Source organism: Chrysochloris asiatica, unplaced genomic scaffold (genome assembly GCF_000296735.1).
Source record: "Chrysochloris asiatica unplaced genomic scaffold, ChrAsi1.0 scaffold00040, whole genome shotgun sequence".
In the NCBI taxonomy this organism is placed as follows: Eukaryota; Metazoa; Chordata; class Mammalia; order Afrosoricida; family Chrysochloridae; genus Chrysochloris; species Chrysochloris asiatica.
In genome coordinates, this window is record NW_006408558.1 from 5,600,392 (window position 1) to 5,744,570 (window position 144,179).

General features: G+C 41.9%; 1 protein-coding gene across 1 annotated transcript; it reads right to left on the reverse strand.

The window, feature by feature from the left end:
* Positions 1–5,912: 5,912 nt before the first annotated feature.
* E2F3 (E2F transcription factor 3) lies at positions 5,913–117,188 on the reverse strand. Its single transcript, XM_006860788.1, has 7 exons — positions 116,742–117,188; positions 20,285–20,396; positions 15,274–15,493; positions 13,642–13,800; positions 9,473–9,587; positions 7,963–8,098; positions 5,913–6,227 (listed from the first exon to the last, which is right to left on the reverse strand). The coding sequence occupies exons 1-7, from the start codon at positions 117,120–117,122 to the stop codon at positions 5,965–5,967; spliced, it is 1,386 nt and encodes a 461-aa protein (XP_006860850.1). The 5' UTR covers positions 117,123–117,188; the 3' UTR covers positions 5,913–5,964.
* Positions 117,189–144,179: the final 26,991 nt, after the last annotated feature.

Genomic DNA, 144,179 nt, shown 5'->3' on the forward strand with positions numbered 1-144,179 from the left:
AAAAATTATGTTGAAAAAATGATGTATTAAATTCTACAGCCAGGTGTGGATAATTTTGGACTTACCTCTATATGTCATGTGAAAATCACATAGAATACTCACATAAAGCACTTATAACAGTACCTGCATCACAATAGCCCAAAGGGAGGAAACAACCCCAATTTCAGTGAACTGACAAATGGTGTTTCTATACAATAGATTATCTAGCCACAACAATGAATGGCTTTTACATGCTACGACATATAAGAACCTTGAGAAACACTGTACTGTGTTAAAGAAGCCCACAAAAACTACACTCCATTTATAAGAAATAATGCACAACAGCCAAATGCATAGAGACAGAAAGCAGATTAGAGGTTGCCAAGGGCTGGGTGTGGGAAGGACTGGGGAGTGATTGTTTAATGGGTATGCAGTTTCCATTTGGGGAGATGAAAATGTTCTGGAATTCTTCTTAGACAGTGAAGATTGGTGCACAACACTGTGAAGGTACTGTTGTTAAGTGCTGTTGAGTCGGTTCTAATAGTACCCTGCATATAAGGATCCTGAGGCTTTAAATCTTTATGGGAGCAGAAAGCCTTACCTTTTTCCCACTGAGTGGCTGGAGAGCTTGAACATTGGGTCTCCTGCTTCACAGTGCAGTATGTAGTATCCTATGGAGCCACTGCGCACCCCAGCTAAATGCCACTAATGGTAAATTTTATGTGAGGTGTATTTAATCAGAATTAATAAAAATGTCTGACATACACTAGACATTCAATAAATTACATATATAAATTTTTATAGCAAAACAAAAAATACATATGTCTTAAGTAAGAAATGACCTGGCTAAGTAAACTGGTAGCGTAGTGGTTATGAATTGGGCTGTGAACTGCAAGGTCAGCAGTTCGAAACTACCAGCTGTTCCACAGGAGAAAGATGAGGTTTTCTGCTCCCGTAAAGATTTACAGCCTCGGAAACCCTGTACAGGTTCGCTGAGTCGGAACTGATTCCATGGCACATAACCAACCAACCAAGTAAACTATTAGTGAGTGCCAGGTGTGGGATCACCATAGACAACCATTGGCCTTTGGTTTCTGAGACTAATGAGTTAGTAGGCTGACTAGTACTAGAGGAACCAATGGGAACTGATGAGATATGAACTGATCCATCATGGTACATGGTGAGAACAGTGAAAGCGTTGTAAGGTGGATGGAGGCTCAGGAAGCTTCCTGGTTCATGATGATGCACAGGAGGAAGTAACCTACCACTAAGCACTACACTGTAATTCCTTCCAAACCACCTTGCACCTTGCCCTGTGCACCTCTTCCTTTGCATCCTTTTTTTTTTTTTTTTTTGGTGGTGGTGGTAGTGGTGGTTGGGGAGAATGTACATCAAAACATTCAGGAATATATTAATCATTTAAACAACCAAAGGGCAAATTCTACAAGCCTGCCTCTTAGCCCTTAGCACATAGCCTTTCTCTTTCCATGAGTCTAGAGTCCTCAGCTGCTCTCTCTCCCCATGTCCTCATCTCTGCCTCCATCTTTGGTGTCATTGCTTCTCTGGACAGGGTTCTGCATTCCGCTCATGCTCTTCTCCCTTGATGGTCCTAGATTGTAAGATGTTCCTGGAATGTCAGATTAACTACTCCCCACTTTTTGTTACAAAACCAACTTTACAGTTGTGACAAACACAATCATAATACCAAACACTCACTATTGAAACATAAGACTCTTATTTTCATCTCCTTTCACCAGACTCATCTAGGCACTGAAAATCATTCAGTGGGGACTCTACATTCCCCAGCACACTCTGAAACTAAAATCCCTGTTGAAAACTTGTAAGCCAGGCACTGTCCCGCCCCCCATTTTGGTAGCAAATGTCTACCTTTTTGCTAATAATAAATCTGAAGCTAAAAAAAAAAGTGTTAACATGGAAAATTGTCCAAGACTGTGGGGTTTCTAGATGATGAGTGTGACACAGCAGCTGGTGTGGTGCTGTAGGATCAGCATTGCACTGCTAACCACAAGGCTGGTGCTTCAAACCCATCAGTCGCACCTCAGAAACCCTATGCAGATGGCTGTGTATTAGAACCAACTCGATGGCAATGAGCAACAACCATTTGCTAATGAATGCCATTTATAAAAAAATTAAAGAATCAAGAACAAGGGAGCTAATTACTAGTTTTGAGAATAAACGTTTATTGTTTCGATTCCTCTTATGAGAATTAAAGGTTGACATGTAATCACTTTCTCAATGTAAAAATCTTTCTTCAATACCTGGGAGATGTCTCTGCAGGTGGTTAAAGGGACCTATGGTAAGTTCTACTTCATAGTCTACAACACCACAGGTGGATAAAATATTTTGCAACATTCTCAGAGTTATAGATACAGGGTAAGGCATTCGATATTGAGAGCTTTTATTCAACTTTTGCCCCTTTAACTTAACATAAACCAGTTACTGTCATGTTGATTTCAACTCATATAGCAATTCAATATGTATCAGAGTAGAATTGTGTTCCATAGGGTTTTCAATGGTCCAAAATCAACAGGTCTGTCTCCTAAAGCAGAGGGGTGAACTTGAACCATTAACCTCCTGATTAGCAATGAACTTGTTAACCTTTTGCAACACCCCAGATACTCCAACTTAAAAGCTGCCTTTAAAACTTAAATATATGACTATAATATTTAAAAAACCCATCCACAAATCTGAACTCATAAAAAAAATCATTTTATTGATCCTTTACCATACAAAATTTATTCAAATTACACCCATTTGAAGTTGTTAAGATCACAGCTAGAGAACAGGGCATCCTGTAACAAATCTATTTACAAAATTCATCATAAAGTGCCCCGCCCCTTTTTTTTTTTACATTATATTACATATTTTCTTCTTCTTCTTCTTTTTTTTTTCCCCCCCCAAACTAGCATACATCACAAAGCTAAAATGATTAGTAATTTGCCTACTCCCAATTTCAGGAGATATACTTCCTTTTTTAAAAACAAAAACAAAAACAAAATCACGTACCCCATAGGAAAAGAAATTCCCATAACCAGACACTTGCCACCCGACTTCCTCTCCAAGCATCTTCCTTTAAAGTTCTTCTCTCATACACCTGACTTGTCATGCACACACCAAGTTCTTAATTCCTTTTTCCTGAAAGCTAAAGCTTTAAATACTGCAATTGTATTTACAGATCTACACTTAACAACAACAACAACAACAACAACAAAAAGACAACAAGAGCCACAATAGAGGACGAAAACAAAGACACACTCCTAAAAAATTACAAACCAGCTAGAAAAGATTCTGGCAGTGTTTACAAATTAATTGCCTTTTTCTTTTTCTTTTTTTAAAATCTCTGTACAAAATTGCTAGATAATGAAAATGTGAGACTACATCACAACTTAAATAAAACCTTCGCTATGCTCAAATCTGTACATATAAACACACAACTAACACTGTTTGACAGCTCATGTGTTGCCCTTTATACATTAGTTTCTAAGGCTCACGCAGTCATAATTCGCATACTTGTAACTTTTAGCCATTTCATGTGTGAGCTTTAATAGCAGCAATGGTACCAGGAAACCTGCATACTTAGTACTTAGAGTAACACAAATACTGTAGTACTAACCCACTTTGTGTGCCAGATACTATGTCAAAAATAAAATGACGAATGCAAACAGAATACAGTATGGGGCATCTATAATTGATGTACATCAGTTCAGCCTGTTTGCTGGAAGGAACGTTTATGACTTATTAGTATTCCTTTCATTTTGCAAAAACAATAAATACAGCATTACATTATCGAAAGGTTTCACGAGAAAAACGAAACGCACAACTACCTAGGCCAGGTGAGCTCTCTCTTTAGACTTTGGGAAAAGTCAGCTTTGTGCAGCTGGCAAAGAGAATTACACAGAGCTGGAAGCAGAGGCAGCTAACCAGATGAGATAAATATGGGAAATGGGAAAAAAGCTTGGCATAAATGGTTTCCCATACAGGAAAAAACCCCACAGTGCATTTCCAGTAGGCACTTAACACAAAGCTTCCCCTCCCTCCTCACCTCAATGCTTCATTTCGGACCAAGTCCAGTGTGTGTGAGGGGAGGAGGGCGGGGAGGATGGAGGCTGCAGAAGAAACAGGGGGATCCCCTGCACTTTTGTTTTTCTTCCCAAACACACACCCATGCATACCTACACGTAGTTTAAAGTGCTGGTGTCACTGCGTTGACCCCACCACCACTTTGCATATTGTGAAAATCCATCTAGAGTAAACTGGCTGGGGCTTTCTCTCTTAGCTTGTTTCTGATGTTTTCCTAAGGGATATTTTCCATTCAATGAAACACGTATCAACTGAGTACCTACTATGAGCCTAGCTGTCAGGCACATAGCATTTCAATTTAACTGTTGCGATTGTTATTTTTATTTTTCAAATGTCCATTCCTCCCCTCAGTCACAAAGTCCTTAGAACATCCCAGGAATGGATCTGGAGGTGCTATGCCACAGTCCTGGTGGGAAATGGCCATCTCCACCTGCCAACAGGGAAGCTATTCTTGGATGTACCCATGAGGATTTTCAACTTGGGATGGCATTCCCAAAGAGTAAACTGGGAGATGCCTTGGCATCTGATCACTTCATTTTCTAAGGTTTGATTTTCCTTGGTCCAATTTACTCCTTCATGGCCGAAGGGGTTCAGGTTGTGGCCAGGACTATTTACAGCACCGGACAATAGTGGTGGCTCCCTCTTCTCAGCAACTTTTAAGTAAATGCCACTGTATCCTTGCGGAATGGGTAGATCTTTCTTCCCGAAGGCCCCGCAATCTGATCTCCCTGAGTGCAGTGTAAGAGAGCCCTTTCCCCAGATCGGCAGGAAGTCCAAGGATGGAAGGACCCGTCTTTGCTGCTCCTTGGGACTGCCAACCTAGTTCTCCTTTCAAAGGGGCCACCGTGGTGGTGAGCTCCAGGGCTGACACATCCCAAACTGCCCCTCCAGTGAAGCAAAGCTGGATGGGACAGGCTTCTTGCAGAGGCTGTTAAAGCTTTGATCACAAAGGTTTAAAGTTCTCGCCCTCTGCTTAACCCATTTAAATTAGCAAGAACCTCTTCCAAGTAAACAATTAAATTGAAATGGTGATGGGTTCCATGGGGGAATGCTTCAATGGCAGCTAACACAAATAAAAGAAGTTTAAAATAATCCACAAAGAACTCTTAAGTAGGCATTGGTTACAAATAAAAATTTAAACTTACAAAGACATTGGGGGGCCAGGAGGTGGGTGGGAGTGGTTTATGGAGACAAGAAAATCCACAAAGCTTGAAGTGGCAGAACTCTTACAATTCTTCTGTATTTGAGAGACAGATTTGAAAACAGGTTCTTCATACAGAAGGCTGTGGAGGTGCTCTTGACCTCCCGTGTGACAGAGAGTAAGTACATAGCTTAAACTGGATCACGACAGTAATTTAAATATTCCTAAGAAGAGCTGAAGAAATCTGGTTCACACTTCTGCATGACTTCACACGTTTACATTTCCTGCAGTTCCACTCCGTATTAGCAGACCCCCCAAAAAAGACATGCATTCTGCGGAGAAGGCACGGCTTGAAATGCTATTAAGGAAGATAGCTGTTGTTGAGTGGGCCAGGTGGGCAGACCCCCATTCTACAGCCCATCCATCAGTCACAGCAAGCCAATCCGAGAGGGAGACACCTGATTGCACATTTTCTCAACTTGCTGACTTACCCAAGAGATTGGAGCCTGGGGCAAAGCAGGCCTTTCCCAAGGGAGCCTGCAAACTGTGCGTTTAGACAATTAAAAAAAAAAAACTTTTTTTTTTTTTTTTTAATTCATTAAAACGTCAGCTTTGTTTGAAGTTTGTAGTTTACTTCATGATAATATCTTGGAGGAAGAAGGTAGGAAGGGACAACACTGTATGACAGAAGTTCCATAATAAAAAAATATTGGTTTGTATGGAGGATTTCACGCAGGGCATAATCAACTACACATGAAGTCTTCCACCAGTGGGAGTTTTTCCAAATCATAAGCATCAAAAAGATCACTGATACCTTCTTCCTCCCCAAGGCTTAGTAGATAGTCTTCTTGGAGCAGGGGAGGCAGTAAGTTCACAAATGGTCCTTCTAGGTTGGAAGGAATTTGGTCCTCAGTCTGCTGTAACAGATTGGTGGGCGAGGTCAGAGGAGAAAGGTTTGCCACAGAAACTGAGCAATCGCTATGTCCTGAGTGGGTTGAAGCCAAGTCTGGAGTGAAAAGAGAGTTGGAAACAAAAAGTAAGTAAAAAGAAAACTAAGTTTAGTATTTTTGGAGGGATGTTCACATTGCTTGTCATTAAAATAAAAATAAATAAAAGCATGGGAGGGGAAAAAAAAAAAAAGTGTGAAGGGGCTTCAAAGAGTTCCTGGAAAAGTTCCATTTGCTTTAAATTCCACTGGTCCAGCAGCTTTGCGAAGCCCCTTCATACGTTCCATTAGATCAGATACAGACCACCTTTTGTTCTAACACCTGTGATTAGGTGACTAGCCTTTGTTCTAGTTTACTCATACATCTTTTAAACTATCTACCTTGAGGAAACAACAAAAAAAATACACCCTTTAAAGAGTAGAGGCTGACCAGCTCAACAACTTCTTTCTGGTATCAAGTTTTTGTTGTTGTGTGCCACTGAGTCGGTTGCGACCCATAGCGACCCTGTATAGGGTTTCCAAGGAGCTTGAACCACCGACCATGTAGTTATCATGTCCTATGAAGCAGTTATTGCTTAATGAAAAACAAAACAAAGGGACACACACATCTTGTCTTTTTTCAACACCCAGCTTATTTAAGATACCTTTGAACACACACATACACACAAAGATTCTCTTTTGTATTTTTGTTGTTAAGTGCCTTCGAGTCCGTTCCGACCCATAGCGACCCTGTACAGGGTTTCCAAGGCTGTAAATCTTTACAGGAGCAGAAAGCCTCATCTTTCTCCCGCGGAACGGCTGGTAGTTTCGAACTGCTGGACTTAAGGTTCGCAGCCCGATTCGTAACCACTACGCTATCAGAGCTCCTTTTGTATTTTTGCTCAGTACTAAATCAGACCTATCATTCATATGCTCACTGATACACTGAGTGATGGCGGGGGTGGGGGTGGGGGTGGGAGAATTTAAATCAGTATCCCCAAACTGAAACTGGGGGGAAAATAAAAGAGACTGCCCACAGACTCCTCAGCTCTAGAAAAACTACAGGGAGAGGAGTCAGATTTACTTCCCGGGGGGCTTTCCTCTGTTATCTTCTCCCCAAAAGCTTTTTGATAAAAGGCTTTATCTCACCACACTTTTTCCATTTCTCTCCTTAAGGATCCCTGCAGCATCGTTCAAAAGTTATATGGCCAAAGATAGTTGATGATTCACCAAGACAAGCTACTGCTTCGTTTTTCAGAACGCTAGGAGGAAACAGTATCTGCCCACGGCAACTGCCTGAAGGGGTTCTCTAAGTGGGTGGGGAGCCACTGCCCAACAGTAGGATTTCAGACTAGTCAGAATTCCTTTGAGAAAAATACGAAAAAGGAAAAAAAAAAAAGGGAGCCCTAATAACAATAATAGGAGTCCTGGTTTGGTTGTGGATTCATGCGCTGGACTGCAAGGTTGGTTGAACCTCAAGAATGGCGGTTCAAGTTCACCAGTGTCTCCTCAGAAACCCTATACACGGTTGCTATGAGTCGCAATGGACTCAATGGTACTTAACAACAACAAATAATAATACTAACAACCGAAGTTTTTGTTTCTTGCCTAGATTTGTGGTTTCAACACAGGCTCATTCTAATCAGCTGCATTCTTTTTTTTTTTTTAAGTTTTTATTGTGAATTATGTGATAACTTACATGGGAGAACATTAGCTTTACATTCATCCTATCTTATTTCATTTCATTGCAATGATTGCAATCTCCTGCATTCTTGAGACTGTTTTCAAATGACAAAAGTGGATTTTTATTTTTTACCTTTGGAAGTGGGTTTAGGGATATTCCCATTGTGGTCTTGGTTGTTTGTTTTCATTGGACTGTGAGTTTCAGTCTCTTCTGGACATAAGTAAACCTCAATGGGTCCTTGGGTACTTGACAAATGAATTTGTAGGCTCTATGAACGGAAGAAGTGAGAGAGATTCAAGCTGAAAGATCCAACAATGTAAAGTATGGATAATTTTGGAAGAAGTGAGAGAGATTCAAGCTGAAAGATCCAACAATGTAAAGTATGGATAATTTTCATGGGCCATTTTGTTTCTTTGATGGTAGTCTATTGTTTATCAAGACTGTTATCATATATAGCAGGAGTTAATAAACTAAGGTCTATAGGCCAACTCTGGCCCTCCAATTGGTTTTGTAAATAAAGTTTTATTGGATCAGAGCTACACTTACTCTCATTGTTTACATATTGTTGCTGGCTGCTTGCATTCACACTAAATAGCAGAACTGAGTAGCTGGAGAGTTGCAACAGACTTTATGACTCTCAAAGTAAAAACTATTTACCATCTAACCACTTTTACAGAAAAGTTTGCCAATTCCAAGTCTAGAGAAAGAATATTTTTTGAGGGGTCAATATGTGAAAAAAGCATTACGGGAGAGGCATGTGCCCTTTAAATATTCTTTTTTTTGGGTATGTTGAAAATTACTGAAAGATCCTTTAACTGTTACAAATACAGCATTTTCATGCAATTATTCCCTTTTAGTAGGGCTCTTTTATGTTGGATTTTAACAATGATCATTCTTAAGTATAGGCACTTAGCCTAATATAGAATGAAGACCCATAAGAATTGAAAATTCCTCCTCATCTAGGTCATAGAGCTATTACTGTTACTTAAAGTGCACACTCTACCCTAGGTGGGAGCTTGAAAATTTAATGCTTTTTTATCTTTTATGTAAATCTTGAATTTTTAAATGACATTTCTTTATCTTATGGTTATATAGTCTGGACCAGTATCATCAAAGTATATCTGACACCAATCATTGGCAAAAAAAAAAAAAAAAGTTCCCTACTGTGTGAACAACATTCTATAGTCTATGAACTAACCCAGATTCCCATTTGGTTCCTTAAAATTAAACATGCCAGATATAACCAATTCTTTAAATATGTCAAGATAAAAGTTAAGATCGATACTTTAAAACATTTCACATCTCTATTTATGGTGGAGGTCAAATATGCACAGAATAATCAACGTATGATTTTTTTAAATTTCTCAAATTGATCAGAACCACCAGATAACAAATTATAAAAAAGACAAAAAAGTGCACGACTGGGTGGGCAGGGCTCTGCCGTGTTAACATCTTTTTGTTTTGAATACGCAATAAATATCAAACAGCTGAAATGATTATTAATTTTAGGGATCAATAAGACGGATAGGAAAGAATGATGACACTTTCTGGAGGGAACAAACTTCAAATCTAAGTCAGTGACTCTTCACTTCCGCCATCCCAACAAGATCTTTGTGGATAAACAAAGACGCTGTCTCCTTACCTCAAGTGGATCAGGCACTTCAAGTCTTGTTTCTGGAGGGGCTTTCACAACTATAACAGTTTGGTCTTTAAGGCCACTAATTTTTCGAATATCTTGATATGTAACATAAGCTAACGTGGTTAAGTGTTAAGGAAATTTGTTATACTGTCTCAGAAGTAACCTTCATGAAAGCAACAAAATAGATATGTGGAGAAAGTTCAAAGTACTCATGAGACTATATATATTCTTTTCTAGATCTCTGAATCCATGAGGCTCCCTCTGAAATGTTTCCTGGCTGATATTTTAACAACAATAGATTACAATTTAATAGAGTCTCTTTGTAAAAGTTTGTGGATATTTAAATGACTGAAACACAGTAGTAGAATAGGTAAAGCAAATTATCAAAAGAAAAGAAAAACCCTGGAATTTCAAGCCAGGTTCTTCTGAAACACAGGCAATTCCATGAGCACTAGATAAAGGGTTGTGTCATTCAAACCGAATGAAGACAGACCCCAATTTGCAAAAAATTTGCAAGCTTGACTTCCCAGAATCTCTTTTGATACTCTAATTACTTCTACCTGCTACTTGAGTATTAGCCAGTGCCAACAGCCACCCCAATGAATGAAAAAATAGAAATGGACATATTGATGGGAGAATTGCTCAGACAGCTTGCTAGTCTCAACTGTATCTGGGCTGGTTAGGATTATATATTGCCTACAGAAAAGAGTGTCATTTCTTCTGTTAGAAAAATCAGCCTTTGTATGACATTATTAACCTTATCAATACTGCAGAGTTACAAGGAGGAAAGCAGCATCCAGATGATTGGCAACCTGCATGAATTTGAGAAATACGGATTTAGGAAAACAAAGAAAGATAATATTTCAGTACTTTTGGTAGTTATTTAGTACTGAACAACTCTTATAAGAGTTCTGACGGCTGAACCTCAAAAGCACACCATGAAAGACTATGGCAATTAATACATGACAAAATGATTTGTGCAAGCTTATCTAGAGAGACAAACTCAGACTAGGTATTAACATAGAATTGGCTGCATGCCTTTTGTATATAAGGGACAGGGGATAGCATAATTAATGCAACATGTCTTTAAACAGTTGTAGTAACTGGTACATAACATGTCTTTTCTATAATAACCTGCAAAAGCTGCTAGGAATAGAACAGCAAATCACAACTCAGTGACGGTATTTTTGCAGGTGATAAATATAGCATATTTATTTAATATAGATAACATATTTAATATAGAAATAGGGCTTTGAGAACCTGAGAATTAAGCAAACAAAAAACCCATTGCTATCGAGTCCAACTCATGGAGACTCCTTGTGTTAGAGAAGAGAACTAGCCCATACGGTTTTCTTGGCCATGGTATTTATTTATGGAAAGGAACTCTGGTAGTGAATTATGAGGTGGACTGCTAACTACAAGTTCAGTAGTTTGAATCTACCAGTTGCTCCATGGGAGAAAGAGGAGGCTTTCTGCTCCTATAAAGATGTACACTTTCAGAAACTCTATACAGGGTTGCTATGAGTTGGAACTGACTTGGTGGCTGACAATCACTACCAGCATCAGTATTTATGGAAGCATAAAGCCTTTTCCTCCATGCTGCTGCTTTTGGATGGGTGGGAATCACCAACCTTTAGGTTAATGTTGTTGTTGTTGTTAAGTGCTGTTGAGTTGATTCTGACCCATAAGAGACCCTGTATAGGATTTCCAAGGAGCTCGAACCACCAGCCTTGCAGTTCAAACAACTTTGCAGTCTGATGCATTAGCCCACAGCACCACACTAGGACTCACTTGCACCACCCAGGGACCTGGAGGAAATGATTAAATTAATTCCCCAGAAAAAAGCACACCCACATAAAATCTGCACATATATTTGAGGGGGATCTATCACAGACTATCTTCTCTAAGACAACAGACAATTCAATGTTGAGCTTGATGGTGACTACTTGGGCAGAATTTTGGTTTTTTAATGACCACTTATTTCATTAAGGAAGCCAACTGGTGTCTGCACAGAAGGCTTGATAGTTCTGAAGTTTTATTCAGAATCCTAGGGAAAACGGATGACCAGGTAGTTAGTTACCTTACCTCACGCTCTCAAAAAGCTATTAAAACAAGACAAGAACTTATTAGAATAAAACTCATCTTTCTCAATATGCTGCAGGAAGGAAAATTTCAACACATTCATGAACAAGCTGTACCAAATTGGGAACGGAATTGAAATAAATTGTGCAAACATATTCTCTAATCTTACAAACTTAAAAGTGTTTCCTTTCTGGCTCCCTTCTGAATTTGTCTCTTGCGTTAGCGTACCCCTGCAAGGAATTTTTCTTTTTCTGCAACAAAAGGTCAGAGAGAAAACTAATGTTGGCGACAATGCCACAAACTACATGTTCTGTGAGGTTGCCAATCATGTGAAACTACCACTCTCTTCTGCAATGAGGCTCTCATCCAAACAACGAATGAAACAGCCCAAGGGAAGCTACTCTTCTTTACCCCTGCAAGCCTACTCTGGCCACCAATGGAGGGGTTCTTAAACAGCATTCCCCTTTTCTCCATCTCACTAATTATCAGCTGATAGGGTCAATTCTTTGGTCAATAGGGAAATAAGAATGGCATGTGTGATGGTTAATTTGACGTGCCAACTTGGCTAGGCTATGGTGTCCAGTGGTCTAGATGCTGTTATTAAATAGTTACATGTGATCACCCTCATCCAATCAACTGAAAGTTTTAAGAGCAAAAAGGCAGTCTTCCATAGCAAATGTTCTTTCTCCAGAATATAAATAGACATTTTGCCAGAATGCCTTTACTCTTCTCTGGTCGAACCTATGGATGTTGTGCTACAAGATTTTGGACTTGACAATCTCTACAACAGCTTAAGCCAATTTTTGAAAAGAAATCTCTCTTTATATGTATATGTAGTTTATGGGTTCTAAGTCTCTAGAGAACCCTAAGACTACAACCGCCCAATGCCACTGAGGGGATTCTGACTCATAGAGATCTGTCAGGACAGAGCCAAACTGCACCATAGGGTTTCCAAGGCTGTAAACCTCTGTAGAAGCAGATGGACACATCTTTCCCCTGTGGAGGGGCTGGCAGGCTCAGACCACCAACTTTCTGGTTAGAAGACCAATGTTTTACTGATTGTACCTATCAGGGCTCTATGTTGTTGTAGTTAACCCTAAAACAGTGTGTTAAAAAACCTGAGATATTCTTTAGTAACTGTCCTCATAGATTTTGAGGCAAAGTTTCTAAGAGACGAGATACTAGAAGGGCATTTTCTGGGCAACAGAGGTAAATGCAGAATAATCCAAAGTTTGGAACATACTTTAGAGGTAAGTTAAGTTAAAATACTGTTTTTGTCTTCTACTAATAATTGAGAATATCTGAAAAATCTTCTCTTCTACCTAATGAAGCAGTCAGTATCTTTCTCTTTTTGATCTCTTAGTAAAAGAATGAAGAACAAACTTCCTGAGACAGTTAACAGCCAGCAAGTGGAGCCTTGACAGCAAGATGGAGTTTTTCATATATATATTTTTAATCTTCAGGAGCTAATGTTTGTAGATGAATAGATGAATTGAGATTTCTCAGGCCAAGAGGTGCTCCTGAAATCAGTTTTTGGTGCTTGGAATCAGCATGAAGCACTTTAAAAGTTGTAGTATGATTGTCTTATACTCTTCTCAAACCCTTCGATTACAACCCAATCAGATAGATTCAACAAATTCCAACTGCTACACTATCTGATGAAAAGAAGATAGAATGTGAGAACCGCAACAGTGACAGCTAACACCCACCAGAAATCTGGGAAGCCAAAGATGAATCTGCTAAATGTTGTCATTAATATTAATACTGACACTTTAGGCTTATAATATTAATGGCCTTACGCTATGACTGTATCCATATGTCCCGACCTCACATGAATAAAATGCTTGAAAACACAGTTCTAACCCTACTATCAAAACAATTATCATAGGATCTAGTCTAATGAATATCTTATATTGATTTTTTAGGCAAAACTAAGTGTGCTTACACACACACGCTCAACTTCATGAGACCAGAGTAAATAAAGTTCTTACCCAGGGTATAAATCATATTGCCAACTCTAGAAAGAGTCAAGAAGGCACTACCCCCCCCCCACCCCACCCCACCAAATGAACAGGTAGCACAAAGGATATCTTTGATTCTCTGAATCCTCGGTTAACAGTTTGAGGTCCAGGGTACAGCTTTGGATCAGTTCATCTAGTTTCTTTTCTTCCTGACTGAGCTCAGTCACTTCTTTTGACAGGCCTTGGCACTGGGCCAGCATGCCCCCGTCCTCAGAGAGACTGCAACCCCTAGGAATCCAAACACACACTCTTGATGGCGGCTTGGGAGAGGCCAGTACGAGGGGCTGGGGGAGAGGAAGGAGAAGTGGTCCTTGGGGCAGATGTCCCCTCTTGATATGGGAGTTCAAACTGTGTATAAGTCAAGTGTTAAATGAGAACATTCATGTACAATTTCCCCCCATAAATATAGCCCTTTACTTTTCACGCCATAGAAATTAAGTGACAAGACACTCTGCTATTTCTACTTTTCTCTATTGGGGTAGTGGTGGGGTGTCCTGATTCTTCATAAGGCTCAAATTCGAAGGGCAAAAAGGAGGCGCTTCCCTACTACATGCCTTCTGGGGTAAGTAAGGGGGAAGGTGATAGAAAGATAAAAAGATACGTCTTTGAAAGACTAAATGGTTTAAAAAAAAAATGATTAAAAAAGTATGAAAGACTCAGGTAATTCCAGAGGGTGGTATACCAACCATCAAAAAGAAAAAAAGTAAAGGAAACTAATGTATATGCTGTTTGCAAGGATAAAGACTGACATCTATAGGTTTCTCTAACCTACAGGCCAAAATGGGTTAATCCAACTGTCACAAAATGTTAAAAAGTACACAAAAGTTGCCTGTTGATGTTATCATGTTTGAAGTGGCATTTTGTAAAAGCTACCTCATAACAGGCTTTTCAACCATCTTTATAAAATTCTGGCTGTTTAGATGCTCTGTATATAATAAACAAATGACATTATGTATTTCTTTACTCTTGGGGGTTTTACAAGTGGTTAAGTGTTGGCACCCTGCTTGATAAAAGAAATGGAGGTATTTAAGTTTGCCTTCATTTGCAAAGAAAATGAATCAATCTATTATTACCATGGGTGAAGATATAGGCTTGTGTGGTTAGGCACGTCCATACAGAGGCCACATGGTGGTGATGTACCGTGGAGTCAGTTCCGACTCATAGAGGGTTTCCAAGGCTATAAATCTTTATGAGAGCAGAAAGCCTCCTCTTTCTCCCGTGGAACTGCTGGCGGCAGTTTTGAACTGCTGACTGTGAGATTAATAGCCAGATTTGTTACCACTAAGCTACAAGAGCTCCTTCAGATGACCTGTAAACCTTAGTTAATTTCAAAGACAAGTGTATAAGCATCTTTAAGATTTCATATGTGAACACACATATAGATTTCAACATAACGAAAGAGCTGCATTCCAACTGACATTTGTGCCTCAATTCATCTAAGAATCTCCTTGCTTGCAGCTAATTAAATATACACTCTTTTCTCTTTAATAATATGTCAACAGAAAGTCTCTCTTTAAAGATTCACAAACTCTGGCTAAGACAGTAGGAAGGGGAGAGAGAGTGACAGAGAAGAATGGAGGAGGAGAGAAAAGAAGTGTGAGCAAGAATGGGAAAGATAGAACTAAGAAAAACAGATGCAAAATTTCAAACTACCCTGTCAGTCAGACACAAGGAACAGGGAGGCTGTGGGCTCATACTCACATCCACTGAACGTTGTTTTTAGATTTCTTCTTAATGAGATGGATGCCTTCCAGGACATTGGTGATGTCATAAATCCTTCTCTTTTGCACTTTAAGCACTTCTGCTGCCTTGTTCAAATCCAAGACCCCATCGGGTGATTGGCTCAGTAGCTGAATGAACTTCTTGGTGAGCAGACCAAGGGACGTATCATACCGTGTTTTTTCTGAGGGAGATTTTGGAGCTTAAAGAAAAACAAAAACCAAGCGGATGGGGTTGGGGGTGGGTAGGACAGGGAGAGGTAAAGAAATGAAGGGTGTCTTTGCAGTTAAATAAGCCCTCTTTCCCCAAGCATTAGTATCTGAAGCAAAGCTTTGTTGCTGGTGCTTTAGGCAAGCTATAGAAAGCTATGGAATTGTTTTATTAGAAACAGAAGGGGCAGTAAAAACTCTTGCATCAGATTCAAGTGCTGCACTTTGAAGTTCTCAGCAGTTTTGCTTTTGGCTTACCCTACCTATTCCCGGGGTCTAGTGAAGTAACTCACCCGTAGTAGATGCTCAGAAAGACCCGTTGAATGAATCAGAAAAGGTTGTAGGCCTCATGGAATCAGCATCAAGTGGGGCTTAACGCAATGGAGTCATGCTACGATTTCTCCAGTATGCAGGACAGGAGCTCAAACAGCCCCATTGTAACAGGGCTTGTGTGTTTCTAGGGCAATATAGAGGCTCCAGTGTTTCTCTGCGTGTATAACTTGTTCACTGATTTTTCAAACAATGCTCTGTTTGGATGGCAAACACCTGGAAATGTTTTTCTGGTACATCTCCCCATCTCTCTTGAATGAAACTTCCTTAGTTAATACTGCGCTTAATTTTGCATTAGGCACAAAATAAGGACTGCCTGAATGCACAAACCAGAAAAAGGAGAGAACATAGTGTAATTTAGCCTTTATGTTAAATGCAAAAGATATCAAAGTATGATTTGGGTATTTCTAACCTATTTTTCTCTCTCTCCCAAAAGAAACGATAGCTGTTTGATGGCAAGGGAAAACTAGCTGTAATTTATTGACTTCAATCAACTCCTATGTGCTGAACTAGAGATACAGGTTAGCACGGGCATTGCTGTCTGTTCCAGATTCTGTTAGCCCTAAGACTCTGAAGTCAAGTCCATAAAGGAAAGTTAAACTTACATTTTATCATACAACATTACCAAACATCTTATATTCTGAGTTGAAAATGATGCTACCTGAATACTGCTACTAAATACACACATTTAAAGAGGCCTCCCCTTAAGTCAGTACTTAGGTAGCTGAGTGACTAGGTGCCTGCAGATACTGTATTTATTTTCTGGATTGACACCAAAAGATGCAAAAGTACACGCCACACCACAATCATTCACACCATGACATCCTACTAGCCACAAGCCTCGAAAGCTGGGAATCCCACACTGTCTTAGTTATCTAGGGCTGTTATAACAGAAACACCACAAATGGGTGGGATGAATGAACAGAAATTTCTTTCCTAACAGTTTAGGAGACTGGAAGTTTAAATTCAGGGTGCTGTTTCTTGGTGAAGGCTTTCTTTCTCTGGTGAGTCAAGAGAAAGGTCCTTGTCTCTTTTGAAATTCTACTCCTGGGCAACCTTCATGTGACATGACGTGTCTTTTCTTTGTTTCTCTGCTAACTTGTTTCTCTCTTTGCTGGCTTGCGTATAACTTTAAAAATTTTTTTTATTAGCCCATTGCTGTAACCACTGTTCCATTACATCTTCTTGGGGGGATCTTCCTTCTTTTCACTGACCCTCTACTTTACCAAACAGGATGTCCTTCTCTAGGGATGGGTCCCTCCCGATAACATGTCCAAAATATGAGAGATGAAGTCTTCCCATCTTCATTTCTAAGGAGCATCCTGTGCTCCTTCCAAAATGGAATTGTTTGTCCTTGGAGTTAACCTAGCAAGTGATTTTTGGAAATGTCTACATACATGTTCTTCCTGGGGCATGCTTAGCAAGTATCCTCCCAAGATCATCCTGGTAAACATTTCCTGGCAAACCACATTCTTGCTTCTTCCAATGTTTGCTGAGGATGGTTAAAGTTTTACAAGAAGTTACATGTCACAAGACTAAGTCACAGTCTCTCGTCTTAGGAAGGCAGAAGAGAGATTTAAAATAAGTTAAAGTTTAATTTAAAAAAAAAAAAGGAGTTGTGATTCTGACTTAAGTCAGACATTTTCAGATCATGCCTAGGACCTCAGTTTTACATGTTAAAAGAGACTTTCACAGCCTCAGGAAATCTTTATACACATGGAACCCAACTTGTTTGTCAGTGTGGAGTGCCCTGAACTCTCAGAAGCTGCTTATGAGTTGGAGGTGGCATGGAGATGACAGCTAGCCAGATGAGTTAGAATGTAGGCTCCCTCTTTATTTAGTATTTGGCTCAGTCTTTTTCTTAACTTGTGATTTGGGTGAACGTTTCCAGAGCACATTGGTTTTCCAGTCAACAATTCACACACATTTTGCTTCACAACATTGATTGCAGTCCCCACAATCTACCAACACTCTTCCCATTTCCTCCCTGTGGGCTCTGTTTCCATTTGTTCTTTCCTATCCCTTCCTGTCTTCTCAGCTTTGTCCCTGGGCAAATGAGGCCCCCCCTTTTTTTTTTTTTTAATCTCATAGGGTTGACTGCTCTAAGGGGTGTGTACCTGTCTGTTGTTACTGTTCACTTTAAGTTGTTGTTGTTGTTAAGTGCCGTTAAGTCAAGTTCTGACCCATAGCAAACCCTGTATAGGGTTTCTGAGGTGCAGCTGGTGAGCTTGAACTACTAGTTTCGCGGATAAAACCAACTTTGCTGTCCAGTGCATTAACCCACATAGCCACACCAGTTCACCTTATATACCTTTCTATTGTTTGGCAGAATGCTGACCTGCATGGATGAGTTCAGGTCCAAGCTTGAGGGGTGTTAAGGGGTATAGTTTCCATTAGACCAGTAAACCACCCAACAACACAATAAAACTATGTAACACAATAAATGATGTAACCAGCACAAGGTAGACATTTCCACCCAAATCGGAGATATTGGTGGAAAAGAAGGGATAATGGGCAATAAGCAAATCTCAAACTTTACCTCTTGAGGCTTGATAATAATTCTCTGCTTTCTGGTTGGAGGGCCCTGGGCTTCCATTCTGCTCCCTTGGCTTTGGTAGGCTCCATTCTTCTAGTGGCAACACTAGCCCATTGGCCCCTTGCATTCCCTTACTTCTGCCCTTGGGCAGCCCTGCCCATCCGTGAGCTTTGGGTGGTGGCCCCATCCTACTGACAAATCTTAATGGTAGCTCCACAGTCCACATTAAACTGAATTTGTGAAGATCAACTCCTTGAAAAATAGGAGGTTGTGGGCCCACCCTTTAACACAGAGGAGGCCCTGCTTTCCTTGTTCCTTCCATTTCTGTTCATCTCCCAAGATGCTTCAGGAATGGTCCTTTTATTTTCTTGGAGGACATCAGATATAGCTCCTGCTTCCTGCTGGTAGAATTCTTTTCTTTAGCTCTTTCTCTGTTCACCTAAGTCTAAATTGATGGGCTGTCTGCTATGGTAGTTAGTTGGATCCATCAGGCACAGGCTTAATCTCTTTCACAAAAGATTGTATATTTACATGCTTGGGGAACATTCTAAGATATGTGTTTTTTTTGTTTCTATAACAGAATTTTCAAAATCTTTAAGCTCTGTTTTTCATTTTGTACAGTTCATTTGTAAGTCCATCTCATTCTTCTAGCACTTTACTATAAGTAGCAAGGAGAAACCACATGGCCCCTTTGAGATCTTTCTTCACAATCTCTTCAGATATCCAAGTTCATCACTTACAAGTTCTACATTCTACCAAACATTTGAGTAGACCCTGGACAACCTTTTTGCCACTGTATAAAAAGAATTACTCTCTCCACTGTCCAATCACATGTTCATCATTTTCTTTTAAGGCCTCTCTAGATGTAGATTTAACACCCACATTTCTAGTCACATTCTATTGTTGGTGCCCTATGTATTCTCTAAGACAATAGAGATTTTCACTATAGTTCTTCTCAAGAATTATCTTTGACAGAATGTGCCCTTTGGACATTTAAATGAATATGTATTATTATTATTATTTTCCTTATTTGTGAAATATAAGATGTAAATGGGGAGCCACAGGAAGGAATTGGGATAAATGTTGAGGCAGGGAGAGTACTGTAACATTGAGATGGTTTGTTGAATGTGGAGCTCATGATCTTGTCTGTAAACCTTCCTTGAATTCACAATAAAAAGTAAAAGAAAAACAAAACAAAACAAAACAAAAAAACCCCAAATGCCTTTGACTTCAATAATTCGGCCAAGTCTCTTTAAGGCAATCTAGGCTTTTCCAGCCTCTACCCATTACCCAATTCGAAAACTGCTTTCATATTTTAGGTACCTGTTAGAGCAACACCCCACTTTTCCAGTACCAAATCTGTCTTTAATCATCTAGTGATGCTATAATAGAAATATCACAAGTGGATGGCTTTAACAAACAGAAACTTATTTTGTCACAGTTTAGGAGGCTCCAAGTCCGAACTCAGGCTGCCAGCAACAGGGGAAAGCTTCTTTCTGTGGACTCTGGAGGAGAAAGCCCTTTTTCTTCTGTTCCTGACATGCTTCATGTGGCTTGACAGCTCTCTTCCTTGTCTCTGCTTGATGTTGTTGTTGCTGAGTGCCTCACAGCCACCCTGTCTGTATAGGATTTCTGAGGAGAGGCTGGTGAGCTTGAGCCGCCAACCTTGAGGTTCAAACGGAACTTGTAGTCCAGGGCATTAATCTGCATTTAATCTCTTTTAGATATCAAAAGAGATGAACTCAGCATACATCCTAAACTAACCCTGTCTCATTAACGTAACAAACACAACCAATACCCCAATGGAATATAGTTATAGGCAAAGAGGTTAGAAATTACATCACATGGTTTTTGAGGGACACAGTCAATCAATAACACACAACAAAGAGAATAAGGAAAGGGATAAAAGGAACCTTACTTTTTGGACTATCTGGACTTCGGAGTGCAGCTCTTCCTTTGCCCTTGGGGGTTTTTAAACCATCTGAGAGGTACTGATGACCACCTTCTCCTAGCTCCAGCCTTCGCTTTGCCTGTAATAAGAAAACACAATCCTTGGTCACTGGTCATGTCAGTAACAAGAAGGGAGGCTGTTTGTAACTGTCCATGCCAAATATACAATCTCTGCCCCACCTGATTCAGAAACTTGTCAACTGACATTTGGGACTCTACCTCTGGAGGCTGGACCATCACACAAACTCTCTTCACCGGAGATGACAGTTCTTTTACCCTCAGATGAATAAACCCAACTATCCTTTAGGAGTCCCAGGAGTCACTTGGTTCATCTATTCATTTATTCCATTGTGTGCCAGCCATACGACAAAACCCCACTGCCATCCAATTGATTCTGACTCATAGTGACCCTACATAGGGCTTCCAAGACTGTAAATCTTTACAAGAACAGTCTTATCTTTCTACTGTGTAGCGGCTGGTGGGTTTGAACTATTAACATAGTGCTTAGCAGTCCAACACCAGCATCACTAAGGCACAGAACTAACTAGATGCTAGGGATACAAGGGCTCATGAGTGAAAACCACATTTCCCCAGAACCCTTCTCCAGTCCAACCCCTAGTCTCTGATGTCGGTTGGATACCCGTCTTCATGTTCTCCACACACTGTGTTTATTTCTATCATAACATTTATTGGATATATGAGGGGGCTTTATAAAGTTTGTGGGAAAATTCTATTATCTGTCTATTCCATTTTGCCACACACTTACTGAAGCCCTCTTGTATTGTAAAAGTTACTCTACTTAACAGTTTTTTATTTCCTTAAAGACAAGAACTGCTTCTCACTTATCTTTGTCCACCCAAATGCTTGGCACAGAGACTAGGTTTCTGCAGGTATCTGATCACTTGGTAAATACATTCAATGGAAGAAAGAGCAATTGAACAGGAGCATAAGTAACCACACACTACCAATGACCACTTATAAGAATAACCAAATCTTGGTCATCAACTAGGATGGATTTCCCATTTTGTCATGAAACAAGATAGATGTGAAGTTTTCGCCTATTTCAAATTCAATTCTATTTCACTTTTAGAAGTATCCCCTCAGTACCTTCCTTGTACTGGACATTGGGCATTGGGAACAGAGGTAAGCAAGGCAGAGATGGACCTGCCTCCTTAAGGCTTTGAGTTAATGGGAGAAGGCAGATCATTAAACAGTAACTGGTATGTACTAGCAGTATGCATGAGCTGCGTGTCAAGACATGAGCTGGGGCATCAGTTAAACAACAACATGTTGTGTTGTTAAGTGCCATCAAGTTAGTTCTGATTCGTTGTGACCCTGTACAGAGTTTCCAAGGAGCGGCTGGTGCGTTTGAACCATCAGCCTTGTGGTTAGCAGCCCATTGCTGATCCTATAGCTCACAGCAGGACAACCACAGTGTGATGTGCAATCAGGCTCACTTTAAGGCAGATTATCCTCATGAAGATGGAGTCCTGGTGTAACTGTATGGGTTAATGTGCTGGACAAAACTCAGTTTCAATCACAAGGTTAGTGTTTCAAGCTCACTAGTCACTCCTTGGAAGGATTGGAACCAATTCGGTGGCACTTTAACAACAACAAAATAGTATTAAATAAACAGCAAAAAAATCAATGTCATCAGCGTCTTTCTTTTTCTTTTTTATGTGGTTTGCATTTAGGGTACATGTTTTTACTGGATGAAGCCCAGCAATATCAATTTGGCATTTGCTTGTTCTACTTCATTTTTCCCTCGTAACCATTCTGTTAAATCCCTGTGGTGGCCTGTTAATTTTTGCTGGCCCAGCAAATGTTACCTCTTCCTCAGGTAAAAGTTCCTTGGGTGTCCCTTTAGGGAGTATAAGATGAGGGGCAGGGCGCAGCGCCCTGTGACCTCTTCTGATTACACCAGAAAGGAGGAGAATCACCCTCAAGCCAAAGCTGGTTTCTAGAAGGCTGAGGTCAGACATACCTCTACCCTTCCTTACCATTTCTAACACCAACCATCCAGCCCACAGCACTGTCTACACCTCAACTGGGGTTCATAATTCACTGCGATGGCTATACAGAACTTCAGACTATACTCAAAATTATGGAGTTTATTAAGAACGTTAGCAAGTTACATTTCAGGATCAGAAACGTTAAAGCTATAGTTATTAGGTCTGAAGTATCTTTTCTTTTCATCCATGCCCACAGGCAGGTTTTTCTTTGGCCCTTGGCAGAGGGATCTAGTCTCTGCCCTGTCAGGGCAAGGCTACAAAGCTCTTTTAAGGCTGATTATAAGGTCTCTAAGAGTCGGCACCTAACAACAACAACAAATAAATGCCCAAAGGGCACTCACTCTGGTATAAGCCTCAGCCCAGAGGTGCTTGGCTCAAGCTATGTGAGTTGGCAAACCTAGCTCCTCAGTTAACTGGCTGGTGGTGGTGGTGGTGTGCAGTGGAGTCAGTTTCGACTCATAGTGACCCTGTATAGGGTTTCTGAGACTTTAAATTTTTACAAGAGCAGGAAGCCTCATCTTTCTCCCGTGGAACCACTAGTAGTTTGAAATGGTTGACCTTGAAGTTAGCAGCCCGACTCATAACCACTACACTACAAGAGCTGCTTAGTTAAGCGGATGGAGGTACCTTATTCTACAAACAAGCCTCTTTTCCGAAGGCACTCAGCTTGACTTGATCCATGGGCTGGGAAGCTCTGCTCTGTCTCGTGTTCTACATCTTGTGGTTCTGCTGTGGCTGCTCCTCTGATGTGTTTTTTTGTCCCTGGATCAAGGAGGTTCCATGTGCAGGGATCTTAAGGACCAAAGGAAGCACTTCACCCCTGGCTGTTCTTTCTTGATGGTAGTGAGATTCCCTTCTTCTGCTACTGAGATGGCTCAGTTGATACCCAGAGAAGGATGGCAAAATTGGCCAATCTCCTTGTTAGATTTCTAAACTTTTTACAATCCAATGGGCCCTGTAAACAATCACTCATAACTGAATCATACAATCTGTTCAGCATCTTCCCCTACCTTCTTTTACCTTTACCCACCAGGTAAAAACTCATTTGGTGAGTTTTATAAAGACTATGGCTGGAAAAGCCATATGAAGCGATTCAGTGCTCTGCAGGGAGTCACCCTTCCCTCTCACAGCTTAACTGAGTTTGTGTAAACGATGCCTGGCCAGCCACTTGACTTTCTTTCCAATCCGTCCATAGTGACTGGGTATGGATGGCACATATGCCAATGGGAGAATAAATGCCAATCCAGGTATTCTTTTCAGAACTGCTGGCAAGAAGAGGACCCATTCACTTCTCACTAGAGTTGACCAGTAGAGCCTGGAGCTACCTGAAGGAGTCTTGGTGGCACAGTGGGCTAAGCACTGAACTGCCAACTGTAAGGTCAACAGTTCAAATCCACTCCAAGGGAGAAAGATGAAGTTGTCTGCTCCTGTAAAGATTTAGTCTTGGAAACGTCAAGGAGAACGTCTCTGTCCTATAGTGACACTATGAGTCAGTATCAACTTGATGGTAATGGGTGATGGAACTACCTGAAAATGAACTCTCCACAAAGGGAAGCAGAGACAGGAGTCTGGGGTTGTTATTTGAGGCTCTGAGGGCAACAGCTGGTTGTCCCCCAGATTTTTTCAGTTCCGTTAACCAAGAAAAATCCCCCTTTTGCTTAAAACAGTTTGCTTTGGGAATCTGAAGTGTGGTTTTTAAAGTGATAACCGGTAAGCAGTTGCTGTCTAGCTCACTCTAACTTATGTGTCAGAGTAGGCCTGTGCTCCATAGGGTTTTCAATGGCCGATTTTAGTAGAGATTGAAATGGATGGCCAGGTCTTGCTTTCAAGGTGCCTCTGGATAGACTTTAACCTCCAAACTTTTGGTAAACAGCCAAGTGTAATAATCAATTACATCATCCCAGGGACTCACTGGGTAAGGCTATAATCGATAGCCTGTGGAATTGGCTGAGTCGAGAAGGGCCATGGTGCAAAGGGGAGCTGGCAAGCCTGGTTAAAGAGTGGGAGGATGTTAGTGTGTGTTGGCTACTTCTGTGACCTTCATGAAGGTAGTCTAGAGAAACAGCTTATCTAAAAGCAGACAAAGGAGGGAACAGCTTTGTTATGGTGATCTTTTCTCTTTCTAGAAAGCAACCCATACTCTGCCTAAATGGAAGTCAACAGAAGGGAGGCAAAGTGGGAGAAGAGTTTGAGACCCACAATTCCTGGGTCCTGCAGGCTGTGCTCTCCTTGAAACAGTCACAGTAAATAACTGCCCATTGGCCAGCTGCTTAGGGGCAGACCAGCTATCCACCCTCGGCTACCATTTCAAATTACTCTGAGGCTGGGGAAATTCCCAGTCTGAGCTCTCAATTCAAGGACCATGAGTAGTTAGGATGTATGATTTTGTTTACCAACTACTAAACCATTTGTTGCTGTTAAGTGCCATCAAGTTGATTCCACATGAATGGTTGAATGTGAAGCTGATGACGTGCCCTGTAAACTTTCACTCAATCCAAAATAAAAACATTTAATAAAAAAAAAAAAAAAAAAAAGAGGAAGACCCCCAACAAGATGGACTGACACAGTGGTATCAACAATGGGATCAACCCAAGAACAACTGTGAGGATGGTGCAGGATTGGGCAGTGTTTTGTCCTGTTGCCCATCACCTAACAACAACAAAAGGGTTGCCTGGACCTAAGTGAAAAACTTAAGTAAGAAGATCTTATTGGATGTTTACTATATGACGGGACTTCAAAAAATTCGTGGAAAAGTGGATTTAAAGGAGAATAGAATTTTGATTGTTTAAATTATATATATATATAAAAAAAACTGCTAAAAAAAAAAAAGTTGCATAGCAACTCATAGCAACTGTGTACCTGGTTTCTGAGGGACAGCTGGTAGGTTTGAACTGCCAACCTTTGGTTCGCAGTCCAGTGCTTATCCTATAGCGCCACACGAGGAGTCCCAGTAGACCAAATCCACTGCCATCAAGTCGGTTCTGACTCATAGTGACATCACAAGACAGGGCAGAAATGCCACATATTGTTTCCAAGGCTGTGATCATTAGGGAGTACTGGTCTGCAGGATAAACACTGGACTTCTAACTGTAAGGTCAGCAGTTCAAACACACCAGCTGTTCCTAGAAACCCTATACAGAGTCTCTATGAGTTAGAACCGACTCGACGGTACTTAACACAAAACATTTCTTTATGTGAGCATACTGTTACATCTTTGTCCCACAGATATGCTGGTGGTTTTGAACTGCTGACCTTTCAGTTAACAGTTGACAGTTTAACCACTGTGTGCAACCAGAGTCCCTTCCAAGTCAAAATGGTGGTTCTAACCCTACGCACAATACAATGAAACACTGCCCAGTCCTGTGCCAGCCTCACAATTGTTGTGATTGAGCAAATATTCCATACAAAATCTATTAAATTTTAAAGCCATTTATATTGACAGATTAAGTAGACCTTGGTGGCATAGTGGATTATGCTTTGGGCTGCTAACCACAGGGTCACAAGTTTGAACCCACCAGCCATTTGCCGGAAGAAAGGTGAGGAAGCTATCTGCTCCCGGAAAGATTTACAGCTTCTGAAACCCTATACAGGGTTGTTGTCAGAACCGACTTGACGGCACACAGCCACCACCAGCATATTGACAGACCACATGCTGCTGTGATGCTGGAAGCGATCAGTATTTCAACCAGGTTTCAGTAGAAGCTCTAGACTAAGGCAGATGAGAAAGAAAGACCTGGAGAACTACTACTGAAAATTAGTTAATGGAAACACTAAATATTACGACAGAATACTGTCTGGAAGATGAGCTGTGTAGGCTGGAAATACTGTCCTAAAGCCTCACCAATGACTGTGAAGAAGATACTGGCTGACTGGCTGGCTGTGTGCCGTCGAGTTGGTTCCGACTCATAGCGACCTTGTATAGGGTTTCTGAGGCTGTACATTTTTATGGAGCTCTGGTAGTGTAGTGGCTATGAATTGGGCTGTGAACCGCAAGGTCAGATGTTCGAAACTAGCAGCTGTGCCACGGGAGAAAGATGAGGCCTTCTGCTACCATAAAGATTAAAAGCCTCGGAAACCCTGTACAGGGTCGCTATGAGTCGGAACCGACCCACGGCACATAACCACCACCACACATCTTTATGGGAGTAGAAAGCCTCATCTCTCTCCTGAAGAACACCTGGTGGACTCAAACTGCTGACCTCGTGGTTAGAAAACCAATGTGTGACCCACTATGCCACAGGACGAGGTAATGTTTTGTTCTGCTATACATAAGGTCACCAGCTAACAACTGCAATATATTGCCATGGAATTCTGAAGTCTAGAAATCAAAGCCTATTATGTCTCAGTTTCTAAGAGAATGAATCACTAAACTCATAAACCCACATCAAAAAGAAATGAGCTGTGAGAGGCAGGCAGCTCCCCAAAAGTCCCCTAAGGGCAGAACTCAGAGCCATGTATTGACTCTGCAGGGAAGTCACCTCCCCATGGGAACACTGAATGTCCCTTACCTGGTCCAGGAGGACATGATGAGTTTCTGTTAGGTCCTCCTGTTAACTATCCCACTGCTGTGAAGTGGACCAGGGAGGGTGGGCTGAACTGGGCTTGTGAGGACCACATATATCTGGAGAGCCTAGATCTGGAGATGGATACAGTAACTGAATTCTCTTTTGGGGAAGTCTTGATATATGAACAGCATCATTTAATATTTAGCTTTCTAAATTCATGCACACGTTTGTCAAAACAAACAAAAGGGAAACAAACAAGATTGTTGTTAAGTGCTGTCGAGTTGGTTCTGACCCATAGTGACCCTGTATAGGGTTTCTGAGGAGTAGCTGGTGAGCTTGAATCGCCCATACTGTGGTTCAAATTGACTTTGCAGTCCCACGCATTAACCCAGGTGGGAGAATTTAAACAGTGCAGGCGATCTGAGCCCAAACTTCTTGTCCTTGATGAAACTCTAGAGCAGATGAAAATCTTCCCTCTCAGCTGTCTAAAGTTTGTTTGCTCATAATGTGAGCATCTTGCTGATCTGAGTGATTCCACTCTTTACAAAAGATCTCCCAGAGGGCACCACTCTGCAAGTATGTCGGAGTCCTGTTGTGGCGGTGTTGATTAATGCACTGGACAGCAAAGTTAGTTTGAACCGAAAGGTTGGCGATTCAAACTCACCAACTGCTCCTCTGAAACCCTATACAGGGTCACTATGAGTAGGAACAGACTTGATGGCACTTAACAACAGTCAAGTGTGTTAACCAGGGCTTAGAACTAGTTCTTTTCAGCTTGATGCCTCTGCCTTGAATTTGCTTTTCTATGCCAGAGATACTGAATCAGAATAGACATGTTTAACAAGAGCCCCAGGTGATTCTTTGCATCTCACCTGAGGATCTTTTTAAACTGTTGATTTTGATTCTGTATTATCTGGGGCAGAAAGGCCAATTTGCAGTAGGGGGTTGAACCCAATTGAACCTGTTTGAAGCCCGCTGTAGTGAAAGAAAATCAAAAGCTAGGAGAGAGGCATGGATCAGATGCTCCCTCAAAGCCCTGAGAGGGCATCAGCAAGACTAGTAGCCTGCTTTCAGGATCCCAACCTCCAGAACTGTGATGTTTCTAACTGTCCAGCTTGTCGAAGATGTCTTGCTCTTGTAGCCCCACGAAACCAACAGCCAATTTGATGATTTTTTTTGGTGATCACCTGTTTCTCTATGTAGACTATTTCCTCTTGGCTGAGCTGGTTTCATTACTAAGTACTGACTTCCTTCAATAATACCACATACAACCTCTATTCTGTTTACTCCAACAGTTACATCATTATATTTTTGGTTACATACATACAGAAAGAACAAAGTGGGGGGTTCAAAAAGTCCATGGAAAAATTCCATCAATTTTTCATTCCACGAACTTCCTGAGCCGCCCCGATACTGTGCTGACATTCTTTCTGTATCAATATTTTACTCACCACATTGTCAGATAGTAAATTGAGATGGCATTTCCTTCCTTATACAGGTTTTTAAACTTTTGTTCACCTTGGTCTTTCCTGCTTGTCCCCACCATCTGCTTGCAGCACATCTTCAATGTTTTCCTAACTCTCTCCATCTTCTCAGTCTTATCAAGCTCCTGCTTTCCCAAGAGAGCTCTCTGAACTGCCATCTACACTCTAGACTGGGGTCCCAGCCTGCTACACAACTGTATTCTGCAATGCTTCTTCTCTGTATCCCAGGTGGACGTCTGTCATCTTGGGGGCTGTCTAGCACCTACACCTTTCCCTCTTCTATGTTTAGGGAATTCCCTACTTGGTGTCTCAACGGGAACACAGCCATCTTCCTCCCATAAAAGCAAAAGACATCCTATCCTCTCTATGCCCGTTTCCTTGGAACTTGGACCAAATTGCTACCTAGACTAGGACAAGCAGATAATATATCCACCCAGGGCTCTGAACCTGCAGCTGCTTCTGCAGAGAAGCAGAAGGCTGGAGGACTGTTCTTGGCAGCAGCGGTGGTAGCAGCGCTGGTGCCAGCAGGGACGTCCAGTGCTCAGTACCAGTGGTGAGTCTTAGAAGCCAGTTTCAGGAGGTGTGATTAAAGTGTTGCTGGACTAGTCCTGTGGTTTGAACTTTTGGGTTGTGGTTGTCGTTGCAGAACCCCGATGGTACAGTGGTTAAGTGCTTGACAGGTAACTGAAAGGTAGATGGTTTAAGCCCACAAGCCTCTCCTGAGGACAAACATGTGAGAGTGAGATCCTGTAAAGGTCTCAGCGTTGGACAGCCTATGAGGCAGGTCTACTCTGTTCTATGAGACCACTGTATGAATGGAAATGGACTCGACAACAGGTTGGGTGTGGTTGTAGAATCTGTCTTGTTCCTGCCTGTTCCCCAAACCAGGTTCTCTAATCTTTCCTCATAGTTTTGTGAGTTATCCAATTTCCTTTCAATAAATTCAGTTTCTGCTTAAATCAGCCAAAATCGGTTTCTGTTATTTGCAACCAAGTCTGTTTCTTGACCTATGGCTCATTCAAGAGTATGAAATAAAATTGGATACTGAGCAGGAGTATGAAATAAAAAACTTGAATACCTATGGCGCTGTAGGATCAACACCGACTGCAAACCACAAAGTGCACAGTTCAAACCCACCAGCTGCTCCTTGGAAACTCTATAGAGGGTTGCTATGAGTTGAAACCGACTTGATGGCACTTAACAACATATATGGAAAAAGGTGGTGCTATAAGATAAGCACTGGACTGCTAACTACATGGTTGGCAGGTCAAACCCACCATTCCCTGTGAGTTGGAAACGAATTGATAGCAGTGGGGTGGGCTGTATTTAATAATGCTGAGGAAGAAGTATAGCTAGAATACACCTTAGAATTGAGGAAGGCAAGACTTTGTCTCATGTACTTTGGACGTGTTATCAGAAGGGATCAGTCCTTGAAGAAAGCCATCATCCTTAGAAGAGAATGAAAAAGATAAAGACCCTGAATGAGATGGATTGATGCAGTGGCTGGAACAATGGGTTGTAACATAGCAATGAGTATGAGGATGGTGGCACAGGACCAGCCAGTGTTTTGATCTTTTGTACGTTCGATCGATCTATGTCGAAATGGAAAAAGCATATTTTGCCCTCACACTTGATAGTTGGGCTGAACACAAAGTCTAGAATCCAGACTCAATGTCAATTGTCTTTTTTTTTAAGTTTTTATTGTGAATTGGATGAGTTTCCAGGGCAGATCATCAGTTTTACTTTCAACAAATTATATACTTTGCTTCATTACAATGATTCCTCAGTTGTCTTTTATACCCAATGTTGATCAGAAATCGGCAGCCAATATGAATCTCATTGTTTTCAATATGCCCTATTCTATCCTCTCTGGAAGCTTCTAGGTCTGTATCTTGTTGTTGTTAAGTACTGTTGAGTCGGTTTGGACTCATAGCGACCCTGTGTAGGGTTTCTGAGGACCAACTGGTGAACTTGAGCTGTTGACCTTACAGTTCAAATTAACCTTGTAGTCAAGTGCATTAACCTGTAGACAAAGACTCCAAGTCTGTGTCTGTATTACATTTATTCTAAAATCTCATGGTGCTTTTTTTCTCGATGCCTGGTTTTCTAAGAGAAGCATTCATGTTATAAATAATTTTCTCTTGTCCTTGCTTCCTTTTTCTAGAATTCATATCAAATGGATGTACAACTACCTCTTGAATTAATACTCTAAAACTTTGTTTTTCTTTCTATTCTCCATTTATTTGTCCTTTTATTTTTCTTCCTTGTCCTTTCATCAAATTTAGCTTTCACTAATGTCTCTTTTTTTTCTTTCTTATTTTGTTTTGGGAGTTACATCTTTAAATTTTAAGAGCATTTGCTTTGATCCTTCTGTTTTCATAGCATTCGGTTCTTGTTTTATGAATAGCATTGTCTTCTTTCCGATGTCACTAATTTTTAAAGTTTTCATTGGTTTCTCATCTGTTTTCTCTGTGGTCATCTTTTCATATCGTAAGATAAAGAATCATTGGTCTCACTCTATTAATTGTTTCAGTGATTTCTTAAACATCTAACCATCCTTTACATCAGTTCATATTTAAGATTGGAGAGCTACAATAATGATGCTTTCATGGTGACTGAGTACCTACCTGGCTCAAGTGGGGAGTGGTACCCCTTAAATGCCAAAATGAAGCCAATACATTTATTTTAAGATGATTCAGCAAAATAGGGGAAACCCAGGAGAAAAGATTCATGGATTCTGGGTATTTATTCTGCTAAAGATCTCTACACAGATCCCTTGCCCTTTTAGCCTTGGTTTTATGACACTTAGAATTTCCATTGTTCATCAGCTTTTTTTGTCTACAGTTTCCTCTGTCCCATGTACTGCCTGCCATTCTTCTATCCATCTGCGCTCCAGAAAAGTGTCTGATTCTCTCATTCATGAATGGCGCCACTCTCATTTTCATTGTTTACTATTATTTTAAGAAGTTCTCAAAGGAAAAGAGCCAAGATATGACCTTGAATATATCCCACCTGATTTTAGACATCATCTGAAGAACAGATTTGATACATTAAACACTAAAAACCGAAGACCAGAAGAGTTGTGGGATGACATAAAGAGCATCATATGTGAAGAAAGTAAAAAGTCATTAAGAAGACAAAAAAGAAGGAAAAGGTCAAAATGGATGTCAGAAGAGACACTGAAACTTACTCTCCAGCGTAGAGATGCTAAAGCAAATGGAAGAAATAAGGAGGTACAAGAGTTGAACAGAAAAATTCAAAGATCAGCTCGAGAAGATAAAGCCAAATATTACAACAAAATGTGCAAAGATCTGGAATCAGAAAATCAAAAAGGAAGAACACACTCAGCATTTCTCAAGCTGGGGGAACTAAAGAAGCCTTGACTTTCATTATTGAAAGATTCTCTGGGAAAATTATTGAATGATGCAGAAAGCATCAAGAGAAAATGGAAGGAATACAGAGTCACTGTACCAAAAGGAAATGGTTAATGTTCAACTGTTTCAAGAGGCAGCATCTGATCAAGAGCCAATGATACTGAAGGAGGAAGTCCAGGGTGCATTGAAGGAATTGGCAAAGAACAAGGCACCAGGAATTGATGGAATAAAAATGGAAATCTTCCAAGAAAGTGAGGCAGCACAGGAGGCACTCACTCATCTATGCCAAGAAATTTGGAAGACAACTATTTGGCCGAATGATTGAAAAGAGATCCATATTTGTGCCCATTCCAAAAAGAGGTGACCCAACAGAATTCAGAAATCATCGGACAATCTCTTTGATATCCCAGGTGATAAAGTTTTGTTAAAGGTAATACAGAAATGACTACAATCATACACTGACAGAGAACTACCAGAGGTTCAAGCCGGATAGAGAAGAGGCTGTGGAACGAGGGCTACCTCGTTTTGGGGGGTGTCTTCCTCTTTTTTGCTGATCCACTGTACCAAGTATGATGTCTTTTTCCAAGGACTGGTCCCTCCTGACAATATGTCCGTCCAAAGTATGAAAGACAATGTCTTCCCTTTAAAATCTAAATTTTATATGCATTTACAGTAACCACAGGAGAGAATTGTATAATTACACTGCTAAAAGATGGTTTTAAGTGTTATAATATCAAATCTATAATGTGTTATTTCTTTAAAATTACTGCTAATCTTAAAACATGTAGTTATTGCCCATAAAATAGAGTTTAAGAGTTCTTCTCTTCAAACATCTGCATTTCCAGTCTGGAGTTCAGCAAAAACATTTAAAATGTATTCAGTGATCCACAGTTACAGAACTTAAACTTTAATTCTGCTTTTCAGACGACTGCTCACAACAGTATACTTCAATCTCCTACTGGAGTACTATTTAGTTTATCTCTATTTTCTATTCTTTTCTAGTGTTTTTTTTTTTTTTTGGGTCTTAATATTCCAACTTGCTTTATCATCAATAGCATCACACCAGGACTCCCAATAAAAAACCAAACACTATCACCAATAAGATAAACTAACAGCAAACATAGCTGTGGTGGTGATGTGCCGTTGAATAGTTTATAACTCATAGCAACCCTGTATAGGGTTTCTGAGGCAAGTAAATCTTTAGAGGAGCGGAAATCCTCATCTTTCTCACACAGAGAAGGGGGTAGATTTGAACTGCTGACCTTTCGGTTAGTAGCCCCATGCTATCCACGTAGCCACTAAGTTGCCTTGTAGGACATTATTTTGTCATAACCATTCAACTCTGTAATTGTAGAACAAAAACAGTCCAAGGGAATGCTTAAACATATGGTCTTGGATATATTCCAATAAAACTTTATTTATAAAACAGGTCATGTGTGCAATGTGGGCCATAGTTTGTGAACTTCTAGGAGGAGCTATTATCCTTCTAGAATTTACTTATGCTTTCACTAAAGGATATCTATAGTCTTCCTACCAAATACTAAAATTTTATGATGTGAGAAAACCAACCATTTTTATGAGTAATGCAATTATAGCTCTATGTCAAATTCTGTCCTATATATGCGAACTAGAAACGAATACTAAAAATACAAGCAATCTTGAGCTATCCCGCTTTAATAGCTGGATCTCATCCCATCCATAGAAAACAAATGAAAATACTCTTTTTTATGACCTCAACTAATCCTGGCTGAAAGATAGTTTATAGGTGTACTGAGGCATTATGAACAATTCCTCACTTTGGATTTGACATCTATTTTAGAGTAGTAATTTAGCTGCTTCATCACTAGTTCCAAAAAAATCTTTTGCTCAGCAAACTTTCTTTCATTGGGTTTCTGTAGGCATACATCAGGGTAATGGTTCTGAATCTAAATCATAACTGTTCACAGAGGCAGACCTCAGAAGGTAGTTGCAGCTTACTGTTAGGATTTTAAATCACAGCCAGCGAGCATGTGCTTAACTATGAGTGTGGTTCCATAGGGCAGGTCACTTGGCCCTGGTGAACACAGTCTCACAAGTGACACTCCTGGTGAAGGAGCATGATGAATGGAGTCTAAGAAGTAGTAATACTTATGGAAAATGTACGCATCTAAAAATGAACTGAAAAATTTCCTCGTAGTGTAGTAAAATGTTACTTCCAGAAATATAAATTACAAATAATGCAGGTTGACATCCACTAGTTTAATGTCATGAATATCCAGTTACTTGAAGGCTATATTCTCATTCAACTTGCAAATGCAATTCCTCTATCTGCGGATTGGAAGTAAGTAAGAAGCCGAGGTAGCGTCTTGAAGGCTCCCTGAGCTGAGGACAAGGAGCAGACCACTGGGGGAGATCAAGAAGGCTAGAATCCATGAGGCAGAGTACTGGGAGAGAAGGTGAGAACTTCTCAGAGAAAGAACCCTGGAAATCAGCAGAAGGTCTTTCTTGATGGTTTAGCATAGTATCATTGATCAGTGCATGGATATGAGGAAACTACTCAAGGTCATGAAAAACAAACATCTGACAGAAACAGAGGACAGTAGCTGGTACTTCTAGACGACCAGGAGTCTGTTCCTACCAGCCACGACCCCCCCCAAAAAAAACACTTCATTCATAGGCCTTAGGGTACTCAAAAGGGCTGAGTTGTTGTTGGTAAGTATGGTTAAGTTGATTCTGACTCAGGACCCTGACATAGGATTTCTGAGGAGTGACTGGTGGGTTTGAAATGTCAACCTTGCAGTTAGCAGTTCAGTATATATGTAAAATTGTTGTTAGGCTCTGTTGAGTTGATTCTGACTCACAGCGATCCTATGTACAACAGTACAAAACATTGCATGATCCTGTACCATCCTCATGAGCACAGCTGTTTGGGCCCATTGTTGCAGCCCTGTGGCAATCCATCTCATTGGGGGTGGGATGGGGTGGGGAGTCTTCCTTTTCCTAAGGATCCTCTACTTTGCAAAGCACAATGTCCTTCTCTAGGACTGGACCCTCCTAATAACATGTCCAAAGTACATGAGGTAAAGTCTCTCCCCCTCACTTCCAACAAGTATTGCTGTACTTCTTCCAACATTGTTGTTGTTGTTGTTGTGTGCCGAGTCGGTTCTGACTCATAGTGACCCTGTACAGGGTTTCCAAGGCTATAAATCCTTACGGGAGCAGAAAGGCTCATCTTTCTCCCGCGGAACACAGCTGGTAGTTTCTGACTGCTGACCTTGCGGTTCGCAGCCTGATTCGTAACCACTACGCTACCAGAGCTCCTTACATAGATTTGTTTATTCTTTTAGTCCATGATATATTTACTGCAAAATTAGCCAAAAAACACTGGTCCCATCTAACAAAGCACTGAAACTTCCAAGAAACTTAATTACATCACAGCTGAAGAGTATTTACAGAAATTCAAACATGACCACCACCCAACAATGACCAGTGTCAAACCAAAGATTACCAGCCTCCAGGGAAGCATGAAAAACTGACCTATTTTGAAAAGTAAAATCAATCAAAACTGATCCAGAGCAAAACACATTTTAGAATTAGCTGGCAAGGCTATCAAAAAGAATCAATGTAACTGTAATCCAAATGTTCAGAAAGGTAAGTAGGTTCACGGATGACATAAAAAAAGGTCTAAATCAGATTTCTAGAGTTGAAAACTACAATGCCTAAGAAGAAAAAGGTATAGGCTGGGATCAATGATAAGAAAAAGCTTAGTAAATGAGAAGACAAAGCTGTAGAAACAATTCAAAATAAACATGCAAAGAATAAAAAATAAAGTAGGAATCAACTTGATGGCACTTAACAACAATATGTATGTGGAATCCTATTGTGGTGCTGTAGGCTAAGCACTGGACTGCTAACCACAAGGTTAGTAGTTCAAACCCACAATTCACTCCGTGGAAATCCAACTTAACAACAACAGCAACAGTATACACTCCTGGTGTGGCACTGTGGGTTAATGTGCAAAGTCTGTTTGAACTGCAAGATCAGCAGTGGAAGTTCATCAGCCGCTCCTCAGAAACCCTATACAGGGTCACTATGAGTCGGAATCAACTCGATGGCACTTACAACATATAAATATAAATATAAGGAGCGTGGTGTTTCTGTAGAATAAATATTCAAATGGTTGGTGGTTTGAGCCCACCAGTTATTCCACAGGACAAAGATGAAGCTTTCTGCTCCTGTAAAGGTTTGTAGCCTCGCAAACCCTCTACAGGGTTGCTATGAATTGGCACCAACTCAACGGCATTTAACAACAATATACATGTAATTCAAATTCCTGAAAGAACAAAGAGGGGAAGAAGAAAAATATTAAAAAAGAAATAATGGCTGAAAAATTTCCCCAATTTCGTAGAAACAGAGTTATTGATTCAAGAGTGTGGTTACGAATCGGGCTGTGAACCTTAAGGTCAGCAGTTCGAAACTACCAGCTGTTCCGCGGGAGAAAGATGAGGCGTTCTCCTCCCGTAAAGATTTACAGCCTCGGAAACCCTGTACAGGGTCGCTAGGGGTCGGAAACGACTTGACGGCATTTAACAACAACAACAACAACAACAACAACCCCCAAATGTGGGAAATGTAAAGAAAGCGACGTTAAGCACAGTCAAATTGCAATTCTTTATCAAATCAGTAATAAGGAACAAAATCTTAATATCAGTCAGAGGAAGAAAGATGTTATGAGCAGAGAAACAAAGATAAGGGTGAGATCAGATTTCTCAGGGGAAATAATGGAGACCAAAAGTGTTGAATGAAAGTACTAAAAAGTACCGAATGAAAAGAAATGGTCACACTAGACTTCTACATGCAGCCAAAGTATCTTTCAAGAAAAAAGACTTGAGAAATAGAAGACAAAGTTGTAAAAAGGATCCAAAATGAATACACAGAGAATAAAATAGAAAAGAAAAAGAAACAAAGATCATCAGTGTGCTTCATTAACTTTTTCAAATGATGTGATAAGAGAAGCACTACCAAATCTACGGGAGAAATAGAAATGTTTTCTGACATATAAACGCTGAAAGAATTCTTTGCCAGCAGACTGGCTCTGAAAGAAATAGTAAAGGAGGTCCTTCAAGCAAAAGGAAATGATGCCAGATGGGGATTTGGATCTAAAGAAAGGAATTAAAAAATTTCTGTTGCTATCAGACATGGTAAATTCGAGAAGCTGAACTGTATGAAGACAAACACAGCATGCAGATTGGAGGAAGACTCATTTACAACCTATGATATGCTGATGACATAACCTTGATTGCTGAAAGTGAAGAGGGCTTGAAGTACTTATTGATGATGGTCAAAGACTCCAGCCTTCAGTGTGAGTTACACTCCAGTGTAAAGAAAACAAAAATCCCCACAACTGAACTAATAAGGAACATCATGAAAGGCTGAAAAGACTGAAGTTGTCAAAGACTTCACAATCAATACTCATGGAAGTAGCAGTCAAGAAATCAGATGATGGAGTGCATTGGGCCAATTGGCTACAAAAGACCTCTTTCACATGCTTAAAAGCAAAGATGCTACTTTGAGAACTGAAGCACATACGATCCAAGCCATGGTATTTTCAGTTGCCTCATCTGTATGTGAAAGCTGGAAAATAAATAAGGAAGACTGGAGAAGAATTGATGCCTCTGAACTATGGAGTTGGTGAAGATTATACCGTGGACTGCCAAGAGAACCAATACATCTGTGTTGAAGAAGTACAGTCAGAAAGCTTCTTAAAAATGAGGATGGAGACAGACTTGGTTTCACATACTTTGAATATGACATCAGTAGGTTTTCTAGTCCCTGGATAAGGACATCCTACTTGCTAAAGTGGAAAGTCAATGAACAAGTGGAGGACCCTTAGTGAGATGGATTGACTGCAACACTGAGGTCAAACAATTGTGAGGAGGGCATAGGATTGGGCAATGTTTCCTTGTGTTGTCCCTAGGGTCTCTATGAGTCAGAACTGACTCAATGGCATCTACAACAATAATTATTAGTAAGATGTGTAATGGTGAGGGATAAGCAAACAGACCAATAAAACCCCATGAACAATTCTTTACATATATGGAAATGTCAAAAGGAACAGATTTCAGATCACTGGTGCTGGGGTGGAAGGTGACAGTTAAGTGCTCAACTGCTAACTGAAAGAATGGTGGTTTGAACCCATTCAGAGGCTCTGTGGGAAAAAGACCTGAGGAGAAAGCACTGTGGGCAAGTTCTATTCCGTCACATGCGGTCACTAAGAATCAGAATTCTCTCCATAAATCCTAATAACACCCACTTCATACTGCATACAAACTGCATACACAATTCAGCTCCAGATCTAAACGAGGAGCATAAATTTAATACTATGAGAAGAAAAAAAGTAGAAAAATATAATATTTGTATGCTAAAGGAGTTCTTAAGACAGTATCTGCACACACCACACGTGAAAAGCTACTTTAAAAGTAACTGCTGTTCATCACAAGACCACACACAAAAAACAACGAAAATTCAAGTCACAGGTTAAAGATACGTGCAATGAGTCCTCCTAGGATTATTATATAATAAGGATTATTATGCAGAATGGATGAAAATTTAATACAAACCAAAGAAAAAGGGCATATGGCTTAGTTATCTAGTGCTGCAGTAACTGAAATATCACAAGTGGAGGACTTCAACAAACACATTTGTTCCCTCACAGTTTCGGAGGTTAGAAGTCTGAAGTCAGAGTACTGCCTATGGAGAAAAGTCCTTGTCACCTTTCAGCATCTGGAGGCTCAGCATTTCTTGGAGTTCTCCATGTGTCTAGGCATCAATCTCTCCCTGGATCTGGAGGCTTCACAGTGCAGGGACCCCAGATCTAAAGATCTAAAGGATGCCCTCCACTTTCGGTTCTTCCGTTTACTTTCTCTGTTTACTCTTTCTCTGTTTACTTCTCTCTCCTTTTAAGGCTTTTAAGATAAAAGGTGTTGCAGGTTGCGTCCTTGGAGATCTCCTTTACAGGGTTGTGATGGGATTAAGGGGACTCCTGGTAGGGGCTGTATGATAAGCACAGGATTGCAAGGTCAGTTTCAACCACAAGGTTGGTGGTTCAAACTCACCAGCCGCTTCTTGGAAGCCCTATACAAGGTTGCGTTGAGTGAGAATCAACTTGATGGCATTTAACAACAACATGTTTGGTAAAGTGAAGGGTCAGAGAACAAGAGGAAGACCCCCCCCCCCCCAATGAGATGGATTGGCACAGTGGCAGCAGCAATGGGCTTAGGAGTAGCAATGACTGTCAGGTTGGTACAGGACTGGGCAGTGTTTCACTCCGTTTCTGCAAAGGGTCACTATGAGTCAGTATCGACTCGATGGCACCTAACAACAATAACAATATTTTAAGTCCTGGTGTGGCAGAGTAGAATAAATGCTGGACTGGTAGCTGCAAGATTGGTAGTTCAAACCCTTCCGGCCACCCTTGGAAACCTTATACAGGGTTGCTGTGAATTGGAACCAACTCAACAGCCCGTAAGAGCAAGGACATCAGTATTTGAAATGCACATGTTCTAACCCTTTAACTGTATTTCTGGTAATGAGTTTTTTCTTGAGAAATACTAAAACACATGCAGAAAGAGGAACACACAGAATGTTTAGTACAGTATTGTATTTAACACTCATATGCCAGGGAGGCAATTCTGATTCACGGCAACCCCACAGAACAGAGAACTGCCTCACAGGATTTCCAAGGCTGTAATCTTTATAGGAACACTTCACCAGGTTTTCTCTCCTGAGGATCATTATGTAGATGAAGTTTTCTATAGATGAGGTACAACTTCACTTCAGTAAGAAAAAGATGAAAAAGCAAATCAGAACAATTATGCAACATAGTTTCCTATATGAAAACGGAAAAACAATCGTTTTTGAAAATACATGTAAAAGCCATATATCAAAGAGGAAGAAGGGAGAGAGAGACTGAAGAACATTTTACTCTAAATGCTTCTAACATAATGTGTGTGCATAGTTTTTATAAAGAATATATCTGGATTATCATCTTTGTAATTAATTTTAAAAATTGATGAAAATAGAATACAGACAGAAGAAATACACTTTTGAAAATAAAAAGCCTAGCAGTAAGAGACAGTTCATGGAGGATGCAAATGATTTGTGTTCAACTACACACAACTTTGGAGCCCTGGTGCGGTGCTGCAGGCTAATGCACTATACCGCAAAGCTGTTTGAACTGCAAGGTTGGCAGTTCAAGCTCACCAGCTGCTCCTTGGAAACCCTATATAGCGTTGCTATGGGTCAGAACCAACTCGATGACACTTAACAACATCAACAGACAACTTTGAGCCTTTTCCTGCACTAAAGTCAGATTCAAGAATAACTGTATGCACTGACTCTGACTTACAAATTTGGCTTAAAGACACACCTAGGCACAGAGCTTCATAACACAGACTGCCTGTTCTCAGAATCATGCATTTTGTATTAGTAACAGGAGAATTTCAGAAGAGTCTTTTCATTGAATGGCAACGTAGTTACTTGAGTTGCTATCGCTGATGCCACCCTAAGGAGCCCTGGTGGCTCGGTGGTTATGGCACTTGTCTGTTTACTGAAAGGTTGGTGGTTTGAACCCATCAGCTGCTCTGTGGCAGAAAGATGTAGCATTCTGTTCCCATAAGGAATGCAGCTTTGGAAACTATGGAACAGTTCCACCCTGTCCTATAGGATTGATAAGACTAGCAGAAACTCAACAGCAGTGAGTTTTACTATTTTTACTGGGTCGCTATGGTTCGGAATCCATTCAAGGCCAAAGGATTTGTCTTGTTTTGTCTTTATCACTGTTTCTGGGATCAGTGAGTCTTTTCAGATAATTCCCGATGCTGTTCTTCCCACCAGACTAGATCACTACGGTAAACAACTACTAAACCTCTTATATAGGCTTCAGTTCATATGAACCCCATGTATGTCAATGGCTGTGATCTTTTGGGAGTAGACAGCCAGCCCTTTCTTCCAAGTTACCTCTGAGTAGATTCAACTTTTCAGCTAGCAGCCAGGAGCTTAAGCATTCGTGCCACCGAAGGCAAAACAACTTCTATCAAAATAGAAAAACTGCAATTCTTTGAAAGTAATCAAATCTTTCCACTTACATTCTGTACTTCTGTGACCCCCGCCCCAGGTTAATATAGGAGTCAGACCTTAATTTCCTGTTATTGTCACGTGGGCAAGCATTTTAATAAAGATTGTGGTTCAGAAGCCTCATGTTTATCCACTAAAGGTACAGAACAAGGTCTTTGTTAGTCTTTTTATGTTTCATGAGTACTACTCTTTGAGGTCAGAAAAAAAAAAAAAAAAATCAAACAGAAAAGCCTACAGCAGTGATTACTTATGAATGCATATGAAGCTGTGTTCATTTTCCAAGTGCACATAAAAAGCTCTTGAAAACATACTAAGAAAAAATGCAATGAAAAATGGAAGTCGGAATAGTGGTGATAGATACAGCATCTCTGAAAATATAGCAACTTGACAATACGGAATTCAATGAACATGTGTAGAAAGCAAAATGTTCTTTATCTGGGTGACTTTTTAAAAGAATGCTAGTGTGTTGTATAGATGAGGGATGATGCTAATACTAACCTGTCCTAATGATAAAATCAATAACAAACTACAAAGTTTATCAGGGTCCCTGGATCTATTCAGCAGCTGAATAATTGCAAGAGAAACAATTGATCTGAACAGGAATTCAACTCCTGGGCACTGAAAGAAGTTCTTGCAGGTGCAATATGGTGCTGTTAGTGCCATTGGGTCAGTTCCGACCCATAGCGACCCTGTACAGGGTTTCTGAGGAGTGGCTGGTGAGTGTAAGCCCCTGTCCTTGCGGTTAAAACAACTTTACAGTCCAGCACATTAACCCACAGTGCCACACCAGGACTCCTTAGTGCAATATGAAGGGGCTTTAAAAAGTTAACATAAGAATGGAATTCACAGGTAGTGAAATTTTCCTGAGAACTTCCTGAGGATTTCCTCACAGGGGCAGATGTAGCAGGGCGATTACTCTGATAGCTTTGTCCTCCTTTTTTACAAGCACTCATTTGCTAACTCATCTATCTCTTCACTACGTTTCCCCTAAGAGGCATTGCTGGATTAGTGGCAGAATTCTTGCCTTCCGTGTCGGAGAGCTGGCTTTGATTACCATCCAACACACTTTCAGTAGCACCATCATCCATCTTTCCATGGAGGCCCGTGTGTTGCTGCCACACCAGGACTCCAAAGATATCCTATTGCCAGTGTTAAAGGGGCCCTGCTTTCATGGAGTGCATTACAAGCCGGGCTGCTAACCACAAGTTCAACAGTTCGAATCTACCAGCAGCTCCTTGGGAGAAAGATAAAGCTTTCTGCTTCCATAGAGATTTACAGCTTCGGAAACCCTATGCAGGGTGGCTATGAGTCTGAACCAATTCGGTGGCACACAACCACCAGCAGAATTAACTTCTTTAGCAATTGATTACTACAAATGCATAATTAAAAAACAATATAAAATCCGTTGCCATCAAGTGGATTCTGACTCAAGGAGATGCCGTGTGTTTTAGGGTAGAACTGCTCAGATCTTTCTTCTGAAGGCCCTCTGAGTGGGTTTGAATCATCAAACTTTTAGTTACTAGTTGAGAATTTAACTGACTATGCCATCCAGAGACTTCACTGTACAACCAATACCTTAGGTGTTGTTGTTAAGCACCTCAGAGTCGGTTGCGACTCATAGCGACCCTGTATAGGGTTTCCCAGGAGTAGCTGATGAGCTTGAATTGTCAACCTTGCAGTTCAGTGCGTTAACCCACAGCACCGCACCAAAATCTTACCTATCTGATAAGCAAAACTTTATGATCTGTAAAAATCAGTTAATGTTTACGGATCTGAGAATGTTTGGAGCTTTATAAAATGATCTAATAATTTAAAAAACCAACCTTGAGTTTTATTAAACATGATTAATGAATTTTTAAATTTGGTACTATTTTCCAACTAATGGACAGAAATTAATTAAAAAAACAAGCTATTTCCCTTTGCACTCACACACTACGCTGCTCACTAAATATGTGTCTGTCTAGGCAGCCGCTTCATAAAAAAGAAGAAAACAGGACTATTTGGATGATTTTAGGAGACTGCTCTTTATGATTCTTTCTCAGAGCGACTTACAAAGGCAAATAAATTAAGAACAACAAGAACAGACACATTAAAATGAGTGTTCTTTTCATCATTGCTGTTGTTGTGAAAAGCCATCAAATTGGTTCTGACTCATACCAATCCAGAATAAAGTTTCCAGAGTGGCTGGTAGCTCTGGACTGTTGATCCTGTGGTCAGAAATCCAGTGCTTATCCTGCAGCGCCACACCAGGATTCCATTTCCAAAATTTCACTTAAGTTGGAAAAAAAGAAAAAAAAAAATCTGGAAGACTGTCAAAGACTAGGAGGGAACCTTGGCCTAGTTACAGATTCTCCCTGGGACTCAGTTTTACAAAGTGCTGCTGAGTGGAGTTTTGACTCAGCAATTCTGGCAGAACAGAAGTATGCCAATGTTTATAGGATTGCCGGGTCTTTTCTCCTGTGGGACCACTGGATAGGTTTGAACACCCAACCTTTTGTATAGGACCAAAGCAAACCAAACTCAATGTCAGAGTCCATTCTGATTCACAGCGACCCTAGATAGGATTTCTGACACTGTAGATCTGTACAGGAGCACACAGCCTTGTATTTCACCTGAGAAGTGGTTGGTGGGTTTGAACAACCAACCTTGTGGTTAGCAGCCCAATGCCTAACCCACAGTGCCAGCAGGGCTCTTATATGTACTTGTTGTTGTTAAGTGCTATTGAGTCAGTTCCGACTCATAGCGACCCTGTATAGAAGAGTTTCTGTGGAGCAGATGGTAGGTTTGAATCGCTGATCTTGTGGCTCACAGTCCAGTGTTGATCCTATAGTGTCACACGAAGACAACGCTTGCCAACTAGAAAAATCATGGGACTATTTTCCAGGGAGGGCTCGAATGCTTGGGCAGTGTCTCTGGAGTCTCACACAACATAATAAAACTACTGACTCTCCCTCTTATAATGTTGTTGTTGTTAGGTGCCATTGAGTCGGTACTGACTCATAGTGACCCTATGTACAACAGAACGAAACACTATTGTGTATGGCCTGGTGCTGGGCCAACCTCACAATTGTTGCCACGCTCGCGCCCTCTGATGCTGCTATTTTGCCAATCTACCTTGCTGGGGGTCTTCCTCTTTTTCTCTGACCCGCTTTTAATAAAGTTACTGATTTTTTCTTTTTTTTCCCATTGTTTTATTGTGAATTATGTGCTAGTTTACATGGGAGAACATTAGCTTTACATTCATTCTATAGTATATTGTTACATTGCCATGGTTACAATCCCATCCATGCATCATCAAAACAACCAAAGGGTATACCCTATAAGCCTGCCCCCGGGGGTCATCAGCACACAGTCCCGCTCCCTCTCTGGGTCTAGAGTTCCCAGCCACTCCATCTTTCCACGGCATCGTCTCTGCCTCCATCTCTGGCATCACTGTTTCTCTGGGTAGGGTCTCACACTCTACTCTTCTCCCTTGATGGTCCCAGGGACCTCCGCTCCTGGCCTGCAAAGTCAGTCACTTCCCTCCTTTTGCTACAAAACACCTACTTTTACATTTCCAACCCTCACAGTCAGTCCTGATAGTAATTATTAACTATTGTATTGTTCACTTTTTAACTGTATTTTTGAGAAGGATTCACTGCATCAGTATGTACTGAACAGAACCTGGCAAATAGTAAATTCCCAGAAACTTCTAGGTTCTGGTTAAGAACACAGACTAAGGAAAATACATGAGGGAGTTCCAAAAGGCTCAATGAAGAATTGCATTTATCTTTTCATTCCATTTTTTCCACGAACTTTTTGAAGCCCCTTCATAAACTTCAAAAACTATCACAGAATGCAAGATACAAATAAAAAAACACACCTAAAGCTTTTTGATTCATGATGAAGTTTATACGCCTCACAACACTCATGTTAGAAGCTGGGGACAGCAGCATGCCTCAAGCACAATGTGATTTTCTTCAGTTCTTTTCTGGGCTCCTAAAGACTTGGTTCTCAAGTTGCCTGGAATTGTAAATGGCACACGAGAATTTCTTTCTGTCCCTATCCTATTACCACACTGTTCCTGACCAAATGGCACCCCTATCAAAGCAATTGGGACACTTGCCCCAGGGCCAGCGTGAAGAGCAATTGCCCTGTCTTCATCTTCTAAACAGAGATGTTTAGAATGTTTTATACTTATCATCATCATTCCTCTTTCAGCCAACTAAGACTTGCTTACAAGGAAAACAGTTCAACAGGATCGATGGATAACATCGTGGACTTTAATGAGAAATGTCAACTGCCTCTGCAGACAAGGCAACATTTGATGGACAATAGAGTGTTGTTGTGTGTTGTAAAGCTGGTTCTGATGCATAGCGACCCAGTATAGGGTTGTTGAGAGCAGCTGGTGGGTATGAACTGCTCACCCCGCAGTTAGCAGTCCAGAGCTTATCCTAGGTGCCACGCCAGAACTAGAACGAGCGTGGAAAAGTCTAAAAAGGTCCACAGCTTTCCTAAGAGCTCACAAAGACAGCAGACGCTTCTGTGAGTCCAATTCTCCAAAGAGGGTTTTAGTCAATCTGCTAACTGCATGAGCAAAATACTGAATGTCAAATGGGAAACCGCAGCACTGGTTGGGTGTCTTGGGTCAAGGTTGTTCATCAGTTTTTCAGCCCCAAACAAAATCAGCAAGTGATTACTGGATTGTGAACCGTACGTTTGGTGGTTCAAACTCATCATCTGCTCTTCGGAAACCCTATACAGAGTTGTATGAGTCAGAACCGACTTGATGGCACATAACTTTACGAGGGAACACAGTATAGAGGGAGACGAGCCTGCCTATTACAAAGTGGGCTCTTTAAGACATGAGAATGCAAACAGGAGGTAGTTGAGGTTTCATGAAAGTTGATATTTAAACGACAGATTTCTGATTGCAGCTGGCATTTTGAGGAATCCTGGTGGGGCAATGGGTTAAGCACTGGGCTGCTAATGGCAGGGTCAATAGTTCAAACCCACCAGTCTCTCCTGTGGAGAAGGATGAGACTGTCTCCTCCCATAAAGATTTAAAGTCTCAGAAACCCTATATAAAGGTCTCTGAGTCAGAATCAACCCTATCACGGTGAGCTTTCTTACATGTGACCTTTACTCTTGTTAGTCTTTGCTGTTGTTTTCATAACCAAAATCATTTTAAAACAATTACACACACACTGGTTCCCCAAACATGGATATATACTGGAAACCACTAGGAAATTAAAAAAAAACTGAAAAATCTGATAGCTGGGTCCCCATCCCTGAGGTACTATTTTAATTAGATGGGAGTGTGGCCTATGGAGTAGGATCTTTGACTCAGTTGATTAGAATGTCCAGCAAAGTTTCAGGACCACTGGTCTACATTGAATCCTGACTGACAATTAGGCTCAGAGGAGCATGGCTGTTCACACGTCCTGTGCAGGAAACTGCTAGATATCAGTACTCTTAGATGTGTCTAACAAGTCATCAGGGGTAAATACATTGCTTATTCTGGTATAAAATTAGTTTTAAAGGCAGAGGGGGCAAGAAGAGATGAGAGGGAACAATGATGATTTTGTAGGGTAAGACACATCTGCAAAACTTCTTAGCATTTTATAGAAACCAGTTTTACAGGTTGGTCATTATTACATGACAAAGAAAAGCAGTGACCCAGTCAGCAGAATTTTGGATGTAAGATGTACAAGTCCAAAGATGTACTAACGAGATATCTTAATGACTCCTGGTCCTAGGGAAATTTTCTATTAAGAGGACATTACTGTTGAGTTACAGTGTTGGAGGAGAATGTTGAAAGTACCATGGGCTGCCAAGAGAACCAACAGACCGGTGTTGGAAGAAGTGCAGCCAGAGTGCTCCTTGGAGGCCAAGATGGTCAAACTTCGTCTCCCATACTTTGGACATATTGTTAGGAGAGACCAGTCGCTGGAGAAGGATATCATGTTTGATAAGGTAGAAGGTCAGAGAAAAAGAGGAAGACCCCCAGTGAGATGGATTGGCTAAGTGGCAGCATCAATGGGCTCAAGTGTGGCAACAGTAGTGAGGTTGGCCCAGGATTGCGCAGTGTTTCATTCTGTTGTGCATAGGGTCACTATGGGTCGGCACCGACTCGATGACACCTAACAACAACAACTGTTGTATGGTCTTGAGTTGATTCTGACTCATAGTGATACTGTAAGAAGTAGTAGAACTGCCCATAGAGTTTCCTAGGCCGTCATCTTTACAGGAAACAGTAATCTTTACACAGGGTAGTCCTGGTATGGCACTGTAGGAAAAGCACTGGACTGTAAGGTCACTTTGAACCTCAAGGTAAACAGTTGAAATTCACCAGCTGCTTCTTGGAAACCCTATGCAGGGTCACTGAGTCAGAACCAACTCGGTGACACTTAACAGCAACAACAATCTTTACAGGAGCAGGTTACCAGGTCTTTGAAAGAGTTCATTCTGGTCTAATACCCTGCTGAGAATTGGCACTTCCACCCCAGTGTCTATATATATATATAGTTTTTAAGGGTTTTATTGTGGATTGAGTGAACGTTTACAGGGCACATCATCAGTTTCACATTCAGCCATTCATATGACTTGTTTCATTACATTGATTACAATCCCCTCCATACATCATCAGTCAACAGTGTTTCTCTCTATCCCAGTGTCTATATTTTAACAACGTTCTCAGATGATTCTTTGAAATCATGTCAAAATGTAGATTCTGATCTAGTTCATCTTGGGTGGGAATGGAATTAACTGGTGTGAAGCCCTAGCAAGCACTGAACCACTGTGCCACCAGGTTTCCTTCTGCTAAATACCACTGTCAAAAAACAGATAGACGTTGTAATTTCCTTCTTGTCTTTACATGTGCAAATGTGAAGATAAGGACCAACCCCATCTACCCTAAAGGCAGAGCTAATGGGTTACAATATTTTATAAGAAATTCAATATAACAGAATTCTAAGACCATGGGCCTCAAACTTTAGAAAGCATTAGAATCACCTGGAAGCCTTGTTAGGTGTGTTGGTGGTGCTGTAGGGTAAAAGCACTGGACTGCTATCTCCTTAGAGAAAAATGATGCTTTCTACTCCGGTAAGGACTCCTCGTGTGGGTTAACATGCCAGAGTACAAAGCTGTTTGAACTGTAAGGTTGGCGGCTCCAGCTGCTCCTAGGAAACCCTATACAGGGTTGCTACGGGTTGGAATTGACCCAACAGCACTTAACAACAACAACTCCTATAAAGATTTATACTCTGGGCAAATCTGTACAGGGTTGGTTCACTATCAGAGTGAGGGTCAACTGGCTGGCGGTGGGTGGGCTTGTTGTTGGCGTTGTTTAGTGCAGATCAAACCGACGTTTCAGATTCAGCACATTAACCCACAGCGCCAAAAGAGGACAGGTTAATGCAGACTGTTGTCTTCCAATCCAAGTTTCTGATTCAGTAGGTTAAAAAGTGAGGATTTGACTCTCTAACAAGTTTACAAGTGATGCTGATGATGTTATTGCTGCTGGTCTGGGGATCACATTTTTTAAAAAACTCTGATTGAAGGGCTCCCAGAAGTCTTGGTCCTAAGTAAACAATAAATGGTAGCAGTTGCTCTCAGAAACCTGACAGGGTTGCTCTGAGTCAGAACCAACATGATGGCACACAACAACATGCGGCTACCGAGGGAGTGCTGGTAAAGGAGTGGGTTATACATGGGGTTGCAAGGTTGGTGGTTCAAACCCACCAACTGTTCTAGAGAAGAAATATGAGACAGGCTGTCTACTACTCCCTTAAAGATTTACAGTCTTAGAAATCCTATGGGGATGTTCATGTTCATGTATAAGTTGGAATCAATACTGCTTCAGCTATTATGATAGACAACTACTTTGAGTGAAATTATTCATTGTCTTAAGGCAAGTCTTTATACCAAGAGGTAAATTTTCATCGCTTTCCCTAAGAAAAAACAGACAGGTTAATTTACCTTCATTCATTCACTCGTGAATAAACATTATTATCCCTGGAGGAGAAAATGGAAGGGCTGCCTTAAGAGAAGGGCATACACAGTCTTCCCAGGAAATTCTGACCCATGATTTCCTGTTTTATAACAGAACAGCAGCAATTTTTCACAAACAAATGAGATGCTGGTTGGTGCCAAACCATCCCCACAATCAGTTTCCAATAGAATCACTGGATGATTTTTGACGTAGATTACCAGGTCTTCCTTCCTAGCCTTGTCTTAGCCTGGAAGCTCTGATAATCCTGTTCAGCATCACAGCAATAATCACACCTCCACTGACTGGCAAGTGGCAGCTGCCTGTGAGGTACACTGGACAGAAACTGAACTTGGTCTTCCACATGGAAGGTGGGAATTCCAACACCGCGTCATCAATGTCTCCATCTACTTTCTTATCGAAGTTCCTTTAAAATAGGCACTGAAATCAAATTATAGAACTATGTATTTTTTTTTAAAAAAATGGAAAAACATCCATGTACAGGAGTATTTTTTTTCCAAAGTCAAATAAAGTACTTAGTAAACACAAGTCAAGTGATAGGGCTAGGTTGAAGTTATTGATGTCCAGAAGGGATCTGGGTGGCAAAGTCCACGATGCGGGTGAGGGATTTTCAGAACAGCATTGACTAAAAGCAGGTCTCTGAAGATGAAAGCTGTCAGCCTTCTTGTTTTACTAGATCATTCAACTTCTGTAAATAATCTCTTCCAACTGAGCCAATGAATTTACATCTCTTTGCAGCTCCAGCTTTTAAGGCAAGTTCAGATGTGTGCCGTAGAATGCTTTTCACTTTGTACAGCTGCCCCATCCCCACCCCCCAACTCGCATTTTAATAAATAATCAACACAAGCACCTAATTATAGATTTCTGGAACAGAAGATTCCCCAGATCAACAAGAAATACCAACTACTTTTCCCCCACTTCTCAAACCTGCCTTTTATCCAATTCAAAACAGCACATGGAGTATATAGTTAGTTACAGTAACCAAAATACCATATTTTGAAATCATCTTCTATGTTCAGATTGCTGTAGATAAATATTTTTATGTTATGCTAGCATTATTAAGTGCAGTTGAGTTGGTTCCGACACATAGCAATCTTGTATAGGGTTTCCAAAGAGCAACTGGTGGGTTTGAACTGAAGACCTTGTGTTTAGCAGTTCGCTGCTTATCCTAAAGCACCACACCAGGACACCCCTACTTATGTATATGAAATATATACTAATGAATATAAATAATGCAACCCTGAGTCCTTGTCATGTGCCCAAATTTAAGTCGTTTTTTTTTTTTTAAATATGTATTTAGAAATACATGCTACATAATGTATTAGATATATGGATATATTAAATACATTTAACTTACTATGGGTATGTGGCAAGCCACCAAAGTTCCACCCCCAAGACTGTCATACAACAGGTGCAAGAAAAAAAGTCCACGGACCTCTCTTGTCTGTTAGATTCAGGATGCTACAGGTTCATAGGAGGACATATACCAGCAAGAATGGTACCATTCCCATCTGCCCATGCATTCCTTGGAGAGCTGATTATCATCTCTCCAGAGATGCTTGCTTCTAAGCTGTATCCACAGCACTCATGACAACAAAACCAAGGAAAGCCTGCCACAAGCTGGCTTTTCAGTATCCCTTGCTCAGTTTCTAAAATTACCACCTGGAATCTACCTGGAAAAAGAGAATGGGGTTGGTTTCATGTCAACCCACAGGAATGAAACTGGAGTAAGATTCTATCTGCTGTGTCACGGAGGACACAGGGTCAAATCAAGAACCATAAGTTCTCTCTGTCCACAGATGAATGGATACACGTGGAATACACATACAAGAGCTTATCACTCAGCCATGCTACAACCTAGAGAGAATCCTTGAAAACATGCTGAGTGAAGTCAGTCGGTCACGAAAGTGCAAATGTATGATCTCTTATATGAAGTATCTAGAATAGGTAAGTGTATATGTTGTTGTTAAGTGCTGTCAAGTTGGTTCCAACCCATAGCAACCCTGTATAGGGTTTCCAAGGAGCAGCTGCTGAGCTTGAACAGCTGACCTTGCAGTTCAAACGGCTTTACAATCTGGCGCATTAACCCACAGTGCTACACCAGGATATATGTTGTTGTTATGTGCTGTGGAGTCGGTTCCGACTCATAGCGACCCTGCATAGGGCTTCTGAGGCTGTAAATCTTTAAGGGAACAGAAAGTCTCATCTTTCTTCCGCGGAACAGCTGGTAGTTTTGAACTACTGTCCCTGAGGTTAGCAGCCCAATTCATAACCACTACACTACCAGAGCTCCTTACACCAGGATATATAGAGAGACCCAAAAGTGCCCTGGTTGTACTGTGGGTTAGACATTGGTAGTTCAAACTCACCAGCCGCTATGAGGGTATCTGTTCCCACAAAGATTTATATTTTCGGAAGCTCTATGGAGCAGTTCTACTGTGTCTAATAGGGTCACTAGGAGTTGGACACGGTGGCAATGGATATTTACTTTGTTTATGAAGAGTGAAGCTTGTTAGTGGTTACCAATATGGAGTCCTGGTGTGGTGTTGTAGGATAATGCAGTGGATCCCAAGGTTTGTGGTTCAAACTCACCAGCTGCTCCTCCAAAACCTTACAGGGTCGCTATAAGTTGGAATTGACTTGACAGCACTTAACAACAACAATGTGGATGGAAGGGTGAGAAAAGGCGGAGTCTTGCTGAGGGGACACTAAGCTTCTCTAAGGGTGATGGTTGAATAACATTAAAGATGGAACTAATGTCACTGAATTTGTACACGTGAAGAATGTTGAAATGGCAAATGTTTTGTGCTTCAAAAATTTGTGGAAAAGTGGAATTAAAAGATAATAAAAATTTCCCACAAACATTTTAAAACTCTTTGGTATATATTTACAATAAAAAATAATTACCATTTTCTCAGTCCTCAGTATGACCCTAAGTGTGTGATCCTGGGCTAGTCATTTCCTCTCCTCTGAGTCTCAATTTGCCCATCTCCAAAATGAGGAAGTGGTACACGAGGTTGAGGAAAGGTCTTTCCCAGCATTTGTGAGCAGCGATGGGCATTCCTGGCTACTGTCACGATTTCTTATTTTGGGTGTCTTCTTCTGTCATTTGAAAACTCAATTTAGTGACATGACTAGATTATGATGATGTCTGTGGGTTCTTCTGTTGGTGATAGTTTACAGTGAATACACGTGTTGTGACCGAACTCATGGGCAGAATGACTTCACAGGTGAACTCGAGATTTCTGACTCCTGATTATATAGCAGCGCTATGCGAGATGATGTAATGCAAAAACAATATTCTCTAGTCCATCTTGTCCCTTTTTCCTTGGAGACTGGGCCAGTGCATAGCACTGACATTTCATTGTCATCAAATTCATTCTGACTCATTTCAACCTTATGGGACAGAAAAGAACTGCTCCACCGGGCTTCCAAGACTGTAAATCTTTATGTCAACAGACAGCCTCGTCTTTCTTCTGTAAAATGGCTGGTGGGTTTGAACTGTAGACCCTGTGGTTAGCAACTTAATGCTTAGTCCAGTATGACACCAAAAGATAAGAGATCACGAAGACTTCTTTCATTTCAGTGCTCTCTGAGGACCTACCTGTTTTCCCGGACAAGACACAGGCAAAACTGAACATATTATAGTGTACCTTGCTTTTACTCACAATGGATAATTAAGAAATCATCTTCAGGGTCTAAGATGTTTATGTTACCAATCCTTGTTCAGGTTTACTTTGAACTTTTCAGAATTCCTCTGCGTTTTTGAGTGGAATGCTCTATTCTGTCAAAAATACAATGGGTGGATTACAGATTTCACCTTTCATTTCCTAGTTAGGAAACATATTTTATATCACTGGGTCAGTAATGCTTCCAATCTTAGGTGCATCCTGTTCTTCATTTGTATGTGTCGTTACAATAGCAACCAGTTGCCTTCATGTCTCTAGAGGCATAGCTACTGTGTTAGACCGCCTCCAAGAGTGATGAGAAAGCAAACCCCTCAGAGACTGAAATTGTTATGAATCATGAGGAACTAACATTTAAAACCCCTACATTAATTCATATTATGTGGAGTGTGCTCATATAAATGTATGTTTTATGCCATACCACAATGATACTACTGTGAGCTGCTACCATTTTAACGGACTCCTGGTGAAGTACTGTAAGATAAGCACTGGGCTGTTCGTCACAAGGTTGGTAGTTCAAACCCACCAGCTGCTCATCAGAAACCCTATACAGTGTCTCTATGAGTCGGAATCAACTTGAAGGCACTTAACAACAACAACCATTTTAACAGTTAAAGGACAATAGAATACTTGATAGAAAGTTAAAGTAAGATAAAAACAATAAAATAATTAACTTTTAATTTGATGGGGGAGGAATCACAGTTAATGCACAAGAGAATTAACCAAAGGTTAAAAATTGGAGTCCACCCAGAGGCAACTCGAAAGACCTGGTGAATCACAGTTAATGCACGAAAGAATTAACCAAAAGGTTAGAAATTGAAGTCCACCCAGAGGCAACTTGAAAGACCCGGTGATCTCTAGTTAGGAAAACTCTATGGAGCACAGCTGTACTATGACACAAAGTTGGGGTCATCGTTGAGATTGAGCTGACTCCACCACAGCTGTTTTTCTGGTTTCATGTGATAGAAGAGCTTCAATAGGAACGAATACAGGAAACAACCCTAAAGGAACTCACAGCGAGATCTGATCCATCACTTCAGATGGGGGAAGTATCTGGAGCACTATGGTTTTCAGAGAAAGCCGTTAACAAATCCCAAACTGGAGATTCCAGATCTGTAAAGTCTATTTTGTAAAGAGAAGATCTGTGGATGTATTGAGTTGGGTTGGATAACGTCATGAGGAGAAAAAGAAGGAGGGCGTGGAAGGGTGGCCTTGGGGTGAAGAGATGCCCCGAAATGAAAGCTGACATCACTGTCCCCTGCATGCATTCTCCCAGCTCCATCCCAACCACACTCCAACAGGAATTCTTGGGCAGGTCCACTTTTTCCTGATGACAGACATGCTTGTTTCCTTATCTGTCAAAAGAAGAATATGGGGCAGATGAGCCACCTACTTCATAAGTGTCTTAAAAAAGTGATTTCTATGAAAATGATTATGAAACCCACTGCCAGAGAGCTGATTCTGAATCACAGCAACAGAATAGAACTGCTCCATAGGGTTCCAAAGCTGTAAATCTTTACTGCCTCATCTTTCTCCAGAAGAGCAGCTGGTGGGTTTAAACTGCCCACTTTTAAGTTAGCAGCTCAAAATTTAACCCAATGTGCCATAGAGGCTCCTTTTAAAATATGATTCTAAGACACATCTAGGCCTCCTGGTGCGACTCTGTAGGATCAGCCCTGGACTGGGAACCACATGGTTGGCACTTCAAATCTACAAGCTGTTCCTCGGAAACCCTATATAGGGTTGTTGTTAGTTGGATTTGACTCAACAGCACTTAACAGCAGGATAAGCCCTGGACCGCAAGGTGGTGGTTCAAACTAACCAGCCACTCCTCTGAAACTCTATACAAGGTCATTATGAGTCGGAATTGACTCCACGGCATACAACAGCAAATGTTTACTAAAGGTTTTGTTCTACATTGTTCAATGTATAGAATGTTGTCAGATACAAATATATACACGCATTGCTGTTGTTAGGTGTCGTTGAGTCGACTCCGACCCATAGCAACCCTGTATAGGGTTTCCGAGGAGCAGCTGGTGACCTTGAACCACCGACCTTGCATTTCAAATGGCTTTGCAGTCTGGCGCATTAACCCACAACGGCACACCAGGACTCCATACACACGCATACACACACACAATTCTTGGGCAGGTCGAGTTTTCAGCCTAGTTACATAGTTGATACCTTGAACACGTGGAAAGGTTTTTCTGTTTTTTAGTTCCTTCCCTTTGGAGTCCTATACGACGAGACTTCCAAAAGTTCAGGGGAAAATGGGAATGAAACGATAACAGAATTTCCCTATGAACTCTTGGAAGCCCCCTTGTATATAATTGAAGGTGTCATAACATTTCAAATAATTCTAAATGTGGCTTAATTTATTGTCATTACATTAGTGACAAAAAGGTATAAAAAATTGAATGTTGTATGTTCTCAACGCATTCTAACATTTGCTTTAAGGGACGAAAAGTACAGAAGTTACCAAGATTATTGGTAAAATAATTATCTGACATGTGAGAGCCTTTCTTTTGGGTAAGCGCACAAGATAAATTTTTCATTTAGATGAACCAGCACTTCTATTAAGAAGCCAGTCACCAGGAGAATGAAGAAGAGTCCAGAGCAGTCTGTTTTGGAAGGAGGCTGGTGAGCCACGCTTGGCCATGCTAACTCCCCTGTACAGTAAAAGATATAAGGGAGGACAGCAGCTGATGCCCACCAGCCACAGAAAGTTGTCTTGGACTTCATACACAGTGTATACAACGAGGTAAATAAAATAAAGATTCACCTTGCCTCAGTCAGAACCAACATTTAGGGGCAAGTCAACTTAACAAAGGGCAAAATCAAATTACACATTGGAGACACAATCATAAATGAGGCCTGGTCAGAATGTCAGAGTTGGGTGACATTCAGAGGGATCAAAACAAGGGCTCCTAAATGAAGTCCAACAGATGCTTCAAAGAATGCCCTCACTCCGGCACGTCTTTCTGCCTACAACAATTCCTAAGGCTACGATGATCACTTTTTGTTGATGTTAAGTGCCGTCGAGTCAGTTCCGACTCATAGTGACCCTGTATAGTGTTTCCAAGGAGCAGCTGGTAGGTTTGAACTGTCGATCTTATGGTTTGCAATCCAGTGCTGATCCTACAGTGCCATGTTGTTAGCTGCCTTCAACTCATGGCGACCTCATGTATAACTGAATAGAATGCTGAGCAGAACGTGTCATCCCCATGAAGGGCTGGGGAGCAGGCTGTTGCGATTCACTGGGTTTCTAAGGGCTGATTTTCAGAAGTAGGTCACCAGGCCTTTCTCCCTAGTCTATCCAAGTCTGGAAGCTCCCCTGAAACCCGTTCAGAATTATAGCAACATGTACTCCACCGCTGAAAGAAGGTGTTGATTGCATATGGGAATTGTATCCAAGTTTTCCTGCAGAGAAGACAAGAACTGTGCCACAGAGCCACCAATGATCAGCTTTACATTTCCTTATTGAAGGTATCCACTGCCATTATTCATAGAAGTAGATCCAAAAGTCTGGCAACTACAGATTACATATAGAATGGGGCTTGGGATACTTAGTCTTGCTAGGTAGCTCCAACATGAAGCATGCCCTTCTGAAGGAAAAGAAGTTATTCTTAGTAAGTTTTCACATTACCTATCAGCATTTAAGATCATCATGGAAAGATTTCAGGTTCTTTAGAGGATTTGAGAGGTCAGGACAAATACTAAGAAAAAGAAAGAGTTGACATCAACAACTTTCTTAAAATGTCATTCTTTAAAGGGGATTTAACTGGGATCATTGACTTTTTGCCAAGAACGTGCAGAATGGCAAATGATTGGCTCTCCATTACTCAGTCAAATTTTGTCCTGTCTTTGAACTGCTGGATATGTTTCTTCAATTATATATGTGCGTGTGTGTGTGCGCATGTGTGTGTATGTTGATTGGGAGTAACTACAGATCAAAGCAAAAATAAATATCATGGACTACCATACAGGCCAAAATGCTCTTTAGAAGCAAGGATGACAAGACTCGGTCTCATATACTTTGAACATGTTATCAGGAGGAACCAGTCCCTGGAGAAGGACATCAGACTTGATAGGGTAGAGCAACAGTGAAAGAAGGAAAGAGAAAACTAGGAAAGCTCCCAATCAGATGGACTGACAGACACAACGGTTGCACCAATGGACTCGAACATAGGAATGATTGTGAGGATGGCGCAGGACCAGACAGAGTTTTATTCTGTTGTACTTGGATGTTGCTCTGAGTCAGAACTGATTTGACGACATTGAATGACAACAAATGGATTACAGAGGCTCATCATGAGAACGGTGCAGGACTAGGCTGCCTTATGTTCCAGTATGCATGGGGTTACCATATGCCAGGAGCCGACTTGACGGCAGCTAATAACAATTGAGGGGTCCTGGTGTGGCACTGTGGGGTAATGCACTGGACCGCAAGGTCGGCAGTTCAAACTTACCAGTTGGTCTTTGGAAACCCTATATAGGATTGCTATGAGTTGGAACTTACTCAACGGCACTTAACAACAATTGGAAGCAGATTGAAGCTGAAGTAAAAAGTTAGTGCACTTGATTGTTCTTTTGAGAACTTCTGGAAAAATGTTCAATGTAAGGCACTAATAATAATGTAGGTTATAATAATGGTGGTGGTAGTATGCCGTGAAGTTGGTTCCGACTCATAGCACCCCTGTATAGGGTTTCTGAGGCTGCAAATCTTTACAGGAGCAGAAAGTCTCATCTTTCTTCCGTGGAATGGCTGGTAGTTTCAAACTGCTGACTTTAAGGTTAGAAGCCTGACTTGTAATCACTACACTACAGAGCTCCTTGGTTATAGTAATAATCTGGTAATGGATTCTATAGTAGTAATGTACCTGTCATAAAATATGCACTGGTTAAACAAAAGTTGACTTAAAAATATGTGATGAAGTCATTAATTCAATAATAAGGGGAATATGTAAAAAAAATTATTTTATTAGTTGTTGAGAATAATCACAGTAAAAAACGTACAATTCAGCAGTTTCAACACAGGCATTTATTGACATTGATAACTTTCTTCAAGTTGTTCAAGCATTCCCACCCTCCTTTTCTGGGCTGTTCCTCCCCTATTGACATAATTCACTACCGTCTAAGGTTCCTATATAATCTTTTGAGTTGATGCTATCACTTGGATCCCATATAGATAGAATTTAAAAGAACACAATGTTCAAGGCAGACATTCTTTACTAGTTAAGTTTAACTATTGTTTGGTTTTAAGACGACTCCAGGGGATATTTTTAGCTCAAGGCATAAAGATTATCTCAGGACAATATTTCATCCAGACTTCATGGTTCAATAAAGACTGCTGCTGCTGCTGATGTTATGTGCCATGGAGTCCGTTCCGACTCATAGTGACCATGTACGGGGTTTCCAAGGCTATAAATCTTTACGGGAGCAGAAAGCCTCATCTTTCTCCCGTGGAACAGCTGGTAGGTTCAAACTGCTGAGCTTGCAGTTCACAGCCCAATTCGTAACCACTACACTACCGGAGTATTCCATGGGAATTTGAAATTCTGTTCTGCATTCCCACCCTTTTGATCAGGGCTCTTTCTAGTTCTGCTCTCATGGCAAGTCCTTATCTTCCTCCTGTTCCTGACTCTCCTTCCTGTTGCTTAAGGTAAATACAGACCAACTGTGCCTTTGATGGCTATTGCATGCTCTTAAGACCCTGTTTTTTTGTTATTGTTAGTCCCCTCAAGTCAGTTCGCGACCCTGTATAGGGTTTCCGAGAAGCAGCTGGTGAGCTTGAACCACCGACCTTGTTATTCAAACCGACTTTGCAGTCTAGCACATTAACCCACAGTACCACATGTGGATTTTTTGACCACGGCAGTTTGACCTTTGGAGGCTCCATGTTACAGAGTAGAACTGTAAACTTTACTGAAGCAGATCACTAGGCCTGATTCTTCTGAGGTACTCCAACCTTTTGATTACCAGCCAAGTTTGTGGCACTCAGGGACCGTGTGTGTAATATTTTGATAAGGAGATTTCATTGCAGAAGATGAGGAAATACTGGGCAAAGCACCCTGGTTAGGCTGATATGCCTTTGCTATCTATATTGCAGTTTGTTATCGTTGTTATGAAGTGCCGTGGAGTCACTTCTGATCCACAGTGACCCTGTATAAGATTTCTGTGGAGTGAATAGTGAGCTTGAACCACTGACCTTGCAGTTCAAACCAACTTTTGCAGTCCAGTGCACTAACCCACAGCACCACACCAGGACTCCTTTTTTGCACTTCTTTGGGGTTGCAGTATACAACCCCCAAAATGGGCACACGAAAAGGAAGTATCAACACTGTTCATACATTGAAATAGTTCCATTGTTGTTGTTAAGTGCCAACAATCAGTTCCAATCCATAGGGATATCCTGTACATAGTTTCTGAGGAGCGGCTGGTGGGTTTGAACCCCTGACCTTGTGGTTCAAAGTCTACTGTTTATCCTATAGCACCACACCAGAAGTCCAATAAACCTCATCCAACTTAAACATATGTAATGGAAAAATATTCCATTAAGTAGGATGAGATTTGTGAGATCAATGAAATGCAAACCCCTTTTTTCTTTTCCTAAGGAAAAGATGATGGATGTAAGGGAACACAAATCAGTCAAAACAGGTAAAAAGAACCACAGTAATAGAAACAATCAGCTCAAACAGAGAACCAGGCAAATCAATTAATAAAGTCAAAACATAAATAAGAGAAACATCTAACTATTTTCTTCTCCCCAAAGGGCAGTACATTTGATCAACCCATTCTAAAGGGTGGCCTCTGCATTCTGGAATTCAGTTCAAAATGACTAATTCTGCATTCTATATCATATTGATAACGATGTTCTCTGTGGCTACTTATTTATCATTTAATTCCCCGGGTGGTTCTAAAAACAAGAGGAGAAATATTTTTCAAACAAAAATCATTATTTATACAGCTGGAGTATCCATTCAGTCAGGAAAATTATTTTTAAAAAAGTTTGGTCAGAATTTGTGACACATTTTGAATGTTTCACAAAACCTCATACCATCCACTTCCAAATCTCTTACAAAGTCATGTGAAGCATAACATCCAAATGTATGTGTCGATGGTTCCATTAGGTTCTAATACTGTTGAGAAATCATGAATATCAGAGAAAGAGGTGTAGGTAGTGGAATCAACAACTTCCTTCATGCAACATGTCTCTTGGATACAAAGTGATTGTTAACACTAAGCTTTTATGTGGTGTTGTTGGGTTAATGCACTGGATTGCAAAATTGGTTTGCACTGCAAGGTCGGTGGTTCAAGCTCACCAGACACTCCTCGGAAACCCTATATAGGGTCCCAATGGGTAGGAACTGACCCATAGCAACCCTAAGTACAAAACACTGCATAGTCTTGCATCATCCTCATAATTGCTGCTACAGTTGTTACTGCCACTGTGCCAATGCATCTTGTTGGGTGTCTCCTTCTTTTTTACCGACTCTCCACTTTACCAAAGCATGATGTTATTCTTCAGGGACTGGTCCCCTCTTGATAATATTTCTGAAGTATGAGAGACCAAGTCAGGCCTTCTTGGCTTCTAAGGAACATTCTGGTTGTACTACTTTTTTATTTAAGGTTTTTATTGTGGCTTGAGTGAAAGTTTACTGGGCAGATCATCAGTTTTACACTCAACAAATCATTCACCTTGTTTCATTACAATGATTACGTCTCCATCTCTGGTATCGTTGCTTCTCTGGATAAGGTCTCGCATTCCGCTTGTGCTCTTCTCCCTTGATGGTCCTAGGGTCCTTTTGTTTCTGGACTGTACTATTAATTACTTTCCCGTTTTTGTTACAAAACTCCTACCTTTACAATTGTGACTGTCACAATTAGTCATGATAACAATTACTCACTATTAAATCATAAGAATCTTATCCCCATCTCTTTTCACCAGACCCATCTAGACAAGATGAAAACTGTTCAGTGGGGACTCTTTTTTCCCTACACACTATTAAACTAACCACCGCTCCCCTTTGAAACCTTGTAAGCCAGTCACTTCATGCCTTTATCGCCCCCTCCGTTTAGGTAGCCAATGTCTAAGTTTCCCATCCCATCTACCCTGTGTATAGCGAGGATAGCACTGATACTTTATGTGAAGACTCCTTCCATCTCTGTTGGCATTTAGAGTTACTACCTCTGTGAGGATAGGTCAAGCTCTATACTCTATTTATCATGATGTTATTAGTCCAGTGGTGAGGATTTTTTTTTTTTTTTCTTTATATTGAGGTGCAACCACACCCAAGGCTGTGGTCACTGACCTTCATCAGTAAGTATTTTAAGTCCTCTTTACTTTCAGCAAGCACGGTTGTATCATCTGTATATTGCAGGTTGTTAATGAGTTTCCTGCCAATCCTGATGCTATGTTCTCTATGTAATCCAGCTTCTCGGATTATTTACTCAATATACAGATTGAATAAATTTGGTGAAAGAATGCAACCACGGTGCACACCTTCCCTGATTTTATACCTCTCAGTGTCACCATTGAGACATTTGTTGTTGTGTCATTGAGTTGGTTCCGACTCATAGCAACCCTGTATAGGGTTTCCAAGGAGTGGTTGGTGAGTCCAAACAGCCAACACTGAACATCTGAATATGAGCATTGAACATGGTTCAAATCGACCATGTGGTCTAATACTTATCCTACAGTACCACACCAGGATGCCACAGTACATATTGTTGTTGTTGTTAAGTATCGTGGAGTCAGTTCCGACTCATAGTGACCTGGCAAAGGGTTTCTGAGGCTGTAAATCTTTACGGGAGCAGAAAGCCTCATCTTTCTCCCATGGAATGGCTGGTAGTTTTGAACTGCCGACCTTGAGGTTAGCAGCCTGATTCGTAACCACTACACTACCAAAGCTCCTCACAGTACATATGTTGTTGTTAAGTGCCGTCGAGTCGATTCCGACCCATAGCAACTCTGTGCAGGGTTTCTGAGGCTATAAATCTTTACGGGAGCAGAAAGCCTCATCTTTCTCCCGCGGAGCGGCTGGTAGTTTCGAACTGCTGACCTTACGGTTTGCAGCCCGATTCGTAACCACTATGCTACCAGGCATGATAGTCATAAAGAAGTCTTTGTTATTGGCTTTTATATGTACTGTACTTTCCATCTCAACAGTTTACTGCATAACTGCATTAACAGTGTATGCTTCCACTCCTAAGCAGCAGCATCCAATATTGTGTACGTATCAACATCTCTTGAGTGTTGGAGTATTATCTGATTCATTTTCTTTCAAGAATATTAGTCTAAAGTATATCATGGATCCCAAATGCTGCAAAACCAGAGCTAGTGATAGTAGAAGCAAGAAACAAACGAGAAGTATCGATTTGGAAGTGACACTAAAAGTTATTAAACAACACAATGGTGGGAAATCAGCAAATGCTAATATTGCTCGCTTGGCGATTTATGCATGTCACCCTCGACAATCAAGATGATCCTCAAAAACAGAGGAAAAATTCTCCAAGCTGTTAAAGGATCAGCTCTACAGAAAGCTACAAGGCTAGCAAAGTGCACGAGGGACCTATATCAAATCTGGAGAAACTGCTAATGATGTGGACTGAAGACCACATGCAAAAGTGAATCCCATTCAGCATGACTATAAATTCAAGATGCTTATAGAAAAAGTACCAGACTATGAGATGTTGTTTATACAACGTCCAAGTCACATATAGTCCTATTTCACAGAATGTGTCATGAATAGTCAGTGGCACGTGACTGTATTTGTCTTGCACAAAAACCTATCAGGGAAAACCCCCAAATCAATGAAATTAATGGGTCTTGATTTGGTCAATTCTGTTGGACAGGAGCAAGGAAGCTTTGGATCAGTAACAAAAATAGCTCCACTAAAATACTATTCTATATGGGTCGGAACCGACTCGACAGCACTTAACAACAACAACAACAACAATATGCAGTAAGTTTTTATTTGAAAGTGGAAACCAGCAACTTGCTTGCATGAATAGAGATGGTTTTTGAGGCTGGGGTCTACAGAGCACAAAGCAAAGGAGACAGCTGCCAATTATCTCGTTAACTTAAGCAGATTAATTCACGCCTACCTAAAAATTCATTCTGGTGTTCAAATTGCCCAGCTGAACTACATTCATAGAAGAACTATAAAGCATAATTACCAAATCCCCTTTAAGCCTGTACTGCCAAAGTGGTATAGAGGTGGGTTGTTTTAAGGTAATGATTGTAGTACAAACTGTACTCATTCCTTCATTTCCCAGCTAAACAAGGGCATGCTGGGAGTTTCACAATATAAGATGGAGGATTTACCGAGATGTTCTCTGGCCCTGTAAGATGCAGTGTTTCATATTCTGAATAAAAGTTCAAATATGCTGAGGGACAGAAAAATTGCTGTTGTGGTAATGCTTTAATTTTATACAACTTAAGACAAAGCCTGTTTGGAGAGAAAAACAAATTCCTAGCATGAAAAAATCCTAAACGGGGGGGGGGGGGGAATCACTACACTGTGTGAAAAAAAAAAACAAACTCTAAAGAGAAAAAAATAGTCCAAATATTAACGAGAACTTGTAAGTTTATGCAAGTTAGAATAGCCAAAAATGGAAAATAAATGTTTTTTGAGAATATCATCAGGTATGAGATTCATACTTTTAAGCGGCCCATCACAATGCCTCCTTGGGATTCACTGTGTGAAGTATTTACTTTATGAAAATAAAATATGTGTGTGTGGGGGGAGAGAGTTTCATTGTTTCCATTTAATCAATTAAGAAACCATGGCCTTCAGATTTGCTGGAGCAAAGCGAATGTTGAAACTGAAACTTGAACCCAAGTCTTTTGGATCCAAGTTTAGTGCCTTTTCTATCACTCCATGCTAAAGGTTAAAGTTAACTTAAAGCAAATAAAAAATATCACATTACCCAGTCAAATCTGTGGTATTCACCATCACAAATAGTCTTAGAGTCAACACATGTCATTAAACACATCTTCTAACCCCCATCACAGATCACACAGAAAGTAGTGCACTGTGATTCATTATTTAATATGACCCTTTTAGCCACACATGGTCTCTAACACCCACACAGTGACTGGGTGGGACTATGCAAATAAGGTGCTTGTGGCCTACCAAGGGGACTGGAGAGTTTGTTCCCAGTGCAAATAAGGTTCATGGGATCCCTGTAGGCGTAGTGTAATTTTGTTGTTAGAAACTCTATGCCCAACAAAAATGAACACTACCTGGTTCTGCGCCATCCTCACAATTATTATTTGTTTGAGCCAATTGTTGTAGCCGCTGAGTCAATCCATCTCACTGAAGGTCCTCCCTTTTTGCTGACCCTCTAATTGTTGCTCTTGTTAAGTGCCTTGGAGTCAGTTCTGACTCATAGTGACCCTTGGCTAGGGTTTCCAAGGAGCGGCTGGTGAGTTTGAACCACCGACCTTGAGGTGCAAAAATCACCTTGTAGTCGTGTGCTTTATCTTACAGCACCACACCGGGAGTCCACGACCCTGTACTTTACCAAGCATGAATTATGAATTCTGGTGTTGGTGAAAATTATTAAAATATACCATGGACAGCCAGGAGAATTAACAAATCAGTCTTGTGGGGGTGGGACCAGTCAAATGAGGTGTATGGAACTCTAACAAGGGGATTGGTCAGTTTGATTATCCTTCTAGGCTTAAAAGAGAGCCAATTCCAGAGGCTACAGTGGAAACTTCACTATCACCAAGAAACAAAAGCCAGAAATAGAGCATATCCTTTGGACCACATGGCCCTGAGGTGATTAGAACTTTCTAGAGCCAGGAGAGGGAGCTAACATCAGAGAGAAGCAGTGATAAAAGAACCAGAAGGTGGGTTGGGTTATCCAGCCATGGAGAGAGGTGGCTACAGTGGGCATGCCTACCCATGGACGAAACAGTTAATTGTGGAGTGGGGTGCCTCCAGATACTTATAGGAGCTAGGCATGTGGACCCACAGAGCAAGAATGGGGCACCTTTGGGCCAAGTCTTACTTCTTGGAATGGGGTGCCTCTGGTCACTTACTGGAGGAGCTAAACAGCTTTGTAACAACTGCCCGAGCAGTTCAGCAAAGTCAGGCCAAGGGACTGAGAGCACAGTCCTACCTGCCTTGATTGAAGCACTGTATCCTGAGTTGTTCCTAATCCTCACTGTAACCTGTTATTTCGCTAATAAATCCTGTAACCGTGATTTCTGGGTGATTACTGCAATGAATTATCGATCCCAGCAGAGTGTCTGGTTTCAGAACTGCTTAAAAGTTTGGAGAAAGGCGGTATACCTGACCTTCACCTCACAGGAATCAATCTTGGGCTGCTGATCTTGATTCTCTTTCCTTGTTCGAGAATGTCAGACCTCCAGCCCTCCCTATCAACTCACCATTTCTTATATACCATTTCTTACAGGTAGTAATGATAAAGCCTGCTCCCATTAACCTCACTCCCAGCAAGGCATTTCTCTTGGACTCTGTTTCCAAACCAGTAAAAAAAAGAATGGATCGCTAAAATGCCTTCAACATCAAGTCGATGATGAAACTAAGGGGCCTCAGTTTTTCCGGTTCACATTCAGAATGAAATGTTTAATGTCTTCTTTCGTTAGACATTAGATGCTTCTCTAAGTGAATGGCTCTTTATCATCCCTGCTGCTGTTGTCATTAGGTACTCTGGAGTCAATTTCTCCTCACAGTGACCCTGAGTGATTAGAGCAGATCTGCCCCATAGGGGATGCCAGGCCTGGAATCTTTACAGGAGCAGATTATCGAGTCTTTATACAGAGCCGCTGGGTGGCTTCAAACCAGCAAGTTTTTGGTAATAAGTAGCCGAGTGCTTAACTGTTAAGCTACCAGGGATCCTTTCACAATCCCTTGCTGTTGTTCTTGTTAAGTGATGTTCAGCTGGTAACAACTCATAGTGACTCTGTATAGAGTTTCTGAGGCTTTAAATCTTCCCAGGAGTAGAAAGCTTTCTCTCGTGGAGCGGCTGGCGGGCTCAAACCATGAAGTAAACAAAAATAGGGTTCAAGTTAAGACATTGCATTACATAAACGCTACAGAACAAATATTCTTGTAGATTACTTAATATTTTCTATAGGTTAGTATGAGAGACGACACCTTATGGATCAGCACTGGACTGTGAAGCACAAGGTGGGTGGTTCAAACCCACCAGCTGCTCCTTGGAAACCTTCTACAGGGCCGCTATGAGTTGGAATTGACTCGACAGCATTTCACAACAACAACGGTATGAGAGATCAAGGTAGTTCAGTAGAAGAATCCTCCTCTTCCCTGTGGGAAATCTAGGTTTGATTCCCAGACAATGTACCTCAGGGTTAGCCATCGCATGCCTGTCAGTGTTGCCAGGAGGCTGAACAGACAGCATCTCACAAACACAGACTAGAAGAAAGACTTGGTAACCTACTTCTGAAAATTAGCCAACAAAACCCCCATGTAGTCTGATCCTGACACGTGTATGGGGTCACTATGAGTTGGGTGTCAACTTGATGGCATCTCAGAAACTCTACATAGGGTTGCTATGTGTCAGAACCGACTTGATGGCACGTAACAACAACAAAGGCTGCTATGCAGTTTAGTTCCATTTACAAACTTGCTTTGCACCAGTCAATTTTTATTCTCCAGATATCTGTAGGGTTGTTGTTGTTATGTGTTGTCAAGTTGATTCTGACCCATAACAACCCTGTATAAGGTTTCCAAGGAGCAGCTGATGAGCTTGAACCACCGACCTTGCAGTTCAATTGGCTTTGCAGTCTGGCACATTAATCCACAGCGCCACACGAGGACTCCAACATATATAGGGTACTGGAGACCAAAATAAGAATAGCCTTGTCCCAGAACAAGACACAAGATTATTACTTTGAAATGACGGCCTTTTAAAAGCTGACAAATTCTACTCAAAATTACCAATCACCCATAATTGGTGATGACTGATATATTTACTTTCCCATTCCCTAAAGAGATTTAAACTGAACTGACTTGACGGCACACAACAATAACAGACTTAACTGTTACACCTTCATAGAAACCTATAGTAGAACCTTACTGGAATACAAGGGCTTAAATCGAAGACAGTGGGCCTCTTGGCCTTTATAAGGTCTCATTCCTGCCTCGTAGTTTTGTTTAAGGGAGGAGGCTACTAATCAAGTTGGTTCTGACTCATAGCGACCCTGAATAGGGTTTCCGAGGAGCGGCTGGTGAATTTGAACCATCGACCTTGAAGTTCAAACTGACCTTGCGGTCCAGTGCATTATGCCACAGCGCCACATCTGATATATAAAGAAAGAAAAAAATCTAGAATTTTCACTCGATCATCAATATGCTAATACAAAAAACAAAACAAAAGTCAAAAAATTACTTTCATGAAGACAATTCTTTTAGTGTATGATCTTAGCTTGAAAAAGTTCTCTTTCCCCAGGGGAGACTGGGAGGGAAAAGAAAGTCAGGAAAGAAAGAGCTGTAATAATGATAATAATACTTGTTATTATTATATAATAACAAAAAGAGTTATTCTTACATCCTGCACCATCCCTTTAATTATGGTATTCAGCAATTCAGGGAGTACTAGTAATGCTCTTTGTTACCTCTCCTTTTTTTGAGTTAACAAATTGGCTTGGTAGACCTGTACAACTTTTATTATGCTAAAGTGATCTGGTCTCACTATCAAACCAAAAGGCTGGGCAACACTCAAGTCTCCCACACTAGGTTGGCTATTAAATTTTTTACATGACTTTGGGCAAGTTATAACCAACGTAGGTCTCATGTTCTTCCTCTTTAAAATGGATACACCACTAAGCTACATCAAAGAGAGGCAGCTTAGAAGCACAAATAAAAATCACCATACAGGACCTCACTCATCCCAGGCCACACCCATTTGTAACTTGGTGTTGTGCAGCACCTCGTGGGCTGGTGCCAAGTATTCTTTCTGGCTCTGGTGCCATGGTCCTATGTTGTGTTCTCCATGGTCTAAAGCTCAAACCTGGCACAACTAGACTTCCCTGACCTTAATCCACCTGCCGTGCTCACAGTATATGCATGTGTCTTTCCTAATTTCTAAAACCAGGAGCCACTAGATCTGCTGAGTGTTGCCCAAATCTTATGGCAGTGAACGGCAGAATCAGACCCTAACAGGAATCCTGGTGTGGTGTAAGCACTCGTCTACATGTTGGTTTAAACCGCAAGGTTGGTGGTTCAAACTCACCAGCTGCTCTCCGGAAAACCTATGATTCGGAACCAGTTTGATGGCACTTACAACAAGGACTGGCTTGTGCAGTAGGGTATATACTTGAATGCTAATCGCAAGGTTGGGGATTCAAACCCACCAGCTGCTCCTCGGAAACCCTAAACAGGGCCACTATGAGCTGGAACTGACTCTACAGCACTTAATACCACCACCACCAAAAGACAGGTGGTTTGAAGTGACCCAACGGTGCTATGAAAGAAAGGCCTAACTAACAATCTTTGTCCATAAAATCATTGCCAAGTACAAGCTTTCAAGAGGGAGCCTAGATCCAGAGGGTGTGGAGGAAGGTAGACTCTTCACTGAGTAGTATCCAATCTGTCTGGGTGGGGCTGATGAAAGGAGATGGGGATAGGACTCTTGTGGTATAATAGTGAATAGTTGTTATCAGGACTGACTGTGAGGGTTGGAAATGTAAAGGTAGACATTTAGTAGCAAAAGGAGGGGAGTGGTTAACTTTGCAGTCCAGGAGCAGAGGTCCCTGGGACCATCATGGGAGAAGGGCAGAGAGCAGGACCCTACCCAGAGAAGCAGTGATGCCAGAGATGGACGTGGAGTAAGAGACGATGATGTGGAGAGATGGAGCAGCTGGGGACTTCAGACACAGAGAGGGTGAGGGGCTGTGTGCTGACAACCGGGGGAAGGTTTGTAGGGTATACCCTTTGGTTGTTTGATGATGCATAGAGGGGATTGTAACCATGGCAATGAAATGATAAACGATAGGATGAATGTAAAGCTAATGTTCTCCCATGTAAACTACCACATAATACACAATAAAACATTAAAAAAAGAAAAAGATTATAGCCAAGAAAACTCTGTGGTGCACTTCTACTCTGAAACACATGGAGTTGCTAGGAGTCAGAAATGACTTGATAGCAACAGGTGCGAGTTTGTTTTTTGTGGAAAGTCTTCTGATTCTGGTGTGGCACTGTGGGTTAATGAGCTGGGCTGCAAAGTCTGTTTGATCCATGAGATCGGCAGTTCAAGCTCACCACCTGCTCCTTGGAAACTCTATACAAGGCCGCTATGGATCGGAAATAACTCGACAGTATTTAACACCAGCAACAACTTCTGATCCTAAATGAAAATTTTAAAAGTGAAGCTCTACTTTACAACAGTTAATTTTAATGAAGGCATTTTAGAAGAAACATGCTTTGTTTAGGTTGTAGGGAAAAAGCAGGCAGAACAACACTTGGTAATGGTGATAAACCCATGTTGTTGTTGTTGTTGTTAAGTGCCATCGAGTCGGGTCCGACCCATAGCGACCCTGTACAGGGTTTCCAAGGGTGTAAATCTTTACGGGAGTAGAAAGCCTCATCTTTCTCCCGCAGAGCGGCTGGTAGTTTCGAACCGCTGACCTTAAGGTTCGCAGCCCGATTCGTAACCACTACGCTACCAGCCCATGGACACATATAAAGGTAGGCTTTTAGTGGGCGTCGCTCAAGGTTAATGCGCCTGACTGCAAAGCTGTTTGAACTTCAAGGTCGGCAGTTTAACCTCGCCATCTGCTCCTTGGAAACCCTATACAGGGTCGCTATGGGTTGGGATCGACTCGATGGCATTTACAACAAGAAGATTTAACAGGCACAGGAGGAGCGAGGCAGAGATGTCTACTACAGTTTTCTCCTTACACCTTGATATTAGTTTAAACTACATCTACTAACACCACAAATCATAATAGTGACTTCAAGTTCAGAGATTGTTAGATCTTGGAGATCAACCCACCGGTTAATTATATAAATTACAAACAGGTAAAAGTAGTCAGTAGCCCTTGGTTTCTTGGCTTGTTGTTGTTGTTGTTGTTAAGTGCCATCGAGTCGGGTTCGACCCATAGCGACCCTGTACAGGGTTCCCGAGGGTGTAAATCTTTACGGGAGTAGAAAGCCTCATCTTTCTCCCGCGGAGCGACTGGTAGTTTCGAACCGCTGACCTTAAGGTTTGCAGCCCGATTCGTAACCACTATGCTACCAGAGCTCCTACTTAGAGTTAATGCACTGGAGTTCAAGCTTCCTTGATTTCCACTAGAGGGTTATTTTTCCTTAAGCCAAACATGGATTTGCTTATGGTTATTTCCCTTTAATAAATTCTTACCACAAGTGAATTTCGGCTGTTTTTAATTAAGGTCTTAACCAAAAGATCATTTGGAAAGTTATGTCCCTCCCACAAGGCAGGATGAGCTTGTTTTGAGCAGCTGTCCTCAGATTTTTCTGCTCAACCATCAAAGCCTGTCATACGAGAGGGCTTCAAAAAGGTCATGGAAAAATACCATTATCTCTTCATCCCAATTTTTAAGATCTTTTTGAAGCCCCCTCATTCTTTCTTACAGTCCTGACAAGGTGAACACCTCCTCCCTTCCAAACTATGAAAGAAGAATCTCACAAAAGTTCCATGCTGGCATTTACAAAAGAGGATCGGGAGAAAAAGCAAACAAACCCAGAGCAAGAGGGCAGGCATCCCCTTGGATAGGAATTATCATTAACATAATTTAAGATGAAATGAAAGGACCTCATTCTACATAATTCTACCAGGCCTCCTTAATCTTCTTTTGTACCATGAAATCCTCTGGCCTTATTATATTATATGCCTTCAATAAATACATGTTGTTGTTGTGTGCTGTCAATTTGATTCTGATGCATAAAGGCCCTGAAAGACAGAGTAGGATTACATCCCATAGGAAACCATAGGCTGCAATCTTTACAGAAGCTGATTCCAGGTCTTTTCTCCTGTGGAGCGGCTAATGAGTTCAAACCACCAAATTCTGGTTGGCTGCTGACTGCGTAGCATTTATGCCACCAAGCCTCCTTAAACAAATCAATGGGGTTTAGATCTTTATCTAAAATACATGTACCAACATATTAAAAGGAAATGTATGGCACAGTAATCGATTGTGATTACTTATTAATATATTAAATATACCCACTGCTCACTTAGATGCCAAAGATCAGGTCATTAGGTGAAAATTCATGACAATATGCTTGTTCTATGTTGTTGTTAAGGAGCTCTGGTAGCATGTTGTTGTTATGTGCATTGAAGTCGGTTCCGACTCATAGCGACCCTGTACAGGGTTTCCGAGGCTGTACATCTTTACGGGAGCAGAAAGCCTCATGTTTCTCCCGCGGAACCGCTGGCAGTTTCGAACTGCTGACCTTGCGGTTCGCAACTCGATTCGTAACCACTACGCTACCAGAGCTCCATAGTGGCTATAAATTGGGCTGCTAAGCTCAAGGTCAGCAGTTCGACTTACTAGTGGCTTCACGGGAAAAGATGAGGCTTTCTGCTCCTGTAAAGATTTACAGCCTCAGAAACCCTATACAGGGTCGCTATAAATTGGAACCAACTCCACGGCCCACCACCACAACCATGTTGTTGTTATGGAGTTCTGGTGTGGTGCTGTGGGTTAATGCGCTGGACTGCAAAGTCGGTTTGAACTACAAGGTCGGCGGTTCGAGATCATCAGCTGCTAGGAAACCCTATACAGGGTCGCTATGGGTCGGAACTGACTCAGCAGCACTTAACAACAATCACCACCACTTGTTTGTCAGATTATTCTACTGTGGTGGCTTGTTTAGTGCTGTAATGCTGGAAGCTCTGCCATTGGTAATTTAAACAACAGCGGGGTCACCCATGATGCACAGGTTTCAGCTGAGTTTCCAGACTAAGACAGACTTAGAAGCAGAGGCAGACTCGTTTTGAATGTTTAGCCACTGAAAACTTTATGAATAGTATGAGAACAGTGTCAAATATAGTACCAGAAGATGGAAACATGAATAACAACAGAAAATCATCAGATACAGTGCTGAAAGATGAGCACTCCCTCAGGTTGGAAGGCACTCAAAATATGAGTGGGGAAGAGTTGCCTGCCTCCTTAAAGTAGAACTGACCGTGATGACGCAAATGGAGTAAAGCTTTCAGGACCTTCATATGCTGATGGGGCACAACACAAAATGAGGAGAAATAGCTGCAAACATCCATTAATAATTAGAACATGGAGTGTACGAAGTATGGATCTAGGAAAACTGGAAGATGTCATCAAAAAATGAAATGGAATGCATAAAGATTGATATCCTAGGCATTAATGAATTGAAAAGGACCACTATCAGCCAATTGGAATTTGACGGTCATAATTTACTATGCTGGGAATAAAAATTTAAGAGGAATATGGCATCGCTTTCGTCAAAATTCACACACCAACCACTAGAACCAGTCATGATGAAATTAAAGAATTCTGCCAACTTTTTCAGTCTGAAATTGAACAAATATGTAATCAAGATGTATTGATAGTTATTGGTGTATCTAATTTTGGTTACAGCAGCACTAGAAGACTGAGAAACCATCCAAAGTCACAACTCCTTGCAATTTCATCTGCAGACCCGGGTTAAGAATCACACACTCCTCAGTTTTCATTCATTTCCCATTCCCCAGCTCTGATTAGTACAATGTCTGGGACAACACAGGCACTTTGTAAATGTTTGAATTGGCCTGAGTCAATAAACAAATTCTGACCTTGTTTTAAGCCATTAAGAAGGTATTGAGGCAACCTCAGGTGTCCTCCCAAACTCCCACCCTTCAGCTAGCTCACCCACTGCCAACCAACTTGGATATACTGATTCATTCAGTAAGTATTCACTGAGCAGGCTTGGATGAGCCGACGATCCTAATTTCAAATGGTGATTCATGTTAACAAAATAGGAAAATAGAATAAAGAGTGGCTGGGGGATGCTGGGACATTTTAGACAGGACGTTAAATAAGGGCATTAAGTCACAGCAGAGTGCAAAATGATGACAAGCCGAAAGGTCACATGGGATGATGTATAGTAAGGTTAGTGTAATCTGAGGGAACAGCAAGTGCAAAGTCCCTAAGGTGGTGGGCAGATGCTTTGCATACTTCCTTACCTCATAACTTATTAGACTTTTAGGCACTGGTCTCCTCATTGGCCCTGTTCCCACAAAATACTGCTTGATGTATCTCCCTTGAACATTTTTATATTATGGACCTTTTGCACAAAAACACTGAAAAGAGATCCTTATTCTTTTATTTACCTGACATACCATACACTGTTCAATATTCCCACCCACTCTCTTGGACAAATTCTCTGGCCCCTTCCAAGACCCTGGATGGGCCCTTGTTCATTTCTCCTGTAACCTTCCCTTCTCCCCTCTATCTAGTCTATTTCCAACTCTCTCATGTATTCCTGGCCACCTTGATCTCTCCAAGTCAGAGAATTTGGGGGGCTGAAGATACTTCATAAGCCATTGAATTCAAGAAACTCACCCCCACTAATGAAACACATCTCTCCCAAACTTCAGAGCTTATGGTTTGTGCCATATAGCTTGCCTCCAACAAACCTAAACTGCCCTCTGCTGACATATGACTAAGTCTTGTCTTCTTACTTAGACTTGAAGCTCCTTTGCCTTATGTATTGCCCAGAGTATACAGCGCATAAATGAACACATGGGAGTTGCTTTGATCAATGTAAAGGGAAAAAAACGCTATGAATATAAATTCCCCCTCCCCCAAAAGTTTACAGAAAATATGAAAAAGATTGGTGAAAACAGACACATCAACTGATGTCCAAAATCATGTTGGGGTAGTTTGTCTTCTAGATCAATTTTTCAGCTCTGGTAGCGTAGTGGTTACGAATCGGGCTGCAAACCCTTGGAAACCCTGTACAGGGTCGCTATGGGTCGGAACCGACTTGACGGCACTTAACAACAACAACATAGGTACCTGTTGTTGTTATGTGCTGTGGAGTCGGTTCCGACTCATAGCGACCCTATACAGGGTTTCTGAGGCTGTAAATCTTTATGGGAGCAGAAAGCCTCATCTTTCTCCCACGAACAGCTGGTAGTTTCGAACTGCTGACCTTGCAGTTTGCAGCCCGATTCGTAACCACTACACTGCCTATAGGTACCTAGGCTTATGTATCTCCCAGAGACCCAGACAAGAACTTGGGTGCAGATAGTTTATTTGGGAAGTGATCCCAAAAAGTAGGAGTGAGGGAACAGAGAGAGCAAGGAAGTATAAGAACAGAATGGCTGTGGGCAACAGAGGTTTAATTCACCTGAGACCTCCCAATAAGTATCCAGAATGCCCTCTCCCACAAATTGTTCCAAAGGATGAGAGACAAGAACATTTATCCATTGGCTTCCATTCTCCAAGAGTAGATGGCTGCTGGTGGGGCATGAACACATCTTCACTTGCAGATTTCATATGTGGTAACAGTTGTTGTTAGGTGCCATCGAGTAGGTACCGACTCACAGCGACCTTATGGGCCAACCTCACAACTGTTGCCACGCTTGAGCCCATCGATGCTGCCACTTTGCCAATCCATCTCGTTGGGGATCTTCCTCTTTTTCTCTGACCCTCCACCTTACCAAACATGATATCCTTCTCCAGCGACTGGTCCCTCCTGACAATATGTCTGAAGTGGTAACAGTAGGAAGGGAGGAAACAAACAGCAGGATGCAAGAAACCCCAGGCAAGATTCTGTCAGTCTGAGCTCGTTGCAAACTGACCTCTGCAGTGGTGACTGAGATTGGAGGTGGCAGAGGGAATGTATGGTGGGTTAACCAGAGCTGACAAGGTTTGCTGTTCTTCCAGAGGCAGCAAGAATTTGCAACAGACCCATTCTGGGGTCTTACAGATGTTGACATCCTGGGTCACTAGATTTCTTCCCAAAAGATAGATAAGGACATCAACAGACACTGAAGAAAAGCATTCAGTAATACTGTGTCAGTCTCACCTTCTTGTGAGTTCTCCATTTTAAATGAGAATTCTGTCTGGGCATCCCCCTCTCCGCTGCCTCATCCCTAAATCTAATCTTTTACTATCTACCCGTTAGTTTGTTGTTAACTGGCCCTCCACTCTAAAATGAATTCTACCAGTTATGAACAGCAAGGTTTAGATACTATTGAATCATCTCATCTGAACTTTAGGTGGCTGTTGTTATGTACTGTTGAGGTGGGTCTGACTCATAGAGATCCTGTATAGGGTTTCAGAAAGCCTCATCCCATGAAGTGACCGGTGGGCTTGAACCATGGAGATGTGGTTCGCAGTCCAGTGCTTATTGTTCAGAATCATTGCACTCCCAAATTTCAGGTAATCCCTAGAAAATTAAAACCCCATGGTAGTTGAGTCCAACCTGACTCATGGAGATCCCATGTAAGTCAGAGCAACTTTATTCCATGGGGTTTGAAAACCCAACCCACAAAACGAATTCTCTCTGCCTCCCCTCCATGCTTTGACTTTAGATGTGAAATGTTAGATGAAACATGGCACTTCTGAACATTGTGTAAGTGATTACTAACTTCCGTTTACTTAAGCTACTCTTGAAGACCAATAAATAGGATTGTAGAGCAGATTTTCTAAATTAGCTTCAGAAAACTACTTCCTTTTAGGACAAATAATTATCTGTGATTTACTATTTAACATTTTTATAAAGCACACTAGTCAAGATAAAGTTATTCAGGGAAGGTGCTCGATGTGAGAATATTTTCTGGCACTTTACAGTTATCCTGAGTCCTATCTTTAAGGTTGTCAGATTTAACAACTAAAAATATAGAAGGTCCAGTTAAATTATAATTTCAGGTAAACACAATCATATATATATATATATACGCTTTTGGAATATACTTATAAATACTTAGCATAGGACATTCTTAAACTAAAAAGTTCTTCATAGTTTGCCTAAAATTCTAATTTAACTCAAGTACTGTATTTTTTCTAGCAGTCCTAGTTAATATTCCAAAATGGATAATTAGCAATATAGGATAAGCACTGGAATGCTGACTGCAATGTTGGTGGTTCAAACCCACCAACTGCTCCGAAACCCTATACAGGGTCACTATGAGTTGGAACCAACTTAACAGCACTAACAACAGATGAAGAAGCCTAGGTCTAGAAGAGTGAAACAACTTGCCCAAGCCCTCACAACTCATGAGGGGCCAAGTAGGCTAGAAATTAAACCCAAGTCATCCGAGGCCAAGTCCTTATCTACTTTTCTCACTTGGGGTGCGTTGGAATTATGAAATCTCAGTTTCCTCACTGGTAACATGGTAATGACATTTCAGTGCTTCACAGAATTATTGTCAAGAGCTGTTGGGAGGACAGGGAACAAATTCCTAGCACCCAGCCCACAATAATGCTTATTGGTATCTGAATAACTATTAAGACAAACCTTCAACAAGATTCCTGGACTAACAGTCCAGTGGGCCTACTGTAGTTGAGCGAGGCCAGCTCAAGGGCCAGAAGAACCACATCCCACTTCAAATTAACAAATGAACTGGTGCCAAGTGACATGTGAGGATAGGGTTGCACAGCCAATTATTATTCATTGCTGTCAATAAGTTGTATACCTGTAAAAAGTTGAATTGGCAAAAGTTGTGTGTTGAATATGAGTAAGCTGCTTCGAAAAGTTCCTAGAAAAATTCCATTCTATTTTTCTTACATTTTGTAGTGTATGGTGGGCCTGGAAATTTGCTCACTGCCTCAAGCTACTGAGTGTGAACTTTATTGGGAGTCAGCAGGAGCCAAGAGAAGTGTTTGCTTTTAACTTTTTACTGTGATTTGGTTTTGGTTTACGGGGCAGATCATCAGTTTTCCATTCAACAATTCAAACACACATTTTGTTTCACCTCATTGATTACAATCCCCTCAATGTAGTATCACTTATTCTACACCCTCCCTGTTCCCTGCTTCCTTTCTAACACTTTTGAATTTTATCCATGGATAGATGCTACCCTTTTACTCTGAAATGGCTGATTACTCAAACATACTTCACTAGTATTCTACTGTTCCCCTTATAGACCTGCTGTCTGTTGTTGGTTTGAAAACTGAGCTATGGAGGTAACTTCAGTTACAGATCTGAAAGGCAAACAAAGGACGTATTTTGGGGGGTTCCATCAGTCAATTTGATCAGTAAGTTTGGTCTTTTTTATGATTTTGAGTTTTGGTCCACATTTTTCTCCCATTCTATCCAGGACCTTCTAATGTGATCCTCTACAGTTGGGCACCATCTAGTTCTTTGGGATCACAGACTGATGTTTGCACGTTACATTCGTCCACTGGACTGTCTCCATGTGTCTTCCATTTTTATTACTCTTCTTTCCTCCAAAGTTGCATCCCGGATGACGGTTTATGAGATTCTAAGACCCCAGTAGCTACTCCCCAAAGTAGAACACTGTCTTTGTGGACGTTATTATGCTAATTGACCTTGGTGTCAATTGCAACTAAAAAAATTCCATGACCTTTTCATTCCAGTTTTCAATGTACTTTTTGAAGACCCACATATATGTACAACACACCCAAGAAAGAGCAGCTGCCGAGGCTGCTTCAATACAAGCAAATACCTCATGGGATTTGATTGCTTGGTTTGGAGGCTTAGGGCCAGGGATTCCACTTAATTGACCTATTAATGTGTTTAGTACTTCTGTTCCCCAACCTCCTTTGCCTGAAACCAGAGAACTACCATTACTGAGTATGCTATCAGAGATACTACAGAAGAATCCTGCTCAAAAGGGTGGAAATACAGAACAGAATTTCAAATTTTCATGTATTACAGACTTTCTGGTGTGGTGTTGTAAGATCAGGACTGCACTGCTAACGATAAAGTCAGTCGTTCAAACCTACCAGCTGCTCCTCGGATACCCTATACAGGGTCGCTGTGAGTTAGAACCGACTGGGCGGCACTTAACAACAAGGGTTAATGATGTTAATTATTTATGTTTGCAGGCCTGATAGTGTTCATTCCAGAGACTTGGCACCAATTTCAATTCATATTTTCCCTTTCATTTATTTTGCTGTTATTGAGAAATACACAGTAAAACATATGAATCCAACAGTTTGTACATGTACAATTTAGTGACATTGATTATATTCTTGGAGTTATCTAATCATTCTCAGCCACCTTTTCTGAGTGTTACCTCCCTCGTTAAGGTGAATTCACTGCCCCCCAAATTTCCTACCTAGTCTTCCAGTTACTGTTGTCAGTTTGATCCTATACGTTGTTAAGTGCCATCAAGTCAGTTCTGATTCATAGCATACCTGTGTAGGGTTTCTCAGGAGCAGGTGGTGGGTGTGCACTGCTGGCTTTGTCATTTGGCTCTAATGCTGATCCTAAAGCCTTGCACTTAGCAGTTCGTGCTGTTCCAACTGCGCCACATCATTAATCCTTGGTGGTGGTGGTCATGTGCCGTGGAGTCGGAACCGACTCATAGTGACCCTGTATAGGATTTCCAAGGCTGTAAATTTTGACGGGAGCAGAAAGCCTCATCTTTCTCCTGCGGAGGGGCTGGTAGTTTCGAACCGCTGACCTTCAGGTTCACAGCCCGATTCGTAACTACTACGCTACCAGAGCTCCTTTCATTAACCCTTAGGACTTTAGAGTACTTTCCCTATGGCAATCCCACATTGCACACAGTACCCCAAAGGATATTACAAATGCAGAATGGCAGAATTAGCACCAACTTCAGCAGCAACAGGTTCTTCTACGGCACAGGCTGTTTGCCCTGGCCTTTCAAGTCTAATGGTTGGTGGTTCCAACCCACTAGTGGTGCTGTTGGAAGGCAGGCCTGGTAAACTGCTTCTATAAAAGTCTGAAGTCACATAAGCCCTATGGAGTAGCTCTACTTTGTAACATACAGGATTGCCGATGACGTTGGCAATGAGTTTGGTTACTGGAATCTCTGTGACTTCGTGGACAGAGTCACACAATGTTGGAGTTGAAAGAGCATGTCAGAGATCATTCACTTTGGCTGAAGAGAAACTGGAGCCCACAGGTGAATTAACAACTGGGCACCATTCACTGAGACCACGATACCTGCCAGATGCCCCGGTTCTGATTGTCTGATCAAGAATGATACACACCAAACCACGATGCTGCGCAGGCGCCACGCCAATCCTCTTTCCGCTGGTTCTCTTTGCGCAGTAATCACGGTGCGAGGTGGACAGCCTCAAAGCACAAAACGGAAACACCTCATTTGTCACGCACCTATTTTGTAGTAGTCGTTTCAGTACCAAATTATTGCTTTGAACTTCTAAGAGAAAAAAATGGACTCAATACAAAATGTTTAGGTAACTCCATCAATGAAGCATAAATGAAATGTTTAATCTTTGGATAACGAAGCTTCATTAGTGTGAGTAGTAGTTGTAGGACAGGGTTCATGATTCCTATTACATGATAAGAAATGCAATTAGGATGGAGTCCATTTAATATGCTTGGAGAAGACAAGCAGTGGTAGTGGTTAACATCTGTTTCATTAGAGATGAAAAACAAAACAAAACAAAACCCACCACATTCTTATACAGAACTTTTAATTCTAAAGTCACTTTCATACTCTTATGAATACATTTCCTTCTTTCTTCCCTTCAATATCACAGTGAAGTCAGTATGGAGAGGTGGCTGGTTGATGCTAACATTATCACAGAACTATCTGAACAGAAAAATGCCTTACCCATAGTTTCATGAAGCCACATTTAGATTCTAGGTCTAATTTCAACAGATATCAGCACAGTGAAGCTACAGTTACAGTGACTGGGCAGATCATTTGTCAAGAACGGAAAAAACCAGGATGCCAGGGCAGTTGTACTGGGGGAAGGGGGATGGAAAGGAAGAAGTTAAAAGCTTATGCATTGGGCGTGTGAGAAAGCCCAGGTCACCACCCAGGGCAGAGCAAAGACTTCTGGGTTAGATGAGTGCTGTAATAATCCCAAAGCAACACTGGATTGTGACCAGACAGACTCAGTGAACAGGGGGACCAGGTAGACCCCAGTAGACCCATTTCAATCATAAAGACACATAGCTGAGATCAGGGCTGTAGCTGTTCTGTGGCGTTGAGTTCACTGACACTCATAGCAACCCTACAGAACTGAATAGAATTGCCCAAAAGGTTTCCAGAGCTGTAATGGTTATGGGAGCAGACCACCAGCAGTTCTTTTCTCCCACAGAGCCACTGGTGGGTTTGAGCTGCTGATCGTTTTGGTTGGCAGCTGTGTGTTTAACCACCAGGCACCACCAGGACTTGTTGAAATTGGGGTTGTTGTTATGTGTTTCTGAGGCTGTAGATCTTTGTGGGAGCAGAAAGCTTTAGGTTGATGTTAAGTGCCATCAAGTTGGTTCTGACTCATAGTGGCCCTGCATAGGGTTTCCAAGAAGTGGTTGGTGAGTTTGAATTGCAAACCTTGTGATTTAAACCGACCTTGCAGTCCAGAGCTGCACAAGAAGGCTTTACGGCATGTGCTAAATAAATAATAATAATACATTTACCCTTCAATCTGAGAGGAAATCTGTAGGCTTTCACAAAATTAAAAGTGTAGTCATGCAGTAAAAACAAGAATTCTTTGATTAAGTGCCTATTTTCTCCTACAAGATTGGGTAATGTGATCAAGCAAATAAATGAACAAAGCAAAACTATATATATATTATAAAGGCCTCTAAGCTTTAATAGCTATTCCTCTATCCTTAGACCAGTGATCGTTGAAGCAAAGGACTTAGGATATGAAAACAACCTTCATTTTTAATTGCCAACTTAATTACATGCACATGAGAAATTCACTAAGCAGCTAATCATTTATATTCTAGGGCAGTACTTCTGCACAGCTATTTGGTTTGATATTTTAAATTATAATTTCAAATGGACTTATTGTCACAGGCCTCTGGGTCCATTTAACACACAAAATCAATATACTACTACTAATAAATAGAATTGCTTTTCCAAGGCTTCTGGTGGGAGCTCAGCTGGACATCTGTTTGGGAGGCAGTTTCAAAGTTCTCCAAAGAAAATTACTTTCCTGATATTCATCCCTAAGGATCCAACAGACGGTACCTGACAGAATCCGAAGCAAGAGGCAACCATCTGAAAGAATGGGGAGGATTCGGCTATTAGACTGATTTATACATAGATGAAAAAAATACTTCTGGCCACGGAGTTCCAGATCTACCATAGGCTTTCATTACACCACTGAAGGTGTTGCCTTTTCTCCTAGTGACCAGTGCTGTGTTTCCCCTACTTTTGTATTCCAATTCACATCAAGACCCACCTCCTTCTCGAACAGAGTTGTTCTTGTTACTAACTGATGTGGCTGGCATCTGACTTCAGGACAATGGGGCATGCACAATGGAATGAAGCGCAGCCTGGTCCTAAGCCATCTCTATGATGGGCTGTGGCCAGTACTCTTGCGATTTTCTGGCTGATGTTTGGAAGTAGACAGCCAGGCTTTTCTTCCTAGTCTGTCTTACTCTGGTAGCTCTCCTGAGCATCACATCAACACAAGACTCTGGGACACATGAATGGTGATTGTGCAGGAGTACAATGGCCAGAAAACAAACCTGGGTCTCCCACTTGGAAGGTGAAAACTCTACCAGTGAACCGTCACCCCTGTATGGCATAAGGAAAAGCAACTGATAGATAGTTGACAGGTTTTGAAATCACTTGGAGTTTGTATGGAATCCTGATTCTACCACCATCTAGAAAATTGCTCTCATTTATGCTTAAAGGTGAGCTGATCTCTATTTGTCTACAGATAAGGATATTAGTTCCAACCCTCACAGGGCTGTTGCAGAATTATTGTTGTTAAGTGCCTTTGAGTCGGTTTCTATGTAGGGTTTCTGAGGAGCGGTTTGAACTGCCAAAGTGACCTTGTAGTCCAGCACCGTATTCTGCAGCACCACACCAGGAATCCTGCTGTAGGATTGGTGGTGGTGGTACACTGTGGAGTCAGTTCCAACTCATAGCGACCCGACATATGGTTTCTAAGGCTGTAAATCTTTATGGGAGTGGAAAGTCTCATCTTTTTCCCACGGAACAGCTGGCAGTTTCGAACAGCTGACCTTGAGGTTAGTAGCCTGACTTGTAACCACTACGCTACCAGAGAAAGTAAAACCTGCAAAATGCTTTTTGTTGTTCCAGTGCGTGAAACTATCCAATAAGTGAAGACAATTATTATTTTTCTTATTACCCTAAACTCACAGTGGATGGGGGACAAGAAGGCACAAACTTGTAAAGATACAAGAAAGTATAATTGTGAAAACTGTAACCTTAATGGGAAAAAAAAAACATGATGGGAAGGACAGGATTTCCCTTGTTTACAGCAAGACATACCATAAAGTTACTGAATTGAAAGCAGTATGCATTTCCTTAGGAAGAGACAACGAAACAGAGTAGTTGACTGGTCTAGATATAGACCAACACAGACACACATTCTATTTAACATAATAAAAGTTTGCATTTCAAATTCATGAGGAAAGCCTGAAGAATTCAGTGAATGGCCCTAAGCAATAAGACTGCTTACCCATTTGGGGAAAAAAAAACACAGACCTGTAACATACACATACCACAAACACACATGTACTCTTCCAAAGAAATTAAGGTACAGACTAAAATTATAAAAAGATATTAAAGGAAAATATTGTTATAACTTGTTAGATGCTACCGAGTTGATTCCAACTTTTAGTGACCCTATGCACAACACTGAGCCACCTTCACAATCATTTTGTTTGAATCTAGTGTTGCAATCACTGTATCAATCCATCTTTTTTCGGGGGGTCTTCTATTTTGTCACTGACCCTCCACTTTTCACCAAGCATGATGTTCTTTTTCAGGGACTGGCCCAATGTATATGAGACAAAGTTTCAACATCCTTGCTTCCAAGGAGCATTCTGGATGAACTTCTTCCAAAGCTTTTTGTATCAGATTTGCTTAATGCAACACATTCTTGACAGCTGCTTCCATGAGCATTGATTAGGGATCCAAGTAAAATGAACTTCTTGACAAAGTCTATCTTTTCTCCATTTATCACACTGTTATTTATTGGTCCAGTTGTGAGGATTTCTGTTTCCTTTACAATGAGTTGTAATCTATACTGAAGGCTATATTCTTGGGTCTTTATCAAATTTCTCAAGCTTTCTTCAAGCAAGATTGTCATCTATATATCACAGGTTGTTAATGCGTCATTCTCCAATCCTGATTCAGTGTTCTTCTTCAAATACTCCAACGTCTCGGATTATTTGCTCAGCATACAGATTGATAAGTATAGTGAAATGTACATCTTTCTTGATTTTAAACCATTTCATATTCCCTTGTTCTGGAATTCCCATTCCTCACAATGTTATCCATAGTTTGTTATGATCCACACATTTGAAAGCCCTTGCATAGTCAATAAGGCACAAGTAAATATCATTCTGGTATTCTCTGCTTTCAGCCAAGACCTATATGATACCCCTTGTTTCATGTCTTCTTCTGAAATTCCGCTTGAACTTCTGGCAGCTCACCATTGATGCACTGCTGCAACTGCTTTTGAATTATCTTCAGTAAAAATTTTGGGACCCCAAAATAAGTCGCCAATCTCATAAACTGTGTTGTTCAGTGCTGCGGAGTCAATTATTACTCATAGCAACCTTGTATAGAGTTTCCAAGGAATGGCTGGTGGGTTTGAACTGCCGACCTTATAGTTGATAATCCAGTGCTTATGCACCAGTGCCACATCAAGACTGCTGTAAAGGCTGTAACGCATATACGTATATTGTTGATAGATGCCATCAAGTCGATTCTGACCCATAGCAACCCTGTATAGGATTTTCAAGGAGCAGCTGGTGAGCTTGAACTGCCGACCTTGCAGTTCAGATGGCTTTGCAGTCTGGCGCATTAACCCACGGCGCCACACCAGCTTAAAAAGGCTCATGGAAAAATGTAACTAAAAGATAATGGGATTTTTCCATGAACTTTTTGAAACCCTCTTGTATGTATGTATGCATAACAATGAGCAAAACTTCTATAGAAAGAAACAAATTCAAAGAGGAATAACTGGAAAGAGATGGGGATAAGAATCTTTTGATTCAATAATGAGTAATTGTTATCATGACTAATTGCAACTCTCACAATTGTAAAGGTAGAAATCTTGTAACAAAAACAGAGGAGTGGGTAATTTTACAGTCCAGAAACAAAGGACCCTAGGATCATCAAGGGAGAAGAGCACAAGAGGAATGAGAGACCTTACCCAGAGAAGCAGCGACACCAAAAGTGGAGGCAGACATGAGGACATGGAGAGAGGGAGCAGCTGAGGACTCTAGATTCATGGGAAGTGAGGGACTAAGAGATAGTGGCCAGGAGGCAGACTTGAAGAATGTGCCCTTTGGTGGTATAAATTATTATATGTGCCTGAGTGCTTAAAAAAAAAAAAAAAGCTTGAGTTATGGTGTTGGAGGAGAATACTGAAAGTGCCATGGGTTGCCAAAAGAACCAAGAGATCTGTTTTGGAAGAAGTGCAGCCAGAGTGCTCCTTGGAGGCCAGGATGGCTAGGCTTCGTCTCTCATACTTTGGACATATTGTCCGGAGGAAACAATCACTGGAGAAGGATGTCATGCTGGGTAGGGTGGAGGGTCAGAGAAAAAGAGGAAGACCCCTAACGAGATGGATTGGCCAGGTGGCATCATTGATGGACTCAAGCGTGGCAACAGTAATGAGGTTGGCCCAGGATCGGGCAGTGTTTTGTTTTGCTGTGCATAAAGTCACCGACTCGATGGCACCTAACAACAACAAAATGACTAGAGAGAAGTACTGTTAACTGATGGTACATGGAGGGGATTATAATCATTGTAATGAAACAAGGTATATGATTTATTGAATGTAAAACTGATGATCTGCCCTATAAACTTTTATTCAATCCACAATCAAAACCTTAAATTAAAAAAAAAAAGAGAGAGAGAAACAACTGGGAAAATATATTTTTATCCCCCTGTCCCAATACACATAGAAACAGTCCATATCTATTCATTCACTTTAAAAACTCCATTAATTTAGCAAGAAAATTATAAATAGGCTTGCAAATAAAAATGGCAAAAGACCCAGAGATATAATTTACAGAAATGCAAATTGTGGAGAAGATGCTTAAATTTACTATCTGTCTATCGCCATTACATCATCTGTAAAGTGATAATGATAATTATACCCACTTCATGGGGATGTTAAAGTTTAAATTAAAAAATTGCATGTAAAGTGCTTTAAAAAATTCCTGGTACATAAACACTCAATAAATGTCACCAGCAGCAGCCGCAGCGGCAATAATGGTGGTGGGAGCAGCAGCAGTAATAGTTAAGGGAACAAATAGTGAAAATAAGATAACATTTTCAACCATGGCTACGATTGCAAAAAGACTACCATTTTCCAGTGTTGGAAAGAATATGGGTAATAGGCACATTATATTGGTGTATCTGTCAGCCTTTTAAATATATACGACCTGGGACACAAATATACAAAACTCTTGCCTACCAAAAAAATACAAAAGCTAAAAAACATGTATTTCAGATAAGCACGGGACCGCAAGGCTGGTTTGAAACCCTACACAGTGTCGCTGTGAGTCAGAACCAACTTGACGGCATAAATCAACAATAACAATGCAATATTGTTGTTGTTGTTAAGTGCCATCGAGTCGGGTCCGACCCATAGCGACCCTGTACAGGGTTTCCGAGGGTGTAAATCCTTACGGGAGTAGAAAGCCTCATCTTTCTCCCGCGGAGCGGCTGGTAGTTTCGAACCGCTGACCTTAAGGTTCGCAGCCCGATTCGTAACCACTACGCTACCAGAGCTCCTTAACAATGCAATATAGCACTGTTTATAATTCCCATAATGAACATAGTTGGTGGTGGTGGCAGCGGCAGCTACATGCAGTGGAGTCAGTTTCCAAGGCAGTAAATCATTATGGAAGCAGAAATCCTCATCTTTCTCCTGCAGAACCACTAGTAGTTTCATACTGCTGGCCTTAAGCTTAGCAGCTCAACTCATAACCACTACACTACCAGAGCTCCTTAATGAACACAGAAGCAACAACTGCAAAGTAGAAATATAAGTGTATGTTGTTTGGCACTGTCGAATCGGTTCCAACTTATAGCAACTCCTTATAGGGTTTCCAAGAAGCGGCTGGTGGATTTGAACCGCTGACCTTTCAGTTAGCAGTCCAGTGCTTATCCTACAGTACCACATCCGGACTTCACAGATGTACTGTTGTTGTTAAGTGCTGTTGAGTCAGTTCCGACTCATAGTGACCCTGTATAGAGTTTCTGAGGAGCAGCTGGTGGGTTTGAACCACCGACTTTGTGGTTTGAAGTCCAGTGCTGATCCTACAACGCCACACCAGGAGTCCCCATAAATGTAGGTTGTTGTTGTTGTTAAGTGCCTGCTAAGTAAAAATTGCTGTCACAGGTCTTTTTTATTTTTTTAAATTTCTGAACCATTTGTTTTTTTGTGGAAATACATATTTGCAAATGTGCAACAGGAAATGGCTAAGACACAACTTGTGGTTACCTCTGGAGTAGAAGCAGAACTAAGAAGGGAAAGAGGGAATTTAAATTTTTCTTTCATTTATTTTTATTTTCTTTGATTTTTAAAAATAATATGCACATATTAAAGAGAAGTATTTTCTCTCCGAAAGGAAGAGAAAAAACAGTCAGTATTCCAAAACGCCAGTACCACCAGTAGCTGTTATGGAGTCTGTTTTAACTCAGGTTGACCCCATGTGTGTCAGAGTAGAACTGTTCACCATAAGGTTTCCGATGGCGGCTTTTCTAGAACCAGATGAATGCGTTAACTGTCTATACCACCCAAGGACCCCATGATCTCAAACAGTCATGGAAACGGGTAATTGTCAGCAGTACTTCCACTTCTGCAGGTAGGATGAAGCTGTCGTAGCTGGAGCACACTATGCTTAGTCCTCACTTATTGACTTGGGGTAAGTTTCAAAGACCAGGTCATTCTGCAGAAAATTCGGTGTTGTGTGAACAATGAGGTGGACCATATCAGTTTGCAAACTGGAGAATGACTACATCATTACATAATTGCCAAACCACAAGAGTCATGTTCCAGGAACCTTGACACATAACTTCACATCACAGCCTGCATTATTCTTGCTTCTACTTTGGTGTTTGTTACTGCGCGACGTAAATTGTTAATGTGCAAAAATATAGATTTTTAAAAAAACTATTGTGAATGTGAAACGTAAATCAGCAAGCGTCATTAATTGTGCAGGTTTAACAGGATCATTCAATTCCTTTTTAACTGACTCGCCAAATAAACTTCTGATCAGGAAAATATGTCAAAACCAGTTTCTACAACTGTCCATTTGGCAGTTCTATTAAAGAATTTTCATTCTAGAGTCTTTCCAAACTCTGAGTAACATAAAGTATATTCTGGAGCAGTAAACCTGAGTTCCTAAGCATTCAAAGTTGAGGACCAAACCTAGTCCTCCTATTGACATCTGATGTCCTGTTGCCAATTTATGGTGACCTCATGTATAACTAATAAACTGTTATCCAGTTCTGCAGGACCTTCAGGTTCAATGGTATGTTTGAATCCATTACTGGGGCTATCCTGTCAATGTATCTCATTGAGAATGTCCCTTATTTTCACTGACCCTCTGCTTTACCAACCACAATGTCTTTTTCCAGCAATTACCCTTTCCTGATGATATACCTAAAGAAAGTGAAATGAATTCTCGCAATCCTGGTTTCTGAGAAGCATTCTGATTCTGTTTCTTCTAAAACTGATTTGGTCATTCCTCTGGCAGTACACAGTATATTCAATGTTCTCTGACAACAAATACAATTCAAATGCTATCAATTCTTCAAGTCTTTTAATCACTCTCTGGCTTTGTCATGTATACAAGAGGCCTTAAGACACCATGGCTTATTTTATCGAGCACCTTACTCATCAAAGTGATATCTTTGCTTTTTAAAAATTTGAAGACGTTATTTTGTAGCAGATTTACCCAGTGCAATCAGCATATCAGGAGACCGACCACCTTACTACACTAAATTAAGCACTCAGCTAGCCACCTTAGCCATTTTAACATCAATCTTAAATTACCAGAAAGACTCAACAAAACTCAACACTTGGCTTTTTGGATAATACTTTGTTATTATCAAATGTGACAATCTAGCTCTTGTTGTTATTGTTAAGCGCCATCAAATTGATTCTGACTCATAGTGACCCTGTATGGGGTTTCTGAGGGACAGCTGGTGAGTTTGAACCACCAAACTTGTTAGCAATCCAGTGTTTAACCTATAGCACCACACCAGGACTCCAATAGAGCTCTTGTTGTCATTGTTGTTGTTAAGTGTCATCAAGTCTATTCCGACTCATAGCGACCCTGTACAGGGTTTTGGAGGAGCAGCTGGTGAGCTTGAACCACTGACCTTGCAGTTCAAACTAACTTTGCAGTCCTGCACACAACCCTGCATTGCCACAGCAGGGCTCCAATATAGCTCGGATATAGCTCTATCCAATCATTCATCCAGCCATTCATCCAGTTATCAAACATCTGTGAAACTTGACTGTGTAGACGGTACCGCTCCATTTCTATTTCTTTCACTCCAAAGCAAAAGTCAGAAGGCAGGACCATATGTTGGGCCCCAGGACTGGTTTTGGAAAGGATGGCAGTAGCTGAGTCATGTTAAATCTTCTTCAGAGGTGGCGGGTGTTAAAGGAGCCACGCCTTGGCCACTCTTACTAAATAGAGCAGCAGATGCTGAAAGTGAAGGAATTGGAAACGCTGATCCTCAGACTCTAAGGCAAGGCAGGAAGCAAGAAATGAGTGGTGGTTGCCTCACCTTCCCACCCTCTATAATATAATCAACCACAAATGGCAAATGTAAAACTGCCACTGTAACCAGATGCTGTTTTGGCTGAAGGTGAAGGAAAAGGGAGAAGAAATCGCCAGAGACATTTTTAGAAATTAACCACTAAGACAAACCTGGACACTAGTAGAAAGTCTTTCATGTGCACCTTCAAAACATGGTCCGTTTTTCACAAGGTACTATTTATCCCATGTGAAACATTTACTTTTAACATGGTAGTAGTTAACTGATACTTGTAAATTAAATGATGGATGTTAAATTGGTAAGTTACCAATTTAATTGGTTAAACTGATAAATATAAGGAGACCTAGGTTCACGGTTTATAAAGAATTTCTGCAATCTGATACGAGCTACATTTCTATCCTCTATTTCATGACAAAAAAAAAAAACAGGTAATATCTATTATTTTGGAGTCCTAGTGTGGCACTGTAGGATAAGCACTGGACCACAAAGTCCATTTGAACAGGGAGATCAGTGGTTCAAGCTCACCAGCTGCTCCCCTGAAACCCTACATAGGAGTTGGAATCCACTCAGTACTTAACCACCAACCACATATATATTTTAAGTTAACTTTAGTTAATTATGTGTTTATTTATGAAAGTTTTAACTAATCAAGTTCTCTTTTTCCACGATTCTGGTTTTTAACTTGTTGTTGTTAAGTGCCGTCGAGTCGATTCCAACCCATAGTGGCCCTGTATACGGTTTCCAAGGAGCAGCTGGTGAGCTTGAACCACCAACCTTGCAGTTCAAATGACTTTGCAGTCTGACGCATTAGCCCACAGCACACACCAGGACTCCAGTTTTTAACTTATATGACAGTTATTCTTATCTATTCAAACTGTAATCATTCACAACTTTATACAAAAAGAAACATGGTATCTACTGCATACCTTTAAAATTTTTTAATTTTGATAATAATATGCATAACAATACATATACCACCTCAACAATTTCTATAGGCACCATGTACTACCATGGTTGGTGCAAAATCTCTGGTTTTGAAATCTTTGCATATCTCACATAAATGAGATCATACAATGAACATCTACCTTTTGTAACTGACTTATTTCACTCAGCATGATGTTTGCAAGGTTCATCCATGTTGTAGCATGCATCTGGACTTAATTTCTCTTTATGGCTGAGTTTACTGGCTTTTATTTAATAGGACAAGAGTGAAACTAACATTTATGGGATGGCCGCTCTGTGCCCAGCTCCAGGAGGAATGCTTTTGCCTGGGCGATCATTTCACTTACTCTTTCATAATATATTTAAATATCCCAATGACCAGACACATAAAGAAAGCAACCAATTTATCTCTAGAAAAAGCCTTATACGTTGATCTGGATGGCAATTTGGTTACAGACATGAAGATTTTATTTAATGTTGCTAAATAAGAGGGTAATTGTTGTTGTTGTTGTTAAGTGCCATCGAGTCGGGTCCGACCCATAGCGACCCTGTACAGGGTTTCCGAGGGTGTAAATCTTTACGGGAGTAGAAAGCCTCATCTTTCTCCCGCGGAGCGGCTGGTAATTAAAAGATATGAAATCAAAAGAAGGAGAAAAAAATCGTCACACAAACATGGCAAAAGTCCTCTGGAAAAAAGGGGGTTGTAAACAGTTTCTTTGCTCACTATACAATGAATGAAGAGCCCAAGGAAAGCTTAAGCTTTCAGTCACTAAATCCTACTCTGTGACACTCAGGAACCTCCAAGAGACCAGAGATGGCAGTAGCTGAGTCATGTTAGATGACTCAAAGAAAAGAGCAAAACTTTGAGCGATCGTAACATACTGGAGATGATCTTCTATAAACTCTTGCTGTTACTAGCATTACACTATATGAGCAGTACCTTTATTTGATGGCACCATGTAATGCCACAACACAAATAAGACCATGGGTTTTCTTAATCCTTTCTTGATAAAGAAACTGTATTTAAGGCAGGTTGTCTTTTCTGAAACAGTGGCTCTCACATTTGGGGCATCGGAATCAACTGGAAAGCATGTAAAGCCAGACTGTTGACCTCACCCCCAGAAAAGTGTATTTCCATCAGTCCCCAAGTGATGATGCTGATTCTGGGACCGCACTATTAAAAATCAACCATCAGTCCATTATTAAAATAAAACAAAACAGACCAGAATCTATCAAAGACAAAAGCAAGATATTTATTATATTACAAAATCTTCACCAATTCTGATACAGATACACAAAGGCAGGGGACTGCCTGTTCTCTGCTGTACCCACAGTACCTAGTGTTGTTGTTAAGTGCCGTTGAGTTGGTTCCGACTCATAGCAACACTGTATAGGGCTTCTGAGGAGAGGCTGTTGTGTTTGAACCACTGACCTTACATTTACAGTTCAAAGCAACCATGTGGTTGAGCACTTATCCTGCAGCGCCACACCAGGACTCCAAAGAGCCTAGAACCCCCAGAAAACCCACCACTGTTGAGTTAATTCAAAATCATAGTGACCCTATAGGACAGAGCAGGGTTTCCAAGGCTGTCAATCTTTATGGAAGGAGCCTGACACATCTTTCTCCCATGGAGCAGCTGGTGGGTTTGAACTGCCATCCTTTCTGTTAGTGGCCGAGGGCTTTAACCACTGTGCCACCAGGACTCCTTGAGTTCAGAACAACAACTGACACATATGAGGGCAAGTCTAAAACTATTGCTATAAAAACTGTACTAAACAAGCAAAAAAATTACCAAAATGTGAAGCTATTGTTTCTTAACACACCCTATATCTAGGTTTATACACTTCTGATGGCGATGTTTTCATCTCTCTGACCCTTTGGTGAAAAATTCTACACTCCACAAAACAATAGGCTTATAATAGGGGGCTAGAACTTGCCCAGTGAAGGAGGCTTCCGACGGAGCCTTTGCATCGCATAAGACCATAGGTGGAATCCTGAACCCCACCCAGAATCTTCTGAGATAGGAAATTTCCACTTGAAAGGACAAGCTGACCAGCCTGGAGCGGCCAGAAGAACAGAAGATACTTCTTGAAAGAAAGACCGGCAGGAAAAATCAAAAACAATAATGGCAGTCTGACTGACTACTATAAGAACAAGCAAGCTGTTCGCCCAGGAGCCACCAAAGCAAGTGGGTCTGGTCCCCTCAGAGCAAACCCCCTTCCAAGACTCACGGGGAATACACGAGCAGGCATGTGGTCTGGCTGGTGACCATAATGGTCACTGATAAGGGGAAGTAGGGGAAAAACAGCAATGAAGTTGTGACCTAAGTCAGACCATGTTCAATAGACTCCTGTGAACCCAGGTTGAGACCTGGTTGGCCAGTAGTTGGCAAGACCTGGGGACTCCTGGGCCCAGAAATAGTGACATGGCCACAGAAGACTAGAGCAGAGAGTAAAGTGTCCAGCTGATATGAAGTGAGGGGAGATGTACAAGAACACCCATACTTGCGGATACTACCCACTGGCTTCAATGGATGGAAGATCAGAACTCAACTAGAAGAAGAAAGAAGAGGGGAAAAAAAGGAGTAATCCACTACAATTTGATGAGCTTGACCTATTACTAATGGATGTAGTAGCTCAAAAGAGGGAACACATTTTTACAGTGAGGATCATTCCCACCCCCTTGGTACAGAGGGTTGATAGGGATGGACAATTTAGACACTGGGTACCCAAAATGGGGGGACTACAAATGCAAGAAGTGACTGGCTTACAAGCTTTCAAAAGGGAGCCTAAATCCAGAGAGCGTGGAGGAAGGAAGAATCTCCATTGAGTAGTATCCATCTGTCTGGGCGGGACTCATGAAAGGAGATGGGGATAGCACTCATGTGGCACAATAGTGAATAATTGTTATCAGGACTGACTGTGAGGGTTGGAAATGTAAAGATAGACGTTTTGTAGGAGGGGAGTGGTTGATTTTGCAGTCTAGGAGCAGAGGTCCCTGGGACCATCAAGGGAGAAGAGCAGAGTGCGGGACCCTACCCAGAGAAGTAGTGCCGCCAGAGATGGAGGTAGAGAAGATGACGCGGAGAGATGGAGCAGCTGCGGACTCTGGATTTAGGGAGAGAGAGGTGCTGTGTGTTGAAGGCCAGGGGACAGGCTTGTGAGGTGTATCCTTTGGTTCTTTGATGATGCATGGAGGGGATTGTAATCATGGCAATGAAACTAAGTATGATAGGATGAATGTAAAGCTGGTGTTCTTCTATGTAAACTATCACATAATTCACAACTAAAAAAAAAAAAAAAAAAAAGACACACTTAGTATCCTTGAAAGACTCAACTTGAGTTTCTTTCCAATGTTGTGTTAGAGGAACAAAAAGTCTGAAAGAGCAAGATCAGTGCAGTTGGGTAGATGGGGTAATGTTTCCCTAGGAAATTCTCATAGGACAGCCTTTGCTACCCTTGAAGAATGAGCAGGTCATTGTCACGACGAAAAAAAAAATTCCACGGGCAACTTTCCTGGCTCTTTTCCTCACCAATGTAGTTTTCCATTGTCTTAAACCATCTTCCTCATAAGTCCCCATGTCCATCCTGTGTCCTAGAAAATCTATAAAGATTACACCTAAATCCTAAAACACAGTTGCCATCAATTTCTGAACAGGCCTCTCCTACCTGAATTTCCTCTTTGAGGTCTTTCCAACCTTCCTTAAAATGCTTGATCCACCAAAAACTTTGTTTTATGTGAAATAGCATTCTCAGGAACTGTTGCAAAGCTTCAGAGATTCGTCCACTTGAGTTTTGTGAGAAATCTGATATTACCCCTGACCTCAAAATCATTTTTTTCCATAGCACAAAAAGTATCCCTGGTATGGTGCTATAGGATAAGCACTGTGCTGCTAATCACAAGGTTGGCGGTTCAAACCTACCAGTTAGCTGTTCTTTGGAGACCCTATACAGGGTTGCTATGAGTCAGAATTGACTCCTATGGCATTTAGCAACAACGAGACTAAGACAAGTATATTACTAAGAGAACTTGTTTGCAGACAACCACCAGTGAGCACAGAGACATGTTTTAACACATTTTGTTTGGAATAAACCTGTACAGGTATGAACTACAACCCTACAAGCAATACTTTTTGATTTTTCCTTGTACTAGCTACTCAGTACAGACCTGCTGAGGGAGTCAGATGAATCCACATGACCCAAGGCTGGAATCATGGGCAGTGTGGGGGGTGGATGAGCAAGTGGCTATGAAAGTACCTGTCACACAGGGAGTGCCTGCTCACGACTGAACTGCCCTGGAAGGGAAGCTCATAAGAATACAGGGGATGACTGGGACAGACACTTGGTACAGGGTCACACAGCCAGCCCCCACAGCAACCCTATGAGATAGGCACCTCAGTTTTCCGCAAGAAAGTCACAAAAACTGGCTTCAGAGGGGCAGCGATGCGTCCAACCCAGTCAACTGGGAAGTGGTAAAACTGCAATCAACAACCAACTGCGCTGAGTTGACCTGGGCAGAAGTTCAGTCTGAACCACCTGGCTGCTAAGTCAATGAGAAATGCAAACCTTCCTTGGCCCTCCCTAGAACTGCAGACTTTGATCCTTTCTTCTCTAAGTCACAGAGAGGCTAATACTAATAGTATGTCCAGTCATAAAACAGACTGTTTTTTGTAGGCCTATCCAGACTGAGAGTAGAGAGTCCCAACTCTGGTATTCCACAGGAGGGTAAGACATTCCAAGTTAAAATTAAGTTAGGAGGAATACCTGCTTTTAGAATATATTAAATAAATAGCCACCCCCAAACAGATTAAACTCATTGTCCTTGAGTAGATTCCAGCTGATGGTGACCCCATATGTGTCAGATTAGAACTGTACTCCATAGAGGTTACATGGTTATATTCTTACAGAAATAGACTGCCAAGTCTTTCTTCTTTGGTGCCACTGTGTGGATTTGAGTCATGAACCTTTCTGTGAGTAGCTTCAGTGAGTAGCTGAGTGTAAACCATCTGTGCCACCTAGGGACCTTTATACATTTAAGCTGTACAGCTGACCCCTGAGCAAACTGGCTGAACTGTGAGGGTTCACATCTATGTTGTAAAAAGTGATCTCTCGTGGTTCGTATTTTCATCATATCCAGTGCAGTACCATAAACCCTGACCATCACCATGGAACTCCTACAAAGTGCCACTAGTGATGTTGGAAGCGCTTCCAAGACGCAGAGAAAATCAAGACACTGCAAGAAAAAAAGGAATCACTTGGTATGTGCCGCAGATTGAGGTCTGTAACAGCGGTTGCCAATCATTTCAGGATAAAAGAATCCAGTGTAAGGACCATTTGAAAAAAAAAAATAGAAAAGAGCGAAAAGGGAATTCATGTAGTTGCAGCTACACCAGCAGGTGCAAAACACCTTGCATCTTTTGCAAAGCATCTTTTAATCTTGTATTGAAAAGGCAGCTTGTATGTGGGTGCAGTATATAATACAAATAACACACAAAATATGTGCTAATTGTTATTAATAAGGCTTCCAGTTAACAGAAGGCTATTATTAGTCAAGTTTGGAGTGAATCAAGCTATTAACATGATTTTCTACTTCACGGGGCTGGAGAGGGGCAATGGGACAAGTGCCCCCTGCATTGCTCAAGGGTCAACTTTGAGCATTTAACTTAAATGCTTATTATATGGAGTCCTGGTATGGCAATGTGGGATACAAAACTAGACCACTGTGTGATAAAGCACTGGACTGCAAGGTCGGTTTCAACCTCAAGCCCAGCGGTTCAAACCCACCAGCCTCCTTGGGAAGCCTATAAAGGGTCACTATGAGTGCGAACTAAGTTGAAGACACCTAACAACATACAGCAGATATGTATATGATTCCCTATCTCTGTCCTTTCTTTAAGGTCTAGTTCTGAAGCTCTCTCAACTGGGAACAGAGTTGCCCCCTGGGGACTTTGTACAATGTCTGGAGACGTTTCTGGTTGTCACAGTGGGTGATATTGGCATGTAGTGGGTAGAGGCCAAGGATGCTGTTAAACATCCTACAGTGCATAGGGCAGCTCCCACAACAAAGAATTACCTGGTCCAAAATGTCAAGAGTGCTAAAAAATCCTGTTCTAGCTTAAAACTTCCTAGGACCTTCTTTGTCCTCTGTCCTAAGTTTGGACACGTAAAAATATTCATTACAGCCCTCACAGTCTTGTATCTTGTCTAATAGTTAATAAAGAACATGTTTTACTTCCCCTGTCTCCTGCTGAACTTCAGGAGGGCAAGAAGGCTACCTTAGTCATGTCTGAAACCTCCAGCGTACCAGGAACTGTGTTCTGCACAAAGTGACTGGCCAATGATGTCAATAGGGAATCCCTGAAGGGGTTAAAAAAAAAAAGTGTTGTTAAGTGCCATCGAGTTGATTCCAACCCATAGCGACCCAGTAGAGGGTTTCCAAGGAGCAGCTGGTGAGCTTGAACCACCGACCGACTTTGCAGTCTGACACATTAGCCTACAGCACCACACCAGGACTGCTTTACCAGGTTGTTGTTGTGTGCCGTCGAGTCGGTTCCAACACATAGCAACCCTGTACAGGGGTTCCGAGGCTGTAAGTCATTATGGGAGCAGAAAGCCTCATCTTTCTCTCGCGGAGCAGCTGGTAGTTTCGAACTACTGACCTTGCGGTTTGCAGCCCGATTAGTAACCACTACGCTACCAGACTGCCCTTAATGAGATAATGTTTATATAGGAGACAGACTCAGTGTTCCTAAATTGCTGTGTCCTACCTTTACCAGGTAGGACACAGCAATTTAGGAACACTGAGTCTGTCTCCTATATAAACATTATCTCATTTAATCCTTACAACAACCCTTTGGAGGAGACAGGATCACGATTTCTGATAACATGACATCACTCCTGGTGGTACAGTGGCTAAGCGCTCCACTGCTAACCAAAAGGTCATGGTTCAAACCCACCAGCCACTCTGCAGGAGAAAGATGGGACAGTCCACTCCCATAAAGACTAACAACCTGGAAACCCTATGGGGTAGTTCTACTCTGTCTACAGGTTGGTGTGAGTTGGAATTGACTAGACAGCAGTGGATTTGGGGTTTATAGGTCATACATATAATATGTCAAAGGTCACATGGCTGTCTCATAGCAGAGCACATTTCTGAACTCAAATCTTCATGTCCTACGTTCCTTCCAGTATCCCACCCTGTTGCAACAGGTCTCCAAAGCTGTAAACCTCACTTCCTAGAAACCATTATTCCCAGAGGCAGGGTGTCCGAAACGCTAACAAGGAAAATGGCCACATGAAAGATAGCAAACTTTACCCAGTCAGTATCATCCTCACAATATCTGCTATCCAATATAGCATCAAAGCCAGTCCATTCAAGTAATGCTGCAAATAGGCTTATGTACAAGTTAGGGATACATTTGAAATCCAATTATACTCAACATATCTACTGTAGAGTACTCAAAGATTCATTTTTAAACTTTAATAAAAAGAATTTCTTTAACTCCCTTTTTCCTCCTTTTAAATTATCGGCAAAATCAGCGTATTAGAAATAATGGTGAAAGGGCCATCTCTTAGTGCGGAGCATAATTATGTGATCTTTCTTGATGCACACTCCAGCTGAATCTGCTTGGAGAGGCTGCAAACGGTGGGCTTTCTCAGAGCAGCTAGAAAGGAGCCAGGCACAGACCTGGTTGAGCACACTATAAATAACACCTGACGGCTTGTCTCCGGGAGCCCTGACAGTATCGATCCCCCAAAAATCAACCAGATGAATTTGTCTCGTTTTCATATTACAGAGGGAGAAGTGAAAATGATGAAAGCTTTTTTTGACAACACATTTTTTTTTAAGTCAACTACTATCCATCAACAGGAGTCCTGGTGGCACTGTAAGATAAGCATTGGACTGCTAACTGCAAGGTCTCCAGTTTACACCTCCAGTTGCTCCACAGAAGATGAAACCATCTGCCCTGTCGAGATTTTGTCTTAGAAATCCTGTATAGGATGGCTATTGAGTTGGAAAGGACTTGATGGGCAGTGGGTTTGGTTTTTGGTTTTATGCTTCATCAAAACCTTGACTGTAAATGTTGCTATTGTTAACTGCTATAGAGTCAGTTCCGACCCACAGCGACCCTGTATAAATTTCTGAGGAGCAGCTGGTGAGCTTGAACCTCTAACTTTGCAGTTCAAAGGGCTTTGCAGTCTGGCGCATTAACCTACAGCGCCACAACATGACTCCGTAACTATTATTTGTTGTTGTTGTTGTTAAGTGCCACTGAGTCGATTCCGACCCACAGCGACTCTGTATAGGGTTTCCAAGGAGCAGCTGGTGAGCTTGAACCACCGACCTTGCAGTTCAAGCGACTTCGCTGCCTGACGCATTAGCCCACAGCGCCACACCAGGACTCCGTAACTACTACAGTAAAGCCCTATTTCCAGGTCTCAGTCCCAGGTGTCCCTTGGCATCCCAACCAATTTGTACCAAATCATACTAACCAGTCCCTCCACGTCCTGCACATTACCTCGTCTGTTCTTTCAGTCCCAAGTCACAAATCTTGGGGTCCAAGGTCTTGTTTTTTTCTCCCTTAAACTGCCCTTTTCAGTCACGGTTGCTGCACTGGTTCCAGACTTGTATCTTTATAACACCCCACACTGCACATAGTCAAGTCCCTGGCTTTCTGTCCACTTTGCTACTCATTCCCAGCAGTCTCCGACCTCAGAGACCAAAAAACCTTCCCACTACGATGGGCATGCATCCCACACAACCCAACCCCTGATACTGACGCAAAGAAGGAACTGTGCCAAGCTTACTCTCCTGAGCTTAGATTCTCGAGCACTTGGAAATCGTTTCACCCTTTTGGATTTAAACTTCTTTGGCTTGCTTACCTTGGCAATAACCTGGAAATCCCAAAGTGGGTAGCAGACGGGTAGGTGTGACATACAAACACCGCTGGCCTGGGTCCGAGGTCTGCAGGGATTTTATCTCAAATTGAGGAAGACATTAACCAGGCCATCTGTGTTGTCAACTCTGACTCACAGTGACCCCATGCGTGCCAGAGGAGAATTGTGTTCCATAGGGATCTCGGTGGTTGATGTTGGGGGTAGGGGGATATTGCCAGACCTTTCTTTGGAGGCACCGCTGGGTAGGTTTATCACCCAGGAACTGTGAGGAAGACCTGAAGATAAGCATAATTAATATCAGTCCTGCAGGAGGCGGCTACCTTCATCTGGGCATTGAGCTTCAAGAACCTTTACCTGTGCTCAAGTTCCTACAGCAGCAAACCCAGACTTCCCAGATCACAGCCTCTAGGTGTTTCTCTGATGAGTTCAAGGGGAGCCTGGAAATCTGCATCTGAACAAGTACCACAGGCAATTCTTAGGGTCGGATAAACTTGCGAACCAATGTTTTTGACAGGTTTCTTGAATTCCTAAAGAAACCAAGAAACGAAGCTAACTGCTGTTGAGCCAACTCTAACTTGTGGCAACCCTGCGTGTCTGAGCAGAATGTGTTTGATTATTGGGAAGTAGATCTCCAGGACTGACCGAAACCTCTAACCTTTTGGTTAGCAGCAAACTGTGTTAACTGTTTGCACCACCCAGGGTCTTGGCCCCTACTAGATATTTAATACAATGTCAGCAACCATATGGGAGAAAAACTGAAAATAAATGGAGACTTTGGAGTCAGGTTCCTTGGGTTCAATGTTGGTTGCCCTACTATAAGGAGCTCTGGTAGCGTAGCGGTTATTAATCAGGCTGCAAACCTCAGGGTCAGCAGTTCAAAACTACCAGCTGTTCCGTGGGAGAAAGATACCGCTTTCTGTTCCCATAAAGATTTACAGCCTCGGAAACCGTATACAGGGCTACTATGCATCGGAACAAACTGCACAGCACATAACAACTATAGGTATAGAAGTCCTGGCGTGGCGCCGTGGGCTAATGCGTCAGACTGCAAAGTCATTTGAACTGCAAGGTTGGTGGTTTAAGCTTACCAGCTGCTCTTTTGGAAACCCTATACAGGGTCGCTATGGGTCGGAACTGACTCAATGGCACTTAACAACAACGAGATGCCGCTGCATCTCTGGCTGTAAGTTTTCTCCCGTGAAGAACAAGAATGATAATAAGACCCACTTCACAGGTTTTTCTGTGGATGGAATGTGGTGAGGCACGTGAGGCACTTAGTTTAGAGTTCTCAATACATACAGGCACTCAATAAACATTAGCTGTTAGGAGTCCAGAGATCAGAGACTGCTGAGTGGCAGCTCTTAAGCAAAATCTGGCCTAGAGACACATTTTGTTTGGCCTGCACATTTGTCTTTTGAACTGAGCAAAACATTTAAAAATGGGCATTTTGATAAAGTTGACTATCAGTAATAATAAGCTCTGCCTGACTTCTCCTAGGGGTGGTCACCTGGGGCAAGTAGGTAACATACTCCCTTTCCATGGAACTTCTCTTCTTTATTCAAATACAGTTCCCACTAGCCCACTTACTCTTTGCTCAGCCCTTGTAGGAAAGCAATCCCTATTTTAAAGCAACTTTACTGACGTATCTAACATAAAACCCCAAGATTCCCTATATTAAGTCCAGTCTCCTTTTACGCTAACCTACTTTCTACCTCCCTACCTTTTGTGGCAATAAGCGCTGGTAGCGTAGTGGTTACGAATCGGGCTGCAAACCTCAAGGTCACCAGTTTGAAACGATCAGCTGTTCTGTGGGAGAACGATGAGGCTCTTTGCTTCCGTAAAGATTTACAGCCTCGGAAACCCTGTGCCGGGTCGCTATGAGTTGGAACTGACTCCATGGCACATAACCACCACCTTTTGTGGTAGAGTCCTGGTGTGGCGCTCTGGGCTAATGCATCAGATTGCAGTTGTTTGAACCGCAAGGTTGGTGGTTCAAGCTCACTAGTTGCTCCTTGGAAACCCTATACAGGGTTGCTATGGGTTGGAATTGACTCGATGGCACTTAACCAACCAACCAATCTTTTGTGGCACTGTAGGGTAATTACAAGGTCGGTGGTTCAAACTCACTAGCTGCTCTTTGGGAAAGCTATGCAGGGTCGCTATGAGTTGGACTGATTCCATGGCACTTAGCTTCATAACAACCACCTTTTGCTTGGGGTTACTGGTGTTTCTTAACAACTGGAAGCTCAGCGGTGGAATTCTTGTCCTCCATGCAGTAGACTGGAGTTCTGCTGTGGCGCTGTTGGTTAATGCACTGGACTGCAAAGGCCACTTGAACCAGGAGGCCTGCGGTTCCAGTTCACCAGCTGCTCCTTGGAAACCCTATACAGGGTCACTATGGGTCAGAATCCCACTCGACGGCAATAAATTCGACGGCAATAAATTCGACGGCAACATGCAATAAACCAAGGTTTGATTCCTGCCAGTATACCTCTTGCCACCCTCATTTAACAGTGGAGGCTTACGTGCTGCTATGAAGCTGAAGTGGTTTTGGCAGAACTTCTAGACTAAGATGGAGTAGGAAGAAAGGCCTGGTGATCTACTTCTGAAATCAGCCAATGAAAACCTTATGGATCACAACGTCCCGATCCAAAATTATCATGGGGATGGGGCATTGTGAATAAGATCCCCATGAGTCAGGAGCCGACTCATGGGAGTTAACACCACCACTATCACCGTTGGTTTATGGTTTTCCCAGCCAGGGAAGCTGTTCTACTGAGCCAAATGGTTTCAACAGAGGATGCATGTGAAAATTCCTGTTTTAAAAAACAGCCCTATTTGCACCCCACCCTCAGTGATTTCTAGTCAGTCTGGGGAGGGTACCAGGTATCACTTTTAAAAAGCTACAGATGATTCAAATGTTCGCCTTCCTCATGTGCTCTGAGATTGCCCACCCAGGCACCCTCACACCCCATCTCACCGCCTAACTGGAGTCTGAGGGCTCCCACCTGCTTCTCTTGGCACTTCCTCTCAACACTCTACAGCTGAGGACTAGATGAGTCTTGTCTTTTTCCTGACTCCTGTTTAGTCTTGCTTGAAAAATCAACGTGTGTTTAAAGCTCTTCTCCCCAAACAGAGTGTAAATTCAATGTGGGTGGATCACATTTCATACCTCTTTTGCATCCCCAACAGGACGAGTGGGGTGCCAAGCACGTTGGAGGTGCCTAATGAAAACGCCTTTTCTCAAACAACTGCGAGGCTACACGGTAGAAAGCGCTGCGGGGTCTACACAGCGTTTAGCGTTTGGAAGTCAGTAGAGGGATGGAGTCAAGAACAAAGCCGATCTACACACAGGCCACAGGAAGACACGGTAATTTAGGGGAATCAGGGAGGGCTCTGAGCATGAGGGTCCCTTCCTATGGACCTTGATGGGTAGTAAGGGGTACATAGAGTCAAAGAACCCACGAGGCAAAGGTAATATTGGAGGGGGGGAAAAAAACCAAACAAACACCACAGCCACCTGACACGGAACCATGTCAGGATCTGAGTTGGGAGGAATTGGAGGCAAAACGGGAAAGACAAGATTTCGTCGCACATCGAGCACCAGGGAAAAGGGTTATAATGCATCTGTTAAGTCCCGGAAGGCTACAATTTCCAACATCCAGGTGGAGGGCAAGGTGAGGGGTAAGGGGGAAAAACAGACACAGGAGGAAAAAGTGGGGCCTCCGAGCCTGCCAGGGTCCACGGAGCTCCAAGACTCTGATTCCTGATATTCCGTCTAAAGCCAAAGATTTCTGTACAGAAGAGAAATTCTGTTTATAGAGCAATTCATGTTATTGACACATTTCTCCACAGAAACAAAGGCTTTATTCATGACATTATTGCTACTGATAGTACTATTATAATAAACTTATTCTTCTGACCCTTCCCCTAAGTCACTGGACAGCTTATAGAGATGCAAACATCCCCAAAGACTGCATGAGAAGTACAGTTCACGCCTCTTGTCCTCCATCCCATTTCAGTCATCACTATGGTTAGGCAGGGGCCTGGTTTTAAACGGACATAAAGGGAGTCCTGGTGTGGTGCTGTAGGATAAGCACTGGACTGCTGACCACAAAGTTGGTGCTTCAAACCCACCAACCAGTTCCTCAGAAACTCTATGTAGGGTTGCTATGAATCAGAACAGACCCAAGGCACTTAACACCATGGCAATTTGAAAATAAAAATCATCCAAGGACAATCCAAGAAACCACTGTGAAGGGAAGGATAATTCCATCACCTATTGACTGAATGGAGTCCTGATGTGGCGCTGTAGGATAAGCACTTGACCATAAGGTCAGTTTGATGCACAAGGTTGATAGTTCAAACTCAACAGCCACTCCTTGGAAACCCTATACAGGGTTGCTGAGTCAGAACTGACTCGACGGCACTTAACAATAATCTATTGAATGTACAGTCTTTCCTATGCGCCAGGCACTCATTATTCTAAGGACTTCACAACTAACTCATTTGATTCTCCTGACCTGTAAGGTTGTTAGTGGCTGGTGAGCCAGCCTCGTACTCAATGACCCCCATGTACAATCCCTGTGATTGGTTGTAGATTGGACCGCTATAGTTATGCATGAGGCACATTGTCCAGAAATCAAACCTGGACCTCCTTAGCTTCTAAAGGAGAATTCTACCACTCAGTCACCACTCACTGCTGATTCTGACTCACAGTGCATTACCCCACTGGGTATGAGTAGAACTGCATTCCAGTTTGTTTGTTTTTATTAAGATAAAAGTTTAAGTAGGTGTCTACTTAATAATTTTCATACAAATTGTTCCATGACATCGGAACGTTACTCAGTTTTTTTTAGAATTATGTCAGCATTCTTATTTCCAATCTGTTTGTTCTGTTTCCTTTGATCTTGCTTCCCCACCCCTCCTTGACTCTCATCTTTGCTTACGGAGAAATGCTGACCAGCATTTAAGGAACACATTACTCACAGGTCGTATGATTTATTTTATAATCCAATCTACTGTTTGGCTGAAACGTGACCCCTGGGAGTATTGCCATTTTAAATTAAAAGGCATTTTAGGGTGATTATCTCAGGGGTTCCTCTAGTCTCTAAGTAAGTCTGCTCTTTTTAATGAATTTGAATTTTGTTCTATTCTCTTCTCCCATTCTAACCAGGACATTCTATCGTGCACTTCCTGGTCACAGTGGTGAGTTGTGGTCGCTGGGCACCATCTAGTTCTTCTGGTCTCAGGTGAGAAGAGGCTGTGGCTCTTGGGGGCTACCAGTCCCCGGCATTACTTTCTTTCTTGAGTTTTTGGCTTCCTTCATCCTTTTACTCCAAGAAGTAGAGATCCAAAGTTGTATTTTACATGACAACTTGCGAGCTAAGGCCTCAGACACTACTTAATCAAACTAACGTGTAGAACATTAACTTTATGGGCTATGTTATGCCAATTGACTAAATGACTCCACTAGACTATGCTCCTAAGCCCTTCAACCTAGAAAATGAATTCTACAAATTATCTGATTATGTCTAGAATGTCTCCCTAACCTGGCCACTGTGTGCGTATATTGTTACCTATGAATATATATGGAGTCCTCGCATGGCACTGTGGGTTAATGCACCGGTCTGCAAAGTCAGTTTTAACTGTATGGTTGGTGGTTCAAGCTTACCAGTTGCTCCCCAGAAACGCTACACAGGGTTGCTATGGGTCGGAATGGACTTGACGGCACTAACAACAACATAATATATATGCATCACACACAAACATTATTTACATCTACCTACAGGTACATCTGCTGTGGTGCTGTGGGTTCATGTGCTGGGCTGCAAAGTCGCTTTGAACTGCAAGGTCGGCATTTTAAGCTCACCAGCTGCTCCTCAGAAACCCTATACAGGGTCACTATGGGTCAGAACTGACTCAAAAACAAATACACCTGGAGTGCTGGTGTGGGGCTGCAGGATAATGTACTGGATTGCAAGGTCAGTTTGAACTGCAAGGTTGGCAATTCAAACTTACCAGCTGCTTTTCAGAAACCCTAGACAGAATCGCTGAGTCGGAATCAACTCAACAGCGCTGCACAACAGATACACCTGGAGTTCTGATATGGTGCTGTAGGATAAGCAATGGACTGCATGATTGCCAGTTCAAATCCACTAGCCATTCCTCTGAAACCCTATACAGGGCTGCTATGAGTTGGAAAAGACTCGATGGCACTAAACAACATCATAGACATAACCTATACACGATGCCTCTCCGTGCGCCTTCTTATAGGCATGTCTACCTTCCATAGGATTTCCAATGGTTGAGTTTTCAGAAGCAGCTCACCAGGCCTTTCTTCTAAGGATCCTCCGGTGGAATAGAACTTCCAAACTTTTGGTTAGCAGCCAAGAGTATTTATTAGCCATTTGCACCAGCCAGGGACAACTTTCTGCTTTCATTTTGCAGACAAGGTAATCAGACATAGTCATTAAGTCATTTGCCCAATGTCACACAACTAGTGATGGAGACTAATGAGTGGTTAAGAATAAAAAACCAAGTACCCTGGCTCCATCATTGACAAGAATATTTAGCTGCCCCTTGATTTGCTTTTATGTGGGGAATATGGGTTATGTACCCATGAGGCCCTTATATCCTAGGGGCTGCCCCAGAAAGGCTCAGGTGGGATGGGGTAAAGCCTCAGGGCTGGTTCTATATTCCTGAAACTCCAAAGCATCAGAAACAAGGACGTGCACAATGAGAGTGAGATCTGTAAGTCTCGAGTTCATTACTGTGACCCGGAGTCCAGAGCTACCCTATTTCTTCACCATGAAAACTAGAGCCCAGAGAAGCCCTTCTCAGCAGTCACGTAAGCATACTTGGGAAGAGCTCATGGAATCTCCAGGGTAGCCAAACATGAGTTGGTGGGGGAAGGACCACGGCACTCAGCCTTTCCACTCCCAGAAAGGACTCCACCTGCCAAAGTCTTCCAGAGGAAGTCAGGCTGACTGATAAATACAGGCTCATCCTCAATTGCTACGGAATGCTGCTCACTGGCTGTAAAACAGGGCACCTTCTGGTTTGTGGATTACAGATAAACCCTGTAAGACATACATCGCTGCCCCAGTAAGTTGGTGAATTCCAGCCATGCTAGATTACGTTTCACTTTTAGGGCCTTAGGGTTTGAAGAGATTCTATTTTTAAGCTTTCTCAATGCCACAAGTAAAAGAAGACATTTTAAAGAAATTAGTTCTTGCATTTCGTGGATGATGACTTTCTTTACTAGAGTTAACTTATCAGCCACTTTGTTAAGCCAGAAGGCTTCCTGGAGCTAACCACACAAGAGCACCTTGTCCAATGTTAGGGGGCTCAGACTGGGGACCTCTGAGAACCACAACAATACCTCAAGATGTGGATGGCATAGGACCTAATCTCCAATTCCAGGGCTATGCCATGTCCCTCCTCCTGGAAGAAGTTTCAAAAATCCTCTTCGATTCTATTTTGTATGATTTATTTAGATTCTACTTTTGGGGGGACCAGATATGTCACATCCATCGAAAATAATCAAATTTACAAATAGCAAATGAGGCTTTAAAAATACTACTAGCGTGCATTTATGAGTTAGCCATACCTTCTTGGCTTTTTTTAAATTGCCCTTTTATCTTCACCTTGCATCTAAAGGAATCTCACTTATTTTGCTTCTTTGGGAATGAGTTATGGCTATTGGCCAAATAAACGGTTCAAAGTACACTTCTGTATGTCAATGTTTTTTGGGTTTTTTTTTTTTAAAGTGACCATTCCCAAAGGAAATCTAAAATGTATTATACATATCCTACCCCCAAAAGCAAAACCCCAAACTTGTTAAGTCAATTTTGACTTCATAGGGTCTCCAAGGCCACCATCTTTATAGAACCAGACTGCTGTTATCTTTCTCTTAAGGAGTGAGTGGTGGGTTCAAACCGACTACCTTTCTGGTTAGCATCAGAATATGCTTTAACCACTGCAGCACCATCAGGGCTTCTTTACACACCCTACAACCCTGAAGAAAACCTAAAATCGAAATTATTATTATATATAAGAAAATCACTAGCTATTGACACCAACTCTTAACAACCCCATCCTATCTGTATCAAAGTAGAGCTACACTCCACGGGATTTTCAATGGCTGAGTAGATTGTTGGGCCAAGCATGTTAACCATCATTCATACTCATTGATGTGTACCAACTCACAGCGACCCTGTATAGGATTTCTGAGAGTGGCTGGTGGGTTTGAACTGCTAACCTTGCAGTTTCAAGTCTGGTGCTTATCCTACAGCACACACCACACCAAGTCTCATTTGCATTACCTACTCCAATTTTCTTAGATAGGCCATACATACAAAGCATAACCTTCCCTTGGTGACTGGGGTTTCTTAAAGCATCCGCACTTTCGGTCTGGCTTTGTTATTAGCTATTTTTTGACCTGGAATAAGTACTTTAGCCATATTGGGCCTAAGTCACCTCTCTTGCAAAATGATGGGGGCTGAGTCAGATGGCAATTTTGGTGCTTCAAAGCTCTCAAATGTATGACTTGATATATCATACGACTCCTAGCGTGGAGTTGTAGGATCAGCACCGGACTGCAACCCACAAGGTTGGTAGCTCAAACCCACTAGAATATAGACGGTTGGTATGAGTTGGAACTGACTTGATTTAACACTTAACAAGGCAAAACCTTTTTTTTTTTTTTACAAAGGTCAGTTGTAAAATTGACTCTGATGCATGGTGACTCCACGTGTGACAACGTAGAACTGTGTGCCAGAGAGGGTTTACAAAGGCTGAGTTTTCAGTGAATGGGCAGGTGTTTCTTCTAATGCACTTTTTTTAAAAAAAGAAAGATACGTTTATTATAAGTACAGACATTCTTACAGAAAGAGGCCATCCAACTTTGGAAAGATACATGGACTTCTTTTTGGGTTTTTTTTCAGTTTTTTATTGTGAATTGAGTGATTCTTTACATAGGAGAACATCAGTTTACACTCATGGTTTCGTTGCAATGATTATACAATCTCCGTGCACCATTGTTCAACACTATTTGCTTGTATTCCCTTCTATTTGTTTGTTTTGTTTTGGATGTACACAAAAACACTCAGGAATATATAATCATTTAAACAACCAAAGGCCTGCCTTCTGGCTGCCAGCACACAGCCTTTCTCTTTCCATGAGTCCAGAGTCCTTAGCTGCTCTCTCTCTCCATGTCCTCATCTCTGTCTCCATCTCTGGTGTTGCTGCTTCTCCGGAGAGGGTCCCGCATTCCGCTCATGCTCTTCTCCCTTGATGGTCCTGGGGTCCTCTGTTCCTGGAATGTAAGATGAACTACTTCCCCCTTTTTATTACAAAACGTCTACCTTTACAAACAGACAGTCATGATAACAGTTACTCACTACTGAATGAAAAAAAATCTTATCCCCATCTCCCTTTACCAGACCCATCTAGACAAGATGAAAACTATTCACTGGGGATTCCACCTTCCTACGCATACTCTGAAACTAAACTCCCTATTGAAAACTTGTAAGCCAGTCACTTCGTGCCTTTATAGCGCCCCCATTTTAGGTAGCCAGTGTCTTAAGTTGCCTGTCCCTATCAACCCTATGTAAAGAGGGGGTAGGATGAGAGGATTTCTTCCCTCTCCGTTGGTATTTTGGGCTACTACATCCGTAAATGTAGGTCAAGTTCATCAAACTGTAGCAATTTACAGTTGTTTCCTTTATCAGATTTTTTTATCTTCTTCTAGTTGAGTTGTGATCAAGCCATCAAAGTGAGGTCAAATGAGTACTGGCATCTCCTTTCACTTCATACTGGATGCTTCACTCTCAGCTCTAGCCCTCTGTGGCTATGTCCTTGACCATGGGCTCAGGAGTCCCCAGATATCACCACACTTCAGACCAACCAGCTCTTCCCCTTCTCTGTGTCATCTCCAGGTCGATGGGGGTCTATGGAATGTGGTTGAACTCACCCCATATCTTCATTATTGCCTCTTACCCGCTTCCACTTACCAGTACACCAACGTAGTCGCCAGCAAGCTTACATGCCTGCTCGTGTGATCCCTTTGAGTTTCAGTCTTAGAGGGGGGGTTGTCCTGAAGCGAATTGGTCCAAGGTATCTTTGGGTAGACTCGAACTACCAACTTCTGGGTTAGCAGCTGAACGCATTAACCAATTTACACCACGCAGGAGGCTCCACTTTTTCTTAGGGACCTTGTTGTTACGTGTTAAGTTCTGACTCACAGAAACCCTGTATGGGGTTTCCAAGGAGCAACTGATTTAACTGCTGACCTTGCAGCTCAAACTGATTACAATCCAGTACTTATTCTACAGTGCCATACCAGGATGTTGCCTAGGCACTACAAATGGCCCCAGTCAATTATGCTAAAGGAACAGACAGCAAAATACAGTTAATAGTTTTATATATATTACTCTTTTTATAAAAGTTGTACCAGCCAGTCACTTCACAGTATTATCAATCCCCAAATGACATTTGCCCTGGCCTCAGTTTACAAATCTGAGCAGTGACCTGAATTGTTCAGGTTCTCCAGCAAAGCAAAGTACGTTGGGCATCATCATTTCTCATTCAGAGTTATATTGTAGATGACTGGGGCAGTCTCAATGCTGGAGGGAAACCCAGATTGCATTCTTATATGTACACATTCTTTGAATTGACATCGTTTTTGACAGGAAGCGACCCTGTATATAAGGTTTCCTAGGGAGTTGGCTGGTGAGCTTGAACCGCCAACCTTGCAGTTCAAATCAAACTTGCAGTCCAGTGCATTATCCCACAGCACCACACTAGGATTTTGAAGCAAAAATGAGAATAGAAAATGCACTCTGCGAGTTATCCATGTATATTAATTCGGCAGACCCCAATACTCCAAGGTTCTGATCCCTGCCTCAGTTGTCTGGGAACCTTGTTTCTGTTATGTAACCTCTTGTATGTAAGATGTACTTCCCAAGTCACACTTTAAACCAGCGTAGGAGGAAGAAAATACCATTAGTGGTTTCCTATATTGACTTTTCCCAGTTACCTTCCTTTCTTAATCCCATGAAAAATGATTAGTAGAAAAGGGCTTTTTAGCAATTTAAATGCAGTCTTTGAAACACTATTTTTAAGCTACTAAGAGGCATGGAAACACGCATTTAACCGCATGCTTAGTACCTCAAAGAATTCATGGAAGCGTTCCTCTTTAAAAAAAAAAAAAAAGAAAAGAAACAGAAAATCTGGTAAAAACCCAACTCTACTTTTTTTGCCATGGGAATTGGTGAAGAGCTTGATTTCATGAGCACAGACACTTGAAGATTTTCACTCATCCTAGTTAAGAAAGCCAGTATAAAAGATAGTGACAAACTAGACTTTGCCTATGAATGAAGTGACTTAAAATCCCAACTGGAATGGAAAGATTCTTCATACCAATGAACAACTTTGTTTCCTTGGTGTACTGGTGTTGTTGTTAAATGCTGTCAAGTCAGTTCGGATCCATAGTGACGCTGTATAGGGTTTCCAATGAGTGGCTAGTGAGCTTGAACCACTGACCTTGTGGTTCAAACTGACTTTGCAGTCCATCGCTTAACTCACAGCGCCACACCAGGACTCCACTGGGTTGATAACGTGAGAAATTTAGACACTGACTATCAAAAATGGGGAAGGGAGAGCTAAAAGGCATAAAGTGTCTGGCTTACAAGCTTTCAACGAGTGTGTTTAGTTGCAGAATGGGGGTAGTGACACATAGAGAGCAGAATGGATAAGAAAACAAGATCCTTCAATATCAATATGCTGTCTATAAGAGACATCAAAAAGATGGAGAAAACCTAAATGCCTAACAGCAGAAGAATGGTTGAACAAACTCTGGTACATACACAATGGAATACTACAAAACGTTGAAGAATAATGATGCATCTGTGAAACACCTCACAACATGGTTGAACCTAGAGGACATTATGCTAAGTGAATTAGTTAATCATAAAAGGACAAATGTAAAAAGTTTTAAAAAAGTTTTTATAAAAGAAGCATTCTATGATGTTTAAGGGGGAAGAGGGGGAGGGAAAATTATTCACAAGCTACAGGGTTGTTGTTGTTAATATCCGTCGAGTCGTTTCCAAACCATAGCGACCCTGTACAGGGTTTCCGAGGCTGTAAATCTTTACGGGGGCAGAACGCCTCATCTTTCTCCCGTGAAACAGCTAGTAGTTTTGAACTGCTGGCCTTAAGGTTTGCAGCCCGATTCGTAACCACTACGCTACCAGAGCTCCTTGGCTACACGGTAAACATATGTTAACATGGGTGACAGGGCAAGCAATATACAACAAGAGGAAGGTTTGCCGAGGAGAGATGATGGTAGCAGGAGACAGAGGAAGGAATGCAATAAAGTGAACAGAGGTAAATGCTGATAACTGTTGGTACATGGAGGGCATTGCAACCATGTACTGTAGCAAGCTATAGGATTTGTTGAATGTAAAACTCATGATCTGCTCTATAAACCTTCACTGAATTCACACTAGGAAGTTGGGAAGAAGAAAAAATGGAATGGGCGTTGGTTAGTTAGGGAAAGGGAATGTACACTGGGCATAAATATGGAGTATTTATCAATCAAATTAAGTTAGAAAATCAGCCAGAAAATTATGCCTAATATTGGAAGCTATTTGCCATATGGGTCTAAGTCCCTTAGAGAGGGGTTAAAGGTGTGGATGGTTTTCTAGCAGAGCAATAAGGGCAGAAAAATCAAAGAAAACTACTGTTAGACTTCTGAGGTGGTGGTGGTGGTGTCATGGAGTCAGTTCCAACTCATAGTGACCCTGTACAGGGTTTCCGAAGCTGTAAATCTTTACGGGAGCAGAAACCTCATCTTTCTCCCACAGAGCAGCTGGTAGTTTCAAACTGCTGAGCTTGAGGTTCACAGCCTGACTTGTAACTACTATGCTACCAACAGCTCCTTTAGACTTCTGAGAAACAAGCATAAAGGCAACTTTTGCCCCCAGTCTTTCAATCTGCAGGTGCTGTTACTTATTCACATCTAAGCTTGGAGTATTATTTTCTGTTTTCAAGTTAGTGTTACATAGCACCACGTTAATCTCAGAACATACTCTCCCCCAAGCACTACACAAGGTGATGATTTATAGAAACACAAGCCTGGGTTCTTTGGTGCCACATTTAGGGGTGCTTTGCTTTAGAGGATGATTAGAATGGTGCCCTTGGTACTGATTACAGCAGTGCTATTTGTATGGCCCCAGTCTGGGCACTGCATTATACTAAAACTTCCATTTTGGGGTTTGCAGTGACTGAAAATTCTGTCCCAGCTCAAACTTGGCATCAACCATTTATCTCAGCAGAAGCCAGATTACTGAGTACAGAACCACAGGAACCTGGCATTTTCCTTCTCTTACACTGGTTCAGGAAAAAAGGAGACCCTGCTGAAATAGCGCCTATGGTTCCTTCCTTCTCACACTAACTAACATTTCAAGCACTGAGGGTTCTCTCTCCAATGATAACTAGCAGCTTGCTATGACTGGATTAAATGAAATCAGATGTGATAGGCCACTGTCTCTTGCATTAATAGATCCCCAATTTTCTAGAACTAGAAGGAAATCCTTTTAGCTTCGTTTTTAGAAGGAATGGGCAGGAAATGATGGAGCCCCCCTTCTGCTTCACTGAATAACACTCTGACTTTGGCTTCTCCAGAATTCCTCCTAGCGTGTGTCTCTGACATGGTGAAGGTGGGAGTTCAGTTCTAACAAAAGCCACTAAGCACAGACTGCATCCAAAAGTTGGCAGGTCCAAGGAAGGAGTGGAACACAGGCAAAAAAGTGAGGCTGAGTTGACCTAAATTTGTCACAACTCAAAAATACATGCTCAGGCAACCCAGTGCCACCCTCTCTATATGAGAAAGCTTTTACTCTTTTACCCACTGCTAGAATGGCAGTACTTTATATACTTAAAAACAGCAAAACAAAACCCAAGTTAATTAGGCAGAAAGAATACATTATTTTTTTAAATAGCCCCTTGGAAAACTTTTAGCCACTTTGCTCATATTTGTAAATAAAGGGGCAGCATACATAAGCATCTAGTCACACAAAAATTAGTGATTCTATTTAGGAAGTAAGGTGCTTTGGTAGCGTAGTGGTTACGAGTTGGGCTGCTAACCTTACAGTCAGCAGTTCGAAACTACCAGCAGCTCTGTGGGGAAAAAGATGAGGCTTTCTGATCCCATAAAGATTTACAGCCTTGGAAACCCTGTACTGCGGGGAAAAAGATGAGGCTTTCTGATCCCATAAAGATTTACAGCCTTGGAAACCCTGTACTGCGGGGAAAAAGATGAGGCTTTCTGATCCCATAAAGATTTACAGCCTTGGAAACCCTGTACAGGGTCAATATGGGTCAGAACTGACTTCATGGAACTTAACAACAACAACATATATGAACGTAGTGGTTATGAATCGGGCTGTGAACCTTAATTTAAAGTCAGCAATTCAAGAAAGAAGAGGCTTTCTGCTCGGTAAAGATTTACAGCCTCAGAAACCCTGTGCAGGGTTCGCTATGAGTTGGAACTGACTCCACAGCACATAACAACAACAGCAACATGAGTCCTGGTGTGGCACTGTGGGCTAATGCGTCAAACTGCAAAGTCATTTGAACTGCAAGGTTGGTGGTTCAAGCTCACCACCTGCTCCTTGGAAACCCTCTACAGGGTCACTATGGGTTGGAATCAAGTTGATGGCACCTAACAACAATATATGGTCTTACATTATTTCTCCAACACAGAAAAGAACATTTGTGACTACTAGTTTTATTGGGTATCTCTTTGCTAAGTGTTTTGCATCTATTATCATATTTAATCCCTACCAAAAAAAAAACCTATTAAAGATTAATACTGCTGCTGTCCCTATATTACAGAGGAGCAATGTGAGTTGCCCGAGATCATTGTTGTTGTTGTTGTCATGTGCCGTGGAGTCAGTTCCAACTCATAGCGACCCTGTACAGGGTTTCCAAGGCTGTAAATCTTTACAGGAGCAGAAAGCCTCATCTTTCTCCCCTGGAGCAGCTGGTAGTTTCAAACTACTGACCTTGCAGTTCGCAGCCTGATTCATAACCACTACGCTACCAGAGCTGCCAGAGATCATACAACTTGTAAATGAGAGAAATCATATACAGCTAGCTAGTAAGATGGTATGTCCACTGTCATGAGCTGGTTCTGACTCATGGTGACCCCGTATAGAGTTTCCAAGGCTGTAAATCTTGATGAAAGCAGGCAGCCTCATCTTTCTTCTGCAGAGCCATGGGTGGGGTTCAAACATCCACCTCAGGTAAGCAGCCCAGCACCTAACCCATTGTACCACCAGGACTGCTAGTAAGATGGCATTCATGACGTTCTTTTCCCATTAAAAAAAGGGAAAGAATTCACTTCTGGTCAGGTTGTTTGATGCTGTGGAGACAGAACTTGGAGCTCTAAACCTCCTAAACAAGAGTTCTCAACTTCTTGTTTAAATCGTCGCTGGTAGCATAGTTGGTTACGCGTTTGGCTGCTAACCACCAAGTCAGCAGTTCGAAACCACCAGCCTTTCACAGGAGAAAGATGAGACGTTTCCTCTCCTGTAATGATTTACAGTCTCAGAAACTGTACACAGGGTCACTATGAGTGGGAACAAACTCAATAGCACCCAAAAACCGTCTATGCTCAGTCACTTAGCTGTCAACATTGAGTCCTTCTTACTTACACAAAGGATAGCAACACAATTCCAGGACTTAAAGAAGGGTTTAATATAATACTGATAAATAAAATACTAAATCAACATGTGTATTTTACAATTCCCCTCTCCCCAGAAAAAAACAGGTCTTAAAAAGTTTAGGTTAACCAATTTCGTTTAGGTTTCGCAAAGAGTGAACTCTTAATGTACAAATGCTTCTGAGTATGTATTCAAGTAACATTTCTCTTCTTGTAATGAAAAAACATTCATTACAAAATGACATATAGTCTTGGAATAATAATCTCATGGGAGAGAGGACAGAGTTGACATAATTTGGATGATGGTGAAGGTAATTTTTATACTCTGAACACTTAAATACAATGAACTATGTATAAATTTGGCCAGTCTTGGAGTCCTGACCCACCAAGAGCTCCAAGATTAAAAAAAAAAAAAAAAAAAAGGCAATTTGATGTTTTCACAATTTCTAATGATAAAAACTAGCCCCATAGATCTGAACCCTATCCAAGAAGTATGTCAATAGCTGGTTGTTTCAGGTTAGGTTTATGATATAGTAACAGAACTGTGTAGGGGGTAAAATATGTTAAAACATGTCCAAGCGTGTTTTGGTCAAGTCAGTAATAGTACTTAATGCTAATAAAACCACAGAATAGTCTTGTGATTAAGAATACCGCACACGGGATACTATATGCACAAGCAAGTACTATACTTCGTTTCCCCCCTGCTGGCAGACCCTAGTTATTAAAACCAAGAGCTTCTTTGAGACTACATCACAGATCCACAGTTAAGTACCTCTGGGGCTAGAAAGCATTGAAGCGCCAACCAAGGGGAGGAAATTGGAAACAGTCAGGAAATAAAAATTCGAATTATTCCAAACCCCATCCCATTTCCCAAAGTGCTGTCTGGGTGCATAATTTTTAAAAGATCCCCCGCAGAATCTTGATTCTCAAAAAATATATATATATATACTAAATACAATAAACCCATTTGAAGCTGAGACAAGGTGAGGTCAACGACTGGTGATATCAACCATTTATCTAACAGATTCAGGTTCTGGTCTGGTCTGGTCCGGGCCAAGCCTCACCACGAGGGTGAAGACAGGAGGTATGGAGGAGGGGAATGAAGGAGAGAAAAGGAGAACGGAGAAGACCTCCCGGCCACACTTCTTTCTAGTATCAACAAAAAAGGAAGCCGTATACTGACCTAAATCATCTCTCATAGGCGCTTTATAAATTACAGGGACAAAGGGTGGGGGTGGCGGGTGGCCTGGGAATCATACAGACACCCTACACTCTGACCCGCCCCCTCCCCCTCCAGTACAAGGGAAGGGAGACAGAAAACAGAGCTCAACTCGGCCATTGGCGAGAGCCCCCCCTCCGGTTTTCAATCGCCCATCCATCAGCCCCCAGGAAAAAATACACAGAAACACCATACCCACCCCCTGGGGCAGACACTCCTGTCCAGAGGTTCCTAGAACCAGAGGCCGGGGCATTTACTTAGTTAGATTTTTCTTGCTTACTCATTTCCCTCAAGCACCCAACCCCCGTTGCCACTCCAAAACCCCGCTCAACCGCCTACCCTCAGGGCTCCAGCCCCCCAACACGATCCGGTGCCCCTGCCGTAGCAGCAGCCCCCACGCCGTCCCGGTCACTAACCTGCTGCTGTAAGGGCATTTCCGAAACCAGCCTGGCTCCGGAGCGAGGTGGGGGGGCCGGCTGGAGAGGGGGCCCGGAGGGCCGAGCAGACCAGCGGCGCCGGGCAAGGGCGGGCGCCGGGGGCGCGGGTGGGGGTGGGGAAGAAAGGGAGGGTGGCGGTGCCCGGGGCGGGTGCGAGGGCGCCGGGACTGTCCCAGGCCGGGGAGCCGGCAAGCAGGAGGAAGTGGGTGCCCCCCTCTCCCCTTCCAGCGCCCCCTCCCGCCGCCTCCTCCCTAGTCACAGGCGCGTCCTCCGCGCACGTGTGCGAAACGTCACCGGCGGGTCCCGGGGAAAGGGACAGACCCAGGCGGCGGGACGGGAACCCGGCTGCCCCCGCCCTCCTTCGCCGGGGGGCGGGGAGGGGGACAGGGCGGGGAAGGAAGGAGCAAGGGGAGAGGCGGGTCAAGGGCAGGCCCGGGGCCGGTTAGGAAGGCCTGGGCGCTCGGGCCACGCGGGCGGCGCTGCAGCCAGGATGCGCCCAGGCCGGGGCGCCAGGCCACTAGCCCCTCATCCTCAGACAACCTACACCCCAGCTCGCACCCTGCTTCCAGCTCCACATCCTCCACGCTCTTCCAGCCCCTTTGTTGCTGAGAGTTACAAATCCCAAAATGTGTCAAGCGCAGCCCAGCAGAGCCCCTGCGCTCCGACCAGGCTTGAGGGACCCCAGCCCAAACACGGGCCTCCAAGGCCCGCTGGAGGCGATCACCCCAACAGTCCCCCTGGTTTCCACCCCCGGGGATCCCCCAACACCCCAGTTCACTACTCCCTCCCCCACCCCCTTCTCCATCCGGGGCGTGACCCCTTCCTACGCTCCGAGAAAGAGGAAGCTTCGAGTTGGAAGGGAGGGGAGAGTGGGGGTAGGGAAAAGTGTAGAAAAGAAGAGGGGGGACGCAAAAAGTTTTCCAGTGTTTGATGTGGTCGCCGCCAAGGCAATCCCCGCTGTTCTGCCAGCCTTACAGAGTCCCCCCGACCCTTCGGGCACTGGGAGAGGAAGCATAACAATGTCTAACAATGAACCTCTGTTGGAGGGGCAGTCACAGAGGCCCACTGCACTCGGTCCCGCACTCCCACGGGGCGGCCCGTAGCGCGCCCCACCACCCCGCACGGTGTAAGCCCACCTCCCGCCCGTGCTAGAGACCGTGGGGGTCGGAGGGTATTACCGGAGGGCCGCCGCCGCTGCCGCCGCGTCCCAGCGCTGGTGGCTGCTGCAGCAGCCCGGCTCTGCTGGAGGGTCCGTGCGGCGTGGTGTAGAGGAGGCTGCCGGCGGTCTGCTCCGCGCCGGGGGCACAGGGGAGGAGGGGGCCGGCGGCGGGGCCGCCGCTTTGGAGGGAACAGGAGGTGGTGGAAGTGTTCGTGGTGAGGATCTGGATGTATGCGCCCGGGGCGGCGGCGGCTGCGGCGGCGGCGGGGAAGCCCGGGCTGGCTAGCAGTGCCCTTTTGTCCATGGAGGCTGCAGCGGCGGCGGCGACGACAGCCGCCCCTTCCCCACCCCCGGCGGTCACCAGGTACTGCTCCAGGGCGGGCTGGATCCCCTTTCTCATCTCTCGCTCCTGCTCTTTTTATTGTTACGGTATATTAATGTATTGCTTTCAATTTCTTTATTATTTGCAGCTGGAGTTTTCAAGTCTCTCCTCCCCGCCCGGGCGCTTCCGAGCCCCCTCTCTCTCTTTTCTTTTTATTTTTCCGCAACGAATGGGCCCCAGGGGCCAAAAATAATCGGGGCCTTGGAGAGAGGAGGGTCCCGGTCGCACGGATATCGAGCCCCGAGGGAGGATGGAGGCTTCTGGGGCAGCCGATGCAACGGATTGCGAGGCGGCGGCAGCAGCCCGGGTGCTGCGGCCGGCAGCTGAAAAATGGCTCCAGGAAGCTGCTGCTGACAATGAATGAAGGGATACGGTTTACGCGCCAAGGTCCTCCCGCGAAACTCAGATTTCCCGCCGGCTTTTCAAACCATATTTGCATATCCCCGCCCCACAACCTGCCGTGGACCGTTCCCTTAGCCCATTGGGTCTCTGTCGCCTTACTTCAGTCCCAATCGTGGAGCCGGGCCGCGACTTGCTGGTTTCCATTGGCTAGCGCGCATTATGGTTACCGAGGTGACAGGGCCTATTTGCATACGTCTCTCTGATTGGCGGGAGTCGGAGTAGGATTCTTTTTGGGGGGGTGGAAGGTGGGGCAAAACCTTTCCTTCGCTCCCACGGAAGACCACGCCTAGTCCAGGCCCCGCCCCGCCCTCTTGCCGGGCAGGCGCTGCTGACCTGTGTAGGGACTTCGCTCCCGGTCCTCTCTTCTCTAAAGAACAAGTTTCGTTTTTGGAAATCGTCAAGGTGACCAAGGAGACACTTCCGGGAACTGTTTTTTTGTTTTATTTTGTTCTTTGACCAGTGAATGTAGTAGATGAACAACATCGGGAGAGTGTCCCAAATACATGCCAAAGGCAAGTTGGACCTTACGGACGATGGCTGGCAGGTGGAAACAGAGCCCTTTAAATCGTGGGTTTCTCGCCGAAAGCCAGCCAATGCCGTGGCGAGAGCTGGTTCCCAGGCGGAGACTGATAGAAACACGTGGGCCGACAGAATCGTGGGGGCAGAAGGATCGGCTGACGTGACTGCGGGCACCATTTAGTTCACATTCCAGGTAGTTTCGTTATTAGCCTGGATTTCGTCTAAGTAAAAATTAACCCTGAATGTTTTGTCAAGTGAACTCTTAGCACAAGTACTGGTTTGAGTCTAGCGGACACCTTCCCCACCCTCCCCTTTACCCCGGGCAATTAAGTAGAGCTAACATTAAAACGGATCTGCAGCCTCAAAACCGCCAAACCTTTATCCCAAGAATTGCACACTTCCCGCGATGACGTGGTGCTCCCGAAGAGCGCTGCACGTCTGCGCAACAGCACTTTGCAGTGTTTCTGTCCTTGGTTTCCTAGGAAGTTCTCTGACAAAGTGAACACGAAGACCCAAACCTACTTCAAAGCATTTTAAATTTGTAAACTAGAAGTTGTCGTTAAAAAAATATTCTGGAACTGTTTATTATTTGTCACACCGACGTCTGCACTGGCGCAAGTATATGTGAATTTTAAAAGTGAAGAATTCCCCTGTGAGACTGAGCAAGAAAAGGGGCTCTTGTAGCAATGTAGGGAACTGTGTACCAAAGGGCTTCAAAAAGTTTGTGAAAAACGAATGAAAAGATCACGGATTTTTTCCCACGAACTTTTTGAAGTAATGACCAGGTTATCATTTCCGTTCCCTTAACTGAGAATAGTCCAGAACAGCTGGAAAGCATGTGCTTGCTCACCAGATAATGAGGAATGCAATGCTTTGACCACTTACACCAAACATTATTGTTACTACTAATTCCCAAAATTTCATATACTCAGGGTGAAAGGCATAACAAGATACATCAGTCTCAGGCTGTTGTTAGGTACCTTGAATCGGTTCTGATTCATAGTGACCTTATTGCACAACAGAACAAAACACTGCCCGGTCCTGGGCCATCCTCATAATTATGTCTAAGCCCAATGTTGCTGCCAATGTATCAATCCATCTCCTTGACGTCTTACTCTTTTTCACTGACCCTCCACTTTACCAAATATGATGTCCTTCTCCAGGGACTGGTCCTTCCTGACACCATATCCAAAGTACAAGAGATGGAAGTTTCACCATTCTCCCTTCTAAGAAACATTCTGGCTGTACTTCCTCCAAGACAGATTTGTTCATTCTTTATGCAGTCAGCCCATGGTAATTTCAATATTCTTTGCCAACACCATAATTCAAATTATTGATTCTTCCAGCATCTTCTTGTTCACTGTTCAGCTTTCACATGCATATGAGATGATTGAAAATACCATGACTTGGATCAGGCCTACGTAGGTCCTGAAACTGGTATCTTTGCTTTTGAACACTTCAAAGAGGTCTTTTGCAGTAGGTTTGCCTACTGCAGTATGTCTTTTAATGTCTTGACTGCTGCTTCCATGAGTGTTAATTGTGGATCAAAGGAAAACTAAGTCTTTAACAAGTTCAATCTTTTCTCCATTTATTATGATGCTATTTACTGATCTAGTTGTTTTTTACATTGAGGTTCAACCCATTCTGAAGCCTATATATTCTTCATCAATAAGTATTTCAAGCAAAGTTATGTCATCTGCATATCGCAGGTTGTTAATGAGTCTTCCTCCAATCCTGATGCCACCTTCTTCATACAATCCAGTTTTTGGCTTATTTGCTCAGCATACAGATTAAATAAATATGGTGTAAGGATACAACACTAAGTACATACCTTTCCTGATTTTAAACCATTCAGTAGCTCCATCGTTCTGTTCAAACATCCACCTCTTGGTCTATGTACATGTTCCTCATGAGCACAATCAAGTGTTCTGGAATTCTTCACCATGTGTTCCATAGTTTGTCATGATCCACACAGTCAAAAGCCTTTCCATAGTCAAAAAAGCACAAGTAAACATATTTCTGGTATTCTCTGCTTCCACCTAAGATCCATCTGTGTTAGCAGTGATATATATCCCTAACTCCACATCCTTTTCTGAATCCAACTTGAATCTGGCAGCTCCCTGTTGATGTACTTCTAAAATAATTTTTAAATTATCTTCAGCAAAGTTTTACTTGCATGTGATATCAATAATATTGTTTGATGATTTCCCCATCCTACTGTGTCTCTTTCTTTGGAATGGGCTCAAATTTGGATCTCTTCTAATCAGTTAACCTGATACCTGTCTTCTAAATTTTTTGGCATAGACAAGTGAGGGTCTCCTATGTTGTGTCAGTTTGTTGAAACGTTTAAGTTTGTATTCTGTGAATTTCTGGAGCCTTGGTTTTTCCCAAAGCTTTCAATGAAGTTTAGACTTCTCCCTTCAATACCATTGGTTCTCAATTATATGGTACCTTGTGAAATGGGTGAACTTTGATCAATTCTGTTTGGTACAGTGACTCTATGTATGCCATCTTTTTTTGATACATTCTGTATCATTCAATATTTTGCCCATAGGATCTTTAAATAGTGTAACCCGAGGTTTGAATTTTTGTCTTTAGTTCTTCTGCTTGAGAAATGCTGAGCATGTTCTGTACTTTCTGTTTTCTAAGTTGAGGTGTTTATACATTTCATTATAATACTTGACTTTGTTTTCTTTAGCTACCCTTGGAAGTTTTCTGTTCAGCTCTTTTACTTCATCATGTCTTCTCGTCAATTTAGCTTCTCTATGCTCAAGAGCAAGTTTCAAAGTCTCTTCTCACATTTTGTTTTTCTGTCGTTCTTGTCTTTTAATGACCTTTTGCTTTTTTCATGTATAATGTTCTTGATGTCATATTATAACTCTTCTAGTCTTCAGTCATTAGTATCTAATGTGTCAATTCTGTTCTTGAGAGGGCTATAAATTCTGAAGGGACATACTCGAGGATATAGTATGGCTCTTGTGAACTTGTTTTAATTTTCTTCACCTCCAGCCTGAACTTGCATGTAAGCAATTGTTGGTCTGTTCCACAATCAGCCCCTAGCCTTGTTTTGACATCTGATATTAGGCTTCTTCAAGGAGCTCTGGTAGCATAGTGGTTACAAAGCAGGCTGCTAATCTCAAGGTCAGCAGTTAGAAACTACCAGCTGTTCCGGGGAAGAAAGATGAGGCTTTCTGCTCCCGTAAAGATTTACAGCCTCGGAAACCCTGTACAGGGTCGCTATGAGTAGGAACCGACTCCACAGCACATAACCACCACCAACAACCACCATTGGAGTTCTTCAGTGTGTCTTTGCACAGATGTAGTCAGTTTAATTCCTATGTATACCATCTGATGAAATCCACATAGTCACTTTTTATATATATAGTCACTATGTTGTTGAAAAGGTATTTGCAATGAATAAATCATTGTTGTTGTTGAGTGCTGTCAAGTTGGTTCTGTGACTCATAGTGACCCTGTATAAGGCTTCTGAGGAGTGGCTGGTGAGTTTGAACTGCCGGCCTTGCAGTTTGAACTGACATTGCGGTCCAGTGCTTATCCTACAGCACCACACAAGGACTCAGAATAAGTTTCTGGTCTTGCAAACTTCTATCATGAGATTTCCAGCATCATTTCTATCACCAGGGCCGTGTTTTCAACTACTGGTCCTTCCTTTTTGTTTCCAACTTTTGCATTCCAGTCACCAGTGATTGTCAATGTATCTTGATTACATGTTTGATCAATTTCAGCCTGAAAAAGTTGGTAGAATTATTCAGTGTCATCATTATTGGTTTTAGTTGTTTGTGCTGTAAGTTTGAATAATAGTGGTATTAACTAGTCTTCCTTAAGTTGTTGTTGTGAATTGCCATCAATTTGGTTCCAACTATAGCAACTCAGTATAGGGTTTCCAGTGAGTGGCTGGTGAGTCTAAACCACCAACCTCACAGTTCAAATGACTTTTCAGTCCAATGCTTATCCTACAGTGCCACACCAGGACTCCTTTGTAGGCATATGGATATTATCCTATCACAGACAGCATTGTACTTCAAGATAGATCTGGAAATGTTCTTTTTGACGCTGAATAATGACATCATTCCTCTTCAGTTTGTCATTTCCAATATAGTAAACCGTATAATTGTCATATTCAAAATGGCCAATATCTATCCATTTTAGCTAAATTGTGCCTAGGATATTGATCATTATACATTCCACTTCATTTTTGATGGCTTCCAATTTTTGTAGATTCATACTTCATATATTCCACGTTCCAAGTATTAATGGATGTTTGCAGCTGTTTCTGCTCATTTTGGATTGTGCCATATCAGCAAATGAAGGTCCCCAAAGCTTGGCTCCATTCACATCATGAACATCAACTCTAAAGAGTTAGTTCTTCCCCAGTTGTATTTTGAGTGCCTTCTCACTTTTGGGGCTATTTTCTTACACTCTCAGACAATGTTCTAGTGCTATTTGTGAGGTTTTCAGTGGCTAACCAGAAGTGATCTGCTTCCCCTTCCTCTCAGTCTGTCTTAGCCTGGAAGCCATGCTGAAACCTATCCACCATGGATGACCCTTCTGGTATTTAAAATACTGGTAACATAGCTTCCAGCATCATAGCAACATACAAGCTACCACAGTACGACAAACTGACAGATGAGTAGTAGAGTTCAGGTTGTTGTTGTTGAGTGCCGTTGAGTTGATTCTGACCCATAGGAACCCTGTATAGAGTTTCCAAGGAGCAGCTGGTGAGCTTGAACTGCTGACCTTGCAGTTCAAATGGCTTTGCAGTCTGGCACATTAACCGACATTGCCACACTAAGATTTCAGAGTTCAGGTTAGGTTCTATTATGCATAGTGTCACCATGAGTTGGAAGTAACTCGATGCACCTAATAACAATAGATCTGTATTATAGGCTTTCAATAGCTGATTTTTCAGAAGAAGATCACCAGACCTTTCTTCCAACTTACCTCTGAGTGGGCTCAAACCTCAAATCTTTCAGTTAGCAGTCAAACAGTTAAGGAGTCCTTAATACTTCTGACCTGTTACCTGAAATCCCTGGGTGCTTCAGATAGTTGCTTCTGAAAAATCAGCGATTGAAAGCCTATACAATACAGATCTATCGCTATTAGGTGCCATCGAGTTGCTTCCAACTTATTGTGACGCTATACACAATAGAACAAAACACAGCCTCACAATTATTATGTCTGTTGATGCCATTGTGTCAGCCCATCCTGTTGAGGATTTTCCTCTTTTTTGCTGACCCAGCACTTTACCGAGCATGATGTCCTTCTCCAGTGACTGATCTCTCCTGATAACATGTCTGAAGTATGAGAGACAAGTCTCACCATGCTGGCTTCTAAGGAGCATCCTGGCTGTACTTCTTCCAAAACAGATTTGTCTGTTCTTCTGGCAGTCCATGATACTTTTAATATTCTCCAACACCGTAATTCAAATGCATTGGTTTTTCTATGGTTTTCCTTACTCAATGTCCAACTTTCACATGCATATAAGATGACTGAAAATACCATGGCTTGGTCAGTCACACCTTAGTACTCAAACTGATCTCTTTGCTCTTGAACACTTTAAAGAGCTGTGTGCAGCAGATTTACCCTGTGCAATATACATCGTTTGATTTCTTGACTGTTGCTTCCATGAGTGTTGATTGTAGATCCAAGCAAAATGAAGTCTTCTCTCCATTTATCATGATGTTATTTATTGGTTCAATTGTGCGGATTTTGTTGTTTTGGTATTGGGGTGCAATCAGGACTGAAAGCTGTGGTCTTTGATCTTCATCAATAAGTATTTTAAGTCTCTTCTTCACTTCTAGCAAGCAAAGTTGTATCATCTGCATATTGCACGTTGTTAATGAGTCTTTCTCCAATCCTGATGCTACTGAAATCAGCTATTGAAAACCCTATGGAGTACGGATCTACTCAGTAGTAACTAATATTAAGTTACCTTGTCTGAAACTAACATTACAGTGAAGCCTTGCATAGGCTCAGTAATATTTGGGTCTTACATTTAAGTTAACTGGCCTAGTACCTGAATTTTGATGACTGTATGATAAAACTAACACTATCTTTAGGGGAGGTGCGGCGGTACTTAAAGCGGATCATCCTGATTAAGCTACTTAGTAACTTCCTTGATCGTGTCTCCTCAGTGTTGCTTTTCAGTATAGGTCACTGTAGAGGAAGCTGGTACTGTAACTATTTGCCTATTGCTATATGCAGAATATCACTGCTAATATATGTTTGGTGGTGGTAATGGGGGATCTAAGATGATTGTGCAACATGCTTAGTTATAATAAACCTTCATCTTAAGATAGAGAGAAGCCTGCAACTGAGACTGTGCACAAAATCTCTGCATGAACCCCCAACAGTCCCAAGAAAGCAAGTATTCGTAACACAGATCCATGCCAGTTCTTTTCTGTTTAGAAGGTTTTGAAAGTATTTGTCATATATTTTAAGTAAGTCATAGTTTTCAGTGAGGAGTAATTGGTAAAAAATCAAAACCAAGAGCCACATACAAAACCAAAAGAAGTGTTTTGATATTCTATGCCTTGTGAACCCTTGAATGAGGAGGTAGAGAAAAGGATTGAGAGAGAGAAAGAGTTGTTGGAAAATAAGATGCTAAAATTGGAGGCAGTCTACTAACTGTGGGTGGGTAGCAAGTTTTAAGGAAGAAGCTCTGGTGAGGTAACAGTTAAGGATTCTGCTGTAACCAAGCCACCTAGCAGGTCCACAGAAGAAAGCCCTGGTGATCTGGTCCCATAAAGATTGTTGCTAAGTGCTCGCTTCGGCAGCACATATACTAAAATTGGAACGATACAGAGAAGATTAGCATGGCCCCTGTGCAAGGATGACACGCAAATTCATGAAGCGTTCCATATTTTTACATGGTTGTGAGTACCCTCATCCCTTGAACTGAGCCTTAGTTTATGTGAATACTACCTCTTCATGCACCAGACACTGTCAATGCCCCTAGTGAGTTTATGGCTTAAGGGAATTTAAGATATTAGCCACACATGTGTTAGGCGTTTTGCGTGTATCTAACATTTATCAAATTCAGCAAGACAGATGTAACACTTTTTGCAAAGGGAGAAATTAGGTTAAATAAATTGCCCAGAGTCACACAGTTTATAAAAGCCAGGATTTCATTGGCCCAACTCCTAAGATTACGGCTTATCCATGCTATATCTCCCTTCCAACCTCCTGCTGCCCCATGTCCTAGAAGTCAATTCCTCTCGGTTGTTGTGTTGCAAATTCAAGACAGTTTTCCTCATATTTTAATTACATTTTTGAGATACAGTTCATATAATAAAATTCACCATCTTAAAGAGTAAAAAAATAATAAATAGATTGTTGTTAAGCGTCATCCAGTCAGTTCCGACACATAGCGACCCTGTATAGGGTTTCCGATGACCAGCTGGTGGCTTTTGAATGATTGACCTTGTCCAGTCCTTATAGAATTACACCAGGAAACCCTATGGTGTAATTCTATTCTGTTACATGGGTCACTATTGAAGTGAAATGTTGTAAGTAAAATATATAAGTAAAAAGTCAACTTGACAGCTTCTAGCAACAACAGCAAGTTTGAACAGAAAAACAGTGGGTTTTGAAGTCAGACTGCTCTGGGTTTAAGTTCTGACTATGCTACTTACTAGCTATATAACTAATATAAAGAATTGAATCTTCAAAAACCTCTATTTTATCACATGTTGAATGGGAACAATAATACCCATTTTGAAAGATTATGATGAAATGAGGAAATACATGCAAAGTGCTTGACATATTCACTTGACTACTAACCTAAAGGTTAGTGGGTTGGACCCACCCAGCAACACTGGAAAAATGGCCTGGCCAACAGCTTCGACACAAGATTATAAGACAAGAAAACCCTATGGAGCAGTCCTACCCTGTAATGAATGGGGTCAAAATGAGTCATAATTGACTGGTGATTGGCAAGAACAATCTTGTTCTACTGCCAGAGGGACTCAGCTTCAAGAGTGCGAAAGGGATTAGTGCCAGGAAACAGCTGGAAGCTGGCCACAAACAGATGAGCAGGTTGAAGAGGGATTAGTAGCAGAGCTGACTTTATTGTTGTTGTTAAGTGTTGTCAAGTGGGTTCCAACTCATAGTGACGCTGTACAAGGTTTCTGAGGAGTGGCTGGTGAGTTTGAACATCTGGCCTTGTGGTTAGCAATCCAATGCTTCTCCTACCGTGCCACACCAGGACATTATGTTGTTAAGTGCCGTTGGTTCCAACACTTAACAACCCTGTATAAGGTTTCTGAAGCTGTAAATCTTTGCAGAAACAGACAGCCTCATCTTTCTCCCAAGGAGCGTCTGGTGGATATGAACCACTGACCTTGTGGTTACCAGTCCAGTGCGTATGGTACAGAACCACAGTGCTTCCTTTATGTTATCACCCACAAATTCTGAGTCAGGACTTGAGTGTGGCATTGGCCTGGGAAAAATTTAAGTTGCCCTAGCAAATGAGCCGCCATGCTCTAATATATGTGTGTGTTGTTGTTGTTGTTGTTAAGTGCTGTTGAGCTGTTTCTGCCTCATAGCGAACTTGTATAGGGCTTCCGAGGAACAGCTGGTGAGATTGAACCACCGACCTTGGGGTTCAAACTGACCTTGCAGTCCAATGCTTTTCCTATAGTGCCACACCATGTATCTATCTCTCTATCTATCTATATAATGTATGTTGGCAAAAATGTATTTCTAAATTGAAAATGAAGACTTTGGGGGAACTTGAAAAGGGAAAAAGATACTAAATAGAAAAGTGACAATCCATATTTCCATACCGTAACTGGTCTGAGTATTGTGTAGGATCAGGTTGCTGTTTATATGGGTGTTTTGTTGTGTTGTTGAGTGCCGTTGAGTTGGGGCCAACCCATAGCCACCCTGTTTAGGGTTTCTGAGGAGTGGCTGGTGAGCTTGAACTGCTGATCTTGCAGTTCAAACTGATCTTGTAGTCCAGAGCAGTAGCCCACAACACCATACCAGGACTCCTATGTGGGTATATGATGGCTCATTTGTTGTCGAGGCAGTTCTAACTCATAATTACCCTGTATAGGGTTTCCAAGGAGCAACAGGTAGGTTTGAACCACCAACCTTGTGGTTGGCAGTCCAGTGCTGATCATACAGTGCCACAACAGGAGTCTATATATATATATATAGTTGTTAAGTGCCACACCAGGAATCTATCATATACATACAGATAGATTCCTGGTGTGTCACTTAACAAAAAAAATATATATATTTGTATTTATACACACACACACACATACACACACACATACACACACACACACACATATATATATATGTTTTTTGTTATTATTAAGTGCCATCAAGTTGGTTCTGACTCCTAGTGACTCTGTATAGGGTTTCTGAAGAGCAGTTGGTGAGCTTGAACTGCCAGCCTTGCAGTTCAAATCGACCTTGCAGTCCAGTTCATTAACCCTCAGTGTCACACCAGGACTCCTATAAACATATGGAACACGGTGGCTCCAAAAGATAAGCACTGGACTGTGAACCACAAGGTCTAAGGTTCGAGTCTGCCAGCTGCTCTGGGAGAAAGATGAGGCTTTCTGGTCCTGAGAAAATTTTAAATCTCATAAACCCTATACAGGGTCACTATGAGTCGAAATAAACTTGATGACACTTAACAATTAGATTTACATATATTTATTGCAGTTGTTGTTAAGTGCTGTCAAGTCGGGACCAATTCAAACTCATAGCGACCCTGTGTAGGGTTTCCAAAGAGTGGCTGGTGATCTTGAACCACTAACCTTGTGGTTCAAACCGACCTTGCAGTACAATGCATTAACTCAGAGCGCCAAACCAGGACTCCACATATATATATATATACACGTATGTGTGTGTGTGTGTGTGTGTGTGTATGAGTATTCCCAAATAGAAATACTATCTAACACTTATATGGACATTTAATATTAAATCTTCAGCTAGGAAAAAAATGTAATTCTAAGATAAGGAACTATTCATGAGTTCAGGAAGTCTTTGGGACTTCTAGAGTTTAAATTGTGCCTATAATTTAGTTCAGCCAGATTTGGTTGCCACGTTGGATTTAGAGTATATAGTTAAAAATTTTTAGGGTCTGGAGAAGAATAGTTTGAGGGTTTGGAACTTTTAGAGTGCAATTTGGTTAGTTGCCCACACAGCAATCACATTCTCTGCTTTATCTTCCTGCTTGGGAAGAAAGAGGAGAATGTTCTTAAGCTATTACCACATCAAACACTAATAGCAAAATTTCTAAATGCTGACTCTAGAAAACTGACCATTATAGCTAAGTGTAGATAGTTGTCTGGGTTCTTCTTCAGTTGACTACGCTTCCAGTTTAAAAATAAATCTAGGAGAAACTTTAGGCATAGAGCGCTGTTCTCAATCAGATGTTACTGAAACAAAATCTCTGGTTGGGGTTCAGGAATCAACATTATAAACAAAATGATTTTGATGCAAGTGGTCCACAGAACACCCTTTGAGAGGCACCACCCTACAGGCAGCCAAAGCATAGCAGTCTCTGTGCTATAAATCAGCTTCTTCGGCATCCATGGCATAGAAGATTCTTTTGTATGTAATATCTTCTAAGTAACCAGTGTTACCATTGTTAGCATAACTATTTATTTATAGTGTGATTATAAATTGCCTCTTTTACTAAAGTTCTTCATGCTCAGTTAACAGATAATGTGATTCAGACAAAATAAACTGCATGGAAAAGAAAGATAGTATTTCAAACGTGACTTCTTTGACTTCTGAAAGCATTTATAGTATAAAATAAAATGCAATTACAGAAAATCACACAAAATCAAATATATGGCTTAATGAATTGGCAACCACTAGCCAGTTCAAGAAATAAGAATTTTGCCTCTTACCTCTGAAATCCTTTTCAGGTACCCCATTCTGATTGCCGTTCCCTCCCTCCAACCAAAAGTAACTATCATCCTGATATTTTCAGTCTTTACTTTCTTCTAATTCTTATAGAGTTTGACTGCACAAATATGTACCTCTATACCATACCTGTGGCGTGGCTCTGTGGCCTAATGCGTCATACTGCAGTCATTTGAACTGCAAGGTCAGTGGTTCAAGCTCACCAGCTGCTCCTTAGAAACCCTATGCAGGGTCGTTATAGGTCGGAATCGACTCGACGGCACTTAACACAGCAACAACAACATACCATACCAGTTGCCCTCAAGTCAATTCCAATTCAGGGTGACCTTGTTATGTGTCAAAGAACTGTGCTCCATAGGATTTTTCAATAACCATGGTCTTTCAGAAGCAAATCTCCAGGCCTTTTCTCTGAGTGGTATCCACCAACCAGGGGCTCCTATGTCTTTAGACACTAGAGGTTAGTCTTACTCATTTAGGAAAATTTGATGTATTTTTTAAGTCTCTTTGAATCTACGGCTCCTCATGCATCCCTTTCATTTACCTTACAATTTATTTTGAAAACTGTAGTGAGTTGGATGATACCCCAACAACAAAAAGACATGTCCACCTGGAACCAAGGACTATGACGGATATTTAGAAAAAAGGGTCTATGCAGATATTAATAAAGGATTTCAAAATGAGATCCTCCTGGATTAGAGTAGGCCCTAAATCCAGTTACAAGGGTCTTTAGAAGACATAGCAGAAGATGGAGTGGTGCATCTATAAGCCGGCAGATGCTGAGGACTGTTGACTGATAGCCACCGGGAGCGAGAAGAGATGCATGGACCAGATTCTTCCTCAGAGCCTTCCAAAGAAACTAGTGTTTACACCTTGATTTTGGATTTCTAGCCTCCTCACCTGTGACCAGTTTTTCAAGCCATCAAGTTTGTGATTGTGTCAGCAGCCCCATAAAACTAATACCAAAAGCTTGAGCTCCTTAGCCTCTAGGTCTGAATTTTGCACACTGCACCCACCTGGTACAGGTGTTTGTTCTTGTTGCCTCTGCACTTCCTGCAATTGGCAGCTAGATCCCAGTCTGTATTGGACTTAAGCTTGATTCCTTTGGCAGGACTATTAGGAAACACATAATAGCTGATTGCCCTTCTTTCTGGGATCTTAGCTGTCATCGATACTCTGTTTTCTCTTTTGTGAAAATAATTTTGTATGAGATTTGTCCTCAGAAGTTTTCTGTTGCTCATTTTGATTTGAAATTTGTTTTCTGGAACAAAAATGAAACAGGGTTAAGAGAATATATAAATACATTTATGAGGGGGTTTCAAAAAGTTTGTGGAAAAATGGAATGAAAAGATAATGGAATTTTTCCATGAAATTTTTGAAACCATCAGAGAACAGGGGACAGGGAATGGGGAGAAGGGGAGAGTGATTCATTTATATTAAGGAATTGGTTCATGAGACTGTGGGGGGCTGGTAAATCCCAAATTAGTAGATCAGGGAAGACTGCAATTCCAACAGGATGTCTTTGTTACTGTCTTGGGGCAGAATTCCTTCTCCTTCAGGAAACCTTAGTTATTGCTCTTAAAGCCTGCAGTCGATTGGATGAGACCCACCCTAATTAGAGAGGGCAATCTGCTTTACTTCCTCAACTGATTGTAAATGTTAATCATCTTCAAAATACCTTCACAGTGACATCTGAAACTGGAAAACTGGACAGCATAGCCTAGTCAAATTGACACATAAAATCCGCCCCCCACCCCCACCCCACCCCTCAGCAACTTCTCCTCACTGTGGAGAAACTGTCTTGAAAGGCACCTGCAGGTCAGTTTTGGGAACTAGACTAATTTCAGCTCCTTCCGCCCCTCCCCCCACAGTCCTTTGCACCCACCTGCAATTGGAGGCAAAACCCCTTCCAGTTTCAGCCACACTAGTCCAATCCTCTGAGCATCCTAGTAGTAGGCTGTTTGAGGCTTCTTCTGTTATCAGGTGCAACAACCACCACTGTCCAGATGGTTGAGACTCATAGCGACACTTGGTGGCAGAATAGACCTGTCCCCCAGGGTTTCTGTAAATCTTTATGGAAACAGGCAGCTTCATCTTTCTTGCTCAGAGTGGCTGGTGCACTTAACCACCATGGACCTTTTCAGTTCTCAGCCCAATCCTTAGCCTGCTGTGCCATTGTGGTTCCTGTCAGGCCCAACATGCACTACGGAATTCTTTCCTTCTTCCTCACAGACTCATTTGAGATGGCTGTTGGTTTTCTTGTCCTTACTTGTATTTTGAGGTTCTTGGGGCTACTCTGTCACCTCCTTCAGTTGTAAATGCTGTCTGTGGCTCTTTGGATACTTAGATGTCCTTTTTGTTTTCTTCTGAGATAAGGAGAGATTGAAGGATGCTGCTGCCTCATTTCTGTCTTCAGGTGGTTTTTTTTATTTTTTTTTATTTTTTTAAAGCTTTTATTGTGAATGTTGTGATTACATGGGGGAAAATAAGTTTTACACTCATGGTTTCATTGCAATGATTACAATCTCCTCTGTGCATCCTTATTCAACAGTATTTGCTTCTATTCCCTCTGTTTTTGTTTTGTTTTGTTTTTTTGCGGGGGGATGTACACAGAAACACTCAGGAATATATAGCCATTTAAACAACCAAAGGACACATTCTGCAAGCCTGTCCCCTGACCACCAGCACCTGGCCACAAGCACACAGCCTTTCTCTTTCCAGGAGTCTAGAGTCCTCAGCTGCTCTCTCTCTCCATGTTCCCATCTCTGTCTCCATCAATGGTGTCACTGCTTCTCTGGATAGGATCCCACATTCCGCTTGTGCTCCTCTCCCTCGATGGTCCTAGGGTTCTCTGTTCCGGGACTGGCTGCAAGATTAACTACTCCCCTCTTTTTGTTACAAAACTTCTACTTTTACAGTTGTGACAGTTGCAATTAGTCATGATAACAATTACTCACTATTGAGTCATAAGAATCTTAATCCCATCTCCTTTCGCCAGTCCCATCTGGACAAGATGAAAACATTCAGTGGGGATTGTACCTCCCCCGGCTCCCACACTCTGAAACTAAACTACCTCTTGAAAAGTTGTAAGTCAGTCACTTTGTGCCTTTATAGTCCCCCTCCATTTTAGGAAGCCAGTGTCTAAGTTGCCTGTCTCTATCAACTCTGTATACAGAGGGGATAAGATTGGTTTTAGATGTAAAGACTCCTTCCCTCTCAGTTGGTGTTTTGAGCTATGGCATCTGTAAGTATAGGTCAAGTTCATCAAATTGTAGCAATTTATACTCGTTTCCTTTATCTTTTAACTTCTTCTGGCTGAGTTCTGATCATCAAGCCATCAAAGTCAGGTGGAATGGGTACTATGTACAAGTTTGGGCATTCTTGTGTGTCTCCCCTCACTTCACATCAACTGGGCACTTCGCCCCAGCCCTCCAGCCCTCTGTGGCTGTGTCCTTGTCCATGGACTCAGGAGTCCACAGGTCTCACCACACTTCAGACCAGCCAATCTCGCTTCTCTCTCTCATCTCCAAGTTGATGGGAGTCTATGGAATGTGGTCGAACTCGGCCCTGTCTTCATTGCTGCCTTTCCCCCTCTTTCCTTGTCTTTTAAACTTTTATTTTGAGTCTACCCTATTGGATTATGATTGGTGTCATGTAGACAGACATCTTGGCAAGGATTATGGGAAAGGAAAGTTACAAACTATTTTCTTTCCAGTTTCTCAGGGAGAATGGAAAACAGAAAGTTGTAGAAGAGAGCAGGAATCAAGATAATGAATTCATTTAGTCATGGATGGGGAATGTGAGCCATATAAGGCCCACAAAATCATTTGGCCTGGGCCTGCCAAGGTAACCTCATTCCAGTCATCACATTGTTGTTGTTAAGTACCATTGAGTTGGTTGTGGCTCATAGTGACCCTGTGTAGGGTTTTCAAGGAGTGGCTGGTGGGTTTGAACCATGACTGTGTGGCTCAAACTGACATTGTGGTTCAGCACATTATCCTGCAGTGCCACACCAGGACTCCAGCCATCACATTGTTGTTGTTGTTAGGTGCCATCGAGTTGGTACCGACTCATAGCGACCCTGTGCACAGCAGAACAGAACACTGCCCGATCCTGGGCCAACCTCACTACTGTTGCCAGGTTTTTTGTGTGGTGTTGCTGCTTCTTTGTTCTGTTTGTCTTCCTTTGTTGAATTCATGGTTTTTGTGTTCTGTCTTGTGAGTTTCCTCATAGTTTTAATGTTTTCTTGTTCTTCTTGGATTTTCATTCTCTTGGTATGTTGTGAAGTGTTAATTTTCTTTGAGGTTGCCTCATAGTCCATTAACTTTTCTCTCCATTTAGTGCAGTCTATTTTATCTTGTATTCGACCTGACCCTCTCACTATCTGGATCTCTGTTTCTACGTGCTTACCCTCTTTTATATTGTACTTGTTTTGATCATAGACTGACCTCCCAGATTCTCTGAGTTTGTTCTTATAGTTCTGCTAACAACTCTTCTTTCTGTTGAGTTAATTCAGGCACATGCTGCCATGTATGTGTATCTCTGGTTATTGTCTGTTCTTGTTGGTTCTCAGTCCACAAAACTCCCTTTAGGATGTTTCGTAGAGCAGGGTTGGCTTTGGTAAAGTTCCTTAGCTTCTGTTTATCCTGGAATGTTTTGATTACCCCATCATATTTGATTGATAGCTTTGCTGGATAAAAGATTCTCGGTTGGCAAATTTTTTCTTTTAGGGTTTTATATATGTCTTCCCATTGCCTTCTTGCTTGCATGGTTTCTGCTGAGAGATCCGAGCTTAATCTGACTTGCTTGTCTTTGTATGTGACACTTCTGTTTTCCCTGGCTGCTTTCAGAAGTGTCTCCTTATCTTTGAGTTTGGAGAGCTTGACTATGATATGTCTTGGTAATTTTATTTTGGGGTCTGTCCTTCCTGGAGTTCATTGAGCTTCTTGAATTTTTATCTTTTCACTTTTCAGGATGTTAGAGAAATTTTCTTCCAGCAGTTCTTCAACTATTTCCTCTGTGGACTTGTATGATTATTCTTGTTCTGGAATGTTGATAATTCTCTTCATGTTGTCCAACATGAATCTTAGACCTTCCTCAGAATTTTTTAGCCTTTTTTGTGTTTGTTCTTCTTTCTTAGTGGTATTGAGAGATTTGTCTTCCAGCTCACTGGTTCTGCCTTCCATCTCATCTATTCTACTCCTTTGCCCTTTCAGAGTGTTCTCTATTTCTGTTATTTTATTATTGATTGTTTGGACCTCTTTCTATAGGTTTTGAATTGTTTCCAATGCTGTACCTATCTTATTTGATTGTTCCTGTAGCACTTTCCTGACTTCTTCCTTATTTTTCTAAACTCTATTGTAAAGTGTTTTAAAACATTTTATAATCATTTTTCTGAATTCTTTCTCAGGCATTTCCAAGGTCTTCCTTCCTTCCAGAATGGAGTCCAGGTCTACTTCTAGGTCATTTGTCTCAGTCACTTTATCTTTTTTCTGGACATGTGATGATATGGTCATCTGCTTTTGCTTCTTGGACATGTTTAATGTTTATCTGTGGTCTTAATACTTAATTGAGTATGTGTTTTGGTAATTTTTTATGCTTTCTGATTGCTTCCAGGAAGATGTGATCAGGATGTGGGCTTCCTTTTTCACTCTTCTTATTGCTTAACTCAGAGTAACTTTCACAGGTATTGTCTGTTTCCCTGGTATATAGCAGCTGGTATTGGTTCTTGCCTGGGTTTTGGTGTTTTATAGAGTGTGATTGTAGCTTGTTTATATGGCAGCAGTTGCTGACTCTTCTTGTGTAATGTAGAGAGACAAAGAGTCCTTCAAACGCAGAAGGGGGTGGGGGGCATATGACAGCAAAACAACACCAGTGGGGGCGGGGGGGAAGGCAGTACCAACAAAAACAAAACTGAATACTAAAGTCTCTAATCATGGAAAAGGGAGAGGAGGGACAGAAGAAAAAGAAGGAAAAAAAAAGTCTGTAGCTTAATGTGAGTATGGCTTTAATGTCCTAAGTTCCTGCCTTCAAAGCTGCCCGAGAGATTCCAGGTTGCCAGTGTTGGTTGTTATGCTACACCTCAGGCTCCAATCCAACCTTTGGCCTGTTTTGCCTTTAAACTCTCTTTCCCTCCCTCAGCCCTCTCCTATTCTTTCCCATGATAAAAAAACAGAACAAAAAGGAAACATATTAAAAGTTCAGGGCCTCTGCTTGGGCTGAGTATCTGTGCGCATGCGTGGCAGAAGAACCCACCAGCGGTGAGGGTGGGGGGTAGCCACTCGGCTCAGGCTCTCCCTCTATTCACCAGAATGGAGGTGTGCAAACAGTGAGTGCGCCAATTACCAGATACCAAAGAAAATCAGAGCAAAGCAAAACTGACAAAGTATATTGTCCACCTTTGTCCCAACATTCCCGCGGTGATTTTTCATGGTGTTTCTGCTTCCCCTGTTTCGTCTTGCCGCTTGGTCTCACCCAGGATGTCAGCTCGGGCCTCCGAGTCCAGCCCAGCAGATTCAAAAGTATGCAATTTTTTACTTCAGCTCCAAACTCCACAAGCTATAAGCCTTCAAACCTTTAAAATAGTCCTATCTCTGTGGTTCTGAGTTTTGGAGCTCTGCCCTGGATCTGCTTTGCCTGGTATTCTGTGTTATTACCGACGACGAACTTTACTGCACCTCCACCCTAGCCGCCATCAAGCCCCACCTCTCCGGTTTCCAAGGTTTTAAATCTTTGCAGGAGCAGAAAGCCTCATCTTTCTTCCATGGAGTGACTGGTGGGCTCAAATCTCAGACTTTGTGGCTCACAGTTCAGTGCTTATCGTATGGCGCCACCATGCTTCCTGGTAAAGTAGAGGGTCAGGGGAAAATAGGAAGACTTCCAATGAGATAGATTGGCACAGTGGCTGCAGCAGTGGTTTCAAACACAACAACAGTTATGGGAAGTCACAGAATTGTTTTGCATAGTCTTTCCATGAGTCAGAGCAGACTGGACAACACCTAACAACAACAATGGGTAGAAAATTACTTTTTTTCTTTCCTAGAGTGGTTTCCTTGGCAGCTTTCTCCCTCTCTCATGATTCCTATTCTATCTCTCTGACTTTGTGGAGCTCCTTCATGACTCCTTCTTTGCCATTGTTGATAAGTGCCATCGAGTCAGTTCCCACTCAGAGCAACCATGTATAGAGCTCACAAGGTGTGCCTGGTGGGTTTGAACAGTCCATCTTTATTTAATAAGGAGATTTATGAAAAATCTCTTCTCAGATTATCTTGTTCTCTACATTCTTCCTGGACAATGTTGAGCTTACCTGCAACTTGAATTACAGTTTACAATAATGAACATAAGTTATAATTCTCTACTGTCCAATATCGTAGCCATTACCCACATGTAACTAATGAACACATGATATGTACCTGGTGTAACCTATGAGCTAGGTTTTAAAATTCTATTTTTCATTAATTTAAATTAAAATTTAAATAACCATATATGGGTCAGTGATTACTGTATTAAACAACCTATAGGCTGTAACTTCAAATTCTACATTTTCAGCACATTTTTCTTGAGTTTTTCCCTGTGTTTTCACGTACATTTCCTTAATTCATGTGGCCATTGTGTCTTACATGAACTATTACAAGACTCCAAATGTATTTGCTAATTTGAAGTTGACATCAAACTCCAGTCAACTCTACTTCTAAATGATCTCATCTGTTTTATTCTGGACACTTTCAGTGGGTTTCCTTTATCTACAAAGGGATTGATGCAACTTCAGCAAATTTTATCTTTCTTAGAGTTTCCTTTACCTGCAGAATTAAGATTGGATTCCTTTTCTCAGCCTTAAGTTCTCAGGTTATTTCTCTAGACTCATTCTAAGTCATTTTCCAACAAGCAACATCTACTCCAGGCCTACCAAACTACCTGGAGTTCTTCAAACTGTCCCCCACCTCCATCCTTGAAAAGAAAGCATGTGCTGTCACCCCACCTGAAAATGCCTGCCATTCTCATGTCAATTTCATGAACCACTGTTATTGTTTGCTGCTATCAAGTCAGCCCCCAACTCCTGGTGATTCCATGTACAACAGAGCAGAAGGCTGACCTGTCTTTGCCATCTCCATGATGGGTTGGGACTCTGAGTGCTATGAACTATAGGGTTTTCATTGGCTGATAATCAAAAGTAGATCTCCAGCTCTTCCTACTTAGTTCATCTCCCGAAGCCCTGCTGAAACCTGCTCAGCATTATAACAACACGCAAGCCTCCAATCACAGATGAGTGGTCGCTGCACATGACATACACTGGCCAGAAATCAACTCTGGGTCTTATGTATGGAAGGAGAGAAATCTACCACTGAATCACCAGTGTCCCATTTAACTATCATTCATCTTTCCAAATAGTCCACAGTGAACTATTTATTCAGATCAGGGAGTACCTCCTCTGTGAAATCTCAGATCACTTTTCCCTCTGTTTTTATTCATTTGTCCAATAAATGTTGACTGAGCACCTATCTTTTGCCAGACCCCAACTTAGAAACTATATAAACACACAAAAAAACATGTGTTGGAGTCCTGGTGTGGTGCTGTAGGATAAGTGCAGGTCCTCAAGTTTGATTTGAACCACAGAGTCAGCGATTCACACTCAACAGCCACTTCTTGGAAACTGATTCGCAATGAGTCAGAGCCGACTCGACAGCATTTAACAACAAATGTTCGTTGAAATCCTAACCCCTGGTACCAGTGAATGTTACGTCATTTGAAAATAGAGTCTTTGTGGATGTATTCCAGTTAAGACGAAGTCATGCCTATTAGGGGGGGCCCTAGTCTAATATGACCAATGTCCTCATAAGAAGAGGTGAAAGGACATGGAAATACACAGAAGATGATATGACAAATGAGACAGACACAGAGATGAAAATGTAGCAATGAAGACAGGTTGGAGTAATGTGGGACCACAAGCCAAGGAAGGCTGGCAACCTCTAGAAGTTGGACAAGGTAAAGATATGGATTCCCTGACTAAAGCTCCCTGCAGGAAGGAAGCTCTGCTGATACCTTCCTTTTAGCCCAGTGACTTATTTCAAGTGTCAGACCCTCCAGAACTACAACATAACTCCAGCCACCTAGTGTGGCACTGTAGAATAAGCACTGGACTGTGAACCACAAGATTAGTGGTTAAAACCTACCAGCTGTTTCCCAGAAATCCTATACAGGGTCTTTATGAGTCAGAATCCATTTGACAGCACTTAACAACAACAACAAGTTTGTAGCACTTTGTTTTGCAGCTCTAGGAAACCAGTGCATATCTTAAGTGAGAAACTGATCACTCACATTTGATGAGCAAAGCTTGAAGATTGTTGTTAAGTTCCATTGAGTCAGTTCTGATTCATAGTGACCCTGTATAGGGTTTTCAAGCAGAAGCTGGTGGGTTTGAGACACTGACCCTGCAGTTAGCAGTCCACCAGTGCCTATCCTACAGTGCCACATCAGGAGTCCAAGTTTGAAAACAGGAAATACTATCTCATTAGTTCTTTGATATGAGACAATATAAAAATTCGGCAGGACACCAGACCCAGGCTTAAGAGAGAATTCAGGGAAGCCTTCCTGGAGGAGGTGATGAGTAGAACAATGAATTGTCATGGTTGGGTAACATAGGATGAGAGCAGGAAGGAGATAAAGTGGTTTAGCAGGGGATCATAAAGGAGCTTATAAACAGTTATCAAGATGTTTGGGTTTTCGCCTGAGGACAATAGAAAGTCATCAAGGAGTTTTAAGCAGACCTGTGATGTTAAGATTTGACCGCAGAAGGCTTCCTCTAGATGCAGTTAAGTGTTGGAAGGGAGTCAACTGTGGAAGTAATGCAGGTCAGGGATGGGCAAACTCTGGTCTCTAGGCCAAATTTGGCCCACTGGCTGTTTATGTATAACCCACCACTGAAGAATGCATTTTCTGTTTTTCACATTATGATTTGTTTGTTTTGAGCCTAGCAGAGATCAGTTGAGTCCGCTTAGACCAGAGGGACAGACTACCTAGTTGACCCACAGAATTTTCACATTTTTAAATGGTTGCGGTGGAGGAGGGGGTAGGGAGGATCAAAAGAATAATACTCTGTGACACATGAAAATTAAAGGAAATTTAAGTTCCAGTGCTCATACATAGTGTTTTTGGAACACAGCCAAAGCATATATTCTCTGTGGCTGTTTTAGGGTCCCTGGTGACTCAGTGGTTACATGCTCAAACCCACCACCTGCTCCACAAAAAAGATGAAGCTTCCTGCTCTTGTAAAGGTCACAACCTAGGAAATCCAGGGGACAGTTCTACTCTGTCCTACAGGGTCATTATAAATCGAATCAACTAGATGCCAGGGAGTGATGGCTGTTTTCAGGCTACAAGGGCAGAGTTCAGGCATTGCAACAAAGACAGATTAGCCCACAAAGCTGAAAATATTTACAACCAGGCCTTTTTAGGAAAAGTTTACTGACCTGTGATCTAGGTGAGATATCATAGGACATTAGACCAGAGACCCAGGCCAACTTAGATATGTTGTTATATCCTCTTTCCTGTTCCCATAGAATGTAAATTAAAATGATACTCTCTTGCTTATTGTATTGTTTCCTGATTTTCCTCTTTCTCATTGTTATGGATTGAGTTGTATCCCCCAAAATATGCATCAGCTTGGCTGGACCATAATTTTCAATAGTTGGGCAGTTATGAAATAATATAATGTGGGCCTTCTATAATGATGTAATCATCCTTCATTATGTGGTCTGATGTAATCAGCTTGTAAGGGGACTAGGGTGGAATGTTGTACCTTTATTAAGGTCACAGCCCTGGTATGATGTAAGAGGAGTTTCCTTGGAGTGTGGCCTGCATCACTTTTTATCTTTTAAAAAATAAAAGGAGAAAGAAGCAAACAGAGATAGATGAACCTGACCATCATTAAGAAAGATGAGCCAGGAGTTGAAAGCATCTTTGGGCCTGGGGTCCCTGTGCTGGGAACCTCCTAGACCCAGGGAGAAGATTGGTGCCAAGACACATGGAGATCTCCAAGGAACAGTGAGCACACAAGATGTTGAAAGGAGACAAGGACCTTCCCCAAGAGCCAGTAGAAAGAGAAAGCCTTCTAGGATTGGTGTTCTGCATTCGATCTTCTAGCCTACTGAGCTATGAGAGAATAAATTCCAGCTTGTTAAAACCACCCACTTGTGGTATTTCTGTTATAGCAGCATTAGAGAACTAAGACAACCACTAAACTATAAACAATTAAGAGGAGAGATTTTAAAATTTCTCTTCGTTTATCAACTTAGTGTTTTAGATGCTTAGGAGAGATCTTTGTTGGTTAAATGGGTGGTGGTAGTGTGCCCTCGAGTCAGTTCCGACTCATAGAAACACCATGTAGGGTTTTAGAGGCTGTAAGTCTTTATGGAAGCAGAAAACCTCATCTTTCTCCTGAGGAGCAGTTGGTAGATTTGAACTACTGACCATTTCATTAACAGCCCAACTCGTAATCCACTATGCAATCAGGGATCCTTGGTTAAATGGGTGATTATGGATTTATATGCATTTGATTTGCATATGCGATTTACATTAAACTTCTGCCATTTTTATCTGCTTCGCTTCCAGGAACCATTCCTACACCATGTGTTTGGCTGAGGTGAGTGCTTCTTCCTCTTCTAAAAGGTTGGAACTTGATCCAGGCCTGGCCAGTAAGTCTTTGACTTTAATCCTCTGTTATTGAGGATGCGCATGTGGAATAAACCAAGTCAGTGACACTCAACTCAGTATTTTTTTGTATACCTATTGTTTTTGTTGTTGTTAAGAGCCATTGATCCAGTTCTGAGTTATGGCAACCCTGTATAGGGTTTCTGAGGAACAGCTGGTGAATTTGAACCACTGACCTTGCAGTTCAAATCGACCTTACAGTCCAGTGCGTTATCCCATAGCACCACAGAAGAAAAATTATTTCTGGTAGATGTGAAGCCAAAATCATCTGGGGCCAAGAGTGACATAAACACAGGGAAATGGAAGTGAGAAAGGAAAGAGAATCCAATGAAAGCCTCTAGATCCAGCTGTACTTGAAGTTGTTGCCACCTGTAGTTTTCAGTTTTCTGAGCCAATAATGAAAAACCTAAACTAGTTGTCATCAAGTCAGTTCTGACTCATGGTGAGTCCATGTGTGTCAAAGAACTGCACTCCATAGCGTTTTCAATGGCTGAGGCCTTTCAGAAGTAGATTCCCAGGATTCTTCTCTTTGGAGACGCCTCTGGGTGGACTTGGACCACATGAGGACACTCCGATAAGTCAATAAATTCTCTCTTTTTGCTGAAGCTATTATGAATTGGGTTTATGTGTTGTCAAATGGAACAAATCCTTCTTAAAGGCATGTATGTAGAGCCAAAGTCTGTGGATTTTGTCTTAGTTTGTCTTCCAGAGCCTGAAGTTCTTGGGTGCAGGTAGCTTATCTGAGAAATAATAACAGAAAACAGGTGTTGCCCTTTAAAGATTTTTCCAATTCTTCAATTTGTGAAACTACTTCCAGAAGTTTATGATTCACTAGCCTAGAAATCAAATATGCATTAATTTTCTAAACACTGAATTATTTATGCTTTTTCCCTTATTGGCTAAAGAGACAGATGTTGTTGTTGTTGTTAAGTGCTGTTGAGTGAGTTCTGACCCATAGAGACCCTGTAGAGGGCTTCTAAGGAACTGCTGGTGAACTTGACCACCACCCTTGTGGTTCAAACTGATTTTGCAGTCTAGTGCATTAACCCACAGCACCACACCAGGACTCCAGAGAAGCAGTATAATTAGCAAAATAAAGTTACAGATTCTGATTTTTTAAAAAAGAGAAAGAAAGAAAAGAAAATATCCCTTTCCGCACTGCAGTTTTCAGTTGTATCAAGCTTCGTAATTCTCAGCTCTTTGGGGAACATTGAAAGGGGTTTCTTGACTCTGTATTCTCTGTTTTGAAAAATGCCTTTTTGCCATTAATAAAACTCTTTGTTTTTACTTAAAAAAAGAAAAGAAAAGAAAAGAAAAGAAAGCAGGAGTAAAGGAACATTAAGTAAAGGAGGAAATGCCCAGAAAGAAGGGTTGTTAATAACCTGATTACTACTTAGGGCATGTGGGCTGAGTCTTTCTGGGGATACTCTGGATAGGATGGTTTACAATGATATATATCAAAGTGAGGGAGACTACCATTCATCCAGCAACTCTGATCCCTCATTGGTTGAGTTAACCCTTGAGGACATTCATACCTTTGTAGTTTGGGACTGCTCCTGCAACCAGTTGGATAGGCCTCCTCAACTTTGGAGGAAACCCCAGGCAGAGAGATAGAGAGACACTGGGCGTATATCTGAGATGTGACAAATGCTATCATGGTATACAAAACTATTCCCTATAGATTGCTAGATAGCTAGACAGACAGACAGATAGACAGATAGCTAGCTGCCATCAAGTTGATTCCAACTATGGTCACCTTATATATAAGAAAACGAAATGTTGCCCAGCTGTATCACTTCCCCACCCCAGGGTCCAGTCCATTCTTGAAGCTACTGTGCCAATCCATCTCAAGGGTCAAATAAAAATAATATGTCCTTGGTTTAAAAGCAAATAGCAGCTAACCTCAAAGGTATTTTCCTCAACATTTTATTAAAGTTTTTTGCAACACTAAGTTTATTTTACTGGAAAAGCATAGAGAAACATTTAAGTATTATGATCTTTTAGTATTAAGGTTTTCCCATTTCGATTATGCCAGAAAAGTTATAAAGCATGAATGCTACTTGAAGTATATATTCATTTTTTTCTCTCCCCTTGTAGAAAATGGATTATAGCAAAGTCACTGATTTTTTTTCTTTTGGATTAATTTTGTGCTGGGGATGACCAATATGTAAATAGTAAAAGGTGAAGTTCCCTCCAGTTCTAATCTACCTCATACCCTTTCAACCCTGGCCTAAAATTTCTTACTGTAATGCCATTCTTTTGGGTCAGAGAACAAAGGTGGGGACATTGTTCTTTAGAGGTGAGTATGTTTCAGTTTAGGAGCTCTGGTAGCATAGTGGTTACAAATTGGGCAGCTAACCTCAAGGTCAGCAGTTCAAAACTATCAGCTGTTCCGTGGGAGAAAGATGAGGCTTTCTGCTCCTGTAAAGATTTACAGCCTCAGAAACCCTGTACAGGGTCACTATGAGTTGGAACCGACTCCAGGGTACTTAACAACAACAACAAATGTTTCCGTTTGCTACTGCTTTCTCTACGTGGGTAAATGAGCATGGAGGAATTTATTTGAGCTTCTACATTTACCTGCAAAGTCACAGTAAGTAGATCTGAGAAATTTGAAGGGGGAAAACCACAGTAATCAGAGCCAGGAGGGTTGTTGGAGAAACGTGCAGACTCCTTACTGGGAGAATCGGTCCTCTCTATTTAGTAAAATCATCCTCTCCCTCCGATTAGCCAGCTTCAGGAGGGATGTTCTGGAATTGGGAGGAAGAAAGAGCTGCCAACTAGGACAGCAGGATCTACACTGCTGATGAATAGGGGTTTTGGAGTGGTGAATGGAATCCCTATGTGGTGTAAATGGTTAACATTCTAGGCTGCTAATCAAATTGTTGGAGGTTTGCATCTACCCAGTGGTGCCTTGGAAGAAAGGCCTGGAGATCTGCAACCCAAAATGCAGCCATTAAAAACCCTAGGGAGCAGAGATTTAAATCACTGAGATGAAACAAAGTGTGTGATTTGTTGGATGTAAAACTGATGATCTTGTCTGTAAATCTTCACTCAATTCACAATAAACAGTTTTTAAAAAAAGTGAACAAAAGCCAAAAAAAACCCCCTATGGGCCCCAGTCCTACTCTGACACATGGGGACACCATGAGTCAGAATGATTGGTGGGGTGTAAACACTGAGTCATTGATCCCTAGCAAGGAGGTGGGCGCACAGTAGGACCTCGGGCAGCAATGTTTTAGGACCAGGGAGGTCTGAAGGAGAAAGGATAGCTGGAAGGGAAGCAACAGAGACAAAGGAGAAGAGGGCTTGTTGTTGTTGTTAGGCGCCGATGAGCTGGTACCAACTCCTAGAGACCCTATGCACAGCAGAACGAAACACTGCCCAGTCCTGGGCCAACCTCACTACTGTTGCCACACTTGAGTCCATCAATGCTGCTACTTGGCCAATCCACCTCACTGGAGGTCTTTCTCTTTTTCTCTGACCATCTACATTACCAAACATGATATTCTTCTCCAAAGACTGGTCCCTCCTGAC

Bases quoted from the DNA above. Each gene is read 5' to 3' on its own strand.
- E2F3 (XM_006860788.1), bottom strand. From the start codon at position 117,122: ATGAGAAAGGGGATCCAGCCCGCCCTGGAGCAGTACCTGGTGACCGCC. The intron at 9,588-13,641 runs ATATCCTTTGTG...ACACTTAACCAC, and splicing joins GAGGATTCAGAGAATCAAAG to GTTAGCTTATGTTACATATC. The intron at 8,099-9,472 runs GTAAGGAGACAG...TTCCGTTCATAG, and splicing joins AAGTGCCTGATCCACTTGAG to AGCCTACAAATTCATTTGTC.